Here is a 144179-nt window from a genome sequence, read left to right as displayed (position 1 = left end):
TTCTTGTTTTTTATTTTAATTTTAACTATTTTTTAGTGAGGTTTTTATTGTTTTGCATTTTTAAATTAGGAGGTCGATATTTAGAATTTTCGATATTCTACATATTTATACATCCTTAATTAATTTTTCAATCCACATGAAATAATTGTTTCTAAAAAACAATATTTTTTAACAATGGACATAAAAATAACCATTTTTAACATAAATATAACTAAAAAGCTACATGTTTTGATAATTTTTTGCTAGAATTGACATGTCAAAATCACAATTTTTATACGAAAATTTTAACTAAAAATGGTTAAATAATAGTTTTTTTTTATGAATTTCATGTCAAAAAAATAATAATAATCACTTTTTTTTCAAAAAATAATGATTAACTTAAAAATTAATGTGAAAATCACATCTTAGAAATATTGAATGCATAACAACCTTAATTGAGTGTTTATTCTTCTCATAAAATGTCAAAGTCAAAACATTGCAAAGCTTTATTTCCAAGCATAACTTAAATTTAATCAACAATGTCACATAATCCAAACTCTTCGTCCTCTAGGGTTTCATCATTGTCTTCTTCCACAATATTTTTTGCTTCCTTTTGCTCATTTTCCTCTTCTAATGGATCTTTGATGTCTGCGAATCTCCCAATGTATGTCTTTCCAAACATTCCATGTAATGGTGGGTGGGGTTCCTTTGCCTTTTTTGCCACACGTGATTCACTAAAGTCCCCTTTCTTCAACCCAATTTCTTGCATTGCATCTGGAAGAAATTGAAAAGCATTAATTCTTTGCTGAATGAAATGCTGAAATGTTTAGAAATTTTCTTGAATAACTATTTCAAATACCATTTATGAAAAGATGGTAATGCAAGCACATAGAACCAATAAATAAGATTTCAAAGATGCAAGAGAATGTTATTGCCTAGTGGACAAATCTCTAGTCTCTCTACAAACAAGCTACACCAAAACCATAAAAAAAACTAAGCAAGTTATTAAACCTTCCTAATTTTAGTTTATTAGGCATAGGTCACTATGTGTTAAATATCATAGTCTAAAAATAAAATAAGTAACTTGCACCTCAAACTTACATTGAAAAGAAACATTAATACAAATGATCCAATTTCAATTGAGAACAATAGTTTATTATGAGGAAAACAAAAAGAAAAAACCCTTCTAATTCTAATTGAAACAAGGAGAAAATTTCAATATAAAAAACTCAACACCCATATCTAGATACATTATCACTGCATCTCTTTGACTACAAATCAACCACTGGAGAAATTTTTTAATATAAAAACCTGAGCATCCATATATAGATACATCAACACCCCATCTTTTTGAGTAAAAATCAAGCACTCCTCTTTGTACATTAAAAAGGAGGGATGAATCAATCTATCTTGGTTTGTGAGGAGCAATGAAAGAATTTTTTTTTATAATCTTCTAGTTTAGATCAACTAAATAAAAAGGTGTAATAACTAATCATTTAGTTTGGGTTGTTGTTTCTAAAAGGGTATGGCCCAAAGCTTAATTATGTCCAATGTCACTTCATAATCTAATGATATGTAAAAAAGATCTCTTCCACTTGAATTAATAAGACACTTGGAACCTCACATACTCAAAACAAACCTATTGAAAACCAATTTGATTCAATAGACCTAATCGAAACAAACATACAAGAGAATGTAAAAATGAACATTTGAGTATACTCAAATCTTGAAAATTGTGATCCCAATTCATAATTCTTTATTTATTTCTATCTCATCATACGTTAATTATTTTAGCAAAAGATAAAGACACCTACATTTCTATCTTATTCGAAGTTCATTATTTTGGAAAAGAGAAAGAAACCTATGTGTTCATCTAGAACATGGAGAATTCGAACCATTGATCCAAATCCCATCAGCTGTGGCTGAGTAACATTGAAACGGAGTTAATTTCATTTGGAAAACAAATTGTTATGAACTATTTATGAACCTATTTAGTAACAGTTTAACAGTTTGAATCCACCGACGAATGTGCCTTGAAACTTGTGCAAAGTTAAGATCAATTAATAAGCTAACTAATAGTGAACTAGGGTTGGGGCATCAAAATTATTTGATATTGTGCGAGTGTGGTGGAATTATACACTTATATTAAGTCGAGATCTATCGTTAGCAGACAAAGTATCACGGAGAGTTTTTATACTAAGGCCATGGCCTAAGGAGACCATGTAAGATGCCAAGCGTAGGTGGCATTTGGTCTATATAATAGAATTTATATGGAACCAAACACAATGGAAAATAAAGTAAAAAAGAAAAATATAAATAGAATACAAGGATTACCAAGGTCTTCAAAGGGGTCAAAAATCGGTAAGTAGGACTTAGGGCAGAAGTATTTTTCTCGATAGAGCTTTTGCATTGAAAATAGCAGATGGGGCGTTTCGTAGTAGATGGGGCGATTCTCAAAATCAACGGGTGGTGGGGCGATTCTCAGAATCGCCCCATCTGCTACGAATCGCCCCAAACAATGCTTACTGGGCATCCAATACGATGGTACTGGCACTGCTTATAACTCAACCTGCTTGCCCTGGTTATTGAATTAGGCGCCTGGTTCAAGAATGGAGCAGAGTCTTCAATTGATCAGGTGCCTGGTTCTTGAAGTGGGCAGCCATTAATTGATGGCATCACAAGCAAAGTAATTACATGCATACGCATAAGCCTAAGTTTTTTTCAGTTGATCAATCGGACTTGATTGGATTGCTGGACTGCTTTGGCCACCGAAATAAACAGGTGCCTGGTTCTTGAATGGGAGCAGAGTCATTAATTGATGGCATCGCAAACAAGTAATTAAATTCATCCATAAGGTTAAGTTTCTTCAGTTGATCAATCGAACTTTGCTGAACCGCCTGACCGCTTTGTCCACCTAAATCACCGTCATTCTCCACCGCCATGGTAAGCGCTTTTCTACCTTCTCTTTTCCATATTGTTTGTTTGAATTGTGCTCGGCCACAACAAAGTTAGCGATAGATGCTCCAGTCCAGTACCTACAAAAGAAACAGCCGCATAACCAGATATGTCTAGCTATATTATTTCTCCCCTTCTGTTGCTTTTGAAGTGTGTGGAACCTTGATGTATAAAATCCATAGCTTATTTTCAGCTTGATAAATTCAAAGAGCTTGTTATTATGAAAGGCAAGTATCATAACAAGAGACCAGCCTTTCATTTGACGAGAGGATGGAAGCCGGATAGGCACCTGATCGTGCCTCAACAAGAGAGGCACCAAAGCAATTTCTAGCCCCCCGGTTTTATTCTGTGTCAGGTTAGCCTACTTTGAACAGCTTTTTACAGAACGAAGTACATGAACCTTCACAGTAAAAGCGGGGCGCTTTGAGTGTTGTTTATCCCCCACACCATTAACCATAGAAAGAGATTCTCCTGTGAATGAAAGTACCTTATATGGATTATAAGGGACGAAGTTGAGGACCGATAACTACTCAAATGAAAGACAACGCTATTCGACGGCCTAAAGAGAACATCTCCTCGTTTCTTTCAAAAGATCATGCTGGCCACATATTTATAAAATGCATCTACGTGGAGAAGAGCAGAGTGTGGCTTTTGTAGAAACTGTCCATGCTACTGCATGATCTAATTCTTAACTTATATGTGTCAAGTATTATGTGTTGCAGGGATTATGGGTTGCAGGGCCAAAGTCTAAATCCTCATTACAGCGTTCAGGCCTATGATGGCTTCCCCAGCTAATTGGGTATGAATTTCTTGCAAAGAATCTGCGCAGTGGCATAGACCTATGGTTTTGACCTGTTTGATGTCGATTGGAAGGATCGATTTCAATGCTGAATCCAAATTCAATTTGCTTTGAACGCTGAAAGGGAAACCAAGTGCACAGTATTAAAATCTCAATCACGTCTATAACCAAGTCAAACAGTGAGCAAGGACGACTTTTTAAATCATTAGCTTGAGGAAATGACGGTCACGATCTGTAATAGAATGGAAAGAGAAATCATTGAAGGGTCGTAAGGAATTCGAACCATTGATCCAAATCCCATCAGCTGTGGCTGAGTAACATTGAAACGGAGTTAATTTCATTTGGAAAACAAATTGTTATGAACTATTTATGAACCTATTTAGTAACAGTTTAACAGTTTGAATCCACCGACGAATGTGCCTTCAAACTTGTGCAAAGTTAAGATCAATTAATAAGCTAACTAATAGTGAATTAGGGTTGGGGCATCGACATTATTTGATATTGTGCGAGTGTGGTGGAATTATACACTTATATTAAGTCGAGATCTATCGTTAGCAGACAAAGTATCACGGAGAGTTTTTATACTAAGGCCATGGCCTAAGGAAACCATGTAAGATGCCAAGCGTAGGTGGCATTTGGTCTATATAATAGAATTTATATGGAACCAAACACAATGGAAAATAAAGTAAAAAAGAAAAATAAAAAGAGAATACGAGGATTACCAAGGTCTTCAAAGGGGTCAAAAATCGGTAAGTAGGACTTAGGGCGGAAGTATTTTTCTCGATAGAGCTTTTGCATTGAAAATAGTAGATGGGGCATTTCGTAGCAGATGGGGCGATTCTGAGAATCGTCGGGTGGTGGGGCGATTCTCAGAATCACCCCGCCACCACCCTGCCACCACCGGGGTGGTGGCGGGGCGATTCTGAGAATCACCCCATCTGCTACGAATTGCCCCAAACAATGCTTACTGTGCATCCAATTCGATGGTACTAGCACTGCTTATAACTCAACCCGCTTGCCCTGGTTATTGAATTAGGTGCCTGGTTCAAGAATGGAGCAGAGTCGTCAATTGATTAGGTGCCTAGTTCTTGAAGCGGGCAGACATTAATTGATGGCATCACAAGCAAAGTAAGTACATGCATACGCATAAGCCTAAGTTTTTTTCAGTTGATCAATCGGACTTGATTGGATTGCTGGACTGCTTTTTCCACCGAAATAAACAGGTGCCTGGTTTTTGAATGGGAGGAGAGTCATTAATTGATGGCATCGCAAACAAGTAATTAAATTCATCCATAAGGCTAAGTTTCTTCAGTTGATCAATCGAACTTTGCTGAACCGCCTGAACATCCTCCAACTAAATTATCACAAAAATTATTTACCATCTTCCAAATTTTAATATTTATATTTAATAGATAAATTATCCCATAAATAATAATTTACCAATCACCTATAACCTTAGTCTCTATCAAATAAATAATATAAAACCTATCACTTCTGAATTGACATGAGGTTCACTTTCAATCTTTTGATATTTTTAGAGGAAAAGATATTTCCCATAATCCGGTGGGTACTTAGTAGCAAGTGCCTTCACTTTATGAATCCCATATTTTTCATACTCTACACGCTTCTTTGTCCCCAACTAATCTTAGATTTGGTACTGTTGTGCGGAAAAATCCTAGCACTGCGAAAGATCTGTGGGAAAAGGTGATTGAGATGGATATTTTGTAGTGTGTGCCTTTAAAATTGAGGCAGAAATGGTATCATATCTATAATATTGGGGAAATGCCATGGAATTTTTAAGCATAAAGTTGAGGCAGAAATGGCATCACAATAATAATATTCGGGAAATGACATGGCAGTATCTTGCCGGCTGTTTGATTGTTTGTGGATATAATTGTTTGTATGTTGTTTTCATATTAATACTGACAATGACGTTCAATGAGAAAAGAGATTAGGTGTGATACATCTTACAGTGTATCCGTTTAGCAAGATAAGACTCCCGCAGATCTTGTACATATTCTTCTCACAATTCACCACTTGTTGTAGGTACTTCCGCCAAGTTTTTCTTCACGGAAACTGTGAAGGAATATTAAGTGGAAGTCAATTTAAAAAACTAAGTAATATATCTTTTACTGACCGATTTTCCTCACTCTGATAAATATTTGATTTAGGATCAAACATAATATGATATAATTATATAACTGAATAATAAGAAAATAATCAAATTAATGACTAAATGATAGATATAAGATCAAATTAATGACTAAATTTAGGATATAAGATAGTTGGTAATAGGGTGTGTTGTGAAGTCATTAGGGTTATTATTGACTCCTTAAATATGACTCAAGGATTTCTAAAAGTATTCTTCCAATATTAATGAGTTTCTATGTCTACAATGTAATCACCACAATGAAATAATAAGCATTTACTACCAACTAGATGTTCATAGCCCCATAAAAGGTTTTTATATCCCTCGTTACTTCCCCCATTGGGGTGCTTTTCATTTATTTTATTTCTCCCTTTTCTTTTATTTAGATATGAGGATGGGTAACATCTAATTGATAATAGTGGGGGAAGCAACGCACTGAATAACCATATTAATAGGGGTGTCTCCTTATATTGGGTGCAAATTCTTGACCTAATTGACTTTTTAGAATTGTTACCAAGGGAGATGTTTTTATGCTGTTGTTAAGATATTCGCAGTGAATTTGATAAATGTAATCATTTCTTAGTGGTAATTGATGTTCATGGAGGTCCAAACTTAGTTTGCTCATTTTGGTTGTGTTTCCCATTGTGGTATTAGCGTCTATGTGCTCCTCATGAGTCACTTGCAACAAAATAAGACAAGCACAAAATACCATGTAACTATATTTAAAACGCCATCAAAGTTATTATTGTGGTTCATAAGATGACAGTGACGGTGACCTTCCTTTAAAGGTTTGGAAAGAAATTAAAATAGATTATTATTATGGCCTTAGATACTATAATCAAAGTAAATTAAGTGGTTGTAGGTAGCTCATCGTATTCTCCCTACATGTGGGGTATGATTTCACTGATGATACATTATTAGGATTGTGATTGACACTAGAGTTATCTTCTGGGAACTTGTTTTTTCCAATTATTTCATTCTTGAGAGAAAATCCTCTGGCATCTAGGTTTGGGATTTATTGATAGCAAATGAAGTTATCCTACCTTCATTTCTCGGTAACACATTTATGAGGGAGTAATAAGGTTCTTGCGGTGTATCTGAGTTGCTTTAAAACAAATGAAACTTGCTTCTGGGATTCCTTGTGAACTTTTTGTGAACATATTTTATGGAGAGGGTGATCAGTTTAGCGAGGGTCATTAGAGGAGATTCACTGTAATCTGACTCCAGTTCCTCTTTTTAGCGAAATCCTAGCCTCCTATGAATTTGTCATGCTTAAAATTAAAATAAGGATAATCAAGAAAATGTGCTTGATGTGATATGGTAAATTTGTCCATCTATGTTTAGGTGTAATAACCATGGCATGTAATGGTTGAAAACATGTTGAATTTATACTTAGGAAAGAAAAATGATATTCAACCAAAAACATTAATGTGTTTTTTTCCTCGTAAACAACTTTTTTTGGCACATAAAAATTTGGTTTTACTAACATTTTTTAAAAAGTTTGAAAATTGACCCTAAAAAAAAAATCATCGTTCCAGTATCATCACTTTTTCGTTTTGAAGCTATATTTTGCACGAAAATTTCATATAAATTTTGTAGTCACTGCCATTTTTAAAACATGTTCAAAATTGACCCCTAAAAAATAAGATCATCGTTCCAGTATACACACTTTTCATTTTTAGCCCTGTTTTTGATGTTTTTTCGGGATTTTTTGGCCAGAGTTCCCATTTTGAGTTTACAGTTCTTGTTTCAAAGTTTACATTGATCATGTAGGCCAATGGATAGAACTACTTTTTGATTGCAGCAACAAATTCACTCCAGATAGAGATGGTCTTACCATGTCTTTTCATATAAGCTTGGGTTTTGCCTTCCCACCAAACCAAGGCAGTGCCTCCTAGGTGTAGGCTTGCCATCTGAATCTTACTCTTGTCTGAGTCTATGTTCTGTACCCTACAATACACATCAATTTGTCTAATCCAATTGTCCAACTTTTCAGCATCTAAATCTCTATCATATATGGGCAAATCAAATTTAACATCCAGCTTAATCAAAGTTGCTTTCTTATTATGCACATGTCTATTAGGAGGTGTGAGAAAGCTTTCCTCTTTCCCCTTTCATTTGGAGTGGTCATGGAAATGAGACTCATATTCTTCTTTATCTTGTTTAGAACCTGATGAATCTTCAACCTTATGCTTTATAAAGTCCCTATACATTTCTTCTACCATAGGCTTTATAGCTAGGAAAATTTCTATGAATTGAGGGTCTGGTCCCATAGAACCTTCCTTTGACATTGTCTTCTGAGAATAAACTCTCCCAATTTCAGGATTAGTTTCCACCAAATCTCCTTCTCCTAATTTGAGCTTTGATCTAGTGAGCATTCACAACTAAACCAACACAAGCTTGTCTAACCTTACAGCCTAGAGCTCTGATACCACTTGATCTGATAATCACCCTATGAGTGTTATCAGTTGAAAATTGATTAAACAAAGGTATTACAAACTCATGTGCTGGTGTGTGTTCTGTGTTATTGAAGCAATGGATCGATCAGATTTCCAATACACAGACAATTAAATGGAAAGACAACAGAGAAATACAGTAAGCAAATACAAGAACACAAGAAATTTAATAAGGAGTTCACCCTATCCTCCAGGGCTACATCTCCAGTCCAACTTTCAGTGGTGGCCTTGTTTTATTGTGTCTTTAAGAAGAGATTTACAATACAGGGACTCAATATGAGTTCTCCTGAAGCAGATTTGCTTGGCAAGGTGGTTCTTGGATTCCCCAAGCCACTTGAGTACACAGACTTCTTCTTCCTACCAGCTCTGTGACCTTCTGGTCTATAGTGGAGAGCCCAATGTGGTGCTCAGCCCAAACAGATCCTCTATGGGATGGCTCGAATCTCTCAAGCTCTCTGGTGCTCGATGCTGCCTTTGGTCATCTCAACCCTCTATCTTCTTCTGCTTTGCTTTACTGCTTTCTTCTTTGTTTTCTGTCTCTCTGTGTTTAGTCCTCCTCTCGGGGTCCTCTCTGACTCTGACTGACTTCTCTGTCTTCATCTGACTGTGTATTCTGTATCTGTTCATGGCTTTTAGCCATCCATTCCAAGATTGTTCGGCTCCTCTTCTGCCTTTGTCGATTCACTTTCTACAGCTGCACTTGGAGTTCCTTGTTCAGCGTCATAATCAACACTCAGGGAGTGGCCACATGTCCTCCTCTAAACGGCGCCATACTGATTCGTCGGTTTGTTTCTTCAGTTACGTTGTCGATGAATCTTTCTTCCACCGTGGTGGTCAAATGAATTCCAAATCTTTACAAATCGCGACATATTCCCTCGTGGATTCCGCTTCCTCCATCAGGCGCGATCTCAGCCATCCGATCTGGGGCCTCTAGATCCGATGCTCACGTGGTTGACTTGCTCGACCAATAGCGTGTGATCAACGACGGTTTTCTCTCACCTCTACTTGTCACGCGTCGATCAATGAATGGAATCGCTCCGCTCTCGTCTGCTCTTGTCCAAAACCACTGATCATTTGAGGGCGCCCCGATCAATACTATCGGTTTCCATAGTGCGGGTCCTGCCTTTGTACTTTTAGCAATTTTCGCTTTTCGGTCGCGGTTCTCCAGCTCCCCATGCGTCCATGTGGTCGGGCTTCCTCCATTATGGCCCTATTCACCCAATGCTAATCACGCATCAAAAACCTTCTTATTTTCCTAATCCGGGGCTCCCAGGGGCTACTTTGACCTCCCGCGTAGTCTCCATGGGCCCCAGTCAGCACGCTTTAACCGAGGTCCTCGTCGTTCCACGCTGGCTGCCATTGCCACTGGTTCAAGGTGTTTTTGATCGTTGTTTTGGAATTCTTTAGAGATTTGTCCTGACCTAATACAGTCATGGTTCTTTGACAATTCTTTATGGATCCAATTTAGATCATTACCTCTCAGCATGCAGCCCTAGAAGAAGCCTTTGAAGCAACTTCAGGAAGTTGTGGAGCAGCCACAACTAGAGAAGTTGAGAGGAGACCAAGTGGAGAGATCCACTCAAGTAGAGAAGAAGCAGTCTTAGACAATTATGGAGTAGCCACAATTTGATAAGCCAAGAGGAGACTGATTGGAGGCATCGAGTCATGCAGAGACCTCTAGTAGGGGGAATTTTCTAGCCAAGTGGGCAGATGGATCACATGCACCCATACCTCTAGGTGAGAGTTGGGGCGATTTGTTGTGATAGTCTCAAGAGGGATGAAATTGGGCGGGGTCCATTGAGTGGTTTTATCTCATGGATTGTACCTTTCTACCGGAGCCCAAATTACATAGCAGCGGGAGGAATTAGTAGGATTGATGCAGTAAGAGATCAAAGTGACAGAGGCTAGAGCAGTAAGATATTGAAGAAGGGTATAGAGGGTTGAAAACAGTGCAGAAAAGAAGAGTCAATAGAAGCAAAAAGTTTTTAGTCGACAAAGGCAATAACATTCATAGAATTTAATGACAGAGGCATCATTTTGATTTATGTTGGATGTTTTTTTGTTTATGGAGTTGCTTGAGCAACAACAGTAGAGAGAGGTGTTGTATGTAGAACATTCCTAAGGTTCATGATCGGGATCGAGTTGAATTCCTTTCTTGTTGAGAGGGAGTGTTGAAAATAGCAACAAGAAATGTTAATAATAGAATCCAAAAATTCCAATTTAATTTGTCCTTGAATTAAAATGTAATTCTTTTATCATAGGAAATTGTAAATAGTTAATTAAGTTTAATTAACTTAATTAACTTAGGAATTTAGAGTGGGAAGTATTTTTGAAGTCATGTATATGTTCTCCCTATATTATAGGGGTCCAAGATGAGTTAAGTATGAGTTTTAATTAGTTAACTTAGTTTATTGAGTGAAGTCCAGTTAAATTAGTTCCAAACTGTTTGAGGAACTCATAGTGAGTTAACAACCAGTGGATGCATTAGTGCACACAACTAGTGCTACTCCAGTTAACTGAATATTCCATCATTAGAAAATCATGCATGTCGATTATGAGAAAGACCCAATTGAGACAAGAGTGTAGGGACAATGTAATATTTATTTTATATTTTTCTGAGTTGCATTGATAGTGCATGCATTTAGGAACTGAGGAATTTGCCTTTAAATACGGGCTAATTCTCTTAGGAATTGTGCAAAGAATTAAAAGATTCGAAGCTTGGAAATTTAGGTAAGTATTGTCCAAATGAAGTCATCAGGAGGAGGATAGGAAATACTTGTTCAGGTTAAGGTCAAGGTTGAGTAAAGCATATTGTATTTATCCAAATTCTTTGACCAAGGGTGCAAATAATTAGAAGCTTGGAAGCTTGGAAGCTTGGAAATTTTGCTAAGTATTGGCCGAAGGAAGTCATCAGGTGGAGGATAGGAAATCCTTATGTAGGTTAAGCTCAAGGTTGCGCACAAAATATTGTATTTATCCAAATTCTTTGACTAAGGGTGCGAAGAAATAGGGAGCTTTGGGAGCAGAGAAGAGGCCTGGATTTGGCTTGAGCTTGCTTGTGATTTGGGAGATTGTTTTACTTAGTGTTGAGATTTTTATTGTGAGAGTAAGCATTGTATTATCATCTTGGATTTATGATTAATGCAACACAAATAGTGGGGTTTTGAGCTGAGGCTTTACCCATATATTTTTTGTGTTATGTGCCATTGATGTTCTTCCTCTTGTTGATTATTGTTTTTCTCGATCTTTACGTGCTTCCGCTGTAAAGAGTAGAAGTAGATTATTGTCTCTTGTTTTAGTGGATTACATGAGCTTGTGAATCTACAAGATTTTATACATTAATTTCATGGAAGGCATAATTCATAGCCCTCTAAAAATTTGCCCCGACATTTTTCAAACTGAAAGGGAGCTTTCGATAGCGAAATGTGCCCCATGGAAAGATAAATGTGGTTTTATGTTGGTCTGAAGTTAGAAGGATAATTTGGTTGTAGCCAAAAAAACCATCCATCAACGAAAAAATTCACTCCTAGCATAATCATCAACAATCTGGTCGATAAACGGGGTAGGATAGTTGTCCTTAGGACAAGCATGGTTGATGTCTCGATAATTGACACACACACGAATCGTGCATTGTTTCTTCATTACAAGAACAATGTTTGAGACTCAATCAGTAAGAGGATTGGGTAGATGAAACCAACAAGTAAATTTTTTTCAACCTCGACCTTGATAACAATGGCTTTCTTAGGATGGAACAGAAGTAAGCGCTGTCAAACTAGCTTATCATTTGGATACATTTTGATCTTATGTACAACAATATTTGGATCAATACCTGGCATCTCTTCATATGACTAGACGAAAATGTCTCAAAATTCCTGGAAAAGGGCTTTGTAGATCTTGATCTTGTTGGGAGAGCAAGATGTACCGATATGCACATTCTCGACAATTTCGGATTTAATCAAAATATCAAGATGAATAGTCTCTTCAATATTCGATAGATTATTCTCAGAATCCATGTTATTAATAGATAGGAAATTAGCATATATCTCAATGACATTGGGTGAATAGATATCACCAAGATTATCCTCAGAAGCGTTAGGAAAGGACGAATGATGGTGATTATCATCCCACGGTGCACCATATGGCATCATGATTTCCATGATTATTTGATCAATATAAAATGTATCAGATAAAGGATCAGAAGATGAACCATAATCTCGGGAATGATCGACCCAATCTACCGAGGAGGAGAAATTAGAATGTGTTGAACAGGCCAAATATATAGCTTCATATTCAAGCTCAATAGAATTGAGCATCATATAATCACAAAATATATCAATATTAGAAGAATCTGGTATTATCCAAGGATCAAATGGAGTAGTACAATAGGAGATCATGTTGATAAAGGAAACCAGGTTCAGTTTGTCAGGAGGAGGAAGTAAAAAAGTTCTCATCAAGGTGGAATCTTTAAGAAATCGAACTCTGACTTGCTAATAAGAATGTGGGGATTGACCCATAAGAGGGATGCTTCCAGTAACTTGAGAATTATTGGAAAAAAAGGTGAGCTTATCAATGGTCATGATGCACCCCTGGTGAGGGAAAGTGATCATTCTAAAATAGTTGGAAATGACAATGACCATAGCGTAAATCCATGTACAACCCATTAAAAGGTTATAATCTAATGGTTTGTCTATAACTTCCACTTCTACTGACATAGTTTTTCCAACTAATTTTGGACTCACGAACATTAAAGGGATCTCCCGACATGAAATCCCAACTAGACCTCACACCATTTGGAGTAAGAGTCCTAGCAGTGGGTAGTAATGTTATGTTTTGACTTCGAAAAAGCGCAGAGTGAACTACGGTAACTTTGGTGAGAGTAAGTGTGTGACCCTGAGGAAAGTCAAGTGCGATGCATGAAGGTTCCAACACATGAATGGAAATGGAAGTGTGCCCCTTGGAAGCCTATAATAGTATGCAACTTGAAAGGAACACATGATCATAATGACATCACGAGATAACATGTGGAATAGTCTATAAGTTAAGGTGACAAATTAATACAACAACACACATTCAACAAGATTCATACAAATGCAAACGAAATAGTTCATAATCACAAGTGTAATTTAAATAACATGCATTCCAAATACAACAAGAATATTCCTACTATATTCACAACATATGCGTGAAAGCGTGCGACTCTAAGTTTTATTATAAGTGAAATTTCCATTCATACATACACCATTGACAAACCACTAGCCCCAATAGAAATTCAAGAACACCTGCTCCTCTAAAGAAGTATACTTGTTCTATGCCACGAAGAAGCCAAGCCTCTTTACAATGCTCCCAAGCACCTTCTAAGCCTAAGCCTAGCCAAAATCTTGGCTCCCAATAGCCCTTTTCATGAATTATGAGGTTCTATTTATAATAAGGGGGTGGATGACCCTTCAACTCTCCTTTATGACCTCTGGACTACCCTCATGACACTTCAACTTCTTTCAAATGACTCATTACATTACATCATGACTCCTCACATTCCAATATTGAGACTTGGAATTTCATCTTACAAATAATTAAAAATAATATTACATTTTACACTCATATCCATGTAAGACAAAATAGGGTAGAGATAAATTGACAACCTAACAAGAAAAAATATTATGATGATTGAGTTTGGGGAAACTCTAGCTCAAAAACTTCCACTTGATGCTTCTTGATCACATATTGGTGCCAATCTTGGTATTGCGCAATGAAATCCCCAAACTGTGTGATGGTATCTGGCTAGAAGCGGACTATAGCCTCCATGGAATCTAGGTACAATGACTTGGAACCAGTTTCAACTTCCCTCTAAAGCACGAGAAACATTGTTCTCATTTGGACAGGACCACCGATATGGTTCTGCATGTTATGTTTGTTCAACTCCAAATCTTCCTTGGTCGCAATCTATCTCAGTTGCTCTAAGTGCTCTTCAATCTCCTGCCAGACTTGGTTCCTAGATTTGGCTTGTGAGCGAGCCAACTGATGGGATCTTGTGTGTTTTCACCAAAACATCCAAACTACTGAATAACCGTACATATGAGGCTTGAATGATACCAATAAATGAGGAGATATACTTGTTATTTTGAATCAACATCTGAACTCTCACCCTCTCCAGCTCTGCCCATGGCTTCATTTTCTTCCCTAAGTCAAGCGGTGCCCCTTTGTATCGCATTGTTAATTCTTGCACATAGGTAATGGTAGCTTGTATGTTCTTAACAGTCTTAAAAAAATATTTTCTCTACTGCTATAGGCCATGCAAATGGAAAACTACTTTATGTAAGGTCACAAACTCCTCATAGAGGTTCTATATAGTTTCTCCAAGTGTTGATACTTCAAAAAATATCATTGCTCTCATCTCCTCCAAGTAGACCTATGAGGAAAATGCATTTTTTGCTGTTGTGCAAAGTTGTTCTTCCTCTTACCTGGCAGGCTGTAGGTTTTGTTCCAATTTCTCATTCTCAACATTCAAACACTAAATGTTTGATCTTGTTGCACCTGCAAATTCCAAGTTGGATTCAACGATGACATTTGGATTCTTCCTGGTGTCTGTCACTATCACCCTTTCTCTAATGAATGCAAGTGATGCGTGATAATTTGAAAAATTATTTCTTTGTGATTGTACAATTTTCTTTTGGAACTCATCAAATGACAAATTGTACACATCCATTACTAAATCATCATCAACAGGAACAACATTCCCTTCCTCGCCCGGGGCTAGATCTTCTACTAGAAGTGGTGGAGACTAAATGGTGACCTACTGTGCACTTGGCATGAGATCAACATATTTATTCTGTGGCTCCTGATCCATCTCCATGTCTGTGCCTTCAATCAAGTACTCAATCTGTTGAGTAAGTTCATGATCTTTCATATGTTCACCTTCCTCTTTAGCTGTTGGCTAGTTCTATTCCTGATCTTCCACTTGTACTGGTGCTTCTTCTGCTACCATTGTTCCTATCCTTTCTTCTTCTTCCTACTTTTGCTTCTCTTATTATTCTATCCTCCTCAACTCCCATTGTTCCTTCAACTTCTCATCTACTTCCTTCAACCTCATTTCTGCTTCCTGCAACCTCTACTTTTCTCTCTTCCTCTGCTCTACTCTTTGTATCCTCTGCTTCCTCTTTGCTTCTGCTGCTAAATATTCTTTCATAAGAATTAGATCTGTTTTCATCATGTAGCTTTGTTCTCCCATGGACTGTCAACAATATTTATCTTTCCCTTGTCCTGCACGAGATTGCTACCTTTTGTTGCTGTTTCTTTTGGAGTTGTTGCCCTCTACAGAGTAGCCCATGAAGTCCCTGCTACATTGAAAAACTCACAGAGTTTGGAGGAATTGTAGCAATTCCTCCATGGATCCTCCTCTGGCCAATGAAAAGCCCTACTGATCCACTGAAAGTGAATTCTTGCACAATGGTCTTTGCAAATATTACGGGGATCATATGAATTAAAGTCTCGAGTACCGAATGCAAACTTCATTATCTCCTTTCCCTCAGTATCTATGATTTTCAAGGTCTTTATCTCATATAATCCAATTTTCAAAGGAAAAGTCGGCCATGGTGTTTTCTTCTTCCTATGAAAAGCTTCTGACAACCCTGTGGTGAGATGATATGCCACTTCTTGCATGAAAAGCTTGCTAGTGGCATAACTTGGTAAGACATGCAACAACTTCTCTCCTCTGAACACTCTAAGGAAGGTGCCACCTGGTGAGGCATAGTAGTCTGTGATCTCTCTTATTCCCTCCATTTCTCCTCATGACATGCAAGGTGTTCGTCAAATATGAGATTGTAAAGTGGGATGATGAAATGATCTGTTAGTTGTTCCATTACTCCTCAATGTATGCAATTCAGAAGTAGCTTGAAATAGATATGCACGACTGTTTCTCATGGTTTCCATGTCCAGTTCATGCCAGGGAACTAATGTTGTGCACGAATTTCATCGAGTAAATATGCAGACATATAAAACCTTGCTTACTCACCCTTGGGAGGAGTCTGGGCCTATGCTACATGGGCTCTCAACTGTCTAGCCAACATATTTGATGAGTTTAATGACGTCCCCTCATTCAAAACCTAGTTCAATAAGAATTTCCACCCTTAAGGAAAGGTCTCCGCGCTCTGTTGACCATGGATCTTGCAAGCTAAGATAACCAAGAGATGGTAGGCATTCCTGAGATAATTTATCTTTTCTGAATGGGTGGGTGTATGTTGAAAATTCGATGGCTCTTTCACCCAACCTTTAACAATATCTCTTGTATTCACATAGTTGTTGATGGCATAGAAAAATGAGTCCATCAGCTTCACTAGCTTAGGTAAGTGATACTTGTGCTAATAATTTCCTACCAGAAAGGTAGCAAGCTTCTATCTGCTAGCACTGCTCAATGTCATGGTGTTGGGTAGTGAATCCCCCGCATAACGGTTTTTGGGCTAAGGCCCGCAATTTTGGGTAAAAGTATGGTAAAATCTCCCCGAAATGCACAGTGCGCGAATTGTAATGGGTTAAGTCCAAGGGTAGTCCGCCCTAAAATGTAATAGAGTAATCTAGAAAGTGTCGGCTTGCCCATGGTCCGAATGTATAAATAGAGCAAGGATCTAGGATTAGAAGACAGTTTTTTGGGAATGATAGCTTTGATGTATGGGTTTGTGAAAGTGAAAGTGCTCTGAGTTTGTAAGTCCGAGTCGAGGATAGCAGAGAGTAGAAGAGGCTTTGCAGCTGTGTGCGCAAAGGCCTGATAGAATCTGCAGTTGTGTGCGCAGACCCCTGCAGCTGAGTGCGCAGGGCGGAAAGTGGAATGTACTAAACAGAATATTAATAAAGATAAGTGTTTCTGAAATATTGTGTATCTGATCACCGATCTGAATGTTTATGCTTATGTTATGATTTTATGAAGTATATTTATGACTGCATGCACTAGGTTTAATTGTTAAATGTTTGCTTAAAGACCTTAAAGAATAGATCAGATCTATAATAATAGTAAGAAGACTAAGGATCTAAGAAACTCCCCCTCAAGGTTCTTCGCGAGGTCCCGACTGCTGCGCGGACTAGCAGAAGTAAGTAGATCGGGTTGTGAATTCTCTAGTCCTCATCAAGACATCCCTAGGGTGCGGAAACCTGGTTCCAGCACCCTCCCATACTGCCTCGGGTGAGACTTCAGTCCACGCTCCATGGATTGTTGCTGAAAGGGTCAGTAGTACGAGATTTGTTTGGCTAAAAACTATTTCAAACCTGGGTCAGGGCCCAATAAGCCAACAAATGGTTCCATTGCCAGCACCGGGATCTGCTAATGTTGGAATCCTACGAAGAAAGAGATTGAAGATTGGTTGGATCAGAAGCTTCACGAGTTCGTGGTACAGGAAAACAAAAACCCACATATATCTGAGAAGAGGTGTTTAGATCGCTATATATAAACAGAAATCCACTAGATCTTCTTCGTATCTTTCTTGTTAGAACTGTATGAGTGGATCACGAGGCTAGCAGACAACACAAGAAGGTGTAAGCTTGATCAGCCAATAATGTGGATGCTAGAGTTAGTGCGCAGGCTAGAGGCATCTGAAGATAGGATCGCACGGGTTGTAGATCATTGGTTGGATCGGGTAATAGGAGGTTTTATCACTGAATTCGCGATAGACACAAGTGTCAGCTACAATGAAGCTGAAAGACGTTTCCTTAAAGGACCGTGAGGTAAGTACATCAAAATCATTGAATACCTAGATTAAAATTTTGTTATGTGAAAAATGGGTTATGTGGATCCGTTGATATCTAGGTAACATGGAGCGGAAGAGGCTACCAAGGGATCGAAGGATTAGAGAACAGTCCCTTGATTTCAGTTTCACGGGAAAGTGAGGAGAAGCTTGTTGGGTTTTCTCCGGAGAAGTGCAGTCTAGTTGATAAAGCAACACATTCCACAATTACCACCACCATCCACACCATCGCCTTCTTCACCTATATCCACCCCATCTTCACCTACCCCACCTCCACCACCTCCAAGGGTTGGAATGGCGAGTGCGATCAAGTTGCTTGTGTTTAGAGGCATAGGAAATGAGGAACTAGATCAATTCTGTTTTGTGGTAAAGGCAGTATGGGAAGCCCAAGGTGTTATGGAAGATAACATTAAAAAGGTTACTTTGGTGAGCACACTATAGGATCACGCGTTGATGTGGTATATTAAGCACTCCAGCGATCATCTGAATGTTGGAATAACAGAGATCCAAGATGCGTTGAGCAAAGAGTTTAGTCGACCAAAATTAGAAACTAAGTTGATCATTGGATTAAAGGAAATTATGACGCTTCCAAGCGAGATATCGTGGGATCTAGATTAGTGCCTGAAAAGTATGATCCGTGAGGCATATATGACACTTTTGGATGCACAACACCACACCTATTTTGTGGCATCCATGACACCGCACCTAAGGACGACGCTGTCACAACAAAAGATCTTGACCCAGGCCAAAGCATTAGAGATAACGATGAGGCTGCATGAAACGCCAATTCAAGATCCTGGGTTGGGAGTCCAACAAATCCACGTGCAATTACAAAACTTGTGCCTAGAGATGTAGAGCTTGAAGAAGGATAGGGCGCCCCAGTTAGAGGTGGAAGAGGAAGTGTGGTGTATAAAATGTAAGGGTCAAGGTCACGATAAGGATCACTGTCCTGTATCGCAAACTATTTGGTAGGATGGGGACCGATGCCATTAAGGCTGGAGGTACAAGCAGGACCGAGTGCGGCCCCTACACTTTGGTGCGCGATTTGTCAAGTAGGAGGTAAGCACGCAACAGACAACTGCCACTTATTACAGAAGTAGACTCAGACTCCACAACAATTGTACTGTAACTTATGCAGATCAGTAGGTCATGATGAGCGAATGTGTCGAAGTTATGAACTAATGATGGATAGAACCCCGACGTACCGAATGCAGACTGAAACGCGAGGTTTTGATCCGGCCACTGGGGCACGTGGAGGATTCCAAGGACGTAGACGAGGGAGAGGTGGAATGGGACTTGGATGAGGGCATAGACAGCTGATCTGTTATAATTGCGGAGGGTCGAGGCACTACATGAGTGATTGTACCAACCCTACAAGGATATCTTGTCCGTATTGTGAACATTTTGATAATGAAATGGTAGACTGTCCGACTTTGATTGCCCAAATGTGTGAGAAAGGGGTACTACAGGCCACCCCAGCTCAAATTATCCAAATGATGAGGTCTGAACCACGCGAAGAGGATCCTAGCGTAAATATGGTACTCAGAAGCAATGAAACCACAGGAGAAGATAAGAGGAAATTGCTTGAAGAAGAGTCGAAGGTTCGCGAGGATACTACAAGGGAACTTGTGACTGAAAACACGAAAGAAGCATTCAAAGAGGCCAAGAAGGGTATTGTGGAAGATCCCAATTCAAATAGTAAGGATCAATCGGAACCAGGAATGGATCCTTCTATGATTACTACCTTCTTAGAAACATGCATGAAGCTGCTACACGGTAATAAGGCAGTTAAAGGATTGCAAGAACTGATCACTAAGTGCACAGGATTAGGAGAGCCATGTATGGTTCGCAAGCTTGGAAAGCATACTTTGCGCATCAGACAGGAAATGCGATTGACAGTGCAAATAGGTGAGTATGAAATGGATTAGGTCGTTTTGGACTTAGAGTTGGATGCGAATGTGTTGCCTAAGCAAACATGGGAGTGTATGGGAAGACCTGCGCTACAATGGTCTCCCATCCAACTGTGAATGGCCAACCAACAGGAGATCATACCAATGGGAAGGTTTCAGGGGGTGACAGTAGACATTAAAGGTGTAAGTACACAGACAGACTTTGAGGTAATAGAAATTGTTGATGACAGTAATCCATACCCCGTGTTACTAGGAATAGACTGGGCCATGGACATGAATGGAGTTGTCAACTTGAAGAAGCGAAAAAATGATTTTCGAGAAAAAGTCGCTACGTGTAATTGTGCCACTAGATCCAGCTGAGGGAGCACGCTACACTGAACCTGTGCATGATGAGGATAGTGATGATGAACTAGACTGCATCTACTAGATAACGACGCAAGACCAAGATTGAGTGAATCCAACAGCGGACAGAAGGCTCTCATGGGAACGCGACAGTTCCTGCATGTCAGATTCAAATGAAGAAGTAGAGTGTTGGCAGAACTGATTGCATGAGGTAACAACGCTAAATTGTAATATGATGATCAGATCATTGTGGCATGTGATGATTGAAGTAAGGATGCTACCAACAAGTGATAGCACAACAAATAAGGAGGAATTTGTAGACCACCGGGGAACTATAATTATGGAGTGGAAGCAGGAAAATGCGTAGGAAGGGGTGATGCGTGCAAAAGGGTGGAAAGCACCCCGGAAGATTTGGTGGAACAGGTGCAAACTAAAAGGCAACTACATGTACGGGATGGAGGCCCTCAGTGTCAAACGTGGGTTGGGTAGCCAGGATAGAGTGAGTTGGGCACCGACCTCCGATGAAGGATGTAGCTATGTGCTGCGCAACCACCGCTGCAACTAAATCCATGCATACCAAGGGTTTGGTGGGCAGTTAGGACCGTTAACAAGACAAAGCATGCGAAGATGACCGTATCCGTGCCCAAATCAGGTGAAACTAGGAAGGAGGAGAAAATTTCCCTGCGCACTACCCCAGTAGTTTGGACTAACCTGGGTGAAGGCATTAGGTAATTGCATGAAGCTATTTGGTGCGACAGCTTGAGACTTTGCGAACTTGATAAGGAATGGGAAAGGCTAAGGAGGAAAAATGCAAGGTTGGATGAAGTAGTTAGCAAAATAAAAAGTGGAGTCGCACAAACGGGCTGCGCGAATTTGAGAATAAGGGAACCAGACTTGGCTGGCTCTCCTATGATACTAGAACAAACTGAAACCCTGCTGTCATGGTGGCGACCACGCCCTACTGAATGGAGGAGCACAGAATGTGACGTGTTACTAAATGCAAAGGTACACGAAGGGTGCTCGCAGCCCGGGCTAGCAGGGAAGTGGAAGCCTTGCACGGGGGGTGCGACCACCTGACTATCTGTAGGAGGCCCAGTCTCAGTGCCCCACGCAGTTGGAAGAGGGCGCAAGACTATAAAGAAGTTTGTAGGGAGGTTGTGTGGTGCATAGGATCAATATGTAGTATAGAATGCATCCACGTATGAGGGCCTGCGCTGCCACCTGGGAACGATGGAAGGTGACCATTGCAGACATTGTTCATGACAAGATGTCCCATTTAAGACACCAAGGAGCGGACGATGGGTAATTAAGACATAGGGTTAACCGCCAAAATCACATTAATGAGCCATGAACGGGGAACACAGCCGAATTTGAATTCAAAAAAGTATTTAAATAACAGGAGTCTTATCACAAAACAAAGTTTGGCCATTTGAAGATTAGGACGTTCTGGGTTCAAAACAATAGGACCAAGATGAATGAAAAGCTCTTGAAAGAAATCCCGTGGTTTCAAGAGTTGTGGAAGGGACTGCAAGAGTCATTACTAAGGTCGATATCCACAACCATGGACGTTACACAGAACCTTGCGCCATAGGTGGGAGGGACAACTGAAATCCATAAATCGCCCAAGATGCCGCGAACCAAGAAGGACCCCCAGGTACTAGGACTAGTAAGGATGTCACCTGAAATCCATGATTTAGCAAGCTGTCAATGGAAGAAAAGGGCAAAGTTGTTACTATTGAAAGTGACGATGAGGAAGAGGACCCTCCAACATATGTCGAAGAAGTGGAACCCGAGGAAGAAATAGAGGAAGATATTAAACCAGTGCGGGGCCTCGTAAAATGACCCAAGTATGTCCCTCCATGGAAAGGATAGGTTAGGGTGCCTAAAGATTTGGATGCTATTTAGAGCAAGCTTATAACCCCCTCCCTCCCTAAAGGTGTTCTGCTTGAAGGAATGGAATTTGGCCGCATCCCCTCTATGAAATTTGAGGACTGGGACCTCGCAGATACTGAGAAGTTCCCTCATTTGGAAACTAGTGAATTGATGGAACTAAGCACAGAGGTGGCCGTCAGAAAACTACAGCCGAAGGAAGGGCTGCAAAAGGTGGAGGAGGTTGGTCTGCTTCACCTCCTGTTGATTCCACATTTTCATTGGCCCCCAATCACAATATTGGTCATCAGGCAATTGCTCTACCTACTGCATGATGGGTACTTATGGCTTGGAAAACCCATCCCCATCACAGTGGAACTCATTCATAGGATCTCTCAGCTTCCCTGTGAGGGAGGGGACCCCACAGAAATAGTGGGCATGGGTAGTGACTTAATGCTTGCAGAAACTATGAAAAAGAAATACAACTTGGAGAAAAAGCAGAGAGGGTATCTTATCACTAGCATTCAGAACACAGGGGTCCGCATTGCTACCCAATTTTTGGCCAGGAAGGTAATGAGAAAATGCCGATGTAGTGAGGCACCAGCAACGGCCCTTGTGTTAGCTGAGTAATGCGCGGAAGGGGTACGATTTAATTATGCACAGTTCCTCCGTGACTAATTCCTAACAAACTACAAGGAAGCCTAGGAGGAGGGTAAGACCTTCCACTATGCGTGGTTACTCTTATCCATCCTATTGGTTATGACTGAATTGCCCGAAGATAGTCAGTTTACTCCCCTAGACCAGGATTGGCTAGAGGTAGCCAGATACGCGTCATTATGGGCAACAAAGGATGCTGCCAGAATATGCTAAGTCAAGATTTTCTGGATACTAATGTTAAGAAATTTACTGCATAACATAAATAATTACTAAGAGGAATAAATATAAAAATAACCAGCAACAACCATAAACACATAAACACAAATTTTTATCCGGGATAACCCCAAATTGGGGGAAAAACCCAACCTAATAAGATCTCATTAGCATTGGCCAAAACCCTAGCCAATCTGAGCAAGTGAGCCTTCAATGCTCACCTCCAGGTCTTACATTACAATGAAGTCCTTCCAGCCATTTATAAGCTCCATTACATATAATACCACGGGCAGAATACTATGGGTGCACAATACCATGTGCCCCAAAACCATCACTATTTAACCTGGTCAACTTTGACTCTATCTTGAGTCAATTTTACCTAACAATTCCCCCCTTAAACTTGACTTGGGGTTCCTTGACTAATCGGTGATCACCGAGGGGTAGACATGCCTTACCAGGTCTTACAGTAGTATGCCCATTTACATGCAATAATTTTGACTTCATTAATTTTTTTTTTGTTTATTGTTGCTGCAATTCTGATCCATCCTCTCTCAATTTGATTTGCTCAAAAACTTCTATCAAACCACTCCAACTACGAGCCCGAAGAGAACCTCGTAGACTCTAGCACCGGTGGCCTCACATAGCAGAAAACGGACAATTTTCAAAGCTCCATGAAAATTTTTCTTCTGCTGACCTGCCCAGGCCTAATCCATCTTTCAGCATGGCATAGAACACACAGGAAATATCCCTTATCGATTCCCTATGAAAAAAGCTTCAAACAAAATCAGCCTTGAATTTTAATATTACCAAAGGTATCTCTCAACCTTCTTTAAATAGCTTCATGAATCCCGAACAATTCATCAGCATGTTCCAAACCGATAAATATCGCAAATGCACTATGATCCCTGGTAGTTACGCACTATCTTCCGCACATTCTCCTCGAGGTTTTTTCGCGTATGATTGTTACACCATTATTTTGCAGACCCAGATCTGTAAAAAGGCTGCATTGATCTCATCAGGCACTATAAACCCCTAGCATCAAAGAATCCCTTTGAAACCAATATTTGGCTCTGATACCAGTTGTTAAGAAATTTACTGCATAACATAAATAATTACTGAGAGGAATAAATATAAAAATAACCAGCAACAACCATAAACACATAAACACAAATGTTTATCCGGGAAAACCCCAAATTCGGGGAAAAACCCAACCTAATAAAATCTCATTAGCATTGGCCAAAACCCTGGCCAGTCCGACCAAGTGAGCCTTCACCGCTCACCTCCAGGTCTTACATTACAATGAAGTCCTTCCACCCTTTTATAAGCTCCATTACATATAATAACATGGGAAGAATACTATGGGTGCACAACACCATGTGCCCCAAAACCATCACTATTTAACCTAGTCAACTTTGACTCTATCCTGCGTCAAGTTTACCTAAAAACTAATGGACGCAAGCATACGACAATGGATCAACCAGCAACCCCGCTTAACTACCAAAATATATGACAGTGTGAAAAGCGTTGCTGATTTGAAAGCAGATATGCACCACGTATATATCAGGGTGCACAAGGATCCAGAGCAGACATGGACCACGCTTCCTTTCATTGCTATTGATGATGTTGTTTCACAGTGCTTGATACCTGGCCACTAGAGTGGAATGGACCATATGCGGTAGGACGTGATGAGGCCACAATCCAAAAGTATAAGGTTGCTGCCAAATCACTAGCATGGGAGAAGCGAAATGAACAGCTCACTGAGGAAGTACATGCGTCCCGAGAAGCAGCGCAGGCTGCCACAGACAAGTCGACAACAGACAGGGCTGCTACGACAAAAGATAAAAAAGGCACACATGTAACTACAGAGCTGGAAATGGATACTGTGATGGAAGGAGCAGATCCTAGAACCACCAGTGCACCCTTGAAATGACTACGTGTAACAGAGTATACAATGTCAAGGAAGAAGGCCAAGGCATCCAAATTGGACGTGGAACCTATCACACTGACTGAGGGTGAACTATGAGACATTGGGGATACAGTGCACGCGGCTACCAGGGAGGCGCTCGATGAGGCCATGACAGAGCCATAGACTGTGTTGGGGGCACTCAAGATGCAGCTGTAGGAACTTCAAACAAGGGCCCTACAGCTGGGCGTGATCGCTGCCCATGGAGCTACGGGTACGGTCATGACCAAGCAGCTGCTGCAAGCCAAAATGGCTAATACCATCGCACTTTTGGTCAGAGCATTGACAATAGATAACACGGAAGATAGAGCCGTGTCAAGACGACTCTCGGGACTTGGAATAAACTTGGCTACCCTTCCACGAGAATTTTTATACCGACTATAGGATGGCACAACGACGAAGCTCCACGCTAGGGAAGGATGCATGGTACAACTACTCAGTGAGCAACAAATTAACATCGAGTAGTTGAGCCTCCAAAGAGATGAAGCAGTAGCACAGAATCAGCAGTCGGAGAAAATTGTGTAGGAAGCGTGTTGTCGTGCCCCTGAGCTTGAGATCACGACAAAGTTACCTATAGGCATACAGGTCCACAAGTTGGCCACTGGGTTCCGCGAAGCAAAGGAAGAAGTAGCAAAAGTACAGTTGGACCTCAGCTTATAGATCGTTGAGTTGAGACTCAAGGCACAACCTTCTACACCACCAGAAGTTAGAGAGCAGTGATAAAGCGTTATCCAATCCAGGTGGGAAGTAATAGCAAGTACCAGTCAGGCGTGTACCAGCTTGGTAGATCAGTCCTTTAGCTTGGTCACTGCACTACAGGAAGATCGAACATTACAGCGGCTAGAGACTGAAGCATGGGAGCTGCAGCAGGCCTATGATAATATTCGGGGGACTGCGTAAATGGTTACCATTACTCAGATGAGGGAGGTCCAGGCACTCAAAACACAAGTTGACATGGCGCATCAGAAAGAAGCGGTCCTTAAGGAGCGCGTTCAGCCATGGCTTGATGAGGCATTTACGGTCACTGCCAATATTGAGGGAAATCTAGCCCACCTATAGGTAGTATATGCACTCTGAGAAGTAAGTGGAGCAGATAATGATGTGTTAGAGGTTCGCACACAACAGGTACAACAGATGGCCGAAGAACGTGTTGCAGAGGTAAGCGAAGCACAAAAGTTGCTAAATCACCTCCGCGAAAAGATCACGGTACTAGCTGAGTGACTTGAGACGAGTCACGATGATTTTGTTGGGGGCTATTGGGTAGTGGATCCCCCGCCTAACGGTTTTTGGGCTGAGGCCTACAATTTTGGGTAAAAGTATCGTAAAAGCTCTGCGAAATGCACGGAGTGCAAATTGTAATGGGTTAAGTCTAAGGGTAGTCCACCCTAAAATGTAATAGAGTAATCTAGAATGTGTCGGCTTGCCCATGGTCCGTGGACCATGGGAATGTATAAATAGAGCAAGGATCTAGGATTAGAAGATAGTTTTTTGGGAATGATAGCTTTGATGTATGGGTTTGTGAAAGCGAAAGTGCTCTGAGTCTGTAAGTCCAAGTCGAGGGTAGTAGAGGGTAGAAGAGGCTCTACAGCTATGTGCGCAGAGGCCTGGTAGAATTTGTAGCTATGTGCATGGACCCCTATCGCTGAGTGTGCAGGATGGAAAGTGGAATGTACTGAAAAAATACTAATAAAGATAAGTGTTTCTAAAATATTATGTATCTGATCATCGATCTGAATGTTTATGCTTATGTTCTGATTTTATGAAGTATATTTATGATTGCGCATATTGGGTTTAATTGTTAAATTTTTGCTTAAAGACCTTAAAGAATAGATCAGATCTATAATAATAGTAAGAAGACTAAGGATCTAAGATAGTCCCCCTCAAGGATATTTGCGAGGTCTCGATTGCTGCACGGACTAGCAAAATTAAGTAGATTGGGTTGCGAATTCTCCAGTCCTCATCAAGACATCCCTAGGGTGCGAAAACCTGGTTCCAGCACCCTCCCATACTGCCTCGAGTGAGACTTCAATTCGTGCTCCGCGGATTGTTGCTGAAAGGGCCGGTAGTATGAGATTTGTTTGGCTAAAAACTCTTCCGAACTTGGGTTAGGGCCTAATAAACCAACACATGGTCTTCTCATCAATGTGTGAAACAATCCAGCTGATGACGTTTTCACATGGGAAGGTTGGACATCTGCATGTAACCTTGTGTAGTCCTGATTGTTGAATACTGAGATAAACCTGCCGATCCTCTAGATCTGCTACAAGGCTCTTTGCTGAAAGAGATTCACTAACTTGATGCCGTGTTAGTGTTGACCCCTTTTCTATAAATAGTTGAGTGTCTTCATACACTAGAAATCCTACTGGTGTTTGTTCAACTGCTTCCAGAAACTACTTTCGGTGGTCTATTTTTAAGAAGCTCTCTTTGGTGCCATGGTAACAATGAATGCTGGAGAGAAGTTCTTCACAAGTGTGGTACCTGTGGGAAAAAAATGATACACATGAAAAGCGAACAATAGATTTTACAAATATACCTTCAAAGCATGAGCAAGCAAAAACCTAGGCAACTTATGAGAGGCATTGCAGAATTTTCATAAACAAGAAAGGGAATATGGCTGTGGGAAATTCAAATTACACAATCCCAATAGCCAAGAGTACAACCCGAGGCTTGAGACTGTGCAATACATGGTTCAACCTGGGTAGAGACTAGGAGAGAATACATATTGCACAATCTCAGTGGCCAAGGTGACAGGTTGATCCCTGGTATTGTGCAATGTGCAGTTGGGAAATCTTTAATGTGCACTACACAATTCCAGAGGCCAATCTTTTGGTTTGACCCTTAGGATTGCGCAGTGCCGAGCTGGGCAATGCAAAATATAGCCAAGGAAAGTGCAAATTTACTCGGTGGAAGTGTTAAAAACGAGAAGAACTAAGTGATGATGTGAGCTTGAGTGAAAAAATGACTAAGTATAAATGAATCAATGTAGGTCAAGTGCAAAAACTGAACAAAAAGAAGGAAAATCAAGTATGTGAGAAGAGTCGCCACAATGACGACCATTAGTGCAAAAACAAGAAAATTGATCTGACACTTGTGAAAGGAAAATAACAACTTAGAACAACACTTCTACAAGCTAAAATAAGTTTAAATGCCAACAACCATGAAGAGAGATAAGAAAAACAACACTGGCACAAGCGAAACGAAAAAAAAGCGATAGAAAAGTGGCAAAAGATGATAAAAGAGAAACTCACCAAGAAAAGAGACGATGACTGCACCGAATGTTCCTTGATCTCCTCAGGAATGCTAGAGATCTAAGATCAAATGTGAAAATGAGATATAGAGGCATTGATTAAATAGATTTGATAATTAGGGTTTATGACACACATGCCTAAAATCAAGGAAAAAGTGACACCTAGCGGAAGTTTCTAAAATAATGAGTGTGCGTCCTTTAGGATACTAATAATGGATCCCTATTTTTTAAGAATGATTTTTTCTTTTTTTCTTTTTTATTTTCCAATGAAACTTGCCATGCATGCTGCCGTGAAAGATTGCACAATTTTGAGGAACTAGGAAACTTTCTGGCTTAATGCATTTTGTAGTTTCTAAGCTCAAGGAGGGATTGCATAGTTTTTGGGATCAGTGTTGGGTTGCCTTCCATGACTGCACATTTTCCAGAGCTCAAGGTTGGCTGCCAGTCTGAACTATGTAATTCCAGTCATCAAGGTTGCTTGCCCTCAAGGATTGTGCAGTTTATGGAGGCAATCCCAGAACTGTTGTGTGACCAAGTCAAGAGGTTAGCTTGTGACTTAGAAAGACTAGTTAAGCATAAAAAACGAGAAAACACAAGCACACATTAAAAATACAAGTCTCAAATTAAGCATGAATACCTGAATCAGTGCAAGATGAGCCCTTGTGGATAAGAAAGAAGGCTCCAAAATCAAAGCATAGGAAAAATTTTGGAGGGTGGTTGTAGTCGCTACAACATAACAACATTTTGAGTAGGATCTGAAGCATATGAGGTAGAACTGGCAGGTTGATCAGTAGCCTTACCAGCTGAGGGATTCAAATTACCATAGTCCTTATTTCTTGTAGCCACCATAACTTATTTTTTTTGTTTGGTGGAGGAAATCATCATAAATAAGGAAGAGGAAGTTGGATCACGTGCAACCATATTTGTCTCCTTATTAGGAAAGGAATCTGTTAACACAACATGAGCAACATATGACTTAAGGAATTGATTTGATTCCACCTGATTTGTGTTGAGAAATTAATGCAAAAGTTTAGGGTTTGATTTCTCTTTCTTGATAATTATTTGTGAGTTATGTTGACTTCTTTTACTTCTTTAATATCTTATATTTCATCAAGAAATTACCAAATTTTGTGTATATTAAGATCACAAAAACACAAGACACAATATGTAGGCACTATGCTAGGGAAAAACCCCTCTCTAGGGGAAAACCCAGTAAAAACTTATCTTCCTTCAATAGTTTTCTTTGAGACTCTTCAACATATACCAAACCTTTCTTGCACACCAAGTCAACCCTTCCAAATATTCAACCCTCTTGCAGCAACAACTTCACCCCAGCAACTTTGATTATCCAACAACATGCAACAACTCGCAGTAGCAAAAAAAGACTTTGATCTACCAAACTAGGGTACAAAAGAGAGAGAGTACCACGAGAACTTCGATTTTTCTTTTCTCTTTGACGTTGACCCAACTTGCACTTCTTTTGACTTCCTTGACCCACTTCACACTTTTTCCAACTTCACTAGAGATATCGAACTTACTTGAGATGAGATACTCAAAATGAATTTGATCTCCTTCTATTTATAGGCTCTAGGTGAGGTCGAATTGGTGTCCCTTAGGCCGACTTGATCTCCTTTGGGAAGACCTGCTGTGGAGATTACATAAATCATATTTGACTCAATAAAGAGTCTACAATGGGGACTTTGACTAATAAAATGATGACCCAAGCATGAAACCTGTGATTTAATAAGTCATTGTAAAAATAATAAAAATTATTTTGACAAATACATTTTATGAAGATCAAACCTAGTTACATATTTCAACAATGTGTACAGTCCTGACTAAAGTGTTCCTCATTACAGATTAAGAAAGGATAACGAGGTTCCTAATTTTCTTTAGGAGACTAGTTAGTTTTTTTTTCCTATGGAGGATTATCTTTCTTATTTTTTCCTTTTAATTTCTTTTTACTTCCTGCTTTCTAAGATTTGCCTTTTGTGGATTGGACAACATTTATCTCAGAAGCAGTATTCGTAGGAGTAGTAGAGGACGAGTTTGGGTCAGGCACAACAAGAGATGAACTAGATAATTTACTCACTGATTGCTAGCTATAAAAACTAATCACGCCATCAGAGACATGTGATTTTTATCGAGAGTTTGTGGAAAAATATTTTGAGGTCTCAGAGCATTTGGTATTTTATCATAGAGCATGCCAGAGTGAGTGTAAATGATATCAAGGTATTGGGCATGAGCAATGACTTTCTCTTTGGTAACAACTCTTCCTTTCACAATGTCTTCAATTATGGGTGCTAAAAAAGACTTAGTGAACCATTTAGCTAATAATTGAAAGGGAACAAAGGTATTGACCAAATGACGATGACTTCACAACTCATGAATATGATCATAAATATGAGTGGAATCAGATTGTTTGAAATTGAACAAAAGTTTAGTTCCAGTCTCAGAATCAATGGGAAACTAAAAACGGGTTAAGAACGTGGTTGTTAAGGGACTAAAATTGCTTAACAAAGCTCGTGGAAAATCAATATACAACTTTTCTTCCATACCACTAAGTGTGCACTGGAAAAGTTGTAAATGGATAGAATCGTCATTTAAAGAGTTTGATGAACACCATAAATGATATGTCATTACATGTGTAGACGATTCTTCTCTAGGATTTCCATTAAATTTTGGGATATCTCTTGGTAATTTAGTAAGAATAACCCACCACCAAGGAGAGTGACAAATGGAATCACTTTGTTATCTTTGTTAGATATGGAAATTCGAGGGTTGCTACAAATGGAAACTTCCTATTAAAGTCTTGTGGAGGGTACCCTAGGTAACATAGAATAGCCTACGCAACATGTTTCTACACTCCTAGATAAGGATGATTTTGGTAGCCTGGATAAACATAACCTTGTTATCTAGTTCCAAGATATCCTTGAAAGCATTGAAATGGTAGGTTTGAATTTGCTGACCTTGGTAAGGAATTTGAGGAATACCTTGATATGGTTGCCCCATGGGATTTTTCATCATCCCTATGTAAGATTGGCCAGTTTGCCTTCACCATGCCATGTACAAGTTGATTCACTTGAGTTTGAGGAAAATTATGACCAAGCAATGGAGGTTGTAAGGCACCTTGAAGAGGATGGGTAAATAGGACTTGAGAGGTCCCAGATACCGGTGGAACATGTTAAATTAGAGGCACAACTTGCAAAAGGTTGATTTACTTGAGATGTAGGTGGAATAGGTTGAGAAGTTTGAATTTGGTTCACAACAAAGCCTGGTTGTACGGGAAAGGTAGGATGCCAATGGTTGGTAGCCATTCCAGGAAATGAAGGACTCGAAAAGGAGAGAACCAACTTGTGGTATTTTATCAATATAATGATACATTCTAGCAACAAGTTTCCCCCTGCTAAAAGATAATGGGAGTATGGAGGCAACTGCCTTCTTAGAGGAGGATACCCAGTGTAAGGTGGAGTGGGTTGTTGTAAATGTCCATATCCACTGACATACAAATCATATTGCTTCTCCATTGAAGGTTGGGATTGAGTAGGAAGAGTAGATTTTGTGGCACTCATCAAATAAGTACCAGATGGTAATCCAGAAGAGGATGACATGGGATAATTCCATGGACTAGATGATGAACTGGGAGAGGTACTAGATAAGGATTGGTAACCAGGTGGAATGTGTGAAAAATTCTAAATTTACACATCAGAAATCCTACTACAATCACTGGTTTATCATATCTGACTTGTTTTTGCATTCAACAAGTTATTTAATTATTTAAATAGCGAGGAAAACATTATTGTATATTACCCATACATACAGATCATGAACTGAAATAGAATGAGACAAATACATCAGGGACACCATTATTTTTGGACAATCGTCCCCGAGAAAACCCAATGCAGGAAAACCGATGCAACATATAGAGGGTTTGTATTATTAAGAAGATTTCTGAATACAACTAGGGTGCCAAATCTGTCTCATCCAATAGAGAGTAAACTCGGCCAGCACCTAGATGAACAAACCCCACAAGTGACCGTGTTGTTCCCAGTGTTGGTTAGTGATGGCTGCTCCAAGCTCTGTGTTGGAACTGAGTCACATCCTCTAGGAGCTACTCAATGCGTCACTGTGACACTGGGTCACTACATCACTGAGACCCCTTAGCCTCCACTACGTCACTACATCACTATGACACTGCATCAAAGCTCTCCCTCTGTGCTCTCTCTCCTAGTGCTGCTCTGCCTCTCTGATTTTGTATTCTTGGCCTTGTATTGAGGTCTCTCTGTTGAACTTCCCCTATCACTGCAACTCATATCACCTATTCGATTTTCTCAACAAACCACGCCCCAGAAAAATCGAACTGACTCATCTCTCAAGTGTATCTCCAACTGACACTCAAGCGTCCTCTTATACTTTTCCTATTGATGAATCAACGATTGAGATTAAGTCCCTAATAAATGGCTAAGATTAAAACAGACTTGATCCTCACCACTTAGAAGTTTCTCAACGATATTCTTATTTTTTTTTTCGATAGGTAAGCACCCACAGGGGATTTGAACCAGTGACCTATCGCAAGGACTGCCTTAACAGTGCACCCATTCATCGTCAATCCAAAGGCCCGTGGGCTCAACCATATTATTATTAATACCCATTAATATTTTTATTTTCCTAAGTTTAGACTTAAGAACCCATTAAAAATATTAATTATTTTAATAACTCCTCATCTGAGTGGAATTTCTCCAAATGATTTATGGGTTCCTAGAGATCTCATGTGTTCTAGTCCCTCCACAAAATTTCAGAGCTAGAGCACATCTGCTGCTACCAAAAATCAACACTCCCTCTTAGCGAGGAATGTGATCTACTAACACTTCTCAACAGAAGTACTAAATTGATCCACTGCATCGGTCCTTTGTGTTACTGATGCTTGGCCTGATGCCCATGAGCCACTACACTGCTACTTCCTGTACTACTTCCCATGACTCTGCCTCTACCATTGCTACATCTTTACTACAACAACCTCTCAAAATATTGCCTCATGCTGCCCATAGCACTGCCACTACAACTCAATTTTTGAGAAGTAAGAAACTAAAAAAAAAAACATGTTGGTCAGTCTGGATGCCTCGTGATGCTAAAGCTACCTCTGCTGGAAAAAAATAGCATGCTGGTCAGTCTGGATGCCTCGTGATGTTGAAGCTAACTATGCTGCAAAAAACTAACATGCTAGTCAGTTTGGATGCCTCGTGATGCTGAAGCTACCTTTGTTACTGATCTATGCTCACCCTCTGCTGCTACTGCGCTACCACAAACTGCTCTGTGCCTCTTGCATTGCTACAACATCCACTGTGCTGCCTTAGTCTTTGGCACTCTAGCTCTACCACCCTCACTCCATCACACCTCGCTCCAACCGACACTCGTCATTTTTCTGCTGTCGTTAAGGGCTCCCATAGCCGTATGTGATCCAAGAGTTTGGGCATATCAAGGATCCTACCCCAGTTTATGTAGTCCTATCGACTACAACTCCATGTCACCCCACCTCTTCTCCAGAGGTGCATGAGCACTCATGGAACAATCATCATCCTCACCTTCCCTGTCAGCTTTCTTTGGAGCAGCCTTCAATTCGGAAGCTTCCTCCTTGTGCTTCTTCTGGGGGTACTGAGTGGCATAATGTCTAAGTTCCCCATACTTGAAGCATCTGATCTTTGAAATATCCTTCTTGTTCCACTTCTACTACCCTTGTTGTCTTGATGATGCAAGAGCTACATCCTCCTCCTTCTCCTTTTTGACCGAGGCTCCTTTGCCACTACCCCCTACCTTGGCCAACCTCTTGATCTCTTCTTTTCAGAAGAGCTGCCCACATATCCTCCCAATTGGGGAGACTCGCTCTGCCCAAGATACTTTGGAAAAATGTCTCCCAGTCCTTGATGACTACATTCAGGGCAGTCTTGACCATGAACTTAGAATCTAGTGTAGACCCCATGGAAGTCAACTGGCTGTGAATCCCTTGCAACCTGAAGAGGAAGGGATCGATCTCCTCTCCCTTTTGCATCTGGTACTATCTCAGCTGATTCTCTAATAGCATCTTCCACTGGATGGAAGTGCCCTGGTACAAGGTGGTTAGTGTCTCCCACATCTCCCTTGATGTGTCCTTCTCAGTAATGTGTGGTACTACATGATATTTGGCCCCATCTAGGATCATGCACTTGGCCTTCACCTGGGCCTCCTCGTACTTCTTTAACAGATCAACGTCAACTAGAACAACAACTACTTTCAAGGCATAGTCCTTGATGCGATATTTATCTAGGATTTCCAGGATCCTGGCCTTCCAGATGTCAAAATTGGATGCTCCATCCAATCTGTCCTGATCCCTCAGTCCATTGATAACCATCTTTGCTCAAAAATAGGACAGTTTCTCTTCTCCCTCTCCTAGTGTTAATATAGCAAGACTTGGATCTGGATTTGTTTGGCACTGTTATCCTTCTGTATTTTTGATGTTGAGGGAGTAAACACATTGGACAACATCAAAACCACTTTGGAAGCTGGGATCTAGCCCTGCCAGCTTCAGAGAGGGATCTCTCTTTTTAATTTAGTTTTGTTTTTTTATGTGAATTTTAGGCTAGGTACGCCTCTACTTGTTTGTGTTGTTTTAAAGGTTTGGCTGATTTGAGTGTTATAATTCTATTGGGCTATGGAGTCAATAAACTAAACTAGAGTTTTGCATCAATTTTTAGGGGAGTTCTCATAGGGCAAGCTAGGTTGTACTAAGTGGATCTTTTCAGAAATTAAAGGAATTGTGGAATAATAGAAGTGTAAGGTTTAGTAGAAACCAAGGAGAAATTAAGAATTCATTGATTTGAATTAAGTGTTAAACATTAAAATTATCAACAACCAAAATAGGGTGCTCTCAGTAACAAATCCTATTTATCACAATTTCTGTTCATTAATTCAGATTTTAGAATAAAATAGAAAGAAAAAACAATGTTTAAACAAATAGACAGAAGAGGCACATCACCATTTAGTACACCACATGAATCCTGTGAAAGGTCCTTGTATTATTGATGCTCCAGTACTTGAAAATTTACAATATGCAAAAGGAAATTACATTCGGAAATCAACCCTTAATACTTCAAACAATGAAGTATTTATAATGAAAATTACAAAAAATCCTTGACAAAAATCATTGTCAAACCGACAGGGTATTATTAGCCTAATTACAAACAAGATGATCTAATTCTAGCATAAAAATATGCCATGTAGGCAATTGAAAGGAAAGGTGGCCCTATTTTGATGGTTTTGGTTGTTGAGTCAACCCGAAACAGTGTTGCGATGTTGAACTGATCCGTCGTGATGGCTGCTACACTGGCGATTGTTTTACAGTCGCTGAATTATCCTTTAATCTAGTAAATCAACCAATTCTTCCCATCTATTTTCATATGGTATTGTCAGCTTTGTTACCCTGCAGTAGAATTCATCTACCTCTGTGTATTTGGCAAAGGTCAGCTTCACAGTAAAAATGTTATTTACTTCATTCTGTACATAGAAATCATTAGCCATGGTTTCCAAAAAGGCCTTTGTTGTCATGCTGCCCTTAATACCACTGGCCTTGATGCTGCTTCTAGCCACTTCTTTCATCTTTAGGATATAATCTTCCTGAGTGATTAATTTTTCATTTATAACATAAATGATTGGCAGTCCTTCTAGATAAATGCTTCAATTCTGTTTGTGAACTTGTTTACTTGCAACTCCAAGGTTTCACACCTTTCTTCCAACTGATCAATGAGATTTCTCTTTGTCAAGACTTTCTTGACTTCCAAAATAGTAGCAGTCCTGTCAGTGATCCCTACTTCTTCCATCTCATACTTGGACTTAGAGTTCAAGAACCCGATTATGTTAGAGGCTTCCGTAGCCATTTCTCCTAGCTTTTCTCTTACCTGCATAATAGTTTCAGTAGCCTTTTCTATCAGCTCTTTCTATTCAAATATGATTTTTATAGAAGGCCAGATCTCATCTATGGAGTCCAGTATGTTCATCCAGATGGTGTCCTTGGCTTGGGCCAAGGTTTGACCAATTGAAGTATCTCTATCTACCTGCTGCAACTTTTCCAATAGTCTTTGGGATTTCTATATTTCAGTAACTCGAGCTACTTCTGCTTTGGCCTTTTTCACATCCAAATATTTGAGTTGACCCTGCAAAGTTTCAATCTCCTTTCACTGGAGTGACATTTTCTGTAGTGTTTGTGTTACCTGTTCAACACTTGAAGTCTGAGTGGAAGAAGTGGCTGCAGTGGTTGTCCCTGTTGATGGAAGTTGAGAAATAGGTATGGAATCCAGGGGACAATAACCATCTTTAGACTGTCTTCCTTCTCCTTTATCAGTTTCTCCATCTCTGCCTCCATCTGCCTAATCTGTATATTCTATTGTATGATCAATTTCATCATATCTTTTTTATGTGCTTCACCTTCTTCAATATCTTTGGTCATTGGATCTTTTTTGGATGCCAACTTGAGCTGCTTTCTTAAGGATGCAATGTCGAGGTTCTTCTTTTTTATAATCTCCTTAGCAACATTGACATTGTTGGAATAATATCCTATTTTAATCACCAAGTCTTCCAAAGACTTAATCCTATTATCCTTTGCCAAGGAGGAGACTTTCTCCATCTTCAACTGTGACTAGACATTTGCAAAAGAAACCTGCAATTTAGAAAGTGACATAGCAGTGTTAGTTAAAGTGGAGGATATCATTTCACCAGTTTTCTTGTGCATCTCCATTTGATCAATGGGATGTATGTCCTTTGTGCTGAATTCAAAAGTAGTGCTCTTGTAGTCTGCTGCTGATTTTGGCTGTGGAATCTGGGCCTCAAGAAAGGCCATCTGCATTTTGCCATGCTCTATGTCAAAGATTGACAACAACCTACTTTGTGAGCTAGAGGTTTGCTTCCAAAATTGGTTATAAGTGCTATTTTTTAGAATTTCATTTCTGAGCTTTATCTCCCTGTACCTGTCAAAAACTGTCTTCTCTTTTTCTGTTTGGACATTCTGTGATTCCAGCTCAGTTTCCTTGTGACCTTGTGAAGATGAAGGTTCAGTAGGAGATGTTGTGAATTTGTGATGATGATGGTTTCTTTCTCTTCAGTTTCTTTGTCCAATTCTACTTTGGGAGTTACATTTTCTCTCTTCCTATAGCTGATTCTGAATTCTTTAGCTTCACTCCCAGTTGTAGATGATGATCCTTCCTCCCTCTGTCTTTTTCTTGATTTTTCCTGAGGAATAGGATTCTACAAACTAGAAGTAGAAACAAGTTTTTCTTCAGCTTCCTGCAAGGTATTTACTGTCCACTCTAGTGGATTGGCATATCGCTATATGTCTAGGTTTTAAGTATGAATGTAAGGAGTGTTTTTGTTTTCCACTTTGAGATTTAAAATAATGCCACAGGGGTCATAAGACCATGTAAAGCTCAAAATGAACTTTATTTATTTAAGCATTCTATCTGCCTCTTCACTTGTTGTCCTTGTGTTGCACACAAATGGGCCCACTTGTTTCTTTGTTCTGAATTGTGCCTTCTTATTGGCCACTACAAAGTGGATCTCATATGAATTCAGCATCTACTTGATATACTCTAGGGAAAAAAATCCTCATTGGGAGGTATTTGGGGAGTTTATAAGGGGCCAATTCACAACCATATACCTTGATTTCTGTTTAATTTTGCTACAAATACCAATCCCCGGTCTTTCCTTGGTCTGACAAATGCAAAATTCTCTTGATTTCCTCACTGATTCTGAGTCGTACTACATTGTTCAGAATGTTCATGGCTTGATGAACAAAATCTTCAATAAATTGCTTATAGGTGAATTCTTATTGTTCTCTCATGACCAATGAGGTCCAAAAGATTATTGGTTTCTGGTTCCCTACATCATTAAGCTTCTACAATGCAAAACTGAATTTGTTTTCTTGATAATAGATGAACATATAAATGAAAATAAAGGTGTAATTGAACACCTGTTCTGTAGGAAATTTTATGAACTGTTCATGGACACTATCATCCAAGAATTGACTGAAGTTGAACACCAAGGAGGGCTTGTTGTTTGTGGAAAATATGGGGAGGAATCCTAAAATGGGCTCATCTACCCACTGATCAGAATAATAGCCTAAAATCTAAGAAGTCATGGAAATAATTCTCTTAACATGATCAGGGAAAATGTAATAAGGATATAGAGGATTCTTTTTGGGTAGTTGGGCATAATCTCAAAAATTATGGCTCTGGTGGCAGAGTCCAGCTTTTGATAAAGCTGGGTGAGGGCTTCTAGGGAGAAAGGGGCAACATTTTCCATAGTGGGGCCAACATCATTGTGTCAATGGATTAATATATTATTGTGAAAAGAATGTCACTTATAGGTGCAACGATGGCTCTTTAGGCAGGGACATAGCATGCATGACATCTCCTGGTAGATTTTGGGGCTTGGAATGTCAAGGGGAAAATATAATGGGGGAGGTTGGACTCCTAGAGCCCAATTTCATCAGTTTTGTTTGTGTGTTTATCCTCTAACCAACAATACAATTCCAGAAAATTATAGTCACACTCAGCTTCGTTAATCCTGTAATCTCTATTGGCCAAAGGGATATGATCTAAATCTAAAGAAGGAGGAATTAAAGGATTAATGGGTTTATCTTGAGTCTTAGACTTTGGAGGCATGACTGCAAAAATCTGAGAACGTGATGAATTTTCAAAGGAGCTTACCGAGCACAGTAGAATAAGGAACTATCAGGTGACAAGGAAAAGGGAATTATTAGTTTTATATCATGATCTGGTGGCAAACTTTCTCTAAGAGATATTGTTGTGTAGAACTTGCAATAACAGAAAAAATAGGGGCGAAAAGAGATGAGAATGACAGGTTGAGAGGATTTAAAAAACTGAGAATACTCTTGTTAGAATGGCGTGGGACCATTAGTTTTTTGAATGGTTACTTGGGATAAATCACATTTAATGGAGAATGACCGTTTTGGTCGGGAAAATAATTAATTGGTTCAACGGTTATGCAATGTGGCGAATAGAGAGTGGTGGAGGAATCGTGGTGGGGCATGGTGGAGCAGATGAAGGAAAGGTGGTTTCCGGAGGGGGTAGAGGGTGGTTAACGGTTTTGGTGAGGGGGGTGTGAAATTACCAGGATGCGACACGTAAGGGATGGGTCCGGCTAGTGAAACAACTTTTCGGACCCCCCTCCCCCCCTGCTGGTGGTAAAGGCAGAATGGAGAGGTGGGGCCAAAAGTGGACGAGATTCGTTGATCAAAAGTGGGATCACATCCCGATGCCTTCAATGCTGCAGTACTTTAATCATAAGCGACAAAGAGACTTTGTCTTCTCGCACTTTTTAACCTTTGCTTCCCGATTTAGGATAAGGGAATATGAAACATATGAAAGGCTTTATTTCCATAATGCACATATTTACCCCTTTTTAACTTAGGATAAGGGATAAATGATGAAACATATAAAAGACTCTATCCCATTGTACATATTATGGACTTTTCATCATATCCTCAAAAATTAGGATAAAATTTACATAAGCAAATATGTACCAAATCACCTAATCTGCCTACCCTTAGCTAAACTAGCATTTATTTTTTTTCTAGGGTGCACTTAGACTAGAAAACCCATTTTATTTTCTTTTATATAGAATGAAAAGCTACCTAACCTATCCCTTATTTCTCTGATTGATCTATATTAAATAGTTGGATCCATGTCATTGTCTACCTAACTAGTGATTTACCTAGATTAAATTGTTGGGTAAGTCTTTATACTCTAACTTAATTTACATAAATTTAAAGGATTTTAATCATGATTACACTGTATGATCAAACTAAAGCTAGTGATTGTGGCATTTTGAACAAGCTACAAACAACTTTTATTTTTCAGTAATGAAGCAAAAACTATCTGTGAGTAGTGGCATTTAGACTTGCAACACTTTCAGTATTTTTGTTTGTTTGTTTTACTTCTCTTTCTTTTGGTGGGGTTCAATCTTTTCTTCTTTTTAAATCTTTTTTGTTTTTCTCTTTTTCTTATTATACCCTCTTTTCATTTTTTAATTATTTTTATTTTATTTGGAAATCATTGGCAGATTGACAAGTATTTAAAAAATAAGATTCAGGAGATATAATACTCAATTGCCTTGAGATTCTATAAATTATAGGAACCTAATAGTGGCTCTAGCTGGGGATGGCACTCTCCTTGTGAGGTGCCAAGAACATGTAATCAATAGCCTTGAGTGTTGTATTTAAATAATATCTACCTCTGATTTCTTTGTTGCAGTACTTATGGTAACTCATCAATAGAAGCTCAGGGCCTTCTTTTCGGGCTTCAACTTATGTTAATAGGTCACCCAATCCAAACAATAAAGACAATGATATTTACAATGACAAATGTTAGGAAAAATTCTATTGCTCAGAGAAATAGTGTTTGAGCAACCTGTCATTGACAGGTCCCCTAGGTAATTATGTCCCATCTAAATTCTTCATAAAAAAGGCATTATTCCCTCTGAAAGCATAAATGACATAAGGTCTCATCCATAAGTTGTCAAATTTTCCATGCTTCCCTTTGTCTTCTCTTCTCGAATCCCACTTTAAAACTTTATCACCCAAGGTAAAATCATATGCTTTTGTCCTTCTGTCAAAACATTTTTTTGATATTCTCATGGATGCCCCGAGCCTTGTTATAAACTTCTTCCTTGGATTGCTACAACTGGATTGTCTGATCAATTCTCCTTTGATTGTCATTTGGCTCAACCTGCAATTATTGAATTAACTTCATGATTGGAACTCCCAAAGAGGATGGAAAAACAACATCCATTCCATAAACCAATTGGTATGGTGACATGCCAATTGATTTCTTTGTGGTGAGCCTATCAGCCCAAAGTGCATTTATCAGCTTGTTGTGCCATGACTTTTTGTTGTCTGCTAACAATTTCTTAATAATATTTACTAGACTTTTATTTGAAGATTCAACCAACCCATTACCCTATGGGTAATAAGAAATTGAATTCCCCAAAGTGATACGGTATTTGTTGCAAAAATATATCATTTTTTAGATCTAAAGGCTGTACCATTGTCTGTAATATGCTTGTTTGGGCAACCAAATCTAGACATGATATTAGTTTCTAAGAATTTAATGATAACAACATTTGTGGCTAGTCTAGAAGGAGTGGCCTCAATCCATTTGGTGAAGTAGTCAGTAGTAGTAAGGATCCATTTATGTTGAGAAGAGGATGGAGGATGGATTTCTCCAATGAAATCTAATCCCCACTGTTGGAAAGGACTTTCAACAGATATGGGCTTCAAAGGTAGAGGCAAAAGCTTTCTTTTTCCCTCAAAGATTTGACACTTGTGGCAAGAGGTTACCTTTTTATGAACATCTGGGAAAAGTGTAGGCTAGTAAAAACCATCTCTAAGGATCTTATTGGCAGTGGTTTTCCAATACAAATGGCCACCACAGTCACCTCATGGAAATCCTGCATTTTTTTTTATGCATCATCTCTCAATAAACACTTTAGTAGAATACCGCCAACATCTTTCCAATATAAAACATTTTCTATGATGCAAAATTTAATTTCTTTTAGCTTTAGAAATCTAACCTTTGTTTTTGTTAGACCAAGAGGAGCATTTAAATTAGATAAAACATAAATAAGGTCTACATACAGGATGAGGTCATGAAAGTCTTATCTAGTTGTGCAGTGGCATGTTCCTCTTGATCATCTAATTCAGCTACAAAGTTGATATCTAAAGCATTAAAATTAGATTCAACCATTAATTTGGATAATCCTTGTCCTTTGATGAGCTTGGTTGGCTTGATTTCCATATCATATTCCATAATGATGGCAATCCATTTGCCTCTTTTTCCATCTAGTCCATTTTGTGTCAAAATATCTTTAACTACAACATTTGGTACATAAGCAATTATATGAGAATGAAGAATATATACTCTGAAATCTTTAATTTCTTTTATCAGTGCAAAAGCATGTTTCTCCATTATATTATACTTGAGTGCAGAATCCCTCAGGGCCTTGCTAAAGAAAGAAATAGGTTGTTCATATCCATCATCATTTTTCTGCAAAAGGAAAACTGCAATAGTATGTTCAAAAGCAAAGGAAAAAACTATAAAATCCTTAGTAAAATCTGGACTAATAAGGACTGGTGCCTTTGTTAATGATTGTTTAACCTGGTCGAATGATTGACTATATTCAAGGTTCCACTTGATTTCATAATCTTGTTTTAGGAAGTTTGTGATGTTTTTGAGAAGTTTTGCAATGTTAGGCATAAATCTTCTCAAGAAGTTTATTCTCCCAATAAATGACTTAAGTTCTTTAATATTTCTTGGGTGATTTATTTTCAGAATAACTTCAATCTTCTTAGGACCAATTTTGATACCTTCCTTAGATATGATATGACCAAGAAGTTTTCCCTCTTCAAGGCCAAACATTGTTTTCTTAGGATTTAGTGAAATCCCAAACCTTCTACATTTTTCAAAAACTCTTCTCAGGTGCATCAAATGTTCTTCATCAGATTTAGAATATACAGTTATGTCATCTAGATAGATCACAATAAATCTTCCAATTTCATCAGCAAAATCAATATCCATTGCTCTTTGAAATGTGGCTCCAACATTCATTAATCCAAAAGGCATCTTCACATACATGAAGGTACCCCATGGAGTGGTAAAGGTTGTTTTGTCCTGATCCTCTGGATGAACTAAGACCTGATTATAACCTAAGAATCCATGTAATAAGGAAATCCTAGAAGATCCAACTACCTTTTGCAGAATATGATCCATTTTAGGTAAGGGATAGTTGTCTTTTAGGGAAACTTTGTTTAGGTTTCTGAAATCTATACACAATCTGATTTCACCTGTTTTCTTCCTAGTTGGCACAATATTGGAAACCCATTTAGAGTACCTAAGAGGAACTATGATTTTAGAATCATACATTCTTTTGATTTCCTTCTCAATTAAAGGCATCAGAACCAGATTTATTCTACGAAGTTTTTGTTTAAAGGGTTTCTGATCTTCTTTAATTGGAATTTTGTGTTGTATGATTTCTGTATCATATGTTTTAAGATCTTCATAGCTCCAGGAAAAAACATCACTAAATTCCTTGAATAAAGAAATATATTTTTGTTTTTCAGCTGCTCAGATTGATTTAGATAGTTTTATGATTTTTGGGTCTTTTTTAGTACCTAAATTACAATCATCAACTATTGTTCCTGAGGGCTAAATCTTAGGCTTTTAGCCACATCATTGAAATCAAATAATTCTTGTAATGGAATTATACCTCTAGGAAAAAAATTATCTTTAAGCTGGATTGTTTCAAATTCTTCTTTTTCAGGGTCTATTTCAAGCAATTCTAGTTTATTTACAACTTTATCTATGGGTGTATTTACATCTAAATTATCTAACTGCCTTTCTAGATTAGAGTGTACAACAATTTGAGTATATACTTCAGATTCCAAATCAATACTATCATCTTGAAATTCATCTATTGATTGTTGAAAAATTTCAATCTGTTTATCATTCCCAAACACCTGCCAATAATTCATGTTATTAGGTACAGATGGTCGGTGTTTTACCGCCAAGACATATTCTTGATTAGGATAAGGCATTTTACAAGAGCTGGCTAAAAAAGCCAGATTGTTTGGAATGATATTTTTCTTTCTAGGAATTGCAGAAAGGTCATATTCAAGAAAATTCTCTAGAAATTCAAGCACATCATTTTTGTATGCTCTCATCCTAGGATGTTTGGCTGAATATTCTCCTTTAATTTGTTTGATAATTAATTCAGCATCCCCTTGAATGGAGATTCTTTTAGCACCTAACTTTTTTAACAACTACAATCCTAAAATAAGGGCTTCATACTCTGCTATGTTATTAGTACATTGAAAATTAAGCCTGTATGAGTGACCCTCAACATGATTATTTCTTGTGTTTACTACCCAAATTCTTGCTCCAGAACCATCTTTACTACAGGAACCATCAAAACTCATGTTCCAAAGAGGTTCAGGAGGAGTATTCAATTTTGTTATTTGTGATTGGGTTGGGTCTGTTTTAGAAATTTTAGTTTCAGCATTGATCACTTGAGTGTTGATATCCCCATCATTGTAAAGAATGAAAGAATCCAAATCTGAGTGAACAGAATAAAGAGGATAGTTATGAGGTTTCTCTTGGCTACTCACCATGAATTTCATCAAGGTTTCCCTATATAATCTTCTTTGTTGCCCAAAAACTGGTATGGTAGCAAATGTCATATCCATTTGTAGGGTTCCTTGTAATTTTTCTCCCCATGACCGTGACAACAACATGCCATACTTAGGGGGAATATTTGCAACCACTATATCCATTACAAGACTTTTGGCTGGGATTTGTCCTAAAGTAACACACATGTCTTTGATGATACCTAGACATATTACTTTACTAGAATCAAAGGAGTATAAGTATTTATAAGATCTGGTAATGTCAAGTCCTAATTTCTCCATAATAGCTTTAGGCCTTAAGTTGTGGGAGGCTCCTGAATCTAACATAGTGTTATGGAAGATTTTATCAGGGATATTCAGGCTCACATAGAATGGAGGAACACCCCCTTCCTATGGTTTTCCTTCAACTTCTGGTCCAAATAAGAGTTCAGGTTCGTCATCATTCAGATTTATAGAGTCAGTGTTTTCCCCTATGTTTAAAGCTTTCATTACTTAGGTTATGTACATGATTTTTCTCATTAACTCTATGAGAGGCATAGGGATTTTCAATTTATCTAGTTCATTCTCAATGTTGAATGACGTTTGGATCTTAATCAAGTTGGGAAGTTCAGATTGATCTATGATTTGTTCTGTCATAGGATCTTTTTGTTAACTGGTGGTTGGGATATCTGTTTGAGTAGTTTTAGAAACATTGTCAACTACCTTATTGACATGGATTTCTACCTTTTTCTTACCAGAATTGTCCACAGTTTTCTTAGGAAGACTATCTATGGTTTCCCTAGGTTCAATTTCAGATGACTTTTTAGCAAGATTATCTGAGTTTTCTGTGTTAAGAGTGTCTGAATTCTTTTTTCTCCTAAGGTTATACTGCATATGTACTTCAGAATCTAGTTCAACTTGGGCTAGGAGAAAAAGTTCCTGCTCCTCTTGAGTGAGCAAAATTGTTTCATTATCGTTTATCACCATTAGATTTATTTGATTATCATCCAAATCTTCAACAATATTCCCGTCATCATCTATGTAATTTTACTGAAAATGAGGCCAAAACTGCTAGTTTGGACCCTTTTGTTCTCTTTGTTTGATTTGGGGAACACTCCTTCTAAAGTTTTGGTTTCTATTTTGAGGAGCATTTTGGTTCAAACTCTCTTACTTGAGTTTGGTCATTGATGTTTACTCTTTGCATCATCCGATTCACTACTCTCACCAGGTTATCAATTTTATGATCAACAACAAAAGTAGAAGGTTCTTCTTTTATGGTAACTCTGCGTTCAGATTTCAGTTTGGCCTTCTTGGCTAGGATGTTTGCTTCAACTTTAATAGCATTTGCTTGCATTTCTTCCAATGTTGTTGGGTCTCTCTCTCTAAGTTGATATTCCATGTCTACATCGAAACCATCTAGAAATTCAATTAGAGCCAGGCTAGGGGAGGGCTTGATGTCTTGTGGAATGACATTATAAACAGTATTAAAATGTTCACAGTATTATTCCACATTTTCATTTGGTTTTCTTTTCAGTCGTTTATATTCATTTAGGAGTTGAAGTGGATTTTTCTTGATCTCCCATCTAGATAAGAAAATTTGATGGAAAGTATCAAGGTTGGCTATACTTTCTGTAGGTAAACTCCTAAACCATTTTTTGATATCACCTCCTAAACTTTGGGAAAACAATCTCATTTTAACATCGTCTTCATCTACTTCTTGAAGGTCAAACACATCATTCATCCTATCCACATGTTGTTGAGCAGTATAAGCACCAGTGTTATCAAAGGTCACAATTTTAGATTGGTAATCTCCAGGCATAGCATTTAGATGGTCTAGTAACACCAAAGGTGCATACATAGCTAGAATAACTAGTCTGGAAGGTTGATTGGAAGATGGACCTGATGTAGGTGTAGTTGTGATAACTACAAGGATAGTAGGAATAAAAGTTTGAGATATCACAGGTGAGGAAGTTGAAACTATGGAATGAGTAGGATTGGGAGGTTGTAGATGAACAAAATGGGAAGATTGACTAGACAAAGAGGCTGCTGCAACTGCTAAAGTAGAAAATTCAATAGATTGTTGAATATAAGCTTCTTCAATAGCTTGGTCCAAAACTAAAACTAGATCTTGTAATTTGTCAAATTGCTGTAGCGATTCAAGATATGGATATATTTCAATAAGATAGGTTTGGGGTATATATGGTTGCAGTAGAGCTTTATCAATGACAGTTTGATCTACAAAAGCCTCATATTTTGATCTAAACAAACTATTAGGCCTTGATAAAGGACTATTCTCAGGAAGAGAATTAAATCTATTCAAAGGACTATTACTACCTTGAATCTTTGTAAAAATTCTCTTTCTCACCAATTTTTCTGGATTATCTACAAATTCAGCAGTATTAGGATCAGGGTGAGCTCTAGTGAAAATTATTTTGGGAGCCAGGTCTATTAAAAATCATTACACAAATAAAAATCAAATCAATGACACACTGGAATATTTACAAACTAACAACCTCAGATCAAGTATTTCATAATGATATAATAGTTTGTTTATTGAGATACTATTCAAAAACTAAGGAATAGTAATGTTTTGTATTAAAAGGTATTCTTCCCTAGTATGGTCGTCACTATGTTGTTGTTCTGTATTTTTGAGGTTGAGGGAGTAAACACATTGGACAGTACCAAAACCACTTTGGAAGTTGGGATCTAGCCCTACTACCTCTAGAGAGGGATCTCTTTGTTTAATTTAGCTTTGTTTTTTATGTCAATTTTAGGCTAGTTATGACTGTACTTGTTTGTTTTGTTTCAAAGGTTTGGTTGATTTGAGTGTTATAATTCCATTGGGCTATGGAGTCTATAAACTAAACTAAAGTTTTGCATAAATTTTTAGGGGAGTTCTCATAGGGCAAGCTTGGTTTCACTAAGTGGATATTTTTAGAAATTAAATGAATTGTGGAATAGCAGAAGTGTAAGGTTCAGTAGAAACCAAGGAGAAATTAAGAATTCCTTGATCTGACTTTAGTGGAAAACATTAAAATTATCAACATCCAAAATAGGGTGTTGTCAGTAACAAATCCTATTTTTCACCGTTTTGTTGATTAATTCAGATTTTTAGAATATCAGAGAAAGAAAAAACAATGTTTAAACAAATAGATAGAAGAGACACATCACCATTTAGTACATCAGATGAATCTTATGAAAGGTCCTTGTATTATCGATGCTCCAGTACTTGAAAATTTAAAATATGCAGAAGGAAATTACATTCAGAAATAAACCCTTAATACTTCAAAAAATGAAGTATTTATAATGAAAATTACAAAAAATCCTTTACAAAAATCGTTGTCAAACTGACAGTGTATTATTAGCCTAATTAGAAAAAATATGATCTAATTATGGTAGACAAATAGGCCACATAGGCAACTAAAAGGAAAGGTGGCCCTGTTTTGAAGGTTTCGGTTGCTGAGTCAACCCCAAACAATGCTGCGATGATAAACTGGCCTGTCATGCTGGCGATTGTTTTATTGTCGATAAATTATCCTTTAATCCAATAAATCAACCAATTCTTCCCATCTCTTTTCATCTGGTATTGTCAGCTTTGTTACCCTGTGGTAGATTTCACTACCTCTGTGTATTTGGCAAAGGTTGGCTTCACAGTAAAAATGTGTTTTACTTCATTCTGTGCATATAAATCATTAGCCATGTTTCCAAAAAGGCCTTTTCTATCATGCTACCCTTAAGATCAATGACCTTGATGCTACTTCTAGCTACTTCTTTCATCTTCAAGATATAATCTTCCTGAGTGATTAATTTGTCATTTATAACATAAATGCTTGGCAGTCCTTTCTAGATCAATACTTCAATTCTATTTGTGAACCTTTTTTATTTGTAGCTCCAAGGTTTCACACCTTTCTTCCAACTGATCAATGAGATTTCTCTTTGTCAAGACTTTCTTGACTTCCAAAATAGTAGTAGTCCTGTCAGTGATCCCTACTTCTTCCATCTCATACTTGGACTTAGAGTTCAAGAACTTGATTATGTTAGAGGCTTCTATAGGCATTTCTCCTAGTTTTTCTCTTCCCTGCACAATAGTTTCAGTAGCCTTTTCTATCATCTCTTTCTGTACAAATATGATTTGGATAGAAGGCCAAATCACATTCATGGATTCTAGTATGTTCATCCAAATGGTTTCCTTGGCTTGGGCCAAGGTCTGACCAATTGAGGTATCTCTCTCTACCCGCTGCAAATTTTCCAATAGTCTTTGGGATTTATGTATTTCAGTAACCTGAGCTGCTTCTACTTTGGCTTTTTTCACTTCCAAATCTTTGAGTTGACCCTACAAAGTCTTAATCTCATTTGACTGGAGTGACATGTTTTGTAGTGCTTGTGTTACCTGTTCAATACTTGCAGTCTGAGTGGAAGAAGTGGATGCAGTGGTTGTCCCTATTGATGGAAGTTGAGAAATAGGTATGGCATCCAGGGGGCAATAACCATCTTCAAACTGTCTTCCTTCTCCTTTATTAGTTTCTCTATCTCTGCCTCCATCTACCTAATCTTTATATTATGTTGCATGATCAATTTCATCATATCTTCTTTCATGCTTCACCTTCTTCAATATCATTGGTCATTGGATCTTCTGTGGTTGGCAGCCTGAGCTGCTTTCTTAAGGCTACAATGTCCAAGTTCTTCTTTTTGATAATATCCTCAACATCATTGACATCTTTGGGATAATATCCTATTTTAATCCCCAAGTCTTCCAAAGACTTAATTTTGTTATCCTTTGCCAAGGAGGAGAATTTCTCCATCTTTAACTGTGACTGGATATTTGCAAAAGAAACCTGCAATTTAGAAAGTGACATAGCAGTGTTAGTTAAAGTGGAGGATATCATTTCACCAGTTTTCTTGTGCATCTCCATTTGTTCAATGGGATGTATGTCCTTTGTGATGAATTCAAAAGTAGTTCTCTTGTACTCTGTTGTTGATTCTGGCTGTGGAATTTGGGCCTCAAGAAAGGCCATTTGCATTTTTCCGTGCTCTGTGTCAAAGAAAGACATCAACCAACTTTGTGAGCTAGAGGTTTGCTTCTAGAATTGGTCATTAGTGCTATTTTTTAGAATTTCATTTATGAGATTTATCTCCCTATACCTATAAAAAATTGTCTTCTCTTTTTCTGTTTGGAAATTCTGTGATTGTAGCTCAGTTTCCTTGTGACCTTGTGAAGATGAAGGCTTAGTAGAGATGTTATTAATTTGGTAGTTATAGGTGGTGAATATGTGATGATGATGGATGTCTTCTCTTTAGCTTCTTTGTCCAATTCTACTATGGGAGTTACCTTTTCTCTCTTCCTATAGTTGATTCTGAATTCTTTAGCTTCACTCCCAGTTGTAGATGATGATCCTTCCTCCCTCTATCTTTTGCTTGATTTTTCCTGAGGAATATCAGTCTGCAAACTAGAAGTAGAAACAAGCCGTTCTTCAGCTTCCTGCAAGGTATTTTCTGTCCACTCCATCTGATTGGCATACTGCTCTACGTTTGGCCCTGAAGTATGAATGTAAGGAGTTTTTTTGTTCTCCACTTCGAGCTTTGAAATAATGCCACAGACGTCATAAGACCGTGTAAAGCTCAGACTAAACTTCATTTATTTAAGAATTCTATCTACCTCTTCACCTACTGTCCTTGTGTTACACACAAATGGGACCACTTATGTCTTTATTCTGAATTGTGCCTTCTTCTTGGCCACTACAAAGTGGATGTCATCTAAATTTCGCATCTGTGTTATATATTCCAGGGAAAAAATCCTCATTGGGAGGTATTTGGGGAGTTTATAGGGGGGAAATTCACAACCATATACCCTGATTTCTATGTAATTTTGGTACAAATTCCAATCCTCAGTTTTTCCTTGGTCTGGAAAATGAAAAATTCTCTTGATTTCCTCACTGATTTTGGGTTGTACTGCATTGTTCAGAATTTTCATGGCTGGATGAAAAAAATCTTCAATAAATTGCTTGTAGGTGAGTTCTTGTTGTTCTCTCATGACCAATGAGGCCCAAAAGATTATTGGCTGCTGGTTCCCTGCATCATCAAGCTTCTTCAACGCAAAACTAAATTTGTCTTCCTGATAATAGAGGAACATATAAATCAAAATAGAGGCGTAATTGAACACCTGCTTTGTAGGAAAATTTATGAATTGTTCATGGATACTATCAGCCAAGAATTAACTGAAGTTGAACACTAAGGAGGGCTTGCTATCTGTGGAAAATATGGAGAGGAATCCTAAAATGGGCTCATCTACCTACTAATAAGAATAATAACCTAAAATGTAAGAAATCATGGAAATAATATGCTTGTCCTGATCAGGGAAAATGGAAGAAGGATATGGAGGATTCTTTTTGGGTAATTGGGCATTCTCTAGCAAGAAAATCTCAAAAATTTTGGCTCTGGTGGCAAAGTCCAGCTTTTGATAAAGCTGGGTGAGGGATTCTAGGGAGAAAGGGGCAGCATTTTCCACAGTGGGGGCTAGCATCATTTGGTCAATGGATTGGGCTATAATTGTGAAAAGAATGTCACCTGTAGGGGAAATGATGGCTCTTTGGGCAGGGACATAGCATGCTTGACGTATCTTGGTAAATTCTGGGGCTTGGACTGTCAAGGGGAAAATATAATGAGGGATGTTGGACTCCCATAGCCCAATTTCATTAGTTTTGTCTATGTGTTTATCCTCTAACCATCAATACAATTCTAGAAAATCACAGTCACATTGGGCATCGTTAATCCTGTAATCTCTATCAGCCAAAGGGGTATGATCTAAATCTAGAGGAGGAATTAAAGGATTGATGGGTTTATCTTGAGTCTTAGTCTTTGGAGGCATGACTGCGAAAATTTGAGAACATGATGAATTTGCAGAGGGGATTACCGAGCACAGTAGAATAAGGAACTATCAGCTCTATATCGTGATCTGACCATGGAATTTCTCTGAGAGAGATTGTTGTGCAGAATTTGCAATAACAGAAAAAACAAGAGCTAAAAGGGATGAGAATGATGGGTTGAGAGGCTTTTAAGCACTGAGAATAGTCCTGTTAAGAATGGTGTGGGAACATTAGTTTTTTGAATGGTTACCTGGGAGAAATCACATTTTATGGAGAATGGTCATTTTGGTCATGAAAACATTTAATTGGTTCAACGGTTATGCAAAGAGGTGAATAGAGAGTGATGGAGGAATCATGGTGGGGTGTGTTGGAGTGGATGAGGGAAAGGTGGTTTACAGAGGGGGTAGAGGGCGGTTAACGGTTTTGGTGAGGGGGGGTGCGAAATCACAAAGATGCGACACATAAGGGATGGGGCTCGGCCAGTGGAATAGCTTTTCGGACCCCCCCCCCCAATGAACAGAATGGAGAGGGGGGGACGAATGTGGATGAGATCTGTTGATCAAAAGCGGGATCACATCCCAATGCCTTCAATGTTGCAATACTTTAATCATAAGTGACAAAGAGATTTTTTCCACTTGTGCTTTTTAACCTTTGCTTCCTAACTTAGGATAAGGGAATATGAAACATATGAAAGGATTTATTTCCATAATGCACATATTTCCCCTTTTGAGCTTAGGATAAGGGATAAATGATGAAACTTATAAAATACTTTATCCCATTGTACATATTATGGCCTTTTCATCATATCATCAAAACTTAGGATAAAATTTACATAAGCAAATATTTACCAAATCACCTAATCTTCCTACCCTTGGCTAAACTAGCATTTTTATTTTTGTTTCTAAGGTGCACTTAGACTAGCAAACCCATTTTATTTTCTTTTATACAGAATGAAAATCTACCTAACCTATCCCTTATTTCTCCTATTGATCTAGATTAAATAGTTGGATCAATATCATTTTCTACCTAACTAGTGATTTACCCAGATTAAACTATTGGGTAGGTCTTTATTCTCTAACATAATTTAAAAAAATTTAAAGGAGTTTAATCATGATTACACTATATGATCAAACTAAAACTAGTGATTGTGGCATTTTGAACAAGTTGCACACAAATTTTATCAGTAATGAAGCAAAAACTATCTATATGTAGTGGCATTTAGACTTGCAACACTTTTAGTATTATTCTTTTTGTTTTTTTAACTTTTCTTTCTTTTGGTGGGGTTCAATCTTTTCTTCTTTTTCAATCTTTTTTGTTTTTCTCTTTTTCTTATTTATACCCTCTTTTCATTTTTTAATTATTTTTCTTTTATTTTGAAATCATTGGCAGATTGACAGGTATTTACAAAATAAAATTTCTGAGATATAATACTCAATTACCTTGAGATCCTATAGATTATAGGACCCTAATAGGTGCTAGAAATCCTCTAAGGAACAAGCTCCTATAGACTCCCTCCAAGTCTTGATTTCCTTCACGGAAATCCTCCAGCCAAATGTCGAATCACTCCTCTCCAATCCTCCTTTGTTGCAGCAACTTGGATCTAGATTTCTTTGGCTAAAATTTTTTCAAGGCAGTGACTCCCTCTACCTCATCTCTGTCTCCACAAACACTCTTCTACACCAATAGCACCAACGTCCAACCAACTCCTCAGATCGAATCTTCTCTTCTCCCTCAGCCCCGATAATTAAGAATCTGATCTCCTCTGGCTCTGTGTAATCACTACATGAGATAGATCATCTCCTCTTGGCCACTATGTCACTCTTTCCTGGCCCGAAAATATGATGTGGCTCTGCGTGAGCCTGATTTTCCCCTCTATGCTTCTGCGTTGGCCTAGATAGCTAATGTAGTTACTGCGTGGGCTCCTCCTAGCTACTGTGTCACCCTCATTTGGCTCAGAATGCTTACGCAAGCACTACGTGAGTCTCTACGTCACCTCATTTTCACTATGTCACTCTCCCTCTACGTCTCTGGCTTTGGAACAACATTGTCACTCGAGACAACTGCCTCTTTGTAGCAAGTTCTTTGGATCTCCCGACTGGTGTCTTCAGTCTCCTATGATCTACAATCCTCGAATACCATGTGAAAATTTCTGAATCTACACATAAGAAATCCTACTGCAATCATTGGTTTATCATCTCCTACTTGTTTTTACATTCAACAATTTATTTAATTATTTAAATAGCGATGAAAACACTATTGCAGACTACAGATACATACAAATCATGAACTACAATAGAACGAGACAAATACACAAGGGACCTCGTTATTTTTGGACAATTGTCCCTAGAAAAACCCAATGCAGGAAAATAGGTGCAACATATAGAGAGTTTGTATTACTAAGCATATTTCTAAATACAACCAGGGTTCCAAATATGGCTCACCCAACAGAGAATAAACATAGCCAACACTTGGATGAACAAACCCCACAGGTGACTTTGTTGTTCCCAATGCTGAGCAACGATGGCTGCTCCAAGCTCTACGTTGGAACTGTGTCACCTCCTCTAGGAGATTCTCACTACATCACTGTGACACTACATCACCAAGACCCCTTAGCCTCCACTACGTCACTGCATCACTGTGTGACTGCGACACTGCGTCACTGCATCATTGTGACACTGTGTCAAAGCTCTCCCTTTGCAATGTCTCTCCTGGTGCTACTCTGCCTCTCTACTATATATTCTTGGCCTTGGACTGAGGTCCCTCTGCTGAAATTCCCCTCTCACTGCAGATCAGATCACCTATTCGATTTTCTTTGAAAACGACACCCTAGAAAAATCGAACTAACTGATCTCTCAAGTGTATCTCCAACTGACCTTCAAGCCTCCTCCTATACTTTTATTGTTGATGAATTGACATCTGAGATTAGGTCCCTAATCAATGGCTAAGATTAAAACAGATTTAATCCTCATCACTTAGAAGTTTCTCACCCATATTCTTATTAATACCCATTAATATTTTTATTTTCCTAAGTTTAGACTTAGGAACCCAGTAAAAATATTAATTATTTTAATAACTCCTCATCCAGGTGAATTTCTCCAAACAATTTCTGGGATCTAGAGATCTCATGCGTTCTAGCCCCTCCACAAAATTTCGAACCTAGAGCACATTCGATGCTACCCAAAATCAACAGAATGGACAGGCCACCATACAAATGTGTTTATGGTGACAATGCAAACATGGAAGTAGCTGCAACATTGGTTGTCTTGGTCATAATGGCAGATGCGGGCTGAGAAACCATAATAGACTTAGTCATGGTTAAATTTCCAAAGAGGATTTCCGAGGGAAACTCAAGGGTGAGTTGAAAAGAAGAGAACCAAACAAATGAGCTTGTGTCGGAGTATGGGGAGGAGGGAATTGATAGAGATGAATCCATCATAAATGAAGAGGAGAATACTAGTGAATTCCCCAAATATAGTGGTTAGATCTAGAACAACAGAAGACAAAAATCATGAAGTTTTCCTTAGGGAAATTAGAGTATGGGAAAGGAGCGTACCTAGAATCTGTAGCAAGATTTGCTTTCCTCCTCACTTGTAAGAGCTAATTGTAGCTCCAAGTGCTATAATTAGAACCTGCACGCATGAATAAAACAAGAAAATGATCCACAACATCCACCTAGCATAATATAATATCTCTATTCAATGAATCAACATCGCATTGAAATACATGAGTGTAAACATAAAAAAACAAATATAGGAAAACAAGATACTCTTTGTATTGACAAATATAAGAGAGTGTTTACAACCATAAATAGTGTTATATTCTTTCCACGACTACCCCACACATCGGGGGGGATAGTGGAGCCACATTCAATATGACGAGAAAATGAGAATTCTTCAATGACCTTGAGGAGAAGGACCTTTAGATGCACATCGAAATGGGAGATGATGGAAGGTATAGTGCTACTGGTATTGGTAAAGTTACTTTTCATAAGGAGTCTAGGTCCCCTCTCAAATTAAAAGATGTAATGTATGTTTCGGATCTAAAGAAGAATCTCATTTCAATTGGTATGTTGGAATACTATGGCTATGATGTGATATTTAGAAAAGGAAATGATTTCCTTAGACACATCATCATAGGACAGGCAAAGTGGATTAGGGTTTGGGTGAAGAACCTCTGCAAATTTGATGTAGAATATTGTGCAACATTGAGCACAAAAGCAGAGAAGGAGCAAAGCTGAGACATCAGTGAGTTATGGCATAGAATATTGGGTCATTTTCATGATGGATCCTTGAATATAATGCAACATATTTATATAGGACTTTCAAGGGTGCATTGGAGCAGAGAGATACATGAAAATGGTGTACATTGGGGAAGTACACGAAATCCACCAATGAGTGGGATAGTAAAGTGAAAGAAGTCCTTGAAAGAGTTCACTCAGATGTGCATGGACCTTTCTTGACAACCTCCATGACCAAGCACAAGTATTATGTGATATTTGTAGATGATTTCTCACAAAAGTGTTGGATCTTCTTCATGTAGAAGAAAGACCAAATATTCTCCAAATTTGTTGAATTTAAAGCACTTGTTGAGAAAGAGACTGGTAGGAAAGTGAAGGCTCTCTATAACGACAATGGTGGATAATATGTATTGAATGAATTTAAGAGCCTTTGTGCAAAAGAAGGCATTCGACGAGAGTTTCATTGGTGGGATGTTGCATGATTATTGGTTATCGTTTCACATTTGGAATGAAGCATGCAACATATTTTTTATTTGCAAAACAAGAGTCCTCACAAGATTCTTGACATGAGTAGAATAGAGGAATATTTTTCAGGGAAGAAACTAGATGTGTCACACTTCACGATATTTGGATCATAATCTTACTATCATGTTTCCTAGGATGTAAGGAAAACTCTAGAGCCTTGTTGTAGTGGCTACAACCATCCTCCAAAAATTTTCCTTAGCTTTGTTTTGGAGCCTCCCTACCAACCATACTTAGCATCATGTATTGCAGTGCTTAGGTACTTATGCTTTCAGTTGAGTTTCTCTGGCATAACAACTTGTGTTCGCTAAATTGTTTATCTTTCACCCACTAGCTAACCTCCCATGACTTCATCTCAAACAGATTCTTGTGCTAACTTGGAAAACTGCGTAGCATTGGAGGGTAACCAACCTTGCTCTCGGAATTGCGTAGTGCATCCTGGCAGCCAACACAGCTCTTGAGAATTGCGCAGAGCAGACAAGTTACCTTCCCAAATAAAATTGCACATAGCATCCCATCATCGGGCTTGCTTTCAGAATTTGCATAGTTATGGCTGGCAGCACTGGCTTAAGTCCATAAGTTACGTAGAGCTTGAGGGGCAGCTAGAGCCACTCAGCCCAAAAATTGCACAGAAGTCATCCCAAGCCTTGCTGACTGTTGCATGTGCTCATAGGTTGACCGGTTCCCTCTAGGACTGTGCAATATTTCCTTGCATGCATGGGCATTTTTTCCGAAAAAGAAAAAAATAAAAAAACATCCCTAGATTTTAGTGATCTATTTTTAGCAATTGGGGCTTACATGCAAAATCCATTTTAGAAACTTCCCGCCAAGTGTCATTTATTCCTAGAATTGTGGCATGCACATCATAAGCCTTGATCTTGTCAAAACTATTTATTTGATGCCTCAAAGCTCAATATTCACTTTCGATATTGGATCTTTGGCATTCTGAACACATCTAGGAACCTTCGGCACATTCATTGCAAATTTTTCCAGGTAAGTCCACTTTTCATTTATTTTGCTGCTTTTCTGTCGCTTTTTACATTTTGGTTTGTGTGAATGTTGTTTGCTTGGTTTTATTTAATGCTTTCTTTCATTTCAATGCATGTTAGCTTGTAGAAGAGTCATTTCAAGTTTTGCATTACATTTCCTTGCTGTCACATGCATGACATTGTTTTTGCACTAATGGTTGCCGTTGTGGCGACCCGCTTCACACATTTCATTTTTTTCCCTTTTTACTTAATCCTTCACTGACTGTAATCACATGCATGCTCATTCACTCATGTATGCACCAACATTGCACATGTTTTCAATCCTTACTGATTTTCAGTCGTCCGTCAGTAGGTCTAAGTTGCCTTGGCCTAGACCTTGCCTTGCCCAGCTTGTACTGTGCATTTCTAGGATTGAAGGCCTTTCCTTTCTCCCAGGAATTACACAGAGCCTGCCTCAAACTAGCCTCCTAAGATTTTCTCTGCGCAGGTTTGAGACAGTGCCTTAGTTGGCCCCTGAGATTGCGCAATGCAATTTGTCAGGTAGCAGTCATGTTGACTGGAACTATGCATCCTTAACAGGCCAAGATAGACTATGACCTACGTAGTTTCAACAATCAATCAACTCACTAGAAGCCTAGACTGTGCTCTGCGCAGTTCCAGCAGTTAGTCTCCCAGCCTCTCCTAAAGAAAACTGCAAAATTTTCCTAGTTAGTCAATCAGGTGTGTTTCATGTTAGTCCTCAAGTTTCTTTTGGTTTTCAACTGAAATTTTTCTTGCCATGAGTGTTTCTCTATCTCTAGGTATCATAGGTGTTCATCATTCTCTTAGGAGTACATGTACAATGGCTTTCAAGAGAGCAGGGTCAAAGGACACCGTTGAGAGAACAACTGGAGATGTGGTTGAGAAAGTGTTTGTGAGCTTGCCCATCTATGAAGATAATAAGCTATTGATAGACAAGGAGATCGTGATCACATGGAAAGACATCAATGGCATTTTTTCAGGCACCTTTGAGGAAAATTGGAGGACCGCATAGTCTATGTCAACATACACAAGTTTGGCTTGTACTAGGTTGCATCTAGGTATCCTGAATTTCCATGCATGGACATGATCCACTGGATTGTTTCTCATACCGATCCAGAGACAATGGTACTGTTCAATGTCAGTGGAATAGAACCTGCTACCTTCAGGGTAGATAAATTTCAGGAGATGTATCACTTCCCGCTGTTGGTGAACAAAATGGATGCACTCATTCCCAGTCCGAACACTAGTGCAACCTCAAGAGACATCTTGAAGAGCTGGGTGAGAGAGCTGTCTAAGTTCAGGATGACACCCAACCAGGTATACAAGACAAAGACACTGCGGAAGGCTTTTCAGTTCTTGGTCATCTTCGCATGCCACTTGTATGGATAGGAGAGTACAAAAACCTTCCCACAGAGTTGGGTGATTTTGTTGGATCAAATGGTGAATGAAGGAAGACCTTTTAATTGGTATGACATGTTAGCTCTCTAGCTGAAGGGACAAGTAACAAATTCTCGTCATCTGCCCAAGGATCAACAAGCAAATATTTTCATGTCTGCCTACATTCTTGATGCAATATGTTCTCATCAACAGTTCCCTTGCTTGGGTTGGGCATGGAAACCTTCAGAAACCTCTCTGCACATCTATTGCAGGTTGTTCTCTGAGTGTAGCTTCTATGGAGTTATACTACAACTATCAAACCACTTCGTCACCCCAGTGTATAGGATGTTCTTTGAGCAGGATTCACCTTGCATGTCAGAGTAAAAGATGGAGGCATTGGTTAACATAACAGATTAGTATGCCTCACCCCTTGGCACCTTCATCCAGATGTTTAGCGTGGAGAAGGCTCCACATGCGTTACCAAATTTTTCCATGGACAAGCTGGTCATGCAAGAGGTTGCATACCACATCTCCATAGGGTTGTCAGTGAGACTGCACAGGAAGAAGAAGACACCTTGGCCCGCTCTTCCTTTGTAGATCGAGTTGTATGAGATCCTAAGTCTCAAGAATTTTGAGGTTGAGACAGAGGAATTCAAGAGGTTCACCTTTTTCACTAGAAGTTTCAATCCATATGACCCACATTTCTTAGTGAAGGAACACTATGCGAGAGTGTATCATCCTTGGATCCACGGGGCTTGTCATTGGCCTGAGGAAGACCCATGGAGATACTTCTATAACTCCTTAAGGCTAAATGAACCAGTCAGATTGGTTGTAGAATGGTTAGCAGTGCACAAGTTAGCAGCACTTGACAGGGCAACAACATTATTAGCAATAGAGAGAAACAAACCTGCTCATGACAAAGGAAAGAGGAAGATGGCTGATAGTGCAGAGGTGGAGAAAATCTACAAGTTCAAGGAAGATCCACTTTTAGTAAGAGAAGATTTGGAAATTGAAGGAAAGAAGTGACATTGCAACAGAAGGATTGTCCAAAGACAGAGGGAGAAACAAAAATTGGAGGAGGCAGAGAAGAAGTTGTAGGAGGTGAAGAAACAACTAAGGGAAGAATAAGAGTTGTGTGGAAGGGAGAAGGAAGTGCAACAGGAATAGGAACAAAAAGAAGCGCAATGTGTACACATTGATGAAACTCCACAAATATAGGTTATTAAATCATAAAAATTGGTAGATAGTAAACACGGTGAGTAGTCCCAGGAGCAGGACTTTGCTCAGGAGATTGAATAGATGTTGGAGCAGATGGACACGGATGTGGTTCAGTTGGAGCAGGATTAGGATATAAACCTCATGCCCAAGGACCCAGAGGCCACTCCACATGCTTCACTAGATATGGGAGCAGAGTAAGTCCCAACTGATTAAGGAGACACTGAATTGAGGACAATCCAGAAGTAGATGTGCACAACATATCCTTTGACGAGTCACAACACAGAGTTGTGCAGTCATGTAGAGTACCCACTTCGGATGTCCATGCATCTTCAAGAATGTGTGATTGTATTTGATGTGCGCATACATCCATCTGCATTGGCATATGCTACAAAGATATATGCCGAAGCCACCAACTCAAGTGTGAGATTCTTGATAGATGAGAACGAGCGCATGGTTAAGGAATTGCAAGCGTCCAAGCAAAGAGAAGAGAAAGCTACAACATCCGCAAGAGCAGAGTGGAGGAAAGTGATACTTGATGAAGTATTGTCTCTCTATATAGTCATGCAGATGATGAAATTCATGTTTGTCACTGTGCATAAATAAATTCTCCATCTTAATGGTTGGCAATAATGATGTGCTAGAAGAGCACACATCTTGACAAACATACACACTGCTTTCGATCACATGAAAATATGTATGATGAGGTACAAGGGAGCTCCATTGTACTTCACAAAGATGATGAAGCCAAAGGAAGTGGAGTTGAACGCATGCATCCGAAGTCAGATCTGGAACTATGAGGAACTCCCACAGTGCATCACCAAATTACAGGCTTCACATGCACAAGTGTTCAGGAGCATGGATTTCATTGTGTGCACGCATTCAATCCCATCCATTGGCACACTCACAGAGGTGAAATCAAAGAACCAAGTTTGACTAGAGATGGACATGTACTTCGAGTAGTTGATGTGCATATCCACTAGCGCAGGTTTGTAGATGAGCACAGACATTATGCACAAGTATGTCTTTGGTTCGGTTGCACTGAAGACCATGACGTGCTTGCTACATAACAAGTTGATAGAGGTTCCAGAGCAGTGTACCCAGATGCTACGGAGGCAAGAGTTTTATTTTAGAAGGATGTCACCACGGAGTATGCGAACACCATAACGGACTACCAAGATTGGCATTAGTTCGCCCCCAATGATCACCAAGAGGATGTCGATGAGTTAGTCTTCCCATAACCGTCTGAGTCTCAGTGATGTCTCGTATGGCTTACTCAAGCCCATTTTTGTCTCACATGGATACATGTGTAGATTGTATTGTAAACATGTTGTAAAGTGAAAGACCAAGTGTCAATAGTAGAATGTAAACAATCATGTGTAGCTGAAGAGTCATGAGGGTAGTTGAAGAGTCACAAAGGGGAATGTCAAGGGTCAACCCACCCTTTGCTATATATAGAACCTCATAATTCATTGTACAGGCTTTTGGGAGCCATAATTCTAATAGGTATAACTTAGAGAAAGCTTGGAGTGTATTGTAACGAGCCTTGGCTTCTCCATAGTGTAGAGCGAGTACATCTCTTTGGAGGAGTAGGTGACAGTGACTGTAATGTTCCACTATTGGGGCTAGTGGTTGTCATGGTTGTATGTATGATTGGATCTTTCACTCTTTTAATATAACAAAGCCAACATGTTTCATGCATGTATTGTTATTGTAGTTCAAATATTATGGTTACTCTAACAATGTATGTAGTTGTAACTTATGCATGTATGTATAGACTATTCCATATATGTTAGTATGAATATTATCGAAGCGTTTTGTTGGTTTAAATCATCACTTTGGATTGTCGACTATTCTGATTTCCACCTTGTGATGTCTTTCATCTCATGTGTTCTCTTTCAAGCTGTGTACTATTACAGGCTTCTAAGGGGCGTACTCCTCTCCCTTTCTGTGTGTTAGAACCTTTCCATGCATCTTCCCTGACTTGTTGCAAGGTCACACCCTTGCTTCCAACAAGGACATCTTACTTACTTTTGCACGCAACCATAGTAAGGGCAATATCATACTACCCACTACTGGGACTCCTACTCCAAACAGTCTGAGGCCTAGTTGGGACTTCTTACCAGGAAGATCCCTTGACATGTTGGTGGGTCCAACACCATCAACATCTCTAGTGCTAGAAGGAGGGCCATATGACAAGCTGAGTCCTCATGATCTGTTTTAAATCTTCTCACATCTATCAGGGAGTTTGTTACAGTTCACCCTCTCAAATGTTTTCTAATGGATATATCTTTGAAGTTGAGAGGGAGTTCTGGGATGAATTTTCACAAATAACGTATGATGGTGAAGGAAAAGTAGCATGGCCTGAGCACTTAGATGACTTCCATGCACTCATGGAGATCTTGGAATATCTTAATGAAACACAACCTTGTACGTTACTCACACACACACTACGTGACAACCCGTTGTTATGGTGTGACATGCTGCCTCACAACTCTATGCACTCATTCAAACATTTCAGTGATCAAATAGAATTTGTCTTTCACCATTTCGATCCTGAAGCACTTGATAAGAAAATGTTACAACAATGGAAGGCCCTGCATGAATCTGTAATGGAATTTTGGGATCACTTCCGTATTCTCTCTTTTGAAGCTCTGAATAGTAAGATGCCTTTCCAATATCTTTTTGAAAGATTCGAGTATGTTTGTATCAAATTGATCAATCCAAAAGTGAAAAAAAAAAATCTCAAACCCCTCTCAGCATACTTCGGTGATCGAGTTGTGTAATCTCAGGTGGACAAGGTTATTGTCACAAGTGACTGTCCGCCTTCCTCTCATTAAAAATCTCCAGCCGCGTACGGATATGTGGGAGAGCATGCACATAAGTCTGTTGAATTGTCACATCCTCCCACCCCCACTACTCTCAATTTCTGCGTAGATTTGGTTGGGAAGCCCATGGGTTATCATATGAACTTGTTACCTCAACCTCTGTCCCCCATTCTATTGATCTTCCATATTGTACTATCTTGTGTTATTTCATTCTGGACTCCACACTTGTTGTGAATGAGGATCAAGATATCGACGGAGTTGATGTTGCACAACCAACATGCACTGTCATTTACGATGAGTATGACTTGGAATATGAATATGAACCCTCAGTGAAGGATGACCTACTTATGTTCTTGCCTTCCTTCACTTTTTCTTGACATCTTCGGTGATTCTGTTATTTCTAATTTTCCTTGTGAAATATCCTCCCCGGATGCATCTACTTCTGATAATTCGCAGAATGCACTAGAGGTCAGTCCATCATTTGACAATGGAGAGGAAAAATCTTTCCTTGATAATCAACCTGATTTTGCATCTACTATTTTAGGAAATGCAGAGGGTGAAAATTCTTGCTTCTCATCTACCCCTCTGTATGATTCATCAGATCATGAGGATGTCGATGAACTCATTGATTTCTCTAATCATAACTGTCGTGATCTCTTTACTCCTATATTCGATCATGATGTTGATTCAACCGTTGTTGATCTTTCAAAGCCACCCATTTATGATGATCTATCTGTCGAATAAGTCTAACCACCACAGGTTGTCGAGGCACTTAGGACCTGAAGATTATGTCAGATCCTCGCAGTCCTGAGATTATTTTCACTTCTAATTAGGAAATTTTTGAACCACCCAAGGCTCCTCATCACTCATCTGTATGCATTGAAAATCAATCCAATACACAGATTTCACTTTCTCCACCTGAATGACATGATCCCATCGCTTATGCATTGGAGGAATCATAAATCACACTTGCAAATTGTAATTTGTCTCTCTTTCTCATGTTTGCTTGTCTGTCACAGTGAAAAGAGTGTGCATGTTTGTCACCTGCACACAGTGTGTCACAACACCATGTTAAATCTGCAAAATTCTTGTATTGTGCTTTCATTCTTTTCTTTTCTGTGGATATATTTAAACTCAAACTGTGTTGGTCTTCATTGTTATATCTTTCATGTTTGCTGGTTCACATGAGTATCCTTTTCGCGAACCATGCCTTCACCAACATGGGCCAACCAATGCACTGATGGCTACATTGGAAATATCACTTCACGTGATCAGGCCCATGCAACATTAGTTTAGGAGTAGGAGTAGTGTTTGCTTTGTGTCTTGTTTTCTTGCATGCATGTTTTCCTTTCTACTTTGTTTATTTGTTTTCTTGCTTGCTTTTCTTACTTGATTTGCTTTCGCATTTTCTTCTGCTCTTTGCTTTATTGTTTTGTTTGCTTGTTTACCTCCGTAGGTTAGTTCACATGAAGCGGAGTACGACTCTTAAGACAAGCAGGGTAAAGTAAAAGAGGACTTGTACAACTATCAACGCTTGGTTATCTGTTGTCTTCTCTCTTTATGTAGAACTTGTTGTATTCATTCAATGATACACCAATGGAAAATACATTTTGTTCGAAGTGAATCTTGGTGAAAACACAACACTTGCACTCTAACTAGTACCACCTACTCCAGTCTTTTTTTTTGGGTTGACCCTTGTCAGCTTAGTCAAGTAGAGTAAGGTGAGGGGTAAAACCTTAACAAGTATGTTAGAGGTATATATAACATACTTCTCTGAAGGAACAACCTCTTCTTCTCTCAATAAGTCGGGATGCCTCTTTCGCCTCTGAAATAAACAAGTGCTTATGCATAGTTCTTTAAAAATGAATAAGGCAAAAGAAGATAAAGGCTTCCTACGCAAAGAGGTGATGCAAGTAACTCTTTCAGGGTACTAACCAAGCTCGTTGGCAATGGAGTGATGCTTGTGTTCTTGTGTGACTCTGTTGAGGTACTGTCCAGGCCTGCTGGCAATGGTACAACACCAAAGATGAAACTTAAACTCTGATAGCTATATTACTTGTGCACCAATACACCCCTCATCATCAATCAAAAAAACAAATTTTACTTGGCTTGGAATGTGTGTTGACCGATCAAGAGAATTGCAGGTACTACATATTTCACTCAAGCTAGTGTGGAAATCACAATGATCAAAGAATCACACAATACTTCCGGAGGAGTTGGAATTTCTTTTCATGAAACAAGGTCCATTCAAAGAGCTGGAGTTCTACTAGTGTGTCACCAATGTTGTAGCGGATACAACTATCCTCCAAAAATTTTCCTTAGCTTTGTTTTGGAGCCTCCCTACCAACCATCCTCAGCAGCATGTCTTGCACTACCCAAGTACTTATGATTTGAGTTGAGTTTCTTTGGCATAACAACTTGTGTTCGCTAACTTGTTTGTATTTCACCTGCAAGATGACCTCCCATGACTTGGTTTCAAAACGACTCTTGTGCTGACTTGGAAAATTGCGCAGCACTGGAGGGGAACCAACCTTGCTCTCAGGAATTGCACAGTGTATCCTAGCAGCTATCACTACTATTGTGCAGAGGAGGCAGGCTGCCTTCCCCAAGAAAATTGCGCAGAGTAGCCCATCACTGGGCTTGCTCTCAGAATTTGCACAGTTTTGGCTAGAATACCTGGCTTCAGTCCATAAATTGCACAGAGCTTGACGAGCAGCCAGAGCCACTCAGCCCAGAAATTGCACATAAGTCATCCCAAGGCTTGTTGATCATTGCATGTGCTCACAGGTTGACCGGTTCCCTCTAGGATTGTGTAATCTTGCCTTGCATGCATGGGCAGTTTTTCCGAAAAAAGAAAAAAAAAGCCTAGAAACTGGATAGAAGTCATCCCAAGGCTTGTTGATCATTGCATGTGCTCACAGGTTGACCGATTCCCTCTAGGATTGTGCAATCTTTCCTTGCATACATGGGCAGTTTTTCCGAAAAAGAAAAAAAGAAAAAAGAAAAAATCATCCCTAGATTTTAGGGATCTATTTTTAGCAGCTGGGGGTTACATGCAAAATCCATTTTAGAAACCTCCCACCAAGTGTCTCTTTTTCCTAGAAATTGGCATGCGCGTCATAAGCCTCAATCTTGACAAAACTATTTATTCGATGCCTCAGAGGTCATTCTTCACTTTAGATATTGGAGCTTTGGCATTCTCAACACATCTAGGAACCTTCGACACACTCATCACAGCGTTTTTCCAGGCAAGTCTGCTTTTCATGTATTTTCCTACTTTTCTGTCACTTTTTACATTTAAGTTCGTGTGAATGTTGTTTTCTTGGTTTTGTTGAATACTTGTTGTCATTTCAATGCATGTTAGCTTGTAGAAGTGACATTTCAAGTTTTGCATTGCATTTTCTTGCTGTCGCATGCATGACATTGTTTCTGCACTAACGGTCGTCATTTGGGCGACTCACTTCACACACTTCATTGTTTTCCCTTTTTACTAAATCTTGAACTGACTGTAATCACATGCATGTTAATTCACTTATGTATGCACCAACTTTGCACATGCTTTTAGTCCTTATTGATTTTCAATATCCCGTCAGCATGTTTGAGAGGCCTTGGTCCGGACCTTGCCTTGCCTAGCTTGTACTACACATTTCAGGGATGGAAGGCCTTTCCTTACTCCCATGCATTGCATAGAGCCTGCCTCACACTGGCCTCCTAGGACATGATTTGCATAGTTTTGAGAGACAGTGCCTCAGTTGGCCCCCGAGATTGCGTAGTGTAATTTCCCAGGTAGCAATCATGCTGACTGAAACTGTGCATTGCGTAGTTCTAGTCCTTAGCAGGCTAAGCTAGACTGCGTTCTGCACAGTTTCGGAACTCAGTCAGCTCACTGGAATCCTAGACTGTGCCCTGCATAGTTCCAACAGTTAGTCTCCCAACCTCTTCTAGAGAAAACTACACAATTTTCCCAGTCAGTTAATCAGGTGTGTTGCATGTTAGTGCTCAAGTTGCTATTGGTTTTCAACTGACATTTTTCTTTCCATGAGTGTTGCTCTATCTCTAGGAATCACATGTGTTGATTAGTCTATAAAACTCCTACCCAAGGACCCAGAGGTCACTCCATAGGCCTCACCAGATCTGGGATCATAGCAAGTCCCAAGTGATCAAGGAGACACTGAAATCCTTGAGGACAATATGGAAGCAGATGTGCACAACATATCCTTTGATGAGTCACAACACAGAGTTGTGCAGTCACGTAGAGTTCCCACTACGGATGTCCATGCATCTCCTACGCATTTTCAAGAACGTGTGATTGTATCCAATGTGCGTAGGCATCTAGGTGCATTGGCTGATGCTACAAAGGCATATGCCAAATCCACCCCCTCAAGTGTGAGATTCTTGATAGCTGAGAATGAGTGCATGGCTAAGGAATTGCAAGCGGCCAAGAAGATAGAAGAGAAATCTATAACAACTGCTAGAGAAGAGTGGAAGAAAGCGATACTTGATGAAGTATTGTCTCTCGAGACAGTCATGCAGAATTTGTACTTCAGGTTCGTCACCGTGCATAAGTCAATTGTCCATCTTAATGGTTGGAAACAACATGTTAGGAGAGCACGCATCTTGATAGACAGACACACTGTTGTCGATCACATGCAGATATGGACAATGAGGTACAAGGGAGCCCTGTTGTACTTGCCAAAGATGATGAAGAAAAATGCAGTGGAGTTTAAGGCACACATCTAAAGTCAGATCTGGAACTATGAGGAACTCCCACAACTCATCACCAGCTTATAGGCTTCACATTCATGAGTGTTCAGGAGCATGGATTCCATTGTGCACATGCATGCCATCCCATCCATTTACACACTCACCGAGGCGAAAGAAAAGAACCAAGTCCGATTGGAGCTGGACATGTACTTCGAGTAGTTTATGCGCATAGCCACAAACACAGATTTGCATATGGGCGCAGAAACTATGCACAAGTATGTCGTTGGTCTGACTGCACTCAAGACCATGATGCGCATGCTACACGACAAGTTGGACATAGGTGCCAGATCAGTGTACTCAGATTCTACAGAGGCAAGAGTTCACTTTTAGAAGGATGTCACCATGGAGTATGTGAACACCATAACAAACTACCAAGATTGGCATTAGTTTGCCACCGACGGTCAATAAGAGGATGTTGATGAGTTAGTCTTCCCACAACTATTCGAGTCTTAGTTATGTCTTGTATGGCTTTCTCAAGCCCATTTTTTTCTCACATGGGTACATGTGCAGATTGTATTGTAAACATGTTGTTAAGTGAAATACCAAGTGTCAATAGTAGAATGTAAACAATCATGTGTAAGTTGAAGAGACATGAGGGTAGTTGGAAAGTCACAAAGGGGAATGTCAAGGGTCACCCCACCCTTTGCTATATATAGAACTTCATAACTCATTGTACAATCTTTTGGGAGCCAAGCTTCTAATAGATATAGCTTAGAGAAAGCTTGGAGTATATTGTAACAGGCCTTGGATTCTCCACAGTGCAGAGCGAGTACATATCTTTGGAGGAGTAGGCAACAGTTTCTATAACGTTCCAATCTTGGGGCTAGTGGCTATCATGGTTGTATGTATGATTGGATCTTTCACTCTTTTAATATAACAAAGCCATCATGTTTCATGCATGCATTGTTATTGTAGTTCGACTATTTTGGTTACTATAACAATGTATGTAGTTGTGACTTACGCTTGTGTGTATGGACTATTCCATATATGTTTGTATGAATCTTATCAAAGTGTGTTGTTGGTTTAACTCATCACTTTGGATTGTCGATTGTTCTGCTTTCCATCTTGTGATGTCTTTCAACTCGTGTGTTCATTTTCAAGATGCGTACTATTATAGGGTTCTAAGGGGCACACTCCTCTCCCTTTTTGTGTGTTAGAGCCTTTCCATGCATCTTCCCTGACTTGTTGCAAGGTCACACCCTTGCTTCCAACAAGGACATCTTACTTACCTCTGTGAGCCACTGTAGTCAAGGCGATATCGTACTACCCACTATTGGGACTCCTACTCCAAACGGCCTAAGATCTAGATGGGAATTCTTACGGAGGAGATCTCCTGACATGTTGGTGGGTCTAGCACCGTCAACAATCCTACAGCTTAGTTGGGCATATTTTTTGGGTACACTTATACACCTCACAACTATCGTGTGTACTTTCCATCTTCTAGGATGACAATTGTTAGAAGAGATGTGAAGTTTTATGGGGAGAAGCTAATGAGGTGTTCCCTTGAGAGGGAGATTCAGTTGCATTCATAGCAAGATCTTTTGGCTCCAATGGAGGAACCTCAGGATGTTATGGAACAACCACAAGTAGAGTTAGAGAGAGTGGATACTTCTACTCAAGCAAAGGCATCTAGATATTGAAGGAAGCGCAGCAGAGAAAATGACAGATTATTACATGATGCTAGAGAGAATGTCGGAGTACCCACATCACAACGTAGGAAGATGAGATCACTAGATAGGTACATTGTCTACATGGATCTGATGAGTGAGCTTATAAAGACTAAGGCATCCTCATTCGAGGAAGCAGTGCAACAACTGGTATGGGTTAATGCCATGGTAGAGGAATATGACTTCATTATCATAAACAATGTTTGGGAAGTGGTCCCAAGACTAGAGGACAAGTCTGTGGAAGGTTTCGGGTGGATCTACAAGGTGAAGCAAGCAATAGATGGAAGCATTGAGAAACACAAGGCCAAATTTGTGGCCAAGGGGTTCTCTCAGGTGGAGGGAATTGACAATGAGGATATATTTTCTCTAGTTTCAAGGTACTCTTCAATCAAATCAATTCTAGCTCTTGCATCGTAGATGAGTTGGAAGATACATCAAATGGATGTGAAGACAACATTCCTCAATGGAGTGATTGAGTTGGAGGTGTGCATTAAGCATATAAGAGGATTTGAGACCTTTGATAGAGAGTCTCATGTGTGCAAACTCAATCGAGTGCTATATGGATTGAAACAAGCACCCCGTGCTTGGTACACCAGGATCAATAGTTATGTCACTGGGTTGGGCTTCACCAAAAGTGAAACAGATGCAAACTTTTACCATATTGTTGTTGAAGGTAAATTATTGATTATAGTATTATATATCTATGATTTAATTTTAACTGATGATGAGAAGTTGATTAAGTCTTGCAAAGAGGATTTTGCATGAGAATTCGAGATGAAGGACCTAGGGTTCATGCATTATTTCCTCAGTATGGAGGTATGGAAAGGATATGGGGAAATTTTAGTATCTTAGGTAAAGTATGCCAACAAGATACCGAAGAAGTTCCACATGGAGAGAAACAAGCTCATGGAGACTCCTCTAGTGGGGAATTGGAGGAAGGAAGATGCTACTTCAGGTGAAGTAGTGGAGGCTACCATCTATACACAACTTGTGGGTTTACTTATGTATTTGGTGAATACATGACCCAGCATATTTTATGCAGATAAACAACTTAGTCAAGCTATGGTTAAGCCAACCGAACTTTATTGGAAGGCCTCAAAGCATGTGTTGAGATACCTCAGAGGCACCACTCAGTTTGGTCTTTAATACAAACTTAAAGAGGGAGTGAATTTGCAAGGCTTCACATATGTAGATTGGGTGGGTAGTCCATCAGATAGGAAAAGAACACCAGGAGGAATCTTTTACAACTATTTCTTGGTACAGTATAAAGAAATAATTTTTTTCACTCAACTCAGTAGAGGCAGAGTACATGACTACTAGCCAAGCAACATGTGAAGCTATTTGGATGAAAAAGATCCTTGTTGGGTTATTTGGTTAGATAGTGGATCCTATAGTGATTTAAAATGATAACCAGAGTTGTATCAAACTCTCTGAGAATCTAAATTTTCATTATCAGTTCAGGCATATCGACATCCAGTATCACCATCTATGAGATTATGTGCAGAGGAGAATCATGTTGTTGGAGTACGCTCCTAGAGAGGAACATGATGCAGATATTTTGAAAAAGGAATTGTCAAGATGCAAATTCGAGTTCCATAGAGGCAGGATTGGGGTAGTAGATAAACCATTTTTTGCTGAGAGGGAGTGTTGAAAATGCAACAAGAAATTCCTAATTTAATTTTCCCTTGAATTAAATTAGGAGAAAATTGAAATTCCACATCACAAGACAACTTGAATGAGTTAACTAAGTTGTTAATACTTAGTTATCTTAGTTAATTCGAGTTGAGGGCTTAACTTGAGTTGTGTAAACTGATTCCTAAATTTTAGGAGCCTAGGTTGAGTTAATTTTAGCTGTAACAATTTAATTCAGTTAAATTGAGTTAAGGTCGGTTAAAGTAGTTCCAACTATTGGAGGAACTAGTAAGAGGTCTAGAAATGGGGTGCAACTTCAATGTTCAACCATTTAACTGATCAATCAACCTTAATTAAATAATGCATGCATGAAATCCAAGTTACCCAATTGATATTGGATTTCAAGGGCAATGTGTTATATAATTATCCAAGTTGTATAGGTGGTGCATGTAGTCAGAGAAAGGCCTACAGAGATTGCACAATTCTAATTGGGAATTTTCCTAATTAATAGGGGGTAATTCCTTGAGGAACAACACAAGGAAATGGGGACTTGGGAAGGTTTGGATTTGGTTAAGTATGGCAAAGCTTGTCTAGGAAGTGGTGAGATAGATTATACTAGTGCAGAGGTTGTTCAAGCTTGAGAAATCATTGTATTTCTTCTCTAATTTATGACTAGTGCAATACATATAGAAAGGGGTTTTGAGTAGTTTCTTTCCCTTAGACAAATATTTGAGCATATGTGATTGAATGTTATCTCATTTTTATTTTGTGATTTCTCGATTGTTTAATTGTTTCCGCTGATGATTAGAGTATATTCAAGTCTTTTGTTTTAGAAAATTACATAAGAAATTTGAATCTACAAGGAATTTTTACATGGCATCAGAGAAAGAATCACAATAGGAGAGAAGAATTTGAGTTTTTCTTTGCACGTGAATCGAATTTGCAGTATAATTCTTGATAAGAATAGGTAAAGACATCTTTAAATTCACAAAAAATATTTAAAAACATTTTCTTTTGAGTTTCTAAATAGTGGGCCCTAATTTGTAAAATTTTTAGATCCCCAGGGGTTCCAATATTGATAGGAATGTTTTGTACCATTTTTCTCTTTGATTACTCTTTCTTATTCGAAACATCACTAAGTGAAAATGAATTTTCGAGTAGGAAAAGCCCCTTTGGATACTTATTGTGCTGAAGGGAGATGACCACCTTGTTGTTTTAGGGCCAATTTTGAATGAAATCATATATGCTTTCATCATCTAAGAATACTTTCTAGTCTTCTTCATTATTATGAAGATGAGGCCGATATAAAGATTGTAAGACATTATTAGGCCTTTCTAAAAGGACTTGTCTTTGAGGACTTTCTACATACACAGAAAAATGTTCAACCTAAGCATTCAAATTTCTTCTTACATGCATGATATTGAATGAATGAAAACTATATATTTTCTCCCATGCATCTTGGGTAAAACATTTGATAATATTTTTAGGAGTGTATACCATTTTGATCAAGTTGATAATAAGTTATAAATCACCAAACACAATTAAAAGTTTGTAGCTAAAGTTGACAACGCATTCAATGCCTAATAACAAGGGTTCAAATTTAACTACATTATGGGCACTGAAGAAATTCAAGTCTATAGGAGAACTTGTGCATTTTAAAAAAATGAGAGTAGAATACCATTCCAACATCATTCTCTTCATTAGAACAAACACCGTCAAAATGCATATGGTAGTCTAATAGTGCTCATGAAAATTTCATGTAATAAAAGTTAAAAAATAATAATCATAGATGAATGGAAGATTTATTCCAAGTTAAATGTTGGGAAAGACATCCTAGGGGGTGTTCATTTGGTTGTTTATGGATAAGGAAATTAGAAAAGGCAATGGATAAGGCTTTGGAAAGGGACAATGGAATTTTTGGTAAAATTATTTATGAAAATAATGGAAATTAGGAGAAAAAGGAGGTGAAAGGTGAAAGGTTGCATGTGAGGAGGAAAATGAAGGAAAATAATGGAAAATGAAGAAAATAGAGGCCTCATTCATAAAAAGGCTTTTGAGGGTCAGTTGGGAACCTTTCGTCAGTTTAGCTTTGGAGCTTTTTCACTATTCTCTCTCTCTCATACTCTTGGAAACTTAGAGTTTTCTTGGAGCACTTTGGAATTGGAGCAAGAAAGGCAAAGAAGGCAACAAGAAGCAAAGATCAAGCAGGGAAAGGCAGGATCAAGTAGCTACAACAAGCTTCATTGCAGGTATTGACTTGTATGTGTATTTTCCTCGCTAGATTTGGCATGCATGTGATTGTATGTGTTTCTTTTATACCATGGCATGGGGTTTTCTAGGTGTGACAATATTTTCAACCTAACCTTACTATTTCCTGATAGATTTGATGAGATGGGTTCTCTCATTTGGTTTATGTGGCCAGATTGGATTCGAAATTGAGTGAGGTGGATCTTCGATTTGAAAAACACATGGTGTAGTGGTCCCTGAACCAGACTGAGGATGCATGAAGCCACTGGCCTAGTAACCCCTAAACCGAACATTTGGTTGTGGTAAAGCCAGATTGTGTGCCTCAGTGGGCCTAGGAATCTTTGGCGGTGAATGGCGGGATATACGATAAAGCTAAGAGATGGATTTTCTCTTCGTTGGGCCTAGTGATTCCGAGATGGAATGCATGGTAAATCATGGAGTGTATGTCTTGTTGTAGGGACTAGTGATCCCTGGATCAGACTGCAGATGCACGGTAAAGCCTGAGAGACTAGGAGGCACTCAAATTCCTCACAGTGTAGGTGGAGAAATCCGATGGCATCCACATTTATTGGTGTTTTTGATGTGTTTTATGAGTCGCACATCCATGCTTGGAGTATGGCATGAGGATGATTGGCTGAAGAGAGACTTGACTCAGCCAATCTATGGTCGGGTGGAACGTGATAGTCCTATCACTGGTTGATTCATTGCATTGATTAATGAGAAGTTCATTCCATTGATTTTCATGTGTAAATTTACTGGTGTATATATGGATTTTGATGGTTGATATGTTTATTGTATTTTTGTTCCTATTATGTTGGTTATATGCACATTTTATGGCAACATATATGTATGGCTCTCAGCATGTTTTTAATTGTATATGAATGGATAATGTGTCTATGACCTAATAGATGAATATGCAAAAAATGGCATGAGGGAACAATGGTTTATATTTATTCTCAGATAAGTATGAGATCCCTACACTTAATCATGTTGTTTACGCCTGTAGGTTACATGTTGATGATATGTTTGAAGAAATGCATGTCATGGCTAGTAGGGGTCTGGTTCAGGTCTTATTGAGGTTATTGCTTTTACTTCATTGTTTCCTTGTACTTTTCATGATTTCAAGCTTTCATTCTATTCTGGGTAGTGGCCTGGGCTATGGGCCTAAAAAAGTGGCTTAAATCCTAGGGTCGTTAGCACAGGACTGGCAAGTTTGGTCCACATTCGTTGGCATGCAGGCCTATGAGAACAACTTTAGGTATCTGATCACTCCCTTTCCCATAGCATGAGAGCGACTATGGCCTCAGAGGTCCAAAAACAATATTGGGACCCAAGGACAAGTTGTATGAGTGGCTGACTTATCTCCCGAGGGTTCTATTGATGATGTTGGATGACTGTGTGTGATGTTTTGTTGATTCCACTTCCTTATGATTACCTAGGAGGTCAAATTTGATCATAATAGACTCTCGTCTCATGTTTACCTCAATTGGCATGGTTACTTGGGTGGATGTCAGAGGAGGGTGTTACAGGAAAACCCTATCATTTTGATCATTGAGAGTGGGAGGTAAATATTCTTCATCAATGAAGAGTGAATAGACCCCTAAGTCTTCCCCAACATAATGAACATGAGGTATGATGTACACTTTCAATGTAAGGCAATATTCTTCCCTCTTGATGGAAAATAATGTTTTTTCCATCTTTAGGTAAATTCATGCGAGTCTCGTCTAATGACATGTAACCACCCATATTTGCTTGCCAAAATCTGCCTAGGATGATTGAAAAATTACTAACTAGAATATCCATTACTTCAATAGTATAGGTGTTCCTAATTTTGTGGTGAGCACATAAAACAAGAGTAACATCTTTAATCTCGCCAATTATCACTTGTTGAGTATTGTTTTAGGCCAACATCTTTTTACGCTTATCTTTGATGCATTGAAGTCCTAGTTCTTCCGTGATGACCCTGGGCATGAAATTTGGCCCTAATACACCATCAACTAAACAACAATGGGTGATTTTATTGTAGACTTTCATATAAACATAAACAAGAGGATTTTTAATGATAGTCTTTACACTATTTACAATGAAGAGATCATCTTCGAAAGGATTTGCTTTCATATTTGTCTCAAAAAAATGAAACAAAGTAGAATTTTCCCATCCAGTAAACTTTTCAAATGTTGTTGTTGTTTATAAATAATGGCCATATTGAGTAATGAAGCATCAACTTTGATTTTGGCCATTTGTTTTAGTATATTAAATTAACACAAACTTGAGGAGGAAGAAGAGGTAGGATTTACATGTGGATGTGAGTGAAAAATATCGAGGGTTTTCCAATTATTGATCTCCTTGGATGATTTATTTTTAGCATTCCTGGTCTTATAAGAACTTATAATTTCATGCATCATTACATCTGCATTGACTATCCAATCCAAGGTTTCAATTGTGGAGTCAAGCCTTTTGTGAAACTTCTTACCTATGCATTTTTATTAACTTCACAAGTTTTTTCATCATGATACTCCTCGTAGAAGTTGCACCATGGACGAGAAAGAAGAACATTAGGTTGATACTTTTGGAGCATATTTGTTGTAGGGATGGAAGCAAAACTCTTAGCATGAGGTTGATTTTCCACCTTCTTCTTGAAAGATATTAAGTGATTTCTTATGTCTTGTATGGTTTGGGTAAAAGAGGAGATTTTATGTTGATTAGATGAGTCTTCAAGGGGAATACTAGTTCTACATAGTTGCTCTTCATATTCCATGGATATATGAAAAGCTAACCCTAGATTATCCACATTTTTCTCTTCTAGCCTATGGTAGTAAGTAGGAGACAATGTAATATAATAATGCATCACGACTACATGGTTCTGTAGCCTAATGTTCTTATGGATTTGACTATACAATTTTTTGAATCGAATATTGAATTAGTTTCTCTCATGGAAAAGGTAACATTATTATATTATCGAAGTAGATCAAAAGGGATTTGGGGTTGGCCATAGGTCAATTTGAACTAGTAGCATAATTCAACCCAGGTGGAGAAGGCCTTAGGGGCTAGCTCGAAAAAATCAGTTACTACCTTCCCTTCTATAGAATTAATGAAAGAATGCATGCAAGTGTCATGTTTATTCGCACCAATATTGTGACAAGCATTCGAAAAAGCAATGATATGTTCATTCGTTGCAATAGTGCCATTGGCTAAGAATTGTGGCAAATGATATTTAAATTTAGACAAAGGTACATTAGTAGGTGTCAAATGTAACTGAGAGGTACATGTGAGGGTGTGTTGTTTACATCTTCCTCAAACTAAAATAAACCATATTTTCTAATGACTTTTGTGGGATTGGCAATGGATTATAGTGGATTGAAACATGAATACAAACTGCCAATCTAAGATGATGATGACATGGCCAATGAAGACTGTGTAGCAGAGGAAGAATACTACGCTAAAGGTTGTGTTCTCGACACGATTATACATGAAGGGGAAGTTGTTATCGAATAACACGTAAAATCTTGATAAACTATGATATGAGCTTGGGTAGCAAGGATGAATTTTCATATTCAACCACGTCTAATGATTCAAATTCAGGGATCAAACCATGAATTATTCTAGAAGAAATGACTCATTGGTCATAAGCTAGATACCTTCGAGCAAGGAGGTCTCGAATTCATATTTTTATTTCCTTCCTTGGTACTTGTAAATCTATGTCCTAGGCTATAACAACCCAATATTTTTGTAATTCGACAAGAGAGTTGGAGTTATCGAGTATGAAATTAAACAATGATTTGGAAATATTTCTTTGGTCACCTAGATAGTTACCAAGGCTAGGCTTATTCACAAATGGTATGGTCATCTATGATGGTAAAGTTGTTGAACCAAAGAATAGTTAATTGATCCCCAATATGGTCACCAAAAAGTATATTGACAAGCGAAGTTTATATATTTTGTTGAAAATACGCTCGAACCTCACAGGGCGGGTGAGATTATGAGACATAGCCCAATGTTTAATGCCCTATGTGTAGTAATTCTAATTATGTACAATATGATTAACCAAAGGAAGAAATGTGTACAACAAGTAAGTGAAATTAAAGCAACAATTTGTAAGTTATGTACACTATATAGATGATCAAAATTGAAAAAAAAAACAAATTGATAAAATAAATTTTGCATATTCATAATTGTATTTCGTTGGCCACAAGACCATGTTAATACAATTAAAATTGGCATAATTCAATTCACAACATCATCAACATATGCCAGTAATTCTGCACATAATATTCAGACAACAAAACATGCAAATTTAGAGATGTATGTTGAATAAGAGAAACTGTTAAATATTGATTTTTTTTACTAAAAACATGCAAGTACAAAAATCTTAATGGCGTATTTCTGCCAAAATATTGACCAAAATTTATTCTCTATGCCCAACATGTAATAAACTCATACATAGGCAATTGAGTGCCAAAACCAAAAGTAAGGTAATGTAATAGGGAAGGCTTGGACCTTCACGATAAGATTGAATGAACAAATATTTATGCAATGGTCCACCAATCAGCACTGATATGGCATATATTAGACCTTCTAACAACACAAATAATGTAGTAAAAATACAATAACCTAGAAAAAATAATCCATGAATGATGTTCTTACTTCCTTCTTGTCACTGCTTGAATGATTATGTTGTCAGCCAAAACAGGTAAGCCCTAGTACTTAAGAAAATAATTTATCAGGGGAAATGAAAACTTTTAAAGTTTAAGCATACCTCTCCTCACTCTTATTTTTCACGCTCCCTTCTATGCCCATTGGCTTATTTTATATGCTCCTTGGAAAGTTGGAGAAGGTAATTTTTCTAGAACTAATATTAGTTTATTAAGTAAACTTCATTTCTTTTTAAAATTTGGGAAAGGGTCATCTAGAAGGGGTATTTTACTTTAATTTTAGTTAGTAGGTGGGGTCCCCAACTATGTATCTTTTAACCAAATATCCTTTAAAACCTTGTGACTCCCATGAAAGTGAATAAATTATAAATAAGACATCATAAAATATGCCATAAAAACATGGATATATAATATCATCCATCATCATATAAACAACCATATAAAAAACCCCTTGTGCCTTCCATATGTAGTAGTGTCATTAAAAATATAGCATGGTCAAAAGTAATATTTTTTCCAAATAATATAATAATGTATCATAACCTAAAATATGTCCAAGTAAAGTCAAGCCAAAAAATCATGATAAAATAAACTCAAACAACTTATGCCAACTTAGGAGGTTTGCTTGGACCAACCATGTAAAATAACCATTATTCTTCATTCTTTCCTTCTCCTTGTATCTTCAGGTGCATATCTTGGAAAGACGTTTCTCTCTTTCCATTTGTCCCGAATGCACTAGTGTGGGAGTGTGTTGATATGGCCTTAGAAGGGGCCCTACACAGGCACATCAAAAAAATGAAGCTTTCCAACCACAATTTGTGGAGGTGAGTTAATAGGTTGGTTAGAATTGGAGGACATATCTTGTGAGAGTAAAGAAGGTGCATGAGGTGTGGAAATTAGAGGAAGAACTGTGTGATAAGAGAAATTGGGCCAATGGGAAAAATCTGTTAGGTCCATATACTACTAGTGTAACCCCTTATTGTTACTAGTGCAACCCCCTTATTATATTGTTGTGCCCACGTAGTCCCCATATTGTTATTATTGTGCCCCATAGAAGCCCACTATTGTTATTGTTGTGCCCTTACATTATTATTGTTATGTCGGCTCTGATTACATTATGACCCCTTAGGCTCCTATATATAGGAAGGAGGTCTTGTCATTTGTATCATCCAAGAATTGTTCATTTGTGTAATGTAAATGAGGTTTCCCCCTCAAATAGGTTGATTTATAAGACATTGATCTATCTTTTCTATCTTTTTGTGAGCTAGTTCCATAACATTTGGTATCAGAGCTTTGTATTCTAGGGTTTTGTTGCTTCAAACAGGTCATCATGGAATTTTCGCTATAACATTTTTTCTACGAAGTTTCCGAAGTTACAAAAAGAACCCATTTGAGCAGACATCGTTCTGAACCTCGAGTCCGAATTTCATATCCCTTCTCGCTATAGTTTCAGAGATACAATATGAGGAAGTTAGGATTTTTGCAAGCTCCAGAATTCCATCTCAAACAGGGCATCATGGAATTTTCACTATAATTTGTTTTCTATGAAGGTTCAGACTCTAAAATTAAAACCCATTTGAGATGAAATCATGGTGAAGCTTAGGCCCAAATTTTAGATCTTGTTTCACTATATTTTTGGATATACAATCCAAGACATTTATGGTTTCTGCAAGCTTCTGAATTACATCCCAAATAGGTGCCCTAGGAAAAATCATCATAACGTTCTCTCTGAGGATCAGATTGAAATGTCGCAAGAAGCTATAGAATGCGATGGATTGTAATTTTTTGTGTATTGTTTTTAGGTCTGAAGGTCGAAACAGTAACATCTAGAACTTCGTACAAGTTCGCTCTACTGAAATCGTATATAAGAAGGTAGTCTTGGGAGATTGGGCATAACTCTTTCTTAGATAATCCAATTTAGATCAGACTAGTGGCATTAGAAATAGGAAACATAGGGCTACTTCATGTTGCAATTTTAGACCTTGGAGATCTGAAATTACATAGTTACATTCATTTCAATATCGAGCTCCTAAAATCAAGAAAAGGCGATATGAGGAAGTTTGATGGCAAGGATCCGGTAAATTGGATACTACAGATGGAACAATATTTTGATCTACATATGTACAAATTTTACAAAAGGTACGTATTGCATATTTATATTTAGAATCAAATCAATTTTTATGATATAAAGGGATTTGTTCTCGTAAAGCACTTGTCACTTGGTCAATTTTCACAGAGGAAATGATAGCACATTATGAGGATACAAAGAGTAACACCTTCTTTGGCCAATTGATAAATCACAAACAAAAGGGTTCAATGGAAGAGCATATTGAGGACTTCTAAAAATTGAATATAAGGGTCAATGATATTCCATAGAAGCAAAGGATTGATGTCTTGATAGGGAATTTAAAGGATAACATTCAACATGAGGTTCGTCTTTGGGAAACTGATTCATTGGAGAAGGAATTCAGGTTGGCAAGAAAAATTAAAAGTGGAATTATGGAAAAAAGGAATCCTACCAATCACAACTATAAATATGGAAGTGTTTTTTCTCTTAGCCTTCCACAAACTACAAGGTTTACACCACAACAATTGGAAGAAAAAAGAGAAAAAGGGCTTTGTTGATAACAAATACACCAAAGGTCATAAGTGTGCTGAGAATAAATTATTTGACATAGATTGTGAAGAGGAGGAAGAAAAGGATCAAGAAACATCAAAAGAAGAGGATATACACTAGGAACCAACCCCAAAGAAATAAGAAATGAATCTGATCATATATTGTAAAGCACTGGCAAGAATTACCACTCCTCAAACTCTCAAGATAGAAGGACATATCAAGAAGAAAAATGCTCAAGAAGTGAAAGATCACATCGAGCATCAAGAAATGAATCCGACCATATATTGTAATGCATTGGCATGTATTACAACACCTCAAAATATCAAGATAAAAAGACATATCAAGAAGAAAAAGGTAATAGTGTTGATTGATTAGGGCAGTACCCATAATTTTAATCATTGTAAGATAGCTAAGGAATTGAATTGCTTCCTATATCTAGCACCAAAGTGTCAAGTGATGGTTGCAAATGGAAGAACCATAAATTGCTATGGAAAGTGCCATAATATCAAGCTATCCATGGGAGAATATTTTTTTAATAGTCCAATGCTTTCCATTCCAATGGGTAGCATTGATGTTGTACTAGGATTCCAATGGCTACAATCTTTGGGTATGATAATTTTTAACTTTCAAGAACTCCTCTTGAATTTTCTTTTTTAGAAGGAAAGGAAGTTGAATTAAGGGGTTTCATAGGGAAACCAGGAAAGGTAATCAACTCTAATGACATGAAAAATATTCTAAAGGAAGAACAACGTGGCGTAATTTCACAATTATTTTCGCTAGATGTTCCCACATCGAAATCATCTATTTCTCTAGATCTCTAAAAAGTATTGGATAGTCATTCCAAGGTATTTGAGACTCCCAAAGGCCTCCCACCTATTTGTGATCATAATCATGCTATTCATTTTTTATTAAGTGTTCCCCCAAACATCAGGCCTTGCAGATATCCCTTTGCACAAAAGAGTGAAATTGAACGTATGGTTGCAGAAATGCTAGAGGCTAGTATAATTCAACCTAGTCAAAGTTCTTTCTCTACTCCAGTAGTATTGTTGCACAAGAAGGATGGATCATGGTGCATGTTTTTGGACCTTCATGTAGGATATCATCAAATCATAATGAAGACTAAAGACATTCCAAAAAAAACATTTAGAACTCATGAGGGTCATTATGAAATTTTGGTCATGCCTTTTTGCCTTACCAATGCACCTTCTACATTCCAAGGTTTGATGAATTCCATTTTCAAACCCTTCCTTAGAAAATTTGTGTTAGTATTTTTTTATGATATACTAATCTACAACAAGTCTTGGAAGGATCATGTTCAACATGTTGATAGAGTGCTCAAACTATTGGACGAGAAACAATTATATGCAAAAACCTCCAAATGTTTCTTTGGAGTACAAGAGGTGGAATACTTGGGTCATATTGTATCTCATGAAGGTGTTAAGGTAGACCCTCAACAACAACAAGTTCTCCAACTCTTAAAGGATAACCTCACTTTGACACATAATCAAGTGAAACAACAGGTAGATCAACATCGCAGCGAATTTTTTTTTGATATAGGCGACTGGGTTTTTTTACGAATACAACCATACAAAAAAATGTTTCTCAAGCAAGCTAAGAAGGATAATAAATTATCACCAAATTACTATGGTCCTTACAAGGCACTACAAAATATTGGTACTATGGAATACAAATTGGAGCTTCCTACACCTTCTCAAGTGCCCCCAATTTTCCATGTTTCATGCTTAAAGAAGTTTATAAGTCACAAGATCCCAGTTCAAACAATATTGTCAGAACTTGAAGAGGAAGGAAAAATCATATTGGAACCTGAAGCAATCATGGAAACAATAACCCGGCAACTACGAAATCGATCAATTTCAGAGTATCTCATCAAGTGGAAGAACTTACCCACTAAAGATTCCACATGGGAGGATGAGAATTTTATACAAAAGCATCCAGAACTACTCAACCATTGAGGACAACACTTTTTGAAGGAGAGGGGCATGTTAGGTTCCTATACTACTAGTGTAACCCCTTATTGTTATTAGTGCAACCCCGTAATTATATTGTTGTGCCCATGTAGTCCCCATATTGTTAATATTATGCCCCATAGAAGCCCACTATTGTTATTGTTGTGCCCTTACATTATTATTGTTATGTTGGCTCTGATTACATTATGACCCCTTAGACCCCTATATATAGAAAGGAGGTCTTGTCATTTGTATCATCCAAGAATTTTTCATTTGTGTAATGTAAAGGAGGTTGCCCCCTCAAAGAGGCTGATTTCTAAGGAATTGATCTATCTTTTCTATATTTTTGTGAGTTGGTTCCATAACAAAATCAGACATTGGTCTGATGGGATTGGGATCTAAACCATCATGTTGAATGGGTTATTGTTGAGGAAAGTGAGGCTCTGAGAGCTCCATAGTGTTGGGATATGGTGGAGGTGAATTATACATGTTGGGTAGTGGAGGTCTCGTGTAATGGTTTTCGGGAAGAAAGCCCAATAAGTAGGATTAAAATATTGTAAAAACTCCGAAGTATGCGGAACGCGAAGCGTAATAGATTGAGTCAAAGGGTATTTCACTTGAAAATAACAAAAAGTAATGTAAATAGAGTTAGCCCGCATAAGAATCGCGGGCCAGGGAAGGGTATAAATAGAGCGCGGCTCTATGAGGGAAATGCAGTTCTTTCGAGGGATGAAATGTAGTGGGTTCTTAAAGAAGATAGTCTGAAAGCGTCTGTACGTCTGAGTTGAGGGTTGGGTAGTAGGTAGAGGCTCTGCAGCTGTGTGCACAAAGTCCTAGAAAGTCCGCAGCTGTGTGCGCGGACCCCTGCAGCTGAGTGCGTAGGGTAGCTCTGGATGTATTGGTGGAGAATAATAATAAAGATAAGTTTGTTTATGTAAATTCTGTGTTATCGCTCATCTGTCTTTATGGTTTACCTTTCTATATCTGGTTAATATAAATGTGATAAGTGTATGTGAATTTGGGTTCATTTTGTGCGCGAATCGATTATGTTGGTTAAATGTTTTCTTAAAGACCCTATTGAATAACTATGAATCATAAGAATAGAACAACACAGTAATAAGAAAAATATAATCACTCTGGATCGGTGTGAATAGCGCGAAGCTGTAAGCCAGTGCACAAACCTCCCAGATCACACCAAGACATCCCTAGGGTGCAGAAACCTGGTTCCAGCACCCTCCACTACTACCTCAGGTGAGACCTCAGTCCGCACTCCGCGGGCTGTTGCCGAAAGGGCCAGTAGCTATAGGATTTGTTTGGCTAAATAACTCTTCCAAACCTGGGTCAGGCCCATAGCAGCCAACAAATGGTTCCATTGTCAGGACTGGGATCTACCTAAGGGGTGTTTAGGTGTGGGACGCAGGGACCCTATAGAGAAAGAACGTTGAAAACTCAAGAAGATCAGGGACGGTAATAGATCAAGGGTAATGATGGCGAACACAATTCAGTTACCAGTATTTAAGGGAGCCAGAGGTGAAGACTCGGAACAATTTTGGTTTGTACTAACATCAGTATGGAATGTGCAACAAGTCGTGGATGATAACATCAAGAAAGCCATCTTAGTCAGCGCACTGCAGGACTGAGCGTTAACGTGGTACATGAAGCATTCAAGCCTTAACCCAACAGCGGGGATAGTGGACATCCATACTGAATTGAAAAAGGAGTTTAGTCAGCCAAAGACAGAAGCGCAGTTTGTTGTAGGATTCAAAGAGATCACTATGATGCTTGGCGAGACCCCGTGGGATCTGGATCAGAGGTTGAAAAGCACCATTCGCGAGGCCAACATGATCCTGATGGATGCACAACAATTTGCTTGGTTCGTCACATCATTAACGCCATATCTGAAGTCAGCTTTGTCACAACAAAAGATCTCAACTCAAGCGGAAGTGTTGGAAGCAGTAATGCGGTTGCACGAAATCCCAGTACAGGACCCAGGGTTGGGAGTTTAGCAAATCCAAGCATAGGTCCAAAATTTGTGTTTGGAGATACAGAAGCTAAAACAAGATTAGACACCACGTTCTGAAATCCAGGAGGAAGTATGGTGTATAAAGTGTAGGGACCAGGGACACGATAAAGATCATTGTCTGATCTCAGTGAATTTTGTGGTCACAGGTGGACCGATACCATTGCGACCAGAGGCACAGATAGGGCCGAGCGCGATTGCCCCACTCTGGTGCGCAATCTGTCAGGTAGGAGGAAAGCACAACACGGATAACTATCATCTATTGCCAAAATACAACCAAACCCCCCAACAGCTCTTTTGCAACTTTTGTAGATTGGTGGGTCATGAAGAAAGAGATTGTCGTAGCTATCGAATGTTGATGGACCAGACACTGGCCTACAAAATGTAGACTAAGGTGCGAGGTCAGGATCCAGCCGTGGCGTTTGCACGCGGTGGGTTCACGGGACGCGGTCGAGGACGGGGCGGAATGGGACCAGGAATGGGTCGCGGGCAGCTAATCTGTTACAACTGTGGAGGACTAGGACATTACGAGCAGGATTGTACCAATCCAACTTGAGTATCATGTCCTTATTGTCAGCAATTCGATCATGATCTACTAGATTGCCCCGTGTTGATAGCAAAAATTTACAAAAAGAAGGCAGCGCCTCCTACAACAACGCAAAATGTGCAGATGATGAGAACCGAACCCCGCGATGACGAACCCACGGTCAACATGATATTGCGACGTGGCACAGCCATAGGAGAAGTCGATAGAAATACTAATATGGAAGCTAAGGAAAGCTTCAGGGGCATCTCTACTCGAGGTAGTAGGGATCCGCTTGAGCCAACTAGGGATCCCTCGTTGATGACTACCTTCTTAGAGACATGCATAAAACTGCTTCGCAACAACCAAGATTTAGAGGGTTACAGGAAGTAATTAATAGATGCGTAGGTTGGGATGACCCTCGCACAGTCTGGAAAATAGGAATATACGCATCGCAGGCGAGTTAGAAAATGTGGCTAACGGCGCAGATTGGCGACTACGAGATGGATTAGGTCATTCTGGACCTGGCTTCTGATGAAAACGTATTGCCTAAACAAACTTGGTAGCGCATGGGTAAGCCTACACTACAATGGTCTCCTATCCAATTGTGGATGTCCAACCAGTAGAAGATCTTGCCTATGGGACGACTGCACGACATTACAGTAGATATTGATGGCGTAAGTACCCGAATAGATTTCGAAGTTATTGAAATCATGGACGAAACTAGTCTGTACCTTGCATTGCTAGGGATAGACTGGGCCATTGATATGAATGAGGTTATTAACCTCAAACAGAGGAAGATGATATTCGAGAAGAAGTTGCTCTAGGTCATTGTTCTACTGGATCCAACAGATGGACCGCGCTACACAGAACTAATACGTAGCGAAGAGAGGGGCGATGTATTGTATAGTATCTACAAAATTGTTGCACAGGAGGAGTGGAGATTCTCGTAGGGTTATGCCAGCGATTCAGATGAGGAAGACAATTGATGGCGCAATAGGGTGAGCGAGGCTACCACGTTGCACTGTAATATGATGATGAAATCCCTGTATTGCGTTAAAGTTCAGAACTGCGAACTGCCGATGTGTGACGGGCTAACAATAGTATAGGGTTTCCTGGTTAAATTCAAAAGTGCGGTACCAAAGTACCAACGGTTTGATGCACTCAAATGGGCATTGCACACGACACCGGCGCAATGGTGGGATACCCATGAAGGAACCTTCGAAGATTGGTGAAGCTGCAAGCACATGATGCAGATAAGATTTGGGAAGCCTACGAATAATGGAGAAATATGATGGACGGGAGAATTTGCACATACATCTAAGAAAATGGACCAAAGCTTATGGTATGGAGCCTCAACCAGAATGGGTGTAGTTATTTTATCATACCTTGGATGTCATTCCAAGGCACTGGTATATGGAAATGGAACTCCGGCATGGCACTGGCGAGTGGGATATTCTGCGCGAAGGGTTTTGTTGACATTTCTCTTTGAAGACCAATAGATGGATACTGTGGATGACGCATTAAAGCTAGTAAAGGCAACCATATTCAGAACACCACTGGAGCCAGAAGAATTCGTGCCATCAGACTGGTCGTGATAGTTGAGCCAAGCCTTAGCATGTTACAATGTACAAGCAGAAGATGATGAGGATGACCCGCGTAACATCAATATACCAGAAACCGAAGGGAGTCGTGAGGTGCGCGACCCTGAGATAGAAGATCTAGATATCACGGCACCACTGAAAACAAAGCAAGTGAATATCGGAACAAAGGAAGAGCCGAAGTATGCTACGCTTGGGGACTACTGGGATGACGCCACAGTGGAAAAGGTCGTCGAGCTGCTCCAAGAATACCGCGATTTATTCCCTACAAAAATGACGGAGCTGAAGGGGATTCTAGGAGACCTAGGGATGATGAAGATAACTTTGAAGCCAGATGCGAAGCTAGTGAAGTAGCAACCCTATCGATTGAATCCAAAATACAAAGCGAAGGTCTGCGAAGAATTGGATAAGATGTTGGCAACAGGAATTATTGAACCAGTCGAGGAGTCCGATTGGGTCAGCCCTATGGTTGTACAGGAGAAGAAACAGAAGGGGGAGATCCACATCTGTGTGGATTTGCGAAAGCTCAATGATGCTTGTGTTAATGATCCATTTCCAACACCCTTTACAGATGAGGTACTCGAAAATGTGGGTGGGCAGGAAGCATACTCCTTCATAGACAGGTTCTCCGGGTACCATCAGATCAAGATCGCGCCAAAGGATCGGAGCAAGACAATGTTTGCTACCGAATGGGGTTGTTTTTAGTATACGGTAATGCCCTTTGGATTGAAGAATGCGCCTGCGATATTTTCCCGTATTGTGGTAGCCGCATTCAAGGAATTTATCCACAAATTCTTAGAAGTCTACCTGGATGACTGGACCATATTTGGCCTAGTTAAGAAACATGTCGCGAGCTTATGATTGATGCTGGATACCTGCCGACGACACCAGATTGTGCTCAACTTAAAAAAGTGTACTTTCCTTGTCCCTTTTGGGAACTTGCTGGGCCATGTGGTTTGTAAGCAAGGACTCATGGTGGATCTAGCAAAGATCATTGTCATATTGAATCTGCAAGCGCCACGCAGTGTAAAGTAGCTACGCACTACGTTGGGACACACGGGCTACTATCAGAAGTTCATCAAAAGCTATGCCCAGATTACGGCTCCGATGGAGCAATTGCTGAAAAAGGATGCTACTTATTGCTGGAACGAGGAGTGAAACAAAAGCCTAGAGATGCTTAAGGAGAAAATGGGTTCAGCCCCTATATTAGTCTTTCCAAAATGGGATGTCGAGTTTCATGTGCATGTGGACGTGTCCTGTATCGCGCTGGGAGCAGTACTCACTCAACCAGGAGCGGAGGGACTGGACCATCCAATTGCATTCACAAGTTGCAAGTTGTCCAAAGCAAAGAATAATTACTCTACTACTAAGCAAGAGGGATTAGCGATGGTATATGTGCTCCAAAATTTCACTATCTACTCGGAGGACATTTTAAGATGTACATGGATCACTCTGTGCTCAAGTACCTAGTGAATAAGCCTGTGTTGGTGGGCGCATTTGTCGATGGTTGTTGTTATTTCAAGAATATGATTTCGAGGTTGTTGTAAAGCTAGGATGCCTGAATGCAAGGCCGGATCATCTATCCCAAATTGAGACCCGCGAAGAACCAACAAATCTAGAAGACGGACTCCCGGACGCGCAGTTATATGCCGTGCATGAGATGGCCACTTCGAAAATATTATCCACTTTTTAACTACAGGCACTGCATCGCAAGGGTATTCTATCCACCAAAAGAAGGAATTAGTAATATGCGCAGTAGATTTTACCATCATTATAGGTCACCTTTACAAGATGGGCAATGACGAAATATTGCGTCGATATGTACCGGAATTCGAGAGTGAATAGATCTTGGCCGAAGAACATGGAGGGGTTGCTGGCGGACATTATGCGGGCTGAGCTACAACCCAGAAGATTCTCCGCGCCAGATTATGGTGGCCTAATCTACATCAAGATTCGAAAGCATACTGTCAAGCTTGCAATGCATGTCAATAGACGAGCAAACCATCACGAAGGGATGAAATGCCACTTCAGCCACAGATAACGCTACAACCATTTGAGAAATGGGTGATCGACTTCGTCGGGCCTATCGAACCACGTGGAAAGACGAGCGCGCGCTATATCATCACTGCGACTGAATATTTGACCTAATGGACTGAGGCACAACTGGTTAAAGATTGCATGGCTGCGACAACAACAAAATTCTTGTTCGAGAACATACTGACTAGGTTTTACTGCCCCAAAATTCTCATGAGTGATAGGGGAACACATTTTTTGAATGAAACGATCAGCACACTCACTGAGGAATTCCAGATCTATCACCAACAAAGCATGCCCTACCATCCATAAGCGAATGGGACTGTGGAGGCATTCAACAAAATTTTGGAGACTGCACTGACAAAGGTCTGCAATGGGCATACAGAACTACATGTAAGAAGTTGACAGGCCAGACACCGTTTCAGTTAGTTTATGGCAAGGAGGCTGTTATTCCTATGGAATATATTGGGCCTAGTCTGCGGATCATAACAATCATAGGTATGGCAGACCGCGGGGCCCTAGAAGAGCAGCTCGCACAACTAGAAGAATTGGAGGAGTAACGACTTTAGACTGGATTCCATCAGCAGGTCCAGAAGCAGTGCGAGAAATTGTGGCACGATCACCATATCAAGGTGCGCACCTTCAAAGAGAACGATCTAGTATTGCTTTATGATAGTAAGTTCGAAAAATTCCCAGGAAAACTCCACATGCACTTGTTGGGACCCTATGTTGTCAAAGAAGTCACCGATGGGAGTGCGGTTCAGCTGGCTAAACGCAATGGAGACCCCTTCCTGGGAAGAATGAATGACAGTCGCCTCAAGCTCTACATGGGTGGGTCGACCGCCTGACTAACCGTTCAGAAGATAGTCTCACCACTCCACCTAGTTGGAAGAGAGCAGGGGATGATAAAGCAGCATGGGGGATAGATGTGCAAGTACTAGAGTACGTGTACATTTGACCATATGCAAGGGTCATAGTCACACGAGAAGGCTCACACGGATGCACTGATAAAAGGAATGATGACCGTTAGATATGACAAGATGGCTGTATCATGGCAAAAGGGAGCAGGCAGCAAACAATTAAGAGAAATAGTACGAGTCAGATATGGAACGAACGGCTAGAGATTCCACACAGGAAGGTTACACGAACGGGAACGAGAGGCAATCACTGCACTTGAATTTCCCATGACTTATAAAGTACTGAGGGGAGTCCATTGGGTGGCCTACGTTTCAGAAACACAGATGGAGCTGTTCATTATCTATGCACAAGGTATGCGCCCGAAGGTAGTAATCTGGCCGATAGAGAGGCAGGACTCTCTAAGGAGTATGCGGGTGACAGCTGTGGGCATCCCGCAGGCTATAGCATCACCAGTGGGAGATGTACCGGAAACAAGGGAACACGAAACATAATTGGTCTGGAGGCCGTCGCCTTGGCTAGGGGCAGGTTGGTGCACTACAACAAAACAACGAAAGGATGAACAGATGGCGACCACAGGTAGATATGTAGTTAATAAGTCGTCTATTATGTCCCTCGAAGATTGGGATCTTGTGGATAGCAGCCAAGGTCTTGCAAAATTGCAACACAAGCTGCAGTGGATGGTGCGAAGGGCAGGTACGAAGGTCGGAAGAAGCTGTGGTGGTACTAGGAGACGGCTCCCTTGCTTACGCTAGAATCCTCGAAGGGGGTATTCTGTGTTAACCGAGCATAGCAGAATGAGCATTATCGGTTGTGGAATGTGGTAGAAACATTGAAGTAGAAGACGGCAGAAGCATTGCAGAAGACAAGGAAGGAGTAGCAGGACGATGAGCACCACTCAGAGGGAGGAAAACCGTGAAGCCAAGGCAAAGCGTCTAGCTGTACCGATGAGTGACTCGTGACCAGTCACGATGATTATGTTGGGGGACTGTTGGGTAGCGGAGGTCCCGCGTAACGGTTTTGGGGCAGAAAGCCCAAGAAGTAGGATTAAAATATAGTAAAAACTTCGAAGTATGTGAAGCGCGAAGTGTAATAGATTGAGTCAAAGGGTAGTCCGCCTGAAAATCAGAAAAAGTAATGTAAATACAGTCGGCCCGCAGAAGAATTGCGAGTCAGGGAAGGGTATAAATAGAGCGTGAATCTATGAAGGAAAGGCAATTCTTTTGAGGGATGAAATGTAATGGGTTCTTCAAGATCATAGTCTGAAAGCGTTTGTACGTCCGAGTCGAGGGTTGGGTAGTAGGTAGAGGCTCTGCAGCTATGTGCGTAGAGGCCTGGAATGTCCGCAGCTGTGTGAGCGAACCCCTGTAGCTGAGTGCACAGGGTAAATCTGGATGTATTGGTGGAGAATAATAATAAAGATAAGTTTGTTTCTGTAAATTTTGTGTTATCGCTCATTTGTCTTTATGGTTTACATTTCTATATCCGGTTAATGTAAATATGATAAGTGTATGTGAATTTGGGTTCATTTTGTGCGCGAATCGATTATGTTGGTTAAATGTTTGCTTAAAGACCCTGTTGAATAACTCCGAATCATAAGAATAGAACAGCGCAGTAATAAGAAAAATATAATCACTCTGGATCAGTGCGAACAGCGCGGAGCTGTAAACCAGTGCGCGAACCTCCCAGACCACACCAAGACATCCCTAGGTTGCGGAAACCTGGTTCCAGCACCCTCCCCTGCTACCTTGGGTGAGACCTCTGTCCACGTTCCATGGGCTGTTGTCGAAAGGGCAGGTAGCTACGGGATTTTTTTGGCTAAATAACTCTTCCAAACCTGGGTCAGGCCCATAGCAGCCAACAACAAGGCATGCATAGTAGGAGGATGAGGAGGAGCACCCCAAGGTACAAATGGCCTATCTAATTTAATTGGTTGAACTCCTTGGAGTACGCATCAAGGTCAAGGAATATTTTAAGGATGGAAGTCTATTTTAAAGTTTAGAAACCTTAGCTAATATTACTAGTCCATAACATGAAAATTGTAAAATGTTTGACAATATTTTTGTAAAAATATTTATATTTCTAATGATCTTATATTAGTTTAAATAAAATTTTGGCGATTTTTGAGGTAAACTAATTTTATACTATAAAATGTGGGTGAATCACTTTTATAAAAAATGGAAATTAGTGAATCTATTTTTTGAGAAAAAATATGGAATATTAGCCCACCTGCGAATATTAGCCCCTAAATTTTTCCCTGATCAGGGTGTATAAAAATCCTAATCCATTTGTTTCTATTTTCCCTCCAGGTTATCTAGGATCTTTTAAAGTGACTCTGATTATACAAATCTTCAAGTGTGAATGAAAAAACTTAAAGCAACATAATAATTAAATCAAGCATGAATACTTAAATGAAGATGCAATTAAAGTGAAACATACAAGATCGAGATGAGTAACACAACAACCAATTGATAACATATTTCATCTAATGTGGACTACATCTCCAGGTCCCGCCTCCAAGGGAGTGGCCTCTCTATGATTATCCCAAAATTGCGATTAAAATATGTAAAAATGCCTTTGAAATCTTGCTACAAATGACCTCTCTGCTACCAAGAAGTGGCCTCTAAAATGCCACTGAAAGCCTCCTTTGGTTGTGACAAAACCAAGATCTAAAATAACTTTGTTTACAAAAATTTGCAGACTCAAAAACTGGCTTAAAGACTCTCGACACTATAAGTTTTACAACTCCAAAGACTATGGTGTAGTGTTATTTCTTTGTTGTTTATATAACATTGGGGCTTCACAGCCCCAGGGTCGAGCCCACAAAGGTTGCACCCCACGCTATAACAATATACAATAAATGGCATATTCGTTTTAACCATATATCGATGCGTTTGAGGTTATTAATATATCCAAACCATATATAACATATGGCCTTTGTTAAACCAACAGAACCATATAAGGTTACGCGGATGTTTAAATATAACATACCATAACAATTAAAAACCAATTTGAATCATATATTCTGTCGGCCCACGTGTGATGCATTGTAACATCCAATCTTAACATTATAGTCAGCCCATTGGTGGCTCGTCGATTGGCATGTTATTGAAATTACGTGGTCTTTTGTTATAACAACCCAACAAAATATACTAATTTAATATGCAGGTATGTGCATCATGGCTTCAACCACTTGTATGGTTCCAATAATATTTAGATGACATTTGATAATCGATTGACAGCCTGGGGAGGTTGAGGGGTCAAACTAAACTTTAGATATAGTTGTGTACATTATTCTAATAAAACAAATGCATGGCTCATTGGTGGAGTTGTTTGCCTTGTAATTCAAAGGTCATGTGTTCAAACCACTTATAGTGTTGGTCCATTAACAATGTTTTAATTGAAAAATTGCACATTTCCTAAGGTGCCACATCATGCCATGTTAGCATGTGAAATCAATGCCACATTTCAACTCCATGTTATGCCACGTGTCAACTCTAGGACGTGCCACCCATCAACTCCAGGATGTGCCACCATCCCCCTTTGACTTTGACTTTTGTACTCGTTGTCAAAAAACCTCAATCTACCATATCTTTCACATATGGACTTCGATCGACATGATTTAAGTTGTGTTGGAATTGTCTCATTGAGCTCTTCAATAAGGCACTATTTCCATCAACTTATGGGAGCTTTGAATTTTAGGCCTTTTTAGATCCTCCTAGATCAATCCTCACCACTAAGAGGCTTTTGGACCTCCAAAAGGTTCTTAATCAAATACTAAGTGTGGAACCTACCTCCCCACTTGTCTGGTATCTATCCACCATGTTCTATGTATTTCGCTCATAACAAAAAGTTGCATAATAACTATGACAACTGAAACCATACTATTAGCCATTCTCACTTTCCTATATCCTTCTACATGTGTTACTTCAACCATTGTCCATGCGCTAAATATTGGCAACATTAAAAAACACAAAGATGCTAATGACAATGAACTAACAAAATGTTTGATCCTCTTGACAAGTTCCCGTGACAAATTATCATGCTCAATAACACCTGATTTGTCCACCTTTGCACATATGAGAGAAAAGGTCTTGCTCACATTCATGAGTCTGTTTAAGTACCTTGTGGTTACCATCAAAGAATCATCCTTCCTTTGATGAGATCGAATGATATACACTCTTATGTCCTTGAAAAAGGTGGTACATGTTTTTCTTCTTGTTGTAGATAGCCTTCTTGTCAAACAAGTGAGTACTTCCAAGCACAATTCCACAAATATCCAATTGAACCACATTTAGTTCAACTTAATCCACAAATATATATGTGATAGTAAACCTAGGCTTACACTTATCACTTACCTGCAGCTTAGTGATGTTTAGATAGCCATCCAAGTGGATAAGGTTTAGTATGTGGTGTTGTTTCCAAATTGAATGATCCAGGTGGATATTGGTGGCCACCTGCCTATTCCACTTGGACCCCCACATTTGTTTCTTTTTCATTTTCCTTAATTGTAGCACAACTTACTATTTTTGGAATTTTTCAGGTCCTAAACTTCCGGATCCGTTTTGAGGGACTAAAAGACGTTTTTAGGGAAAACAGAGAGACCAGAAAAGTCCCTTCCTATCTCAATACCACTTGGGCCATAGCTCTAGAAGTAGCTTCCAACAATGATCATCATCGTGTCCCTCTTTCTTCAAATGAGTACAATAAAGTTTCTCATCGCTCTTCTTCATAGAAGTTGTTCTCTTTGTCTTATTCTTTCCTTTTCCTTTATCTTCTTTTGATTGAATGTCTTCCATGAAGACTCCACCACCTTTTTTACCTGCTTCAATATAAGTTGTTTGTACACAAACCTCATCTAGGCTAGATGGCTTCACTAAGAAAAATAGTATTATGTATATACCCATACAAACTACCAATATACTTCAAAAGAATCTCTAGCATATTTAGTGTAATATTTAAAGCCAATGCCTTTTTCCTAAAATCCTTTTTAAAGTTTTTCACATTTTGGCCTTTACATTGCCACATAGTTTTCCATTCTATTATTTCCTTTTTGTCATGTGCCAAAGGATAGAATTATTTTTTCAATGTTTAAATTCAAACCATGAAGAAAGAGTTTTACCTCTCGAAGGGTAGTCTCCCACCATATTAGCATAGTACCTTCTAGTTGAAGCGAGGCTAACTGATTTTTTACCTTGTCATCAACGATCTACTGCACAAGATAATAGAATTCCATCTGGTGAATCCAATTACTAAGTTTTTTAGCATTAAGCTCACCATCATAGACTAAGAAGTCAAAATTTAATATCCAACTTTAACAATGGACTCTTTCATGCAACTTTTCCATGAGGAGATGTAGGAGGAGAATAAGGAGGGCTTAAACGTGGAGAAGAAAGATGAAAAGGAGGAGGAGTCTTTTTTGAATCACTTTCATTTCCCTCATCTTTAAATTCCTTCTTTGATGATATTCCCTCTCTAAACTCCTTCCATTCCCGATACATTTCATCAACCATGGCCTTCATCACCATGAATGATTCACGAAACTATTTCTCGGTGTTAAGAAATTAATGGCATAAGATAAATTAATTACGAAGATATATTGAGAGGAATAAAACATAGAATAACTAGCAACAATCATAAATGAATAAACACACAAGTTTATCTGGGAAAACCCCAAATCCAGGGAAAAACCTCGCCTAATGAGATCTCATTAGCATTTTCCAAAACCCTGGCCAATCTGTCTAAGTGAGCCTCAAATGCTCACCTCCACGCCTACATTACAATGAAGTCCTTTCAGCCTTTTATAGGCTCCATTACATATAATACCAAGGGCAAAAAACCATGGGTGCACAATACCATGTGCCCCAAAACCATCACTGTTTATTCGGTCAACTTTGACTCTATCCCGAGTCAATTTTATCTAACAATTCCCCCCTTAAAATTGACTTGGGGTTCCTTGACTAACTACATCCAAACCTGCTAAGTGAGACAATCCCGCTCACTCTAGCTCTTACCCCCCTTAGAGCTTTTATTTGAGGTATTGTTAACCCGACATCCCCCTATCACTTAGGTCTAACCAAGACTTTACTAGTGATTACCAAGGGGCACGCATGTCATACCAGGTCTTACAACAGTATGCCCATTTACATGTAATAAAAATTGACTCCATAATATTTTGTTTTCCCTTATTGCTACCTTTGTACATATGACATCAATGTCCATATAAAAAGAACCCATCTACCGATTACATGGGTCACCGGCTGCTGTAACTGCTAGTTATCTAGGCGTTATTTTCAGGTACATGATTCATCAATTAATTAATCCACGTGCGCATATCCTCTCATCTCTCATGAACCACATTCAATCATCTCTGTTGAGGGCCTTGGCATATGCTCCCTAAGATCTGACTATAAAACAATGTAAGACCAGGACATCATCGTCATTGCCATTGACGTTGATGTCCATCATTTTATCAACTTTCTTTGTATAACTATCCTCTCATTTATCATGGATCTCTCATGACCCATTTTCCATGCTACTCGCCGCTTACATTCATTCCATTCATCCTGATCCCCGAATCACCATCTCCATGTAATGAAGGAGCGAATGTTCCCTTTGCAGTTTCATGTCATTGTTCACCTTGGCAATGAATTCCTCCACTCATCTATTCAGCTCGTCTTGGCTCAAAGATGACTCTTTCTTCAACCCCAAGGGAAATTCAAGTCCTTGGAGGAGGTTATCAGTTTGATTCTTAGTGGAGCTAAAGGTCTATGATTTTTGAAGTACCGAAGAAAAGAGTCATGTGATGCATGATTTGGAGCATCACCATGACAGATCGTTTCCCAGGTCTCGGATTTACAATGGTGTTGTGTATGAGGAGCACGTTGCGCTTCCATGATGGCCTTCCATGTTGCCTCTGTCCATCACGTCACCTCCAAAGACATGGCTTCCTCCTTCAACTGCAAAATATCCAGCAATGTGGCATTCAGACTCACTCCTTGCTCATCCAACCGCAAAGAATCTAGTGGCGTGGCCGCCAGAGACAATGCTTCTTCCTTCAACTATGAATTATCGAGAGATTTGACCTCCATGGCTGATTTTTCACTTACATATCTCCTGTGAAGCTTGTTAAAGAGCGATATCGTTGAAGGCCTTTCTACCTTACGAATGTCTTGTGTTCAAATCCTCTTATATCTTGCAGCAGAGTTGAACTCCTCCTCTTTCAATTCTGTTGTGACAGATATTTCCGTCGACTCTTTCTCATAAATCAGTTCCTTTCATGGTGTCAACATGATCATCAATCCTACCATCGAGAACCCATACCTATCGTCAATCGTCTTGCACATTGTTTCAGGTAGCACCAGAGTGTTCATACGCACTTGACGAGGTGCTTACTAGATGAGTAATGCTAGGAGCCTTCACCGCTCCATGAACTCACAACTGCAACCATGCCCAGCTCAGACCTTCCACGGGCACCAACAATTCAATGAAATTATTTGGAGTCTGGACCATCGTCCCACCAAACTCAACCCTCCATGTTCATGTCCTTGAAACCATTTCTAGGCTCTCAGATCTATGTAGCTCAGGCCTGCCACATGATGGATCTGCTCACAAGTTACTTGCACCCAGATCTGATCTACTTCCAGATCTGATATTCAACATCAATCTCTCTAACGCATCTGTGAGCACTCCGTCGCAACTCAACCACTAATAACATAACAATCTCACAACCATGCTATCTCAAATCTCTAGAAATAAATTTTATAGCCATCACTTCATTCACTAGGCCAAATAACCCTTCGCAACATAGGCATCCTTCTGAAGCCAAAACCCAACCTTTAGCTCTGATACCAATTGTTAAGAAATTGACTGCATAAGATAAATTAATTACAGAGATATACTGAGAAGAATAAAACATAGAATAACCAGCAACAATCATAAACAAATAAACACACATGTTTATCCGGGAAAACCCCAAATTCGGGGAAAAACCTCGCCCAATGAGATCTCATTAGCATTGGCCAAAACCCTGGCCAATCTGTTTAAGTGAGCCTTCACTGCTCACCTACAGGCCTACATTACAATGAAGTCATTTTAGCCTTTTATAGGCTCCATTACATATAATACCACGGGCAAAAAACCATGGGTGCACAAAACCACGTGCCCCAAAACCATCACTATTTATCTGGTTAACTTTGACTCTATCCCGAGTCAATTTTATCTAACACTCAGATCCAAAAGGATTATCTTCTCCCTCATGTTTGACAACATCTCTCTTCTTCAAGAAAAGATTCTCGATCCAATTTTTTGATTTCCTTCGACAAGTATTCATTCACCTTGCTTAAATTTTCTCCTGGTTATCATGCACACTCACAAACGACCATCAAATCTTACTCTAATACCACTAGATCTAGGATCTTTTAAAGTGACTTCACTTGTAAAAATATTCAAGCGTGAATGGCAAAGATTAAACTAGCATAATAATTAAATCAAGCATGAAGACTCAAACGAATATGAAATTAAAATGAAATCTAGAAGATCAAGAAGAGTAAAACAACCAATTGATAATGGAGTTCATCCAGTGTCGATTACGTCTCTGGGTCTTTCCTCTAAGGGAGTGGCCTCTTTATTATTCTCACAAAATTGTGATTACAATAAGAAAAGATGCTTCCCAAAGCTTGCTACAAATAATCTCTCTTCTACAAGGAAGTGGGCTTGAAAATACTAGAAAAAACCTCCTTTGGTTGCTACAAAACCAAGTTGTAAAACCATTTTTTTACAAAAAAGTGTACACTAAAAAACAAGCTTAAATAGTCTCGACATTATAAGCTTTACTACTCCAAATATTTTTCGCATGGTGATAATTTTTTTGTGTTTGTATAATTTTGGTTTGAAACCTATCATTATGTGTTACTCAAAGAAATTAAAAAAAATTATGTAGAAAATATAAGTGTTTCAATTCAATTCAATTAGAGTCCATTCAATAATTCAATCAACTTCCATTCATGAGCGTGTCCATTTTCAAATTGGTTATGTTCGCACAGAGTTACCTGCTTGCCACTATAATCTACTTTGACATTGATAGCAGATCCATATGAGAAGCTAAAAAAGGAACCTCAATAAAGTTGATGCATATGTGCTTTAATATGTGTTATATTCTTTCCTTGTCAGGGGGTTTGAGGGGGGCAGCAGCCCCCCTCTACAAGGTCCCGGATAATTTTTTTTGGACCCTATATTAGGTGGGTGAACCTACCTGTGGTTTTGTACATGGTTTTAGGCATGATGGTATTCTTTTTCCATGGTATTTTTGTAGATCCGGTCAAGGGAGCTACAGTTATGTTCTAATCCATGGTTAATGGATTGAGGTTTATGGATGCTTCAACATGTATATATATGTATTGCAACAACGAAAGGAATATATTGAAAAATCAATCTAGGAGTCCCGGTTTTGGGATTTAGGGGACAATCTCTGTGTATATCTGTTTTATGTTTTATGCTCTCGCCATTGTTTATTTTCTGCTTTTAGAATTCATATGAATGTAATTTATGTACAGGATTAAAACCTACATTTGGTATCAGAGTTGTTTTGGCTTCAAGGGGATGCCTTTGCTATTGAGGGGTTTTGCTCGGGTCCGTGGTAGACCCTGTTCATTGGGATATCTGCGGGATCGATTCTTGTGGTGAAATAATATGGCGAGCAGTGGAAAGATAGAGATCAAGAAATTTAATAGTTAGAGCTTTGAGTTGTAGAAACTCAAGATGGAGGATCTGTTGGTGGATAAAGATCATTGAATCAGGTTAGATTTTGGTACTAAACTGGCGATAATGTCCGTTGAAGATTGGAAGAAGTTGGATTAGAAGGAAAACAACATAATATGATTGTGTATCTCATATTCAGTATTGTTGAATGTATCAAGGGAAGCTTTGGCGAAGGATTTGTGGTACAAGTTAGGGACTTTGTACTAATCTAAGTCTCTAGTGAATACACTATTCCTACAGAAAAATCTGTATAACCTGAGGATGAAGGATGGAGACTCGGTGACAGAGCATCTAAACTCCTTTAATACTATGGTAAGATAGTTACTATCTATTGATATAAAAATTTCAGATGAAGATAAGTGGATCAGTTTGTTGTGTTCTCTACCAGATTCGTGGGATAGTCTGGTTGTTACAATAGGTAGCAATGCGAATGCCTTGTAGTTTGATGAAATAGTCTCATCCTTGTTTTCAGAGAAGATGAGATGGAAAAATACGGAGGTCCAGAATGGTAATGCCTTGTCTATACAAGGACGGCCCCAGAACGGAAACATAAATAAATCCTCGAGTGTGTTATGTGGAATTTTGCATCTACGGATAAACACAACTTCCCTAGGTGGGTAGCTACATGTAGAACAATATATTTAAAGAGTTCAACCTTTTCCTATAGAATAGAAATAAGACAAGGGACCTACTTGTTATCTTTCGCTTCCCTTTGTCTCCTTTGAATAGCTCCCATCACTCCTTGTCGAACTGAATCCGCTCTATAAGTACCTGCAATCATAAACAGAGGACAAAAACCAATCAAAGCAAGAGATCTATCTACTATAAGCAAATGGAATCGAAATCATTTACACATATAATCATCATACATAAAGACAAGAATATGGGAAAAGGTGTAAACAGCTTTATTAAGTAGAAGGAAGAGTTACAACCAAAGAAGTTTAATCCCATGTCACTCATCCAGCTTGAGTTCCATCTTTCATCACACCAAAATCACAACACTCCGGCAGCGTAACAATACTTGCTTACAATCTCAAACCTCAAACCAACAATATCTCCTTACAAATTCTCAAAGTCCAGCCCTTGATCACTATGATGAGTGCTCAATTTATAGGGAAATGGAGGTGGTTTTGTCATAAATTGGGCATTGAATGGATTTCCAATTTGGGAGTTAGTTTCCATGGAGGAATGGATGAGAGGATAGGAGATTATTTGTTTCATTCTCTATCCAATTTTAAGCTCATAGGAGAGGATAAGAGGTGGGAATATTCTAGAATGGTCTAGAATGTAGGAATATTCCCAGAACCCTATGAAGATTTCGCTCAATCTCACCCAACGCAGGTCAAAGTGGGCCTAGGTGCTCTGCAGAGCAGGCTTGAATGGGCCTAAGTGCTCTACAGTGCATTTACCCCTAACCAAGGCTGCGCTAGTCCCTCAAGGAGTCATTTCAGGATGTCTTCAGGCCAGGAAACTCTCAGGAATGATGGCATTCAATGTGATGACTTTTCTAGGGCATGTAGCAATAGAATTAGGGTTTGATGAACCCTAAATGTACATATCTGAATGTTGGGAGTGATGTGCCCAAATAGACATGTAATAGTTTCCCCATAAAGTATGAAGTCGAAAATGTTAATGTCGAGTGATATGCTTTACAATGTGATGAGGAGGTTCTGAAGCGGATGGTAACCTACATCAATTACAATACATAATATCATGATATTTTGGATTTTTCATGAATTGCTGAGGGAAGGCATACCCATGCTCAACATATAAACTTTCATTACATGTACATAGATAGTCGTCTACAGATATAGACCCATGATGGGATGACCATCAATGTAAAGCCATCGTACAGATGATTTAGTACTCTCCTGAAATAGCAGCCTAGATGGATGAAACTAGATCCGGGGTCTTCTATCTCATTCAATCGTTCACTCAAGTATGAGTTTAACCACGTGAATATGTGATCTGAAGTCAAACATGGGAAGACACCGCCTGATTACCAGCCAATGATGTAAGCTATTAACAGACGCGAGAGAGATCACCGATAATGATAATGATCCTCAAGGTACTATAGTACATTATGCATGGTTTGAATGGATGTTTTGATGTCGAACACCATACAAAGTCTTTCAGTTGAAGGCCATTGATGTCAACCTTTTGCCAGAAGCGAGAAACTTACCATTGATGTATGCAAGCCCCAAGGTACTGGAAGGGTGTTTCTAAGTGGACTTCTTGGATAATATGTTGATGTCGACAAGAAGCAACTTGTCACAGGATGGCCTTGATGTATCCCACATCAATGAGATGAAACAAGTGTAATGATTTTTGGAGACGGAATGTGACCGAAGACACAAGGTTCAAGAATGACGGTCATGAAAATGAAGGTTTATAAGTATTGCAAAGGATGAATTTTAATTCAGTGACTTCTCTTGAACATGTCGGTGACACTAAATGAATTGGCAGCATTGACCCAAAATCAAAGTAATGGATGGTATGATAGACCATAGGTATGATAACCATCAAGTAGATAACCCAACCCAAGTAGTCACAGAGATGAAGTGAAAGTGTCATGTTCAAGAGCGACCTGATGCCATAAAGTGGTTTACCCCTTTTCCCAGTTTACCCAATCATTGCTGACCGTTACCTCTTTATTTTTTATCAAGCTTAAGGCGGATAACATGTGCTTGTTTTATAATTCCACCCTTCGGGTGAATCCATCAATATGTAATGTTTTAACGAGTCTAGTGAAGGTGAAACTCGTTCTTGTCATGATGGACAAGTTTGTCGCCATTTGATGTTGTAATGAGTTTAATGACAATGATAACTTGGTCCTTTTCATGTTTAAAGAGTTTGGAAAGGGACAAAAAGAAAACTCCAGAAGTTATTTTTCGTAAATTTGTCTCTCAAGTCTGAAAAAGCGTAAAATAATACGAGAGAGAACCTATTGACCATGTTCAAACAACGTATTCCTTTTTCGTAAATAATCTATCTCAGTCCAGAAAAGGGTTCAACTTATACTAAGTATATTTCATTTCCAATATGTTAACGAGCTGAAAAGGACAAGTGTTTGACAATATTTTCATATTTCAAGAGTCTGAAAAGATCTTAAAGAGGAATCCAACGGAGTTCCTTTTCGATGTTTAACAAAGCTCGAAAAAGAGAAAAAAGTATGCTTTGTGGTCAAAGTACAATTCACGATCATGTATGTCAAATTCACTGTGTCAGCTATAAATTTGTTCAAAGCAACACCAAACGGATCAAACATACTTGTTTCATTGGTAAAAATAGGTAAAGACTAAAGTTTATTTATTTAATGATTATGAAATAAACATAAAAGAAGAATTTACCATGAAATTTTCACCATTTGATATTTACCATTCAATTTGTTCTCTGAACTAGTTTTTTACCTCAAACTTCAGCAACTGATTGCGAGAGATTCTATGGATCATTTCTCATGTCGTTTGAACCAAGTAGAAGATCTACCCCTTCTCTTTCTTTTCATGTCATTCTTTTACAGTTTTAGGAAATATGTTTGGGTTTTTAGGGCCATTGGGGTTATAATATTTTGCCCTGGGATCAACGCAGCCTTCCACATTGAAAACTATGCTACAGAGAACCCAAACAAAAGGGTACCTTCTCTTTATTGCATTGTTTCCTTTCCTAGACTGTGCCGAGAGAGTTTCACAAATTTGTTTCACCTATTTGGCCCAAAATTTCCCTAGTTTTTTGCATGAAATGGATCCTAACTAAGCTTATGGTTTGATTTCATGCTTTGATTGGATCAGAATGTCTATTACTTGGAGAGAAAGAGAGCATGAAGAACAAGATATGGTTTCCCTAAATGATCCGGGTACTATTGAGGCCCTCAGAAACTGTGGGTTGCACAAATAATTCAGGTTGTCTAGTATGAGGCAACAATTAGAACCATTGCAGTTCTTAGTTCATGCATGGGATCCAATGGATCAGGATTTTCACATAAGGGACAAAGTGGTCCCTATTATGATTGATGATGTTTACTTTCTTACTGGGTTGTTGAGACATGGTGCCCCCATTTCTCTTTCAGGATTTTCCCGTGGGGGTGAATTGGTGAGGGACTATATTCGATAGTTTTGTTGGCCAGATACACGACCTAGCAAGGATGGGAAAATAAACATCAAGGATGTACGTGATTTTCCTTTGAGAAAAATCCTTTTCACTATCGCAAAGTTGGCAGGCAGTGTGACACTTCATCTGGCAAACAGATCATACATGCAATATGCACTTGAGTGTCTTGAGCCAACTGTATTCCACTGGTGTAAGGCCGTACTTTCTTCAATGAAAGAGCAGCTGACAAAGGTAAAGAGCGGTAAGACAAAGAATTTTAGCTATGGATCACTCTTAATCACTTTTACCTTAGAGAGAATTCCATTGATGCAACCTCAGCATGTAACAATAGATGTAGCTGGTCCTAGAGATCCATGGATGCAGAGGTGGGTCGAATTGATGGCTAGACATGTTGGTCTATCATCAATCACATTTTCTACTGCATTCTTTAGTTGGCTCGATCGACAACACATTATCATCGAGGAGCATCCATACACAAGGATGGATTTTCGTGGAGATCCAGATTTGAGTTTATGAGTGGGTGCTCAATGGGGTGTTATAAGTAAATTGTTTTTGACCAAATGTTTTTGATTTTTAAGTTTCTACATGTTTTTGTGTTTTTGATGTTTCCAAGACTAAACTAAAATCATTCTCATGCATACAGATGTTGGTATTGTTCGACCTATGGGACATGGACAGGAGGTAGGTGGACCAACACAGAGAAATTTTGGGAGAGCAGTTCTCCAGGATTTGGATTTGACCGAGATATTGGCAGAGTTGCAGGATCATGTAGAGAGGTTAACCCTCAGTATTCTGGATATCCGGATTGAGGAGTTACCTATGAGGCTGCAGCGCCATACTATTGGTGTTCCTAGGCATTGGATGAGGCTATTGCACATGATAGCTCATGATGTGACCTGTTATCATGAGCATCACTAGGTATACTTAGGATGATTTTTCTATGCATTTTGAGATTTTAGGTCAGATGAACAAACATGTCTTGGACAGAAATTTTGTAAATTTTTTTAAAACATCTATCTATTTTACTTTCAGAGTTTTTATATATGGTTATGTGCAATCCTATTCAACTAATGATGTGAATTGAAAATTTACTTTTACATGTGTCACATATGTCTGATTAACACATAGTTCGCTAATGAATCAGTTAATGTATTAAAGTTTCTAGAAATATGTTGATATTGGATGTAATCAAAATGTCTTTCCAAAATACGAACTCTAAGGAACATATGAAGAATAGTTGGGTTTCATACGGTATAAACACTTGTTAGTTGCAGTACGACGAGTTGTGAGTCCAGCCTAATGATGATTCAGCGAATGCCAAGTGAAATGGCATCAGAGATAAGTACGATCAATGCGATATACTCAGTGATATTGTTCGTAGAATGACCAATAAAAATCCCTTGAAAACTCACTAACTTGCCACTTGGAGCGAAAATGGCCCATGCTGCAGAAGATAGGTTTTGTGTACTGCGACTAGCACTATCAGCGTAACCAACAAATGCTTCCAAAGATTCTGACATCTGCAAAAAATTCAAATTGATTTACTTAACCACATAAAAACTATAAAGGACACACTGACACACGCACATGAAATTAAAGCATATATACAGTGATTTTACTACACTTAATTAAGCATAGTAACATTTGAGATACAACCCGTTTTGGGGCTACGACAATGGAATTCCATCATAATCCACCAAGTCATATGCACCTTTTGCCAAAACATGCTTAACAATGTAAGGGCTCATCCATAGTGGTTCAAATTTTCCTCCTCTTAGTTGATCAGCTTCCTGGTCATAAAGCAAGACCAGGTCTCCTTCTGAGAAAATGTGAGGCTTGACATTTCGGTCCTATTGTGCCTTGATTCATTTCTTATGTGCTTCATTAGCCGATGCAGCTTCACAACGAGTTTCATCTAGATAGATGAGTTCTAAGAAACATGATTCTTCATCAGAAATGTTGGGTAATAGGTCAATTATGAGTTTAAGAGATGAAATTTCACATTGTATTGGCAAGATTTCCTCCAAACCATACACCAATTGAAAGGGTGTGAATCCAGTTGCATTCCTTATCGAGGTTTGATATGACCACAAAGTAGAATACATGATTAAATCCCAGTTTCGTTTATGAACCCCTATCATTCTTTGAAGCATTCGCTTAATGACTTTGTTAATAGCCTCAACTTGTCCATTAGCTTGCGGATAATAAGGGGTAGAACTATCATGTGAAAGTCCTAACTTGGTAGTTAATTCAGCCATCATGTGATTGCAAAAATGCAACCCATGATCTGTAACTATAGCCTGTGGCACACCAAACCGGGCAACCACATGGTTGAAAAAGAAAATTGCAGCTGTCTCGCCACTGTTGTTTAATGTAAGCATTGCCTCGACCAATTTTGTGAAATAGTCAACGATGACTATAATGTACCCATGCCCCCCAGTCGAGTGAGGGTTACATGTCATGAAGTCAGTTCCCCATTTGGCAAATGGTCCAACAGCGATGATAGGATGCAATGGTGTAGGTGGTAATCTAGCTTTACAGTCATAGATCTGGCATGCATGACAGCTTTTGATAGCAATAATGCAATCTTTGAATATGGTAGGCTAGAAGTAATCGGCATGGAGAATTCTCTGTGCGGTAGCATAACCAGATAAGTCTCCACCACAATCACCTGAATGGTAATCATTCAAATATTTCTCGGCTTCCTCATTCGTGAGGCACCTTTGTAAAATCATATTGATACCATGATCGTAAAGAGTGTTGTCAATGATCAGATAATAGATACGGTAAAGAGTGTCGGTAAAGAGTATCGATACCCATCATAGGCTTGTTGACCAAGTCCAGGATGACGTTGGTATTGCTAGAATTGTTGTTGTTGATATTGGGGATGCTAAGGCTGTTGAAGCAATTTTTGTTGTATTTGATACAATAGTTGTTGATTTAATGGTTTTTTCCCACCAATGTAAGCTTGACTAGGTTGTGAATACACTAAACTAGTGTAAGCCTGAGGCATTCCAGTAAAAGGTAAATTTGCCTGAGGTTGTTGGACTCCAGGCACAAGTGGTTGTTGTAAAACTGCCTGAGAAGGATGAATCTGTAAACCTGAAACTTGGGGGTTTGAGGTTGAAGGACCAGCTTGCACAGGTTGAGATACAACTAACTAAGCTCATGACTGCAGTAAAGCTGTAACAACAGGCGTAGTAGGTATGGATGAGACATATTGCATAGGTTGTGATGGATACACAAGCCTTGGTTGAACGGGCATTGTTGGCTGCCACTAACAGACAGTCATTCTAGGCTGACCTAAAGATGATTGCATACCGACATATGGTTGCCCCCCAGAAAATGGAGGATAAGAAGATTGTGCATATTGTTCTCCTTATAGGGGAAATCCAATGTAAAGCAAATACATTACATGGTAACCAGATGAACCAGCTTGATATTGACTTGAAGGGTCCAACTGTTTAGTATCCATTAATGAAGAACTAGATAAAATTCCTGTAGAGGACATAGGTGAAGACCAAGGGCTAGAAGAAACACTTGAGTGGGTTCCAGATAAGTATTGGTAACCTGATGGAATGGATGGAACACCATACAAATGTGACTTAGGTTCATAGTAAACATCGAAGAGGTTGCGACAGAAGATTATGTTGTAGCTGTAACAGATGGTACAGTCTGAGATGTTGACTTTGCCATAGTCAAACTTCCAAATAAATTTCCTAATGAATCAACGGGTGTCTGAAAGTAATCAAGATCAAAAGGAGCAGTAAAATGAGGAGTATGAGGATAAAGATAAAGTCCAGTTCCAAAACGGAATGGAGTTCTGGGTGTTTCTTCCTCAGGTTCCTCTTCTATTGAAATCAAACCAAGTGGAAGGATTTCACCATCAGGTCCATAATAGATTTCCGGTATTTATTTCTGAGATAAAGGGGAAGTCTCAACAGTTACGAATGTCTGAGGATGTACCGATCGATCGTCTTCTGGTATGGTAACAAATTTTGATTGTTCAACTTCAAGATCCAAGTGTTCTGGTAAAATAACAACTAGTTCAGGTTGGGCTTCTTGAACAACTTCTAGTTCAGAAGTAACTTTTGATTGAACAATAATAGGTTCAAGATCAACTTCTAGTTCAATAGATTCAGGTTCAGAAGTAATATATTGTTGAACAACTTCAGATTGAGAATCAACTTCTTGTTGAACAACTTGGGTTACCGTTTCACTAGATTCAGTTCTAGTGTCCTCAAGTAATTGTGGAGATTCCAATTCAGTAACAGATGTACCAGTAATTATAGGAGTAACTGGAGTCACAGTACTTACCAATATAGGTGTTTCTAGTAATTCAAATGAAGAACCATAAGATTTTGAAGTACTGGATTGAGTCAAATGAGACTGCTTTGACTGGATAGGTGTAGCTTCAGGCGGTAAAGGTGGTTTACTAGCTGTCCTCGTGAACGACGAGGTAAGGGTTGATGTTCCTCCACGATTTCTGATTGATTTTATTACAAAAAAAAAAAACAAAAAGGGGTAAGCTAAGCAAAAGCATTACCAAGCAACTGTGAACTGCAAAATACCTCCCGAAGAATCGAGAAGTACAGGCAGGCAATCTCCTCGAATGTTGTGTTCAGTGTATCACAGTGCACAAGGCTATCGACTCGGTTACCTAAGGATGGATAGCAACCTAATGTAGTCCTCCCATATATACCCGAAAGTACGTGGACGCCCAATCTATGTTAGCGCTATCTAATGTGAAACCACATAGTGAGAGCATTCCTTTATACTTTATGTATTGTAACACCGCCCTAAATACCCGAAGGTACGTGGACGAGCTACGATATACTCATGTACGTGGAATGAGGTATCGCACTCGGAATGTATCGCAGACAAGTTAGTGACAACTACTATGTTTTACGATGCGAGAACACTTCTTTAGCCTAGAACCTCTAAATGTTTTGTGTTAGGTGACAATGCTCCATTAGGTTAATTGAGATTAATTTTAAGTTGATCTTGATTAAGGATTTTCCTTTCAAGGTTCACCATGTGATGTCTTTGAAATTCCTAGAATGAAACTAATATGATAAGCATTATTTTCATTCAATTTGAACAATGAAAACCTTAACTAGTAGGGATAGAGAAATCAGATTCTTTTAATCAAAGAACAAAGAGCACATCTAATGCAATTTCCTTAAGCTATTCCTATAAGCACACACAAAAATTTTCAATGCACAATGCAAGTTTTTCTTTTCAATTCCCTTAATGTTGAGATGCACAAAATGAAACTAATGCACATACAATCAATCAATATTTTTCCAAGAACGAAGACTTTACGATAGTTCTTTTTCGAAAGAAATGAAGACTTTTATGACACTTTCTTTTCAGCAAAGATTAATCGACTATAATCTAACCTTGACAATGAAATTATAATGATAAAGAAATCACTTAAGAAACACTAAACAATCAAGGCCAAAGTAGGGCTAGGAAAGGAAACACAAATTGATTTCAGAGACACAACAATCATTGATCTTTCAGCAAGCAAAAATAGAAGGAAATTTGGAAAAAACCAAGCCAAAGGTGGGATTTTTTACTTAAGGAGGATCAGTGCAGCCCTAAATGGGAGACAATGCACTTCAAAGCACTATCCTCAAGCCAAGGGTACTCTGCAGTGCTCTTTGTCTAGACCAAGCCTGCATTGGTGCCAGAGAGGCCATTCAAGGGACTTTCAAGCACATTTTTTACCAAAAAACACTTCAAAAAGGCTGAAATAAGATCAATCGAGGCAAGTAAGGTATACCAAGGTGTACTAGGATTAAGATAAACTACCCGGAATGATGATCATTCCCCAGTGGAGTCGCTAATTTGTTATGTGGAATTTTGCATCTACGGATAAACACAACTTCCCTAGGTGGGTAGCTACACCTAGAACAATAGATTTAAGGAGTTTAACCTAAATTTCCTATAGAAGATAAATAAGACAAGGGACCTACTTGTTATCTTTTGCTTCCCTTTGTCTCCTTTGAATAGCTCCCATCACTCCTTGTCAAATTGAATCTGCTCGATAAGTACCTGCAATCATAAATAGAGGACAAAAACCAATCAAAGCAAGACATCTATCTACTATAAGAAAATGGAATCGAAATTATTTACACATATAATCATCATACATAAAGACAAGAATATGGGAAAAGGTGTAAACAACTTTATGAAGTAGAAGGAAGAGTTATAACCAAAGAATTCTGATCCCATGTCACTCATCCAGCTCTAGTTCCATCCTTCATCACACCAAAAGCACAACACTCTGGCAGCATAAAAATACTTGCTTACAATCTCAAACCTCAAACAAATAGTATCTCCTTACAAATTCTCAAAGTCCAACCCCTGATGACTATGATGAGTGCTCAATTTATAGGGAAATTGAGGTGGTTTTGTCATAAATTGGGCATTGAATGGCTTTCCAATTTGGGAGTTAGTTTCCATGGAGGAAGGGATGGGAGGATAGGAGGTTATTTGATTCATTCTCTATCCAATTTTGAGTTCATAGGAGAGGATAAGAGGTGGGAATCTTCTAGAATGGTCTAGAATATAGGAATTTTCCCAAAACCCTAAGAAGATTTTGCTCAATCTCGCCCAACGTAGGTCAAAGTGGGCCTAGGTTCTCTACAGAGCAGGCTTGAATGGGTGTAAGTGCTCCGCAGTGCATTTACGCCTGACCAAGGCTGCGCAGGTCCCTCAAGGAGTCATTTCAAAATATCTTCAGGCCAGGAAACTCTCAGGAATGATGGCATTCAATGTGATGACTTTTCTAGGGCATGTAGCAATAGAATTAGGGTTTGATGAGCCCTAAAAGTACTGATATGAACATTGGGAGTGATGTGCCCAAATAGACCTGTAACAGAGTGGGAGATCTAAATCTAGAGGGAGATCTAAATCTCTAGGAAAACCTATAAAGGTGTGCTAGAAATGTGGAAAATAAAGGCACTTCAAAAAAGAATTTAGATCTAAAGCTCCTCAGGAAGGAAAGGGATCTGATGATGCTCCTTCTGCAGAGGCGAAAACCACCTCAGATAAAGGTGGAGATGTGTACTTGGATTCTTCTTCAAGTACACATGTAGATCAGGAGGCATGGTTGATTGACTCAGGTGCATCCTTTCACTTCACTCCCCATAGGGAGTGGTTCTGCGAGTATGATAAATATGATGGTTGTGATGTCTTCTTAGGAGATGACAGGAAGGATAGAATCATCGGTCACATAAAATTCAAGTTGAAGTTGCAAGGTGGAAGGATTAGAACACTTCCGGGTGCTCTACATATTCCTGCATTGGCCATAAATCTGATTTCTGTAAGCAAGTTGGATGATGCATGTGTAAAAACAATGTTCGAGGAAGATACCTGCAAGATGGTTCGGGGAGCACTCATATTGATGCGGGGAGTTCGAATTGGAACCCTGTACAAGCTTAAGGGTAGCACTATTATTGATGGGTGCAACATTTTTGTGGTTCCTGAAAGTGGAGCCAAAAATCTAGTGGTATATGGAGAAAAGACCATGCTATGGCATCAAAGGCTTGAACATATTGGAGAGAAGGGCCTTAAAATACTTCATGGTAATGGTATGGTAGAAGGTATGTATAATTTCTCTCTAGGTTTTGATTTCTGTGAAAATTGTGTATATGGGAAGCAGAATCGGGTGAGTTTCCCCACTGGTGCTAAGAGGGCGAAACAGATATTATAGCTTGTGCACAGTGATGTGTTTTCACCTGTGTTGGTTTCATCACTAGGTAAGTCTATGTACTATGTATCATTTATAGATGACTTCTCAAGGAATACATGGATATATTTCCTCAGGAAGACATCTGAAGTCTTTGACAGGTTTAAAAAATTTAAGGCTCTGGTGGAAAACTAGACAGAGAAGAAGATAAAGGTGTTGAGGACAAATAATGGTGGAGTGTTTTGCAAGAAGGAATTTGAAGAGTTCTGTAAGAAGTGTGGTATAGCATGGAAGAATAATACTCCATACACACCTTAGCAAAATGGAGTTGAAGAAAGAATGAAAAGGACTTTGATGGAAAAGGAAAGAAGCATGCTCAGTGGTGTTGGGTTAGGACATGAATTCTAGGCAGAGGCTATGGAGACTGCATGTTACTTGGTCAACAGATCACCTTCATCAGTGTTGGAGGATAAGAATCCACAAGAGGTATGGACTGGTAAGAAACCCTCTCTTTCACATTTGAGGGTATTTGGATGTGATTCATATGTACATGTTCCAAAATAGAAAAGAACCAAGTTGAATAATGAATCTGAAAGGTGCATCTGTATTGGGTATAAGGATGGTTTAAAAGGTTATAAGCTTTGGAACCTAGAAACAAGGAAGGTTGTGTACAACCGCACTGTGGTGTTTAGAGAGGTGAAAGATATTTTTAAAGATGGAGTCCTACCAAAGGAACCTGAGAAGATAGAGTTTGAGTTAAAGGAGGAGAAATCAAACTATACAACAAAAGAGGAATCAGAAAATGAAGAGCCAAAAACTCCAGCTATGAGAAGATCAGTTCGAGAAAGAAGGCAGCCAGAAAGGTATAGTCCAGTTTCTTTTTGTTCAAATTTTGCTTTATCTATTATAGATGACGATCTCAAAACTGTCAGGGAAGCAGTAGATTCAGAGGATGGAAAACTCTAGAAAGAGGCCATGGTTGATGAATTGATATCTTTGCACAAAAATGAGGCTTGGGATCTGGTGGATTTGTCGGCTTGAAGGAAACCCATTGGTAGAAAATGGGTGTTTAAGAAGAAAATGAATGCAGAAGGCAAGGTGGAGAAATACAAAGCTTGGTTGGTACCAAAAGGTTATTCCCAGGTGTCAGGAATTGATTTTGGTGATATTTTTTCTCTTGTTGTGAAGATATATTCTATTATATTACTTTTATCTATTGCTACTACTTTTGATTCCGAGGTAGAACAAATGAATGTAAAGACAACATTTCTTCATGGGGATCTGGAAGAAGAGATATACATGAAGTAAAAAAAAGGCTTTGTGGTGAAGGGTAAGAAAGAACTGGTATGTAGGTTAAAAAAGTCTTTGTATGGGTTAAAATAGTCACCAAGGATGTGGTATCAGAAATTTGATACATATATACTGGGACTTGGCTTCACCAGAAGCAAAGTGGATCATTGTGTATATTTTAAATTAATTGGTGACCATGTTATTTATTTGGTCTTGTATGTGGATGATATGTTGGTGATTAGAAATAACAAAGAAATTATCCAGGAACTGAAGATCCAATTGTCTTCCAAATTCGACTTGAAAGATCTTGGTACTGAAAACTATATTTTGGACATGGAAATTAAATGAGATCAAATAAAAAGGAAGTTCTGGTTAAACCAGAAGAAGTATGTCGAGACAATATTGCAGAGCTTTAACATGCGGGATAGTAAACTAGTGAAGGTTCCTATTCCTATCGATGTAAAGTTATCTGTTGAATAATGTCTCAATACAAAAGAAGAGGAAGAGGACATGTCCTGTGTTCCACACACAAGTGCAGTTGGTAGCCTGATGTATGCAATGGTATGTACTAAACTAGACATTTCACATGTAGTGGGAGTATTGAGAATTTTTATTTCAAAACCATGGAAGGAGAATTGGACAACAATGAAGCAAGTTTTCAGGTATTTGCATGGAACTATTGATTATGGTCTGTGCTACCAAGGAAGAGCGGGATTGAACAAATTTTTGTACATTCGTGGCCTTTTTTATGCAGACTGGGATGGTGATTTGAATCAGAGAAGATCTACAAGTGGGTATGTGTTTAACCTATTTGGAGGTGCAGTTAGTTGGCTGAGCAAGAGACAATATGTAGTGACACTCTCAACTACAGAGGCAGAATACATGGCAACCACTCATGCAAGCAAGGAAGCAGTTTGGTTGTAGAGATTGTGTTCAAGCATGGGGTTAGTACAACAAGCTATAAGGATAGACTGTGACAGCCAAAGTGCAATTTTCTTGGCCAAGAACCCTGCATATCATTCAAAGACAAAGCACATTGATGTTCAATATCACTTTGTAAGGGATATGGTTGAGGACAAAAAGGTGTTGCTGGAAAAGTTGGACACTTTGAAGAATATTGCAGATGCATTGACAAAGTCTGTGAGCACTGAGAAGTTCTCTTGGTGTAGAGAAACAATGGTCATTGTAGGGCTAGACTAATGACTAAGCTCTCCTGTGACCCCCTATGAAAAGAAAACAACACGTGGGAGAATGTTGGGTGTGTGTTATATTCTTTCCAAGACTAGCCCCACACGCTGGGGGGTCACAGGTGGGGTGGAAGCCCTCCTTGTCAGGGGGTTTGAGAGGGGTGGTAGCCCCCCTCTACGGGATCTAGGACAATGCTCTGGGGAATTTTTTTGGACCCTATATTAAGTGGGTGGACCTACCTATGGTTTTGTGCATGGTTTTCGCACATGGTTTTGGGAATGATGGTTTTCTGTCCATGGTATTTTTTTGGTCAAGGGAACTACGGTTATGTTCTAATCCATGGTTAATGGATTGGGGTTTATGGATGCTTCAACATGTATATAGATAAATTGTAACATTGAAATGAATATAATGAAAAATCAATCAGGTAGTCCCGGTTTTGGGATTTAGGGGAAAATCTTTGTGTATCTATGTTTTATGTTTAATGCTCTTGCCATTGTTTATTTTCTATTTTTTGAATTCATATGCAAATAATTTATGTATGGGGTTAAAACCTACAATATGTGCATATACCCAAGACATTTCCATTACTGTCATCTGTACATCCCTGTTTTGGTTTGTTACAGTATGATTAGTTGGAGTAAGGCCCAAACGCAATGAAAAATGTGAGAAAAACCATTGAATATGTGTTTTGCTATTGAATATTTATTTGCAAGGTGAAATGGTTGAATTTACGTAAGTTTTTAAATGATATAGGAAGGGGTATTGGTAGACACTTATGATCTCTATTTCTGCATGAAAAACCAACAAGTGAACCAAGATGAAATAAAGAATATCTGCATTGCAGAGCCGAGAGGTGAATTATTAACTATAAAATTTATTTTCAGATTGCATAGTATCCTATGGGTGCAAAAGCTCCTTATTATGAATGTATGTCCATTGAAAACTATGTAATAATTGGGTGTGAACACTAATATTTATCTTGAAAGCTAAAGGGAATGGGAATCCTACATAGATATCTCCTTTAGAATTAAATAAAAGGGGCACCTCAATTGAATGGTTATTAATGCTTTGAATGGAATTATTGTGCAATGAATGACATATTAAGCATCTAAAACATCAAATTCCACTATGTATATAAGGGTTAGTTACCCTAACTCTGACATAAGATAATGATTTAAAATTTTCATAATCTTTTTGGAATAACTTAGCGACATTATCCACTTAACCAATCAAGGTGTGTTATGTATCCAAATGTACTCCTTGATTATGTATTATCTCTAGATTGTTGATTGGATACATTGCATACACTATGTCCATTCTTAAAATGTGATGGCACCATTATTGAACAACAAGGATAATATATAGTTGAATACAATATATCACTCACATTTTAGAGAAAAACACACCATATTTTGGTTACATATAAAACAAATACCTACAGTCATTTGAATGATCCAAAATTGAAACCACAATTGTTATATTCAAATTCTCAAGTCGAAAATACACTCTTGAATATCAATCTCATAATGATACCATCACCAGAAGACTAGGTTGATACTTGAAATGAGTTCCTCAACAATTACATATATGATTTAGTAGATCCCACGATTTCATGTCAAAATAACCTTCACAAAAAAGAATAAAAAAAAATAAAAAATTAGGACCTAGGGATTACTATCCTTGCACAAAGCCCAAAGGTTGGGCTAATCAATGAAAATCATGTGTAATCCTATCTTAATTTCACTTCTATGAGTGTTCAACCAAATGCAATATCTAATTTGGCAATTAGTAATTGTTTTAATCTCTAATTTGAATTATGTTATGAAACCAGCTCACAAAAATATAGAAAGGAGAGATAAACACCTTAGAATTCAGCCTCTTCGAGGGGGAAACCTCCTTTACATTACTCAAATGAAAAATTCTTAGATGATACAAATGACAAGACCTCCTTTCTATATATAGGAGTTTAAGGGGTCATAATATAATCAGAGCCGACATAACAATAATAATGTAAGGGCACAAAAATTAACAATAGTGGGCTTCTATGGGGCACAATAATAATAATATGGGGACTACATGGACACAACAATATAATAAGGGGATTGTAATAATAGCAATAAGGGGTTACGCTAGTAGTATAGGGACCTAACATGCCCCTCTCCTTCAAAAAGTGTTGTCCTCAACACTTGAGTAGTTCTTGATGCTTCTGTATAAATTCTTGTCCTCCCATGTGGAATCTTCAGTGGGTAAGTTCTTCCACTTGATGAGATACTCTGAAATTGATCTATTTCGTCGCTGTTGATTTCTCGGTTTTGTGACTGCTTCAGGTTCCAATATGATATCTCCTTCCTTGTCAAGTTCTTGCAATATTGTTTGTATTGGGATCTTCTCCAACTTTTGAATGAGTTCCCACTCCTTTGGGCATATGTATATCTGTAAGGCCTGATGTTTGGAGGAACACTTCTTGGAATCAAATTAATAGCATGATCATGATCACGAATAGGTAGGAGGCCTTTGGGAGTCTCAAATACCTTGGAATGATTGTCCAAAATGTTTTGGAGATCTGGAGAAACACATGATTTCGATGTGGGATCTTCTAGTGAACATAATTGTACAATTACGACCTGTTTTTATTTATTTAGAAGCTTTATCATGCTGTTAGAGTTGATTATCTTTCCAAGTTTCCCTTTGATACCCCTAAATTAAACTTCCTTTCCTTCCCAAAAAAATTTCAAGAAAAATTCTTGAAAATTAAAAGCTATCGTACCCAAAGATTGTAGCCATTGGACTCCTAGTAGAACATCAACACCACCCATTGGAATGGAAAGCATTGGGCTATTCAATACATATTCTCCCATGGATAGCTTGATATTATGGCACTTTCCAGAGCAATTTATGGTTCCTCCACTTGCAACCATCACTTGACACTCTGGTGCTAGATATAGGAATAAATTCAATTCCTTGGCTATCTTACAATGAATAAAATTATGGGTACTGCCCGAATCAATCAACACTTCTACATTTTTCTTCTTGATATGTCCTTCTATCTTAATAGTTTTAGGAGTGGTAATTTCTTCCAATGCATTACAAGATATGGTCATATTCATTTCTTGATGCTTGATGTGGTCTTTCAATTCTTGAACATTTTTCTTCTTGATGTGTCTTTCTATATTAATAGTTTGAGGAGTGGTAATTTTGGCCAATGCATTATAAGAGATGGTCGGATTTATTTCTTCTTTCTTGATGTGATATTTCACTTCTTGAACCTTTTTCTTCTTGATATGTCCTTCTATCTTGAGAGTTTGAGTGATAATTCTTTCCAATGCTTTACAAGATACGGTCGGATTCATTTCTTCTTTCTCTAGGGTGGGTTCTTGGTGTATATCCTCTTCTTTTGATGTTTCTTGATCCTTTTCTTCCTTCTCTTCATAATCTATGTAAAATAATTTCTTCTCAGCACACTTATGACCTTTAGTGTATTTGCTATCACAATTGTAACAAAGCCCTTTTTCACTTTTTTCTTCCAATTGTTGTGATGTAAACCTTGTAGGTTGTGGAAGGATAGGAGAAAAAACACTTCCATAATTATAGTTGTGAGTGGTGGGATTCCTTGTTTCCATAATTTCGCTTCCAATTTTTCTTGCCAACCTGAATGCATTCTCCAAAGAATCAGGTTCCCAAAGACGAACCTCATGTTGAATGTTATCCTTTAAAGTCCCTATGAAGACATCAACCATTTTCTTCTCTGGAATATCATTTACCCTTATATTCAATTTTTGGAAGGCCTCAATGTGCTTTTTCATTGAACCCTTTTTTTTTAGATTTATCAATTGGCTAAATAAGGTGTTTCTCTTTGTATCCTCATAATGTGCTATCATTTCCTCCGTGAAAATTGACCACATGACAAGTGGTTTACGAGAACAAAGCCATTTATACCATAAAAATTGATTCATATCTAAATAATTATATGCAATACGTACCTTTTTTAATAGTGGTACACCATGTAGATCAAAATATTTCTCCATTTTTAGTATCCAATTTACCGGATCTTTGCCATCAAACTTCCTCATCTCACTTTTTCTTGATTTTGGGAGCTTGATCTTGAAACGACTATAACTTTGTACTTTCAGATATTTAAGTTCTGAAATTTTGGTCTTTAGTAGCCCTCTGAGTCCTATTTCTAACTCCACAAGTCTGATCATGATTGGATTCCCGAAGAAATATCTATTCCCAATCTCCCGCGATGACCTAATTATAGACTAGTTCAGTATAGTGAACTTGTATGACATACCACATGTCAATGTTTCAACCTTAGGTTCTGAAAATTATACTAAAACAAAACACAGTCTGTTCTCTTTCTATAACTTCTAATGCTTAGAGAGAACGTTATGACGCTTTTCCCAAGGTAACCTGTTTAGGATGTAATTCGAGAGTCTGCTGAAACCCTAAATTCCTTAGATCGTATATCCGAAAATATAGCGAGACAAGATCTGAAATTCGGACTCGAGGTTCAGAAAATTTCTTCTCAAATGGGTTTTTGTTTTACGTTTTGAAACTTTGTAGAAAAAATTTTATAGCGCAAATTCCACGATAACCTGTTTTAGATGAAATTCTGGAGCTTGCAAAAACCCTAACTTCCTCAGATCATATATCCTACAATATAGCGAGAAAAGATCTGAAATTTGGACGCGAGTGTCAGTGCGATTTTTGCTCAAATGTATTCTTTTGTTAGCTTCTGAAAAATCTCATAAAAAACGTAATAGCGAAAATTCCACGATGACCTGTTTGGAGCAGCGAAAGCCCTAGAATCAAAAGCTCTGATACCAAATGTTATGAAACTAGCTCACAAAAAGATAGAAAAGAGAGATAAACGCCTTAGAATTCAACCTCTTCGAGGGGACAACCTCGTTTACATTACTCAAATAAACAACTCTTAGATGATACAAATGACAAGACCTCCTTTCTACATATAGGAGTCTAAGGGATCATAATATAATCAGAGCCGACATAACAATAATAATTTAAGGGCACAATAATAACAATAGTGGGCTTCTATGGGGCACAATATTAACAATATGGGGACTACATGGACACAAAAATATAATAAGGGGGTTTTACTAATAACAATAAGGGGTTACACTAATAGTATAGGGACCTAACAAATTAAGAGTGACAATGACTTGACGAGTGGAAAAACCAACTCTCGTTCTAGACTAATAGTGTATTAATCAACCTCTCAACTTCCTTTTATTATGTGTTACTAGAAAAAGTGGATTATTAACAATAACAAGGACCCAAATCTATTGCTATGACAATATCATCCTTTATGACCCAATGAATTGATCCACCAAAATTTGGTGTATTAACACCCATGACTCGATTAACCCTTTATCCCTTAAGAATAGTAATCTTAATCTATTAATTGAGAGCCTGAATTATGATTATTATAAGGTTAAAAAGACAAGGCATTTATCAATGGAGAGGCCCTTAAGTTACAAATACAAGTCATAATGAGAATGACATAATAAACAACGGAAACATTGCAAGAATGTCTCATGGAAAATTTGGTGCCAAAATACAGAAACAAACATATATTACTCTAAAAATTTTAAACCAGTGTTTTTTTCCTCATGCAAATGGCATGGATGGTATGTATTGTACTAGGTATATCGAATAGAATTTGGAAATGAGGAAATTACAATGGTTTCACCTGGTACAACAAGCCCCAACAATTTTCTGAATGGATACACAGATTCATATACAATTATACACTCTATTTTTCCTTTTAAATAAGAAATTATGTGAACAAATATTTTAATTTGATTTACCTTTTTGAAGAGAGATAATTAACTATTAAATAGTAAATTCTAGTAAATTACAAACTATAAATAGAAATTCAAAATAAAATAGAGAATATGTATATTTCTCTACTATATTTATATTTAAGAACCATTCCAAAACAACTATAAATAGAGTGATTATAGATATTTTACATAATATTTTTGAATAAATATGGAAGAGAAATATACATATTTATGAATAAATATTGTATGGAAGTTTGATTGTTGAAACTCCTGCATCAATTTGAAAAAGTCCTTGCAAGTAATCAAAATACTCTAAGTTTGTCTGACTCACTAGTGATATATATGCCTATTGGCCATATATAAACCACATTTATTAATGTGGCTGTGTTAGTTAATATATCCAAACCATATATAACGTATGACCTTTGTTAAACCAACCAAACAGGCTACATGGATGTTTAGATATAACATACCATAGTAATTAAAAACCAATCCAAATCATATATTTTTTCGGCCCATGTGCATTGCATTGTAACAACCAATCTTAACATTATAATCAACCCAATGGTGGCTCGTCGGTTGGCACGTTATAGAAATTATGTGGTGTTTTGTTATAATAGCCCAACAAAACATGTTAATATAATATGTAGCCACGCACATTATGTCTTCGACCACTTGTATGGTTTCAATCATATTTTGATGGCGTTTGATAATCAGTTGACAACCCGGGGAGGTCACAAGGTCAAACTACGACCTTCTCCCTTTTGGAAATCCACTACAACTAAAATTTAAAAATATAGTCACATCCATTATTATAATAAAAAAAATATAGTCACATCCATTATTATAATAAAAAAAATGTTTGGCTCATTGGTGTAGCCATCTTCCTTGTAACTTGGAGGTCATGTGTTCGAACCCTCTCCGGTGTTGGTTTGTTAACAAATTTTTAATTGAATAGTTGCACATTTCTCGAGGTGCCATGTCATGCCACGTGTCGATTTTCCATGCTATGCCTCATGTCAATTTTCCATGTCATGTGTTCGAACCCCCTCCGGTGTTGGTTCGTTAATAAATTTTCCATGCTATGCCTCATGTCAATTTTCCATGTCATGTGTTCGAACCCCCTCCGGTGTTGGTTCGTTAATAAATTTTTAATGGAATAGTTGCACATTTCTCGAGGTGCCATGTCATGCCACATGTCAATTTGCCATGTCATGCCTCATGTCAATTTTCCATGTCATGCCAAATCAAAACCATATGTCAAATCCACGCTATGCCATGTGTAAGCCCTAGGACGTGCCCCCTGTCAAATTTAGGACATGCCACCTCACCCTTTGACTTTGACTTTTTTACCCATTGTCACAAAACATCAAACTATCATATCTTTTGTATATGGACTCTGATTGACGTAATTTAAGTTTCCTTGGAAGTGTCTCATCGAACCCTTTAGCATGGATCTATTCCCATAAGCTTTTAGGAACTTTGAATTTTAAGCCTTTTTGGATACTCCGGGATCACGAGGGCACATTTTTCTTTTTGCCACGACCTCTTCGGTCACCCCAAGAACCTTTGCAAAAGAAAATCATTGTGCAATTTGTCCAATACAATTTGCCATGCAACTTTTAACCTCAGAGTATGAACATACAATAATCAAAGTAAAAGTCTTATATGATATCGTGCTTTATGTAAATGCTAGAGTACTTGATAAACACATAAGGAAAAATGAACTATGCAAGAAAAAGAACTATTCATACATGCAATAAAAAAAGAGTGTTCTCGTTTACATTCTACATATTAAACCTATACAATATTATCTCAACATACTTCCTTTGATTTAACAAGAGTTTCCTATTTTCCCAATCTCTTCTAATTTTCATACCAAAATGAAATTTATAGCACCAATATCCTTCATTTCAAGTTTAGAGGACAACTAATTATTCACTTCCTAGATGATTTCTCCGTCATTTTGAATCAACAACATATTATCCACATACAGGACTAAATAAATAAGATCATCACTAACTAATTTGAAATATACATAGTAATCCACTTTTCTCTTTATGAAGCCAAGTCCCAATTTATAAGTATAAAAATTTTAATATCATATCCTTGTTGATTTCTTTAAACCATATAGGGACTATTTTAGCATACAAACTAGCTCTTTCTTTCCCTTTACCCAAAGCCTTCTAACTGCTTCATGTAAATTTCTTATTCCACATCCCCATGTAGAAATGTTGTCTTTACATCCATCTATTCTACTTCAAAATTAGAAGCATCAAAAATAGATAAAAAAAATCTAATAGAAGTTAACTTCGGAAGAGGAGAAAGTATCTCACCAAAGTCAATTCCCTCCACCTAGGAATAACCTTTTGCTACTAATCGAGCTTTGTATTTCTCCACTATGTTTTTTGCATTCAACTTATTATTAAACACCCATTTACTACTAATGGGATTTCTTCCTGCCATCAACTTCAATAGATTCCAAACCTCATTCTTTTCCAAGGATGTCATTTCTTCAACCATGGCCTTTTTCTAGAGTTTTCCTTCCTCTGAATCCATTTCCTCCATAACAATTATAGGATCATCATTAGTAATAAACAAAGAAAAATTTGAATGTAAATCAAGTGGAGTATTCTGTTATCACTCAGGTTGTTCCCTTTGACTCCCAAGGGAATACGGTTGAGGTAACCACTAACCAATCTTTGGGTCAGAGGTTCTAGCCTACCTATGACCAGAGAGGGCTCTCTCTTTATGTTTTAACTTTGTTTGTATAATATTTTAGGATAGTTATGATGCTCAAGGTTTTGTTTCTGGAACTTGCTGGATGATGATTTCAGTCAAGATATATATGTGCTTACCAGGGTGTTCTAGGCCATTGGGCATGGATTCAGTGGTGTTGTATTTGTTTGATATGCTGTGTTGATACAGTGGTGATGCTGCAGAGCCAGATAAGTGTCTGAGGAACAATGCTTTGAAACTGTGATTAAGTGTGATGTAACTAGGCTATGAAAGGCACTTAAGAATCTTTCAACAAACTGGTATGAAGAAACTGTGAGAATATTATTTAGAAGTAGTGAAGAATTTCTACATAACATTCATATTTATAGAATTAATGAAAACATGAGCAATCAAGAATTCATGTCCATGATCAATTCTGAAGAAAACATTTTTAGCAATAAAGATTGAGCACAAGGTGTAACTAAACATATCCTATACTATTCTTTTTCTCTACTGCTAGATTAGTGAGACATGTGTATGATTTAATAAACATAATAAGACAAAACATAGATTGAGAAAAACTTATTGTTCCATCAGACAGCACAAGAATTATGCAACAACACGCATAGCATCACCAAGACATCAAACATTCAGGAAATCACTGAGCTTTTCCAGCCTTTTGCATTAGATAGTCTGAAAATATACAATACATTTGCCTCAGAATGAAAATCACCAACCCCTTATACGTTGCCAGGGGAGGTATATATACATAATTTACATAAGAAAATATCTAGCTGAAGAGTAAATGCTTCATTAATGTCATTCCAACTCTTGGAGCGTTGTAGCTGGGGGAGTAAATGCTGTAGTAACTCTTCAGTGCCTTAGCTGTCCAAAACTATCAGAAAATGTTGACTTTGTGGCTGTTGGAGTCGGCTGAGGATATGTTGTCCAAAAAATTGCGTATTTGTCTCTTTTTCCTGCTGCCGCTGTCTTTTGCTGAGTCACCTTTCGGCTGCCTTAAATGCTGTCTTTACTATGCTTTTTGCCTTTTGCCAAGCTGTAGCTGACTGGGACCGAGCAACTGAGGCTATTGTGGCAAAATTTGAAGCATTGCCTGCCACCAATCCTCCTTGGGCATTTGGTGTCTTCGAATCTTCACCAAAGTTTCATCTGCCTCTGTATATCTATAAAAATTTGGAGGAACCTCAAAAAGGTGGTGGATTTCATTTTCAATAAAAAACATATTTTCAAGCTTGTGCAGAAGGCCCTGCCCTGTTGGAGGCCCTGCTTCCTCAGAAGTACTGCCAGATGCAATAATTTGATTTTCAACAAAGGTTGACATCCTATTTGCATATTGCTCACGGGGGAGCAGTCTTCCTGTGCTGTTTAGTAGGTTGGGTAGTCCCTTTGCTTGCAGTGCTCCCACTTTGAGTTTGTACTCATCCACCTCAGCCTGTATTTCATAGCATTTCCTCTCCACAGTCTGTACATAATTCCTGAGAGTCAGTACCTTTTTAGCTGTAAGGACAGCCTCTGTTCTGTTAATAATGTTGATGGCTGCCAGTTCCTCCTTTGTTTGTCTATTCAAAAAATCTATCATTCTATTGGCCTGCTCAGGCCTGTTTCCCAGCACTGTTCTAGCCTTCTGAATCTCTATCTATGCTTGGCCAATTAAATCCATTTTCTCATGCACAGTCTTAATTGACTTCCATTGTTTAGTAATGGATTGGTCAATTCGGGCCCACAAAATTCTTTTTATTTCTGCCATAGCAGTCTCTAGCTTGAGCTCTTTTTCCAAGGCCTTTATTTTCTCTTTCCGGGCCTTTATTTCTCTACCTTGCTCTGCCACAGTCATCTTTGATTTATCATATTTGGCCTCTAGCTCTGCCAAATTTTCCTTGGCCTGCTTTATCTCAGTGGCCTGGAGCTCCATTTCTTTAAAAGCCTTAGTCAATTCTTCCATGCTTGTACTGGAGTCTGGAGCTGCTGTTGTTGCTGCTGCTTCTGTTGTGGCTGTGGTTGATACAGGGGCTACTGCTGCCTTTGTTTTTGTTGCCGTGGTTGATACAGGGGCTACTGCTGCCTCTGTTGTTGTTGCCGTGGTTGAAGTAGTTGGAGGAGCTTGGGATGTGGATTCTCCCTGCTTATCTTGTAGTGCCCCTTCAAGTTCCTTCTCCAAATCAAGGACCTTCTGGTTGAGCTGCATTATAAGATCCAGCTGCTCATCGGCCTCCTTTTCCTTCTGTAATTCTGCTGTTTGAGGGTGCTCGGTGGGCAGCAGCTTTAACCTTTTCTTCAATGCATTAAGGTCATCTTCTTTTTTCTTCATGAGGGCCCTCACGCCCTTTGGGTCCTTGGGATCATGTCCCAGGTCTATAATGATGTCCTCTAATGATTTGATCCTGTTATCTTTGGCCATGGAGGACATTCTCTCAAAATCCAACTGAATGTTGGTATTTTTCAGTGATTCTTTTAATTCATGGGCCATGGATGCCCTGTCCACCAAGGTAGCATAGACCATTTCTCCAGTTTGCTTGTGGAGTTCTATTTGGTCCATGGGGTGAATGTCTTTTGCCATGACTTCCACCCTTGTTCTCACATAATCTGCAGCTGATTTGGGCTGCGGCACCTTAGGTTTGAAGTGGCTTGAGGAGCATTTTCTCCTCTTGAATGTCATAGACAGACATCAGCCTTTCTTGTTTGGCTGGTGTTGCCTTTAGAAACTGTTTATACACTTCAACTCTCAGCAAGTCATTTTGTGCCTTTATTTGCTTGAAAGAAGCCTTAGTGATTTTAGGCTTCTTGCTCTGTTGAGAGGAGGAGGATACCTCCAAGCCAAGTTGTAATCCCTGCTCCTGCTGAAAGGAGCTTGTACCTGTTTGATGGCTGCCTTCCCCATCTTTCCTTGAACTGTCAAGGACTTCTTCACTGATTTCTTCTATCTCTGGGGAATCAACCCTTTGCCTCTTGGCCTCGGGTTGCTGGGAGGATCCACTAGCAGGAGTGGACTCTTCTCTGTCTCTTTTCATACCCCTCTCCTCATGTGCTGGAGTCTGCAAAATTGGTGCTGCTGGTGGTTCTGTTTGTGGTGGAGGGGTCTGCTCTTGTTTATGCCCTATTGAGGAGGCAGGCTGTTCTTTTAGTGTTTCTTCTTCAGCACCCATTATCCCTTTCCCTTTATCTGTACCTGGTGCTTCTGTGGAAGGTGCCTGTGTGGTTGGGGTAGTTGTTGTGGCCAAGGTCCCTTCTCCTACTGGATGCGGTGGCTTGAAGATCACCTACTGCACAGAATCCAAGTCAAGAGTTTTTTCCAAATCCTTGACATTCTTTTGCATTATCTCTTCTTCAGTTAATTTTTCAAATAAAGTATCTTGCAGCCATTCTTGCTGATTGGCATACTGTTCAATGTGTGGATATTTGCAATGCTCGTAGCCTAGCAGCCTGTACTTTACTCTTCTAGCAGTGATGAAGCCTTCAGGGTCATAGGGGACCCACCGGAAGCTTTTTGAGAGCATGTACTTATCTTTGAGGATTAGCTCAGCATCTTGTCATCCTTCTTTCTTATTCATAATGAAGGGGCCTAGGTGGTGCTTGAATTTGAGATGGGCTTTCTTTTTGGAGCTGTGAAAGTGAGTGAGATCAGAGTGAATGAGCTGCCTATAATACTCCAAGGCAAACAGTCTCATGGGCACATATTTTGGGAGCCTGTATGGACAGAGCTCACAGCCATAGATTCTGATGACTGTATGATCCTGGTATAGGTACCAATCACCTATTTTATAATTCTTGGAGAGCTGTAGGACTTTCTATATTTCAAATGACATTCTGGGAGGAGGGGACCTCATCAACAAACAAGAGACTGGGTAAACAAATTGATCAATGAATTCACAATATGTATATGGTGAATTTTGCACTTGGTGGAAGACAGATGTCCAGAAGATAACAGATCTTCTTTCTCCTTTAGAATCCAGCTTTTTAATGTGGCATGGGAAAGCCTCAGACTGGTAGTACATGAACAGGTGGTAGATATAAGATGAATACTTGAAGATGCCCTCCCTGTCTACTTTGAAAAGCTGCTCATTTGTTGGCTATGAACTTAGCAAAATTATATTTGTAGGCAGGAGGTTGGCCTGGGCTATAAGCAGATAGTAATACTAGCACTGTCTCATCAACAAATTCACTGGTCTTATAGCCCAGCACATATGAAATCATGTCCAGCAGAAGTTTGCCTATATCAGTGAAGTGGACATATAAGTAGGGAGGTGGCCCTGTGGGCTGGCGGTCAGGCCTCATAAATATCTGGGTGATCTTTTGCCTATCCTCAGCGGTCATCTTGGCACCTGTATCCAGCAGATAGTTCATGGAGAAAGGGAACAGCAGCTGAGTTTGTTTGAAGTTGAGCATCTGGTTGATGGACTCAGCATTGATGTGAAAGAGGATGCTCCCAGATGGAGACTTGACAGCTCTGTGACTGGCATCATAATTCTCAGCACAAAGGCGAATAATCTCTGGAAAAATATTGACAGATGGGAGAAAGTAGTATGGCAGATTTGACTCCCATATCCCATATGTATCCTTACCATTTAAATAGTCATCTCTCAATTCCCTGAAGGTCTGCAAATGGTCTCTATCACCTACAAAGTCTTGGATGAGATAATCCCTGTCAGCAAGAGGCAGGGACTCCAGCTCTTTATTTGGTGGATTCATGGGGGCAACACTGAGAGCTGTGGGTGCAGGGGCAGCCATTTGTAATTTCTGAATAGAACAACAAGTGCAATAGCTTGCAAGGTTCCTCAAAGCTCAAATGACAGACTCAATGTAGATAATGCTAGAAATTTTCTTCAAATGGAATAGGCAGGCTATGCAGGACTGTCTCTGCTTTGCTTGGGTAAATTCACAGGGATTGTGATTTGATGAGGATGAATTGCAGAGAGTGTGCAGGATTCAAATTGGTGAGATGCAGCTTTGGGCATGCACTCGGCAAAAGGGAACAATGTCGGGCAGCTTGAGGATGAATTTGTAACTTTTAGACTGTGAATTATCGTTTTAATATCAAATTTTTGGAGCAGAGGGCAATGCAGGTTGTTTAGTCCAGTTTTGACTAAGAGACCTTCTTTAATTTGGGAATTACCAGTGGCTTAATGGAGAATTTGCAGAGAAACGGCATGCACAGGGGCAAAAACAAGAGAATTGCGGTGAATACCTGGATGAACAGTGCGGAAAACCTTCGGGTTGAACAGCGGGTGCACAATGTAGCTGAATTGATAAGTTGTGGCGGCTGCAACTTTGAATTTGGCGGTTCGGAGGCAATTTCGCAGTGAACAGGCTTACAACGGCTCTGTCTTTTTCGCTTGAAAATGACATAAAACGGCCGAAAACGCGCGTTTTAACGACAAATTTGGACAAAAAGGGACATTGGCGCTTTTCCGCCGATGACATCAGCATGACGTCATGGCGGGCCCGGGGTACGGAGGGTGACGTGGGCACTGAGCTGGAGGCCAGCGTGGCGGGACACGGTGGCGGGCGGTGTGGGGTGGCAAGGTTACGTGGAGGGCTATGAGGCGCGGGGGCGGGGGTTGGTGACGTGACGTCATGATGACGTGGAGGTGACGCGCCATCAGAGGGGCGGTATCGGGGAAGGTGGTAAGCGGTCTCCCCGCACCGCTTTTGGGCGAAGGCGGTATCGGGGAGGGGGGCTCCGAACAACCCCGCCAGCTGCCACGCGTCCCATGTACGGGTACCAATACCGCCATCTCCCCGGACGTTAAAGGGAGGCATGTCGAGATTTGAAAATGCCCGCCCATCGTTGGATGAAGGGGGGCGGGAGATGGACGGCTGGTGGGCGCCCCGACCTGTCGTGCATGTTGGGGGGGGGACCCGTCGGCGGATTAAAATATTCAGTTTAATATTTGGGGTCGGAACTTTGGTTAAGTGATTTTCTGTGGGTTTTGATGGGGTATGAATTAATCTTTCGGGGGGTCAACAAAGGGTTAGGCTTAGGTTTGAGTGGGGGAAAGGGTTTGCATGGGTAGTTTATGAATTTTTTCGAAACAAAGGGTATAGATGAGGGTTAAGGGTGGGCTATTAGTCTAACCAGGGGTTAGAGTAATTCCCAAAGCAGGGTTGACCATAGTCCCTGGTGGACTAATGTCTCCCTTAGACAAACTATTTAGCTATAATGCTAAAGGGGGGATATTTATACATTGCTTGGGGTTTTATACACCATGGTGTTATAGTAGTAGGGGAAAAGGGGAACATAGGGGATTTAGTGTAGATAGAGTTAGCAGTTAGTATTGTAGGGGAATATGAATGGGAAAATGATAGAAACTAAGTTTTTAGGAAACAAACTTAGTTAGGGAGTAGATCAAAATGAAAAGAATTTTTACACAAGAAATGTGGCTTCTTTTCAAAGAGAGAAGTCACTTCTGACATGAAGTTTGTATAGATGAAGAGTTTAAGGAGGACTGATCAGGGAGATCCTGCAGTGCTCATGGGGAAGTTAGTAAAAAACTTTGAAGGGGATGGGGGAAGTCAGTGATAGTTCAGTAGTTTGCCCAATGAGCCATTGGTCTTGCCTTTCTTCTGCTGGTGACATCATTGTAATTCCTGCCAGTTGATATACTTAAATGATGCTTTCTGCAACCTTCAACTGCCTACCCTGCCTAATATGCCTAACATTTTTTCTTCCTTTAGATGGGTGCACTTGGTCTTGCAAACCCTGATAATTCTCTTTTCTTTTTGCTGCCCTCCTATCTAAGTCTACCCTTATGACTTCCAAGGGCCCAGATTTAGCAGTTGGGCTCCTTCCTTTCTCTATCCACCTAGTCATCTGTCAAGCTTGAACTGTTTGAACAGGTACTTCCTCTTTAGTCTACAACCTGCAATTTAAACCATGGTGAGGCCCAGCTTGAGCTGTTGGACCACCCATCAAAATAGTAGTGGCAATTTGGGCTAGCCACTGTCATGTTCTTTGTTTGGGGTTCATTTCTTTTATTTTTTCTTTGACCAATTCATTTTCTTGCCCTTTGATTTTTCTTTTAAGGCATACCCTCTTTACATTTTTTAAATTGTCTGTTTCTTTCACAGAAATGGAACCTTAGCAGCATGGAAGGTGAACATTTTTGGCACTTCCACTGTCAATCATGAGAGATGAAAACCTATTGGTATAGGAGGCTAACATATTCCATTCTGGATACCTTATTACCCAAACTAATCTCCTCAATACCAGAGTATGTGGCTCTTCTTCTTTCAAATCTTATTCATATGTAGATTCTAATTTATCATCCTTCAATTTGAACTCTATCTTTTTTTGTTCTTTCTCCCTTAGTAGGATTGTTTGAAAGCATTTTTTTTTCTCTAAATATCATCTCTACTCTAAACAACCTTCTTAGTTTTTGGTTCCAAAGATTTTAACCTTTTAGAATATCTTTATATCCAATAAATATACAGTTTTAAGCTTTTGTATCTATGTCACTCCTATTCTCCTTTGGAACATGTACATAAGCATCACAACCAAATACCCTAAGTTATTTAAGAAAGGGTTTCTTACCCGTCCATACCTCATGTGGGGTCTTGTCATCTAACCTTGATGAGGATGATTCGTTTACTAGGTAACATGCAGTGTCCATTGCCTCTACCCAAAAGTCCTATCCTAACCCGACACCACTGAGCATGTTCCTTTCTTTCTCCATGAGAATCTAAATCCCTTTTGTAACTCCATTATGTTGAAGTGTGTATGGAGTATCCTTTTGCCTCACTATATCACACTTCTTATAGAATTCTTTGAATCCATTCCCATAGAATTCTCCACCATTATTTGTCCTTGGCACCTTAATTTTCTTCTTTGTCTAATTTTCCACAAGAGCATTAAAATATTTGAATATGTCAAATATTTTAGATTTATTTTTAAGAAAATAAATCCATGTATTCCTTGAGAATTCATCTATGAAAGAGATATACTACTAAAATTTACCTAGTGATGGAACCAACACAGGTCCAAGCATATCATTGTGCACCAACTATAATATTCACTATGCACTCATCGCACTAGAGGAGAATCTTATCCAATTCCACTTCACATATAAACAATGTTCACAAAAATAAAATTAAAAAATCATAGAGAAATTAGACATGCCTTCTACAATACCATTACCTTGTAGTATTTGAAGGGCCTTCTCTCTAATATGCCCCATTCTTTGATACCACAACATAGTTTTTTCTCTAGAGGTTATAGAAGTTTTTCATTCTTCTACTCGAATCTTAGGAGAAACAAAACTATTGCACCCATCACTAAAAATTCTTGCCAATAGATTATATAGAGTTTCAATATGAACTCTCCTCAATAATACCATTACTCCTCAAACTGTCCTATAGGTATCCTTTTCAAACACTATTTGTATACCTGCATCTCTCATCTTTCTTACAAAAATTGAATTTCTAGCCACTCTAGGGATGTGCAGAACACTGAGGAGTGTTCTAATCCTTCCTCCCATGAGATTAAACTTGAATTTTTCTTGTCTTATGATTCTAGATGTCGAGTCATCTCCTATGAAAACATTACCACCATCATAGATTTCATACTTGCAAATTCACTCCCTGTGAGGAGATAATATGAAAGGATACACCTAAGTTGACCATGTTTTTCTCATGATATACTTATGCACTTGAAGAATAAAAATACACATATACTCCTTCAAATGAGGAGGTTTTTTCTTCTATATAAGGAGTGTCATCAAATCCCTTCCCCTTTCTCAACAATTTTGGATTTACAATATTTCTTGTAATACACTTCTTTTCCACATCTCCAACATACCTATACAAATTTCACTAGAGATTTATATCTTCCTCTATATTTAAATCTCCCAGTTGAAATCCAATAGGGGTAATTCAATTGGAAATGGCCATGTTATGAAGTATGATGTAAACTAAGAGATTCAATGTTCAAATCCCCCATGGGTCAAACCAACAAAAAAAATTCTCCCACTTGAGGACTTATTTTTGTTTCTATTTTGGGAGCTTCGTGTTAGAGTCAAGGCATCTATGTTATGACTTTATATGTTTTTCTGTCACATATCCTACTATGTCATTGAAACTTAAAGTTGTTGCATTACTACCTATGGAAACAACCAAACTATCCCACAAGTATGGTAAATACCACAATAGACTAGTACACGTATCGTCATCTAAAATATTAATATCAATAGATAATATCTGAATTTCCATAGTATTGAAGGCATTAAGATGTTCCATCACCAAGTTTTCTGATCCAGGTGGTTTTAGGAAACCTCAAAAATCAAAGTGCTCAAAATTCGATGAAAACATTGTCAAGTTGTAGTACTTGTCATTAAAATTCCATTAGTGCAAATGACACTCAAATTTGAGTACGTGTGACCAATTTATCGTAGTTTTAGGTTGATAGGACAATCTAAAAAGGAGATTTTACAACATGCTAGGTGGGACCCACAACCTACATGGAAACCAACTAGTGACCTACCAGTGAATGACACTTGTCACTGGCTCATTGGTTCCTTGAGCCCTACTATCCACATATATATATAAACAAAAAATATTTAAAAAAAATTATTAAAAAAACACATATTATTAAAAAAACACGTATATTAAAAATATGGTTGTAACCATATAAATTCCAAATAAAACATGTGAATTGTGAATGGATGGGTTGAGCCATATATGGGATATTATATGGTTATTAAAAAAACAATTGGTGGCCACATAAAACAAATGGTTATATTAACCAACATGTGCATTAACATGGTTGTTAAAGAAAACATATACAATATTAAACCTATAGTGGGCAACGATAATACCAAATCAATCGACAGTTAAATTCCAATGTCGACATTTAATATATATGGAAACCACATATGGAGAACGGTTATATATGAACCTTTGAAAATTAATGACGGTGGTATATTTTTTAACGGACGGTTACTATTGTAAAACAATTATTTGTTTTAATATTTAAAAGTAGTGCTGCAGGATTTAAACCCGCAGCATCCACAAATAACCGAACCAACTTGCCATTGGGCCACTGGGGGAGACCTGGGTAGGTCTGCTGAAACCCATAAAATTAAACCAATCTTACGCCATTCAACCAACAAGTGGAGAGTAATGGAGCGGAAGAATGAAATAACCAATTAGAGGTGGAACTATGATAAGAGGTTGTGGAACCTTGCATGCCAAAACCAAGAGGCTTAGTTCTAGGAGGAATATTCTAGAGAATATTTTTTTGATGTTGTGAGGAATCTAAAAGATTTTTTGAAGGCCCAAAATTGACAGTGTCATAATAGGATCAACTTTATACGTATTTTAACCATAATTCTGCAAGGATCGCAATGGTGCAGTCAAATTTTGCATCTGAGTCATGACAAAAAACACACCTTCTTCATTAATTCTTGGGCATGAAGTTCGAGACAAAAATCCACATTTTAGAAGTAGGTCATGTTTACAGCCAAAAGTCTCAGGAGGACAAGATGAACTTGTTGCTGTGATTGTTGTGATTTAAGCAATTGAATTTCAAGTCACTCCCAATATGAAGGTTTAATGATGTACTTTTCCATGTACTTTCCTTTCTATTTGATGAGATGAATGAAACGACCTCCCCACTTGTTACACAAAATTTTGTCACTGTCCCTGTACTCTCCATTCCTTGATCCTGGAGGACCTCTTCAGTGAATCCCACATGCTTTGCCTTCATGGACAAACTCCCATTATGTCCCTCTTCATGAGTAGATCATTTCCCTTTTTCACCATTTCCCCTTAAACTTATGTTTTTCCCAGTTTACAAGGCCGACTCTAATTACCTTTGTCTCCCCCGCGTCGATGTGCAAATATTAGCACTATTCCCCGTGTTAATCAGTGCGATTGAGCTGTGTTCCAGTCACGTCGGTCTTGTCATGGAAAGTTTTTTATATTAGAGCCAAAGCTTCCAATTCTAGAAGCTTTGTAACGGAAGTCTGGTAAATGGTTTGGCCAGATGGGGTCGAGGATGACAGTTTGGGCTCCTTTCCCCTAAAATCATGGAACCACCTCAAGAGATAATTCCTTCTCCCATGAGAAGAGGATCCATCTCCCATCCATATTTCATATATAAACCTCCCTTCTTCCCAAGCACAAGCTAGTGAGAGTGTTGGCTAAGTGTGAGTATACTATTTTGATTAGACAAGCAAGCTATTACTAGTTGTAGCCATCTAGTTGTGTGAGGGAGAAGTGTGTTTGGTTTTGAGTGAAGTCTAAAGGGAGGAGCCTTTATACTATTGTTGTTAGAAGCCATCATGGAATGCTAGCATAAGTGTGTGGGAACCTGGGCTTGTCAGAGGAAGACTGCGACATCAATACGAATGGTTGTAATCTCTCTTTGATATTAATATATGAAACTATCGATTGATTTCCTACATGTTTTGTAATATTACATATTTGTGTCTTGATGCTTCTTGACTCATTAAGTAGGTTGAATTTCAATTTGTCTATTATTATTTCTATGTGCTACTGTTGTTTACTTGTTTCAGGGGCTTGAAGAAGGAAGTGAGAGATTGTTGGAGCGAGCAAGCAAGGACACCATCAAGCAGGATAAGTGACCAAGAGTTAGGCCCTCTTGATTGATTCTAACCTAAGGAAATCTTCCATAGAATGTATCTGTTGTGGCTAGACCCATTATCGAGCTAGTGGAATTTGTTCGTGTCTGCACTTATAATTTTACTTCACCACAAATTGGAAACTCCGTTGGGGATCGAACCCAGAATCTCTGGTTTCACAGAATGTATCTATTGTGGCTAGACCCATTATCGAGCTAGAGGAATTCGTTCGTGTCTGCACTTATAATTTTACTTCACCGCAAATTGGCGACTCCGCTGGGGACATCCCATCTTTTTTTTGTTTTGGATTTCGTGATTTCATGAGAACTTTTCTAGTTTCACATTTTCCCTTTGGTTCTATTTCTTTTCTCTTGCTTACTAGCCTAATTCTAAAATTCATAGTAGCAGATTTGGTCCCTATATTGAATTTTAATTTTATTTTTCCTTAGTTCCCTCAGACAACGCGTTTAATCGGCTGACAGTCGTGGCGACCAGCGTGAATTGCGAAGGAACAATCGTGCTAATCAGCCTCTGGCGCTTGTTTCCAGTTAGGCAGTCGCGCCAGACCCTATAAGTGAAGATTAGGGCTAGACCCCAATCTTGGCCAGTGTGTTCTGCTATTGTGTTTTTGACCTTGTGAGCCTTTTGACTGTTTTCTCCCTGATTAGGAAGTTACTTTACATTTGGTTTTGCTTACTTCTTGGCTTGTCATCTTGCTGTTGGATTGATTGAGTCATTGAGTTGCCAGCGACACTAGGGCATCTAGCTAGTCACCCATGCAGTAGTTTGTAGACTCATCATGTCCGGTTGTGGGTGTGTTTGCTCCTTACATTTGTTTTTGGTCCCTCTTACGACTTTGACCTCTTTTGCACAAGTTTGAAAAAGTTTCGTTTACTAGTTTGAACGTCTTTTTCCACCATAGATTACATTGTTGGTCTTGTGTTTTGGGTAAAGTCGGCATTTCATTGATCTAAATGAACTTCTTTATTCATCTTTGCATCTGCTTGAAGAGCTCATAGTCTTGAAAAAATTTTCATTGAAGGATTGTATGCGAAAAAGTTTGTTTCGTTGTTTCATGAGAAAATATGAAATTCTACCTTATTGCATCATTATGATTTTCATCTCTTAAAAACTAGAATTGCATCAACATTTGAAAAAGGAAGAGAGTTTTTTTCCTTTTGAAAGGACTGATAGATAAGTGCTTGTCAGGAAATAAGGAATTGGAATGCATTTTTCATTAGTTTATTTTTTAAAAAAGTGAAGTAGTGAAAGATCATTTCGTTTTCAGTTACTTGATTGTTTGCATTTGATTGAGTAGTTTCTACCCTCTCTAGTGTAGGAATTTCATCGAATTGAAAGGGTCTTGTCCCATTTAGTTGCATTTAGTTTTTTCGAGTAGCATCGCTAAGACCTGAAAACTGAAACTTAACTCAAGATCAACTCTAAAATGAATTCAATTAATCGAAGGCACATTTGACATTAACGATCATATCTAGAAGGTCTAGGCTAGAGACGTGTTCCGCGGTTTGTAAACCTAGCAGCTGTCATTAACTTCAGCATTAGATAGTGCTAACACGGATTTGTGCTCCCCATCCCGTCGAGTATATAACGGGAGACCCCACTAGGTTGCAATCATTTTATCCTTAGGAAGCCGAGTCGGCCGCCTTGTGAACATGATACACCAAACATGGCATTCGGGGAGATTGCCTACTCGTACTTCTTGGTTCGCCAGGAGGTATTCTACAGTTCACAGTTGCCTAGTAATCATGTTTACCTAGATCATCCAGAGCAGTCATTTGATCTTTTTGACTCATTAAACTTAAAAGACCATTCGAGCATTTGTCCTTTCGAGCTCGCTTCCAATCGAAAGTGGTAGAGTCATCTTTGTTTCTTTCTCGACTCTTTAAAAATGAAAGAACATCAATCTTTTATGCATCTTAATAATTGATTGCCCACGATCCAAAACATCCTGTTAGTCTCCTTGACCAAATCGTGAGTTCCCTTAAAAGGAAATTTTAAAGTCATGAAGTTACTTATTCTTTCAACTAAGACAAGGTCATCGTGGTTGAACCATCTGGTTCACCCAATTCCTCTTCCTCTCCTTCGTCTGAAAGATTGTACGAGGATTTGTTTCCTGAGTTATTAGAGTCACGTGAGGACCAAAATGTTGAACTCGCAATTGTTTTGAGTGTTCAACCATTGTCATCTTGTCCTCCGCCTACTTTTGATTCAGGGTCATCTGCTAATCTTAGCCCAGAATCTCCAGATAATCCCATTCGAACTCCAGAGAACTTGCCGACCACTGATGGTCAGCTTGGACTAGTTATCTATCCTCCAAACCCTCTGTTTGAAAATGTTGAGATATCACTCCAATGTCCTTACAGTCTGTACGCACAACCAGGTGTTCCTTTGGAACTATCCCCCAGTACACGTTCGACCATTCGTCGTAGTTTGTTTTCAGACATGGAACCTGAAGGCGATGCTCTAGTTACTTCTCCGAATGAGTCCGAAGTTTCTACTCCACACACCGTTGAAGGGGAAGAATTGCAAGTTGCAGTTTCCCCCCGAGGGTTTCCCTTATTCAGAAGGTATTCCTGCCATCTTACCACCCGGCTATGTGTCTTTAGCGCACTTAGTTTCAGGCACACCTAGTGCCTCATCACTCTACCATAATCTTGTTTGGGCATCAGGCATCAAGCCTACGTCAGGCCCGTTTGTCACGAACATGACTTCCCAACCAGCTGTTACTTTAGTCCCAGTGCAACCCACTGTTCTGAATACTCTTGTATCCTCAATCCTAGTTACACATCAGTCACAACCGATGGTTTCAAAGATTGTTTCTGTCAATTCTTTTATCCCTTAGTCAGTGGACAGATAGTGCCACTGCCTGGGGGCCAGAACCTGAATGTATCTATGGTGTCAAGTGCCACTAATGTGAGCGGATCTCAAGCTCACATGCTTGGTATAAAACAAACCTCTTCTAGTATTATATATAACCCTGCTGACCCTACTGGATCAAGCAATGTCTAATACCAACAGGTTTAGAATCCTAGTGGTTCATCTAGATCAAGCAATGTTCAGTATTAGCAGCCCTATGGGGCTCTAGTCTAATACTAAAATCCTTACGTTCCATGCGGTTCTCAAGGATGAGTTAATCAACCTTACACCCTTCAACCTGGGTAATACATCCAGCCTGGCTATGGCCAGATTAAGTTTGGTAATTTCTTGGGCACTATTCAAGTACCCTTACAACAACAAGGACAGCCTTTGCAACAACCAAGGCAACCTTTATTACCGCAAGGGCAACCTTTGTTGCAACATGGGCTTTCCGCACAACAGAAATGGTAGATTATCCTACAGCAAGGTCACCTGCAACAACCGCAAGGTCAGTGCTTTCAACAGTTGTAGTAGGCCGCGTAGCAACAGATGCAATATGCTCTGCATTCCTCTCAACCCATACCCTCGCAGGGCCAACCTTTGCAGCCTCAGGGACAAATTTTGCAACCACAAGGTCAGCCCTTGCAACAAAAAAACCAACCTGATCAACACCCTTGTACACATATCAACAAGGTCAACCCTTGCAGGGACAAGGTCAAGGTCAAATCCTACAGCAGCAGCTACAGGATCCTCTTGTCTAAGGTTAACAGGTTCAGAATCCTGCCAGCCAAGGGGACCAGGTACAAAACCCCTACGTCCAAGGGCAACAAGTGTATCAACCTTATGCCCAAGGAATGCATGTCCAGAAACCTCTTGTTCAGGGAAAATAGGCCCAAAAGCCCTATGTTCTAGGACAACAGGTCTCATACCCATATGTCCAAGGTCAACAGGCTCAGTGGCCTTTTAACCCATACGTTGCCTATCATCAACCCGTGCCTGGACAGTTTCAAGGTATTCCGCAATGGGGGTAGCCTCAGATGCCATATGGCCAAAATCCCCCACTGTGGGGTCAAAATCCTTACTAGAAGGGATGGGCTCCTCCTTATGGTCCCACTTATCGACCCCCCATGCCTTTTAACACTCAATTACCTTTCTTGGCACACTTGAGTTGCCAGATGTATCGCGTCTTACAAATGATCCAATCCTTCATTCGCCATACTGGCCTCCGATGTCATCCAAGATACCAAGCAATTGCCCAAAGTTCGATGGAAAAGCTAAAGAATATCCTCAAGCTTATGTGATGACATATCACCTCTGGTGCTCATCGAACTCGTACGTGGACGATTCCATTCGTCTTCTTTTTTTCCAATGAACCCTCATGGGTGCCACAGTGAAATGGTACATCGAGCTACCTCAAAGTACTTTCCATGACTTCAATTCGTTAGCCATGGCTTTCCTCATGCATTTTCAGCTACTGGTTCGTTATGAAACTGGCACCTATTTGCTCACATCGCTTAAGCAAGACACTGCGATACAAATCTCTGATCATATCCATGAATGGAGAAGTAGACGTCGCCTGATCAAGTTTGAGATAGCTGATTAGTTTCTCACTGGTTTACCAAATCATTTGTAGCCCCAATTGCTCGCGATATAGCTATGGGTGGATGCATCACTGAAGAGCAATTCATTGCCTGTGTCCAGTACTTGGATCTGGTTTACTCTCAGTCTGGCACCTTATACGAGTTGTTACCCAATGCTCCGTGGCCATCATCTGATCCCATAGCATCAAAGTCACCAGTTGTTCCTCCCGTTGATGGAGTTATTGGTTAAGTATCTCAGATCCCTACTAAAACTTCTTCCAAACAAAACTCGGTCTCGAATGCTTCTCCTAATAGTTCATCTCGAAATCTACCAGGCCCTGGTAAAACCTCAAAGGTCCACACTATCCAGTCTACCGCAGTAGAAAAATCCTCGAAAGGAAAAAAGAAAGGCAAAGGCAAAGCTAATGTCGATGCCCTGAAACAGGGTCCCCCAAAATTGTCTGCTGGCGAATCTTCGCAACAGAAACCTAAGTATCCCTACCTCATCTGTGAGGAGGATCACTATACTAAGGATTGTCGACGATGATTCGAAGTTAGTCGCCTACTCAAAGGGACCTCTGTTCCCCTTAAAGAGTCATTTCCATCTCAGCAGACTCAGATGGTATACCAACCCCAATCTGCTTCCTCTGGATCTCAAGTGTTCATGATGAGCATGCCAATTAATGTGGCTACCCAATCGAAATATTATCAAACTCTAGCTCCGGCAGCTAGGAAAGAAAAAGAAGCTCCACCTTCTTCTTCTACCCTGAAATCTGGCCCTTTGCAAATAGAGCACCCTAACCCTGATTCCGCTACGCGACCACCCTCTCAAGACATGCTGCGAAAATCCTCATATAATCCGAATGCCCGAGCTGCTCAGCACTATAATATTGTTGAAGATCTGGCTCAAGTGCTATCACCCATGTCAGCTCTCGAGGTACTCCAAAGCTTCCCATCGCAACGGAAATATTTGTTGTCACCTATTCGGGGCATCGATCCCACCGATTCTAATTTGATTTGGTTCGATCCAGAGAACCATGTTCCATAGATCCCTCATCAGATTGCCTTTCCTATTCAGGTAATCATTAATGAGAAGACCATCCACCACACTGTCATAGATGAAGGTGCTTCCACCTACATCATGTCAACTGCATGTGTTAGGCCCCTATACTACTAGTGTAACCCTTTATTGTTATTAGTACAACCCCCTTATTATATTGTTGTACCCATGTAGTCCCCATATTGTTATTATTGTGCCCCATAGAAGCCCACTATTATTATTATTGTGCCCTTACATTATTATTGTTATGTCGGCTTTGATTATATTATGACCCCTTAGACTCCTATATATAGAAAGGAGGTCTTGTCATTTGTATCATCCAAGAATTGTTCATTTGTGTAATGTAAAGGAGGTTTCCCCCTCGAAGAGGCTTATTTCTAAGACATTGAACTATCTTTTCTATCTTTTTGTGAGATGGTTTCATAACGTTTGGTATCAGAGGTTTGGATTCTAGGGTTTCGCTACTCCAAACAGGCCATCATGGCATTTTCGCTATAACTTTGTTTCTGCGATTTTTCAAAGTCTACAAAAACAACCTATTTGAGCTGAAATCATTTTGAACTCCGGGTCCGAATTTCAGAGCTTGTATTGCTACATTTGCGGAGATATGATCTGAGGAACTTAGGGTTTTTACATACTCTCGAATTACATTCCAAAAAGGTGACCTGGGGAAAATCATCATAACTATCTCTCTAGTTCTTCCTCTTGGTGTCCCCTGTTCTCTGTTCTCTGTATATGGCTTTAAAGCAAATCAATATCATGACTTCTCGCTTCCTCTTCCGCCCTCATCGTATCACTTGCTGCTGCTTGCTTAGGGTTCCTTATCTCTGCGTCATCATCATGGCTCACAGGGAGTGGCCACTTGTCCTCCTTCGAAGTGCGCTAGATTTTCCTCGTCAGTTCGATTTTTCGGTTATGTTGGGAAATGACTCATTCGCCATCTCAGTGTCAAATCGGAATTCAAACTCCTTATGTGTCGCGGCTTAATCCCCTGTTAAATCTGGTTCCTCCATCAGGCACAATCTCCACCGTTAGATCTGGAGCCTCCAGATCCGACGTTATTCGCTCATTTCGTGCAGTTGACTTACTCGACCATTAGCATGCAATGAGCAATGGTTTTCTCTCTCATCCACCTGCCACGAGTCGGGCACTGAATGGAATCGCTCATTTTTCTCCAAATCCACTTACTGCCCAAGGGTGCCCCCGATATACCACCGGTTTTGGAATGTGGATCCCGCCTTTAGCCTTTAGCGCTTTCCCCATGGTTTTCCTGGCTTCCATGCGACCGAGCGCCTCAGGGCTTTTCCTTCTCAAAGGGTTTTGCCAAAAGTGCTAATCACACATCAAAAATGCTCTATATTTCCCGATCCGGGCTTCCCAATGGCCAGTTTTTGCCTCTTGCGCAGTCTCCATGGGCCTTGGTCAGTGCGCTTTGACCGAGGTCCTCATCGTTCCTCGCTGGCTGCCAACTGCCATTGTTCAGAGGTCTTCCTGATCGCTCTGTGCTCTTGAATTCGAAGTTTTGTCCTAATTTGATACAGTCATGGTGATGTGATAATCTTCATGGATCCAATTCGATCACGACCTTCCCACTGAAAAAGCTTTTGGACTACCAAAAGTTGGTTTTCAAGCATAGACTAAGTGAGGGTACAATTGTCTCACTTGTCCAATCTCTATCCACTTTGCACTGCTCGGCTTTGAACCATTGAGACCTACTCTGAGGTACTCAACATCTCCTCTGCGCATCGTCCTCACCTTCCTGTCCAGAATTGTCTTCCTACAATTCGTTAAGATATTGAGGTAGCAAGTCATCAATAGAAGGCAATTGACTCTGCTCTTTGGGATCCTCAATTAGAGAGGGTTCGAACAATCTCAAGCAATCTACATTCATGACTGAGTAGATGCGCATGTAAGTTGGTAGATCAAGGCAAAAAGCATTTTCACCAATCTTCTCAAGTATTTTGAAAGGTCCATACCTGATGGGCTTTAGCTTTTTACCTCCACCTTGCTTCATGTCCTTGCTGATATACAGCTAGACCTGGTCACCAACTTGGAAACTATGCTCAATCCGATGCTTGTCATGCCTTGCCTTGTATTTTGCTTGGCTCTTTTCCAATTGTTCCCGTACTGCCTGGTGGATCTCCTGGATTTGTTCAATGAACCTAGTTGCCCTGTCCACATCACTGTGTCCCTCAGCTGTGGTATCTTTACCAAAGACAAAATCCAAAGGATACCTTGATGTGAAACCAAAACAGGAATCAAAAGGAGATCTCTGTTTAGAATAATGTTTTGCTTTGTTGTAAGCATGCTGCACATAACACAAATGTTCATCCCAAAGCTTAGGATGTTTGCTGCAATATCCTCTGAGTAACTAGATCACTGTCCTGTTAACTACTTCTGTCTAGCCATCAGTTTGTGGATGAAAAGTTGTGCTTTTCTTTAGTTTGGTGTCCATCAGTTCCCACGGACTTGACCAAAACTTCCCCACAAATCGGTTGTCTCGATCAGATACAATGGAAGTCGGTAATCCAAAATGAACTCATACATCTTCAAAGAATAGTTTTGCAGTTTATTCAGCTATGATCTATTTATTACAAGGTATCAAAATACACATTTTGCTGAACCTATCCGCAACAACATATAGATAATCATGACCTTTCCTAGATTTAGGCAGTCCTCCAACAAAATCCATGGAAACACTTTCCCAAGGGTGAGAAGGAACTAGTAATGGAGTGTACAAGCCTAGTTTTCTATTGCTGGGCTTTCTTTTAGCACACATAGCACACCCTCTTACATATCTAGAAACTATCTCATTCATTTTTGTCCAATAACAAAATATTTGCAGCTGTGCAACTGTTTTACTTACCCCAAAGTGACCTAATATTATAGAAGTGTGTGCTTCTCAAATTATCTTTACTCTTTCAGTTTGTGGAATGCATAACTTCCCACAATGGTATAAGAGTCGGTTCCTTTACATGATAATCCAATTCTTCTACTCATTTGCCTTGACTTAAAGTTGCATATACATATTTAAAGTTGAGCATATTGTTCAATGTAGCTTTCATGTAGCACAGAATTATGCTTAAGTATAATAGATGCATTTATAATGGGTCTAGATAACAAATCTGCAACTTTATTGTGTATGGTCTTTTTATATATGATGACTAAATGAAATTGTTGTAGAAAACCCATCCATCTGTAGTGTCTTGATTGATGCAACTTAGTTTGGGAGTGTAGATATTGAAGTGGCTGATGATTAGTATGTATTACTGTCTCTTTGCCCATTAAGTAATGTTTCCACTTTTTCACACTCTGAACTAATGCATACAATTCTTTATCATATATAGGATAGTTAACTACTGCAGGATTAAAATTCTCAGAATGATAACATATGGGTTTACCGTGCTGTGTCAACACTGCTCCCATGGCATAGTCACTGGCATCTGTTTGGATCTCAAATGGTCTTTGAAGATCAGGCAGTGCTAGTACAGGTGTTGTAATAATCTTTTCTTTCAAGGTGTCGAAGGCTTTCTGATGTTTGCCTCCCCAGTGAAACACCTTGTTCAATCCTGTTAAAGCATGTAAGGGAGCTGCAATTGAGGAAAAGTTAGAAATGAACTTCCTCCAATATTGTGCTGCCCCTAAGAGGCTTCTAACTTCTGTAGCAGATTTGGGTTTAGGCCAGTTTACAATGACTGCCACCTTAGAGGGATCTATTTTCAATTCACCACCCCTACTATATGACCCAAATAATTTAGAGATGTTTTGCCAAATTCACATTTTGAGAGTTTAACATGAATTTTCTCTCTTTTCAAAACATCTAATGTCTGCTTAACATGCTTTAAGTGTTCTTCCCACGTTTGCTAAAAATCAGAATATCATCCAGATACACAATAACAAAATCATCAAGAAAAGGTCTGAGTACATCATTCATTAATCTCATGAAAGTAGCAGGAGAATTAGTTAAGCCAAAAGGCATAACCAGCCACTCATACAATTCCTGCTTCGTTTTGAAAGCAGTATACCATGCGTCTTGCTCTGCAACTCTAACCTGGTGGTATCCACTGTGCAAGTCTAGCTTGGAGAAATAAACAGCTTCCTTCAATTGATCTAAAAGATCATCTATGCGAGGAAGGGGATAACGATTTTTTATTGTTATCTTATTGAGTGCTCGGTAATTAATGCACATTCTCCACGAGCCATCTTTCTTTCTCACCAAAATGATTGGTGACCCACATGGTGATGTGCTAGGCCTGATGAACCCCTTCTCAAGCAACTCCTACACCTGCTTCTTGATTTCATCATTCTCTAAAGCAGATAACCTGTACATTCCAATGTTAGGCAATGGAGCATCTTGTTGCAAAATAATATCATGTACTATTTCCTTTTTGGGTGGCAGACCTTTAGGTTCTTGAAACAAGATATCATACTCTAAAACAACCTTTTCTAAATCAGCTTGCTATTTAGCATCACAGCCGTCAAATACATTGGTTTTATCAGGTTTCTTTTCCTTTACAACCATCAGTAATAATTGTTTGCATGAATTTATCATTCTTTTCATCTGCCTCGAGTTTATGAGAGTATAATTATTCTTAAGCTTGTGAGCTCTTACAAAATATTCGCTTCCATCTTTAACAAGTAGATACTTGTTCTCAGCTCTATAGAAAATAGCTTTTCTATCATACAAGTAAAGACTTCCTAAAATACTTCCACATATGTCCAAAGGAATTATGTCTATCTCAACCTCATCTACAAATGTTGACCCAAAAGAAAGCTTGAGTTTGCACTATCTAGTCACTTGTAGTTGTGCTTTATCATTCAACCATCCTAATGGGTATGGTTTCTTGTGAGGTGTAGTTGCTAATCCCGATTTCTTTACAATTGCTTCAGAAATTAAATTTACTTGTGAGCCACTATCAAACAAAGTATCAATCTTTTGATGTTTGGAAATAACTCGAATATGGAAAATCTCATGTCTTTTTCTCTCATTTTATTCATCAATGGTAGATTGTGCAGAATTACTAGTAGATGCTTCAGAATTCTTACCTTTTATACCTGTGGCTACAATGGTTGTTTCATCTCCCGATTCTGACCCCAAATATTTCTGAATAGCTATAGCAATATTCTTCTTCTTGCCCTCAAACTTCTTAGGTCTCAGCTCTGGATGTAGAATCCAATAGTGCTCATCATCATGCCCATCCTTTTTACAATGAGTGCAGGAGGCTTTGCTTTTCTGTGTAGTGTTAGCCTTCCTTGCTTTCCACTTCTACTTTCTTTTCTCCTTGCTCTTGCTTGCAGTGGGTTGGGATGGTCCCCCAACTTCTGGACTTCCATTCTTTCCTCT

This window comes from Pinus tabuliformis, chromosome Q (genome assembly GCF_031772625.1).
Source record: "Pinus tabuliformis cultivar Carrire ecotype Pingquan chromosome Q, CPIR1, whole genome shotgun sequence".
NCBI lineage: Eukaryota > Viridiplantae > Streptophyta > Pinopsida > Pinales > Pinaceae > Pinus > Pinus tabuliformis.
The sequence above is the reverse complement of the archived record's forward strand: the minus strand, read 5'-3'. Positions refer to the sequence as shown.